This window comes from Gallinula chloropus, assembly GCF_964237585.1.
Source record: "Gallinula chloropus genome assembly, chromosome: 2".
Classification (NCBI taxonomy): domain Eukaryota; kingdom Metazoa; phylum Chordata; class Aves; order Gruiformes; family Rallidae; genus Gallinula; species Gallinula chloropus.
This window is the reverse complement of record NC_140086.1, coordinates 26,336,028-26,480,206: the sequence shown is the minus strand read 5'-3', so window position 1 is coordinate 26,480,206 and position 144,179 is coordinate 26,336,028. Positions and strand designations below refer to the sequence as shown.

Below are 144,179 nucleotides of genomic sequence, written 5' to 3'. Positions count from 1 at the left end.
GCACCGAACACTGGGTACACTCCTGGGAGAGGTGTCATTTATACACGTTTCTTCGTTAGGTGTTTTTCGTTGCATGAAGAGTCATCGGTGATCTGCCCCTCACCTGCCTTTGAAGATGGGTGAAAGTTGATGGCTGCAGAAGTATCCGCAGGAGGGGAGATGAAGGCGGCAGCTGCCTGCCCCTGAGATCCTCAGGAGGGACTGACACGATGTGTTGAGACACACGGCAGCCGCTCCAAACGCGCAAAGCTCCCTTGTTCTCGTCGCGTGCAGCAAGTGCCACAATAAACGGGGAGTGATGGGGCTTTAAAAAAAAAAAAAAAAAGGAAAAAGAAGAAGAGGAGTAATATTGTTACAAATAGCAGCGTCATCCCCAGAGTACCACTGCAGCTCAGAGAACTGGTGTTCTGGGAATGGCTTCGCTATTAGTACTAAAAATTAAGCAGTCTCACTAGATGCGGCTAACAGTTTTTAAACTGTTGAAGTGTTTCATATACAGTATCTCTGCTTCTCAATTCCATTTCCTCATTAACAAAGCCAGAAAAAAATGACTGCAGTAATTAGTTCTCCTTCAGCTTTTTTTCTTCTTCTAATTACACTGGCTCCCCTCCCTCTGCCTGGATACATCAACAATTTCACTGGCTTGGAGGGAGATTTATGGAAGCCCTGGCTAAAGGATCAGGATCAGTGTAAGAGCAAACACTGACTCACTTTTTCTCCTGTACAATGGCAGCACAAGATGTTCAAGCCAATTCCTTGAATACAAGAACACTGTCTGGAGCTCACACAGTGGTTCAGCAGCCCTAACCATTTGTACTGGGTCTGGCTGGGATAGAGTTAATTTTCTTCACAGTAGCTGCTTTGGGGCTGCCATTTGGATTTGTGCTGAAAGCAGTGCTGATAACACAGAGATGTTTTTGTTACTGCTGAGCAGTGCTTACACAGAGCCAAGGCCTCTTCTGCTTCTCACTCCACCCCACTGGGGTACTAGGGGAGGGAGGGGACACAACTGTGACAGCTGGCCCCAACTGTCCAAAGGGACATTTCATAACATATGGAATCACAGAACAATTTATGTTGGAAGGGACCTTTAAAGGTCATCTAGTTCAATGACCCTTGCAATGAGCAGGGGCACCTTCAACTAGATCAGGTTGGTTCTTACAGCATTAGATATTTATATTTACAGAATTTAAATATTCATATTAGAAACATATTAGAGCCATATGTACCCAGGAAAGAATCCCACACAGCAGTGATGTAACCATGCATTACCAAAAAGAAGTCTGGTAATAGTTCTACAGGCAGCAACAGAATAATAATAGGATGAAAATTTTGATTCATATATTGAATAACTTCTCCTGAAAGGTAAGAGAAGAGTTTACTCTCAAGTAAGAGAAGAAAGGTGATCCAACAGGAATACAAAATTACAAACCCTATAGAAAAATATGATGGAGAGAAATAGAGAATGGAGGATTAAGACCTGTGAAGATGAGATTGTGCTCAGCAATAAAATGGCAGGGGTGGAGGTTGGCAGGGTTTCCTGTTGCGCAGGGACTGGCTGGGCACTGGTCAGTTGGTGGTGAGCAATTGTTTTCTTTTGCATCACTTCTTTTTCTTGCTTAGTTTCCTCATCACCAACAACAATAACCCCCACTTCCCCATTTTTTCCTTGCTTCCTTTCTTTCTTCCATTTTTGGTTGTTTGCTTTTTTTTGTAAATTATTAAATGTCTTCATCTCAATCCACCAGTTTTCTCACTTTTACCCTCATAATTCTCCCACACATCCCATGGGGTGGGGGAATGAGCAAGCATCTGTGTGGTGCTTAGCTACCAGCTGGGGTTACAGCACACCACCACTCACAGGGCTTTGCTCATTGTCCATGCCCTGCTTTCTTCCCCAGCAACACTGCTGTTGCCGAGGATGACAGTAGCAATGGGCACAGTGCAGGGGGTACATAGGTCCCTCCACACTCTGCTCCTGCTTTCCCACCCAGCTGCAGCAGCAGGTGTGCAAAGGACAGCCACACACTTGCCAACACTTTTTTTGCATGCAGACTCCGGGCTTGTTAAAGCTTCTGTTAACACCAAGGTGAATTAAGGATAATGCCCTTCATCAGGGTTTTCCTCAATCACAGAATCACAGAATCACAGAATCTTAGGGGTTGGAAGGGACCTCAAGAGATCATCGGGTCCAACCCCCCTGCCAAAGCAGGCTCCCTATCTCATATTACACAGATAGGCATCCAGACGAGACTTGAATATCTCCAGAGAAGGAGACTCAACCACCTCCCTGGGCAGCCTATTCCACTGCTCCGTCACCCTCTTATCTTCCTTGCCTGCTCCTCAACCGCTACAAGGCCTGTGCTTCAGGCACTACTTTGTCACTCAGTATTTTACAGGGAAGGAAAGAGAGAAGGAAGAAATTGTTATTATTTTACAATTACCTTTACAATACAGTAAGCACACGTGAGGTAAAACACTGAGCAACAACAGCGGTACCGCTGTAGCTGCTGCCTACGCCCCACATCCCCTGTTCAGCCTGCACTCACGCAGCCTGATGGTTTGACTCCCTCAAAAATGACATCCAAATAATTGATATTAAAAAAAAAAAGCAGGTGATTTGCAGTGCACAGCACTAGCTGTCCTCTGATTCCACCGACTTGAGAGTTTTGCTGCATTGCATGAACACCTACCTACATGAAGAACCAGCCATCTCTCTTTCTCTCTAACACATACACATGATGTGCACCCGCCAATCTTCCCTTCCTGGAATAAACTTATAGCATTAAAATATAAACATAACCCCAGATTTTTAGAAAGGCCTCAAGTCCAACAACTGAACTAACAAGATGATGCCTGTGTAGAAAAGTCATTGCTGCTATTTCATTGTTAGTCTGACTCTTGAGAGGGACAACAGGACTCCCCATCTGCACTAACTGGGCAGATTGCGTTAGTGGGAGTGATGTCTGCACTCTCAGAACTGGATTTCGCACAAACTGCTTTCACAGAGGCCAGCCAGCCACTGGACATTTGGATGGCTGGTTAATTGATTGAGCCACCTTTTGTCTGGTAACTAAATAAGGAGTAGTTCCACATGACATTATTAATTATCTCAGCCTCCTATTAATTTCTCTGCTTTGCTGTCCTGCAAGTGCTCAGCCCTCCTCCCCGCTCAGCAAACAAATAAATGTCTGGAGAGCAGAGAAATCGCCGTTGTTTGCGCAGACTGCCGGAGGATCCGCGGCAGAAGCGCTCGCTGCCATCCTCGCCCCGCGTGCGAGGGCATCTCTTTCCGCCTCAGCGTGCACAAGGGTGTGCCTGAAAGCAGCCACCTTTCAAGAGCACATGCAAGTCAAGGCTTTTTCTCCATCCCCAATCGCCGTCGGGAGAGCACAGACAGACCTGTTTCAGCCCGTGCCTCCAGTCCTGCCATCTTCCCCTGCCCTCACTCCTGCCTACTGGGGCCTTTCGCCCTGGGAAAAGGGGGAGGAGAGGAGAGGGGTCACAAAGGACATCTTCAGGGAACAAGAAGACAACCCTGCAAGCATGCCTCAGCCTGAGCTGAGCCCTCCTTCCCATCCCACGCTGGGGCAGTCACCGCTCATTCGCTTCCACTTACAGTCACTGTACATGTCTTCTGCTGCCCTGCCTCTGGGTATGGTTGGCCAAGTATTCAGTATTCGAGCAAAATATGTGACAGAAAGCATTAGATTTCAATAGAAAAGCCTCTTGATTGAGTTTCACAATAAACTTTTAAAAGTTTTTTGGAGGAAGAATCATGCAACTGAAAGAACTGCTCTCTTGTAAAACCGAATATCCTCATTTTACCACTGCTTTTGGATACATCTTTGTAGAAAAGATACAGATCTGAGCTTAGAAAATGCAGAGCTTTCAAGAAAAAATACCTAGTTTAGTTTATGTTTACACCCCGATTTTATTTAAACAGGTTCTTGAAATAATACTGCTGCTTGGAAGCTCTAGGTACATCTCAGTTTAGCTTAATATGATTTAAAGAAAAATTCTAACACACATAATTATACAATCTTTTAATATTATGTAGTTCCATTAACAGTAAAAACTAAATCTAAGGTCCTATTATTATTAGATGCATAAATCTGCAAGTCATGCTCCAAGTCCCATCTCCATTTGCAGAGTTCAGCACGATGAGGATTTTCTAAGACCTGAAAATGAAGCATTTTTGTCTTCAAATTTTTATCTCATAAAGCAGGCAATTGACTTTAAAAATGTGCTATATTTTGCTATTTCTTGCACTGGTGAAAATCTAGACTAACCTGAAGTGAGTTTTGTCATCTAGGACTTTCAGTGCACCTACACTCTTTCCCATTCCTGACTTGCTTGTTTTCTTCCTCACCTTTGCAATGCTTCACTTCTGGTCTCCTACAGATGATGTGGATTTTTTATAACTCCCATAGATATAATCTTTGTGCTGCTGCTAAGCTTGTTTTTCAAAATCACCTTAATCTGTAGTTGATACCTGTTCATTTTCACAGCAAAACTTAGTTACTCAAAAATGGTTTCAAGTCCCCAGCTTCAGAATTACAATAAAAACCACTATGATGGTCTGTTTTCTTCTACAGTTACCTGAAAGACCGTGAATTTAAAATTACATTGAATTCACTTGTACTTAAAGTCATGCAAGCACCTTTAAGTATTTCTGGGTTTGCATCTGCTGAAAACATCTAGAGTGGCAAAATTTATTAACCTGTGTTTACTGATTCAGCAATAGCCGTAAGGGTTCAGAATCTTACTTCCTACATTGAAATAAATTAATAGATTTACTCTCCATTACACCACTTTAACACAAATCACAAAGCCTGACCTGAGTATGTAGCATCTCAGGAGAATCTGCAACACAAAAAAATCAGAATATGAGCTGGCTCTTCTCCAAGAGGTAAGATGAGTGCCAAAAGAACAGGCAGTATTACCAGCATTAACATGTTTATAGCTTTTTATATTCTCAGCTGTGCCCAGGATCTGTTTGGTATAGCTATGGGAAAGCTGCTGCACAGAAATCAGTTTTGACAAACCCTACCCCTGCCCTGGATCTACTTCTACCCTGCTCTCAATTCCAGTCCTATTAAAAGACACTTAGGGCCACTCGTCTTTACATTTGCTGGCCTAAGACCTAAGGGATGATCTACTAGTCAAGGGCAACCCCAGCTCAGCAGAACCTACTCATTTGCAAGCACCCCAGGATCCTGTCTCCAGGAGAGAAGGGAGGTTGGTCTTAAGTCTGGTATGATGGTCCTACACCTCTACACTAACTCCATCTCAAGTGAGGGCCACTTTTTGTGATGCTGGGCAAAGCAAGGTGCCCAGACCCCAGCGAAGGAACCCACCTCAAGTTCTCCTCTGGTACTACAGGTAGTCCACCAGATGGGTCATGGAGGACAGCTGAAAGGAGAAATCACTCACCAATGTTGTGATCTGCAGAGCACTGTTACCCCATAAAGCTTGTCACAGACCATGAGTGTGTCCATAGTTTTCATCACGCGACTCAGTTCCACACATCACAGAAAATGAACTGTGGTGTGGACTACCTGAGCCATGCAGTAGGAATCATTGGACTAAATACTTTTCATTAAGTTTGCTTGAAGATGAAAAGACACAGTTGTGTTTTACCTAAACACACACTGGAAGCAAAGAATAACCTAGAGTAAAGCTAATTAGAAGCTGGATTGGTCCAGCTTCTCAGCAGAAGATGCTGCATGTCTCTAAAGCACAGCCACTACTGGCTATCACAGCAAGCCACACTGCACTTACTTCAAATTATGCAAGTAAATCTATTGATTCATTTTTTTAATTAGTTCTTCATCATCATGGAAAAAATACTATTATACTTACATTTTCTTTTATTCAAAAATTTCTGAAAGCATGTTTTTACTTCTTCCTCACACTGAAGTTTTATGCATAATGTAAGAAAGCAAGCAGAGACTTTTGAAGATTCTGTAGCAGTTTGAAGAAATGAAACATTAAAATCATCTGAAGTGGGAACTGGGATAATCTCTGATTTAGAAGTTCCTAATTATGCCATTAGACAATTTAAGACCATCCAAGAAGACCTATCATCACCTACTGTGCACTCAGCACAAAACTGGCTTTCAGCTGAAAACCAAAACCACCAAATTCAAATAGTAAAGCCCTAACCTGTAAGAGGGACCCAGCCTTCTCCTACAGCATAGGCAAAGGCAGAGAAAGGATCCCTTCGTTAATCTATAAATACACGTTTAATCGCAGATATCGTGATGGCAAAAAGGCTTGAGAAGCTAATCCAGTCTCTCTGACATCCAGTCCTTCCTTTCTCCTAGACATCCCAGCAGGAGTCCTAATTAGACAACTCTGGTTAGCATAAGCCAGTGCAGGAAATGACATAAGATGATCTAATGTTTCATGGCTATGTGACAATAACAACTTTCAGGCATCCAGAATCTGGATTTGAACAGGCCTCCAAACAAAGTTCTCTGTGCTCTTTAATTCTCTAAGGCACCTACTCCCCCAGCTGTTTTCAACACGGTATGTACCCTCACCACCTAAATTCAGGTTAAGTCATATGATGTTCAGTGGAAGTAAACAGGCTCTTCGAGAGAATGTTTTTTGAGGAATAATGTTTGATTTCACTAGTTTACAGAAAGAAGCATTTAGGCTTTGAAGGCCACATTCCAGGCCTAAATTGTGATTACTCAACAATAGCCCTAACAAAGGGTAGAGCACCTTTGGTGACTTGGTGCCTGTGTTGTTACACAGCTAGGTCAGTGGGGAAATTCTGCATCCCTCAAAGGATCCCATTGCAGAGCACACAGCCTTTTGCTTGGTGAGCACACAAACAGTCCATGGTTAGAAAGCTACCCAGTCCCAAATTCTGGAAACTAGGGTCCAGGACAGGCACGGAAGCCACATACGTGTTAGTACTGCACAAGACTCAGTAAAATTGCAGAACACACCTTTGTAAATATTTTTCCAGAGAATAACCAAAAATTCTTACAAGTGATTCCAAGCCTTTTCATGCTTAAATGTTGTAAATCTGAAGTGAGTTCACTGGAATTCATGGAGCTCAGGGGCTATAAAATCTGTACCGATGATCAGAGACGCAAATTTATTCATTTTTTTGGCATATCTACCAAGTTTTCTTTATGTATCTGACTAGACTTGTAGGTGTAATTTAACCAGGAGAATAAGCATTATTTGAATTTGTAGACTAAATGATTGCATGTCCTGGGAAATATTTCTGGCAGGTGCACTTTCATCTAAAGCAGATTTAACTGGGGCATCATTGCTAAGATTGTTGGCACCTGGCTCTTTATTGTATAACAATCTAGTAAGAGTTATGGCAAAAGAGAGAATCGGTTTTGGAGCAGATAACATGCATTAGGCTCTGGGTATGTGTAAACCCAACATATCCAGCTGCATTTTAGGCATTAAAGAATTATATATACCCAATGGAAGTATACCACGGTTCTGGCAGAAGTTCAAGAATCTCTGAATTTATATAATCCCCAGAAGACTTGTTTAATAACCAAAGTGGTAGAGGAGAGGAGAAAAAAAAGAAAAAAGAAAAAAGGAAAAAAGGTTAGCATAACAGTCATTTTTTTTGTTCTTATATAACAAAGTCTTTTTTAAGCAATTAAACTGAACTTTCACTATGAAAGCCCTAAATTACCTTTCAAAGATGAAACTTGCAGAAAACCCATGCTGGAACAATCCCAGAAAGAAATTGGTCTAATAGGCAAAACAGAAAGTTAATGAGTTAAAGAAAGAGTAAAATATACTCTATTATTATTATTATTATTATTATTGTTGTTGTTGTTGTTGTTTTGTTGTTGTTGTTGTTGTTGTTTTGTTGTTGTTGTTATTGTTATTATTGGTATTATTGGTATTATTGGTATCATTATTATTGGTGTCATATTAAATGTATTTGAGAAGGGACATAACCTCAAGAGTAAATCAGAGACCACAAAACTGATAGCAGTCAGAAAACAATTAAATACAAGGGAGTGCAAAATTAATTTCTGCATCAATTAACACGTACTTCATTGTATAGGCTGCCCATTCCCAGTAGGTCATTTCAAATGAAGGCATTCTGTGATGAAAACTCATGCCACTTTCAGTGTCCTCTTTACTTCACAAAAGTTAGCAGGGCTGATGCAGCATGGGTTCCAATAAGCCTGCCTTTGGTTTGACTTTGCATTTTTGCACAGATTCAAGATCAGCCAGCCCTTGTTGCTGAAATGACAAATCTGTGTAGCGGTCATTTCACACCTGAGATGGAGACAGATCAACCTCACAAGAGACTAGATACCTCCTCAACTATACGAAGCCAAGCACATGTTTTGTAGCAGGATCTCACCAATTTCTGACCAGCTGGGAGTCTTGGGGGTCTGGCAGAGGTTGCCTTGCAGGGACCCACATGGGACTCAGCTCCTTTAAGTTCATAGAGTTCAGTGCTGCTTTCTTCTGGTCACATTTTAACTTTCTTCCCTGTTCTTTCTTGGAGGCTCACTTCAGCAGCTGCTTTTCCTCTCTCGGCTTTTACATTACTGTATCTGTCTAAGGACGGTTTCCCCAAATATCCAGTTCTGTTTCTCATGTCATATTACAGGCCATGCTAGCACCTGCACTTGCCTTTGCAAGAGAAAAATGCTCAAGCAAATGTTATTATGCTAAGTATAGCTCATGCTAGCCACCACCTGTTTGTCCCAGCTTCTGCGAAGTCCCTCTTGTAATAAATGAGACTGTTATCAATGTAAAGGCCTGGCATGGCACACTTCTGCTCCATTTAAGGCTTACTGGGTGGTAGCCAATAACGGCTCCAACACTTCTTGGTGGCCAAGACAGAGGCCTTGTCTTTGACTAAGACAAGAGGCATCTATCCAGTCTTGATCCATGCAACAGGCTGACACTTTGGTGCTTTGCTTGCCTCAAACAGCAATGACCCATTTTTACATTGGTAGAGCTATTATTAGCATTATTAGCACTATTAGCACCGTGACTAAGACCACAATGAGATCTTACAATGATGCATTTAAGATTCCAGCAGCTATTGGTGACCACTCAAAGAAAACCCCACCTTCCATCCTTCTTTCAATGCATTACAGTGTCTGCCTCTCTGATATACAAATATCAAGGCCATTCTGACTGCTTCCATAGCATTTTTAATCGTTATTGAAAATTTTCAAGTTCTAAGACTTCATTTACATAAGACAGTTTCATATTCAGTTGTGTTTGGGGTTATATTTTGATACCAAGTACGGTATTTAATGAGTAATCAACTAGAAAACACAGGTGGTTTATACAAAAAAAAAGACAGCATCCAAGAACAGCTAAACTGGAGTCAGTAAACACAGTTTGATTGGAAATATCATTAATTAAATCATATTCACACATTGTTCTGAAACACACATATCCTTTTCACACACAAGCTAATGTTATTCTCTTATGTTTCTGAAGAGTGATCTTAAAATGACACACCAGGCAATCACTTAACAGAGGACTTGATCCTGGATAAAAGTGAATAGTTTCCATCAAGTCTGTACTCAGCACTCTTTATCCATGGCTGAATCCAAGACAATCCTTCTGATCTCAGTGGGGAGGACTGTCTCCTCAGTGCATCTGTTCCAAGTGTCAGATGCAACCAAGAAGAAGGGAGCATAATTATTTTTTTTTAAATTTCTAATACTTTCATTAACACTTGATCTTTTCATTTATTTATTTCCAGACAAGCAACACATCTCCTACCAAGCACTGCTCTGGCACTGTAGCTTGCCTATTGTTCAGTTAGAAGGACTCTGAGATCTTGTACAACACTGCAGCCTCACCTAACTACCAAGGGCTCCAGCATTCAGGCTACCAACTTGCCTGAATTCCCCAGTTCCTGCTCCTCTCAATGCCATGGCGATCAGCCAGATTTCATATGAAGCAGTTGTGAAGCCAAGTCAACTATCTTGTGTCTAGGGTAGACATAAAAGATCATAGAATCATAGAATGGTTAGGGCTGGAAGGGACCTTGGCTTGGAAGGGGTCTTTAAATCATCTAGTTCCAACCCCACTCCCATGGGGAGGGACCCCTCTCACTAGCCCAGGCTGCTCAGGGCCCCATCCAACCTGGCCTTGAACACTTCCAGGGAGGGGGCATCCACCACTTCTCTGGGCAACCTGTTCCAATGCCAAGATGTGTCATGCAGCCTGAGCGTTGAACATTTAAGCTTTTATTTTATTGTTTTATTTCCAACATGTTTTTTCTCCCCTGTCAATTTCATACCTTGGCCAATTTGCGCCACACTTTATCTGTATTTTATTTAAATATGCACCGAGCTATGACTCATTCGTCAGAGCATCTTTTCAACTGAGAACTATTACTTTTCCCTCTAAACTTCTCACAAGTGTGTAAGTTCAGTCAGATACATCCTATACTTAGTGCTATACATCTACAAGCAACCAAAGTAAAGCCTGAGACTACAAATTTGAAAGTACTTGTACTCAAAGGCCAGAGATGCTGTGAGGTTTATCATCTTCCCAGTCATGGTCCAGTTTCATCTTGCTGCAAAATAAAAGTCAAACCCCCAGCTTCATTAGTATCTTTTCCATGTATTTAAATTTGAAAAATTGAACCTGTTTTTACCGGTCTTCCCCTTCTCACTGTTAGCTAGTGGGGTTAGCCTTCTTGACATTTTGAAAAGCTCCCTCCCTCTGAAGCCTCAGCATGGGGGGTTTTATTTTCCTTTGGCTCTCCGTTACTCAGTCTCCAATATTTCATTCTACCAGGTGCAACAAGCATGATACTTTATCCATCTTTTGAACATTTGCTTCTAAAGTACGCCTGGCTACCTGGTGGTATGTAGCTGACACTGTCTTTAACATGCCTTGAATCCATCTGTCTGTTGGACCATATGGTTGTAATTTATTTGGCAGCCATGCTCCTAATTGCAAATGGAGCATCCTCGAGTCTCTTCTGTTCCAGGAGATGCAGCAGTTCCTCATTTTAGCATTAAGGATTATTGGGAGATTCATATCTCAGGCTTTTCCTTGCTGCTTTACAACTTCTCTCAGAGACATCTTCAGCATTCAGCAGTCCTCTCCCTAGGGATGTCCAGCAATGCAAAGCCTTTGTGCAAACCCTAATGCCAGATGCAATCATTTCTAATTTTTCCTGTGACATACAGACCCAAGTCATAGCCAGTTTCTGTCAGAGAAACATCTGTCTATTCGGCGCCCGAGCAGCTGTGCTGGCTCTCTTGCTGTATGTTGGAAATACTTCTGTCAATTGGTGAAACTGGCGTAAGTTTGGGATAAAAAAGGTCCATTTCACAACCTGCTTCATAGTCCAGGAATCCTCTAGTGAGTTTATTACTTTTGTAAGCGGGCTGCTGGTCACACAAATATACTCTTCTTAACAGACATCTCTACATCTCCTCTTCTCTTAGATCATGCACCACTCTGTGATCTTGTCAAGGCTTTGTTTATTCCTGAATTTCCCTGAAGAAGAGCTCATGCCACCAACCTGATTTGTGTGTGTTCAGACACTGTCCAACTTTTATAAAGTCTATAGACTTGAGACACCCTACCACTTTCCATCTCAAACTTTCCCTTTCTACCTCTAAATTAGAGAGGGTTGGTTTCTGTGCTCACAAATAAAGTTTCTAATAAATATATTAGTAATAAAGAGGACTAAGGACAACCTCTGTCATCTAGTAGACAGGGCTGATAACAAAGGATGAAGAAAAGGCTGAGGTGCTGAGTGCTGCCCTTCCCTCAGTCTTTACCAAGACTCATTCCCTGAGTACCCACCACCCTGAGCCAGAAGACAGGGATGGGGAGCATAATGCAGCCCCCATAATCCAAGGGGAAATGGTGAGGGACCTGCTTCAGGATCTGGATGTATGCAAGTCTATGGGTCAGTTGAGATCCACCCAAGGGTACTGGAGGAGTTGGCGGAATCACAGAATCACAAAATCATTAAGGTTGGAAAAGACTTCCAAGATCATCTAGTCCAACTGTCCCTCCAACCACCTATATTACTAACTAAACCATGTCCTTAAGTACCTCATCCAGTCTTACCTTGAACACCCCAAGGGACTCCACCACCCTCCTGGGCAACCCGTTCCAATGCCTAACCACTCTTTCTCCTTATTTCTAACCTGAACCCAGGCCACTTTCCATCATCAATGAGCAGTTCTGGCTAACTGGGAAGTCCCAGTTGACTGGAGATTAGCAAATGTGACGTCCATCCACAAGAAGGGGCAGAAGGAGGACCCAAGGAACTATACACCTGTCAGTCTTGTCTGGGAAAATTATGGAACAAATCATCCTGAATGCCATTATGAGGCACATGCAGGAAAAACAAGCAATCAGGCCCAGTCAGCACGGTCCTGCTTGACCAACCTGATCTCCTTCTATGACAAGATGACCCACTTAGTGGATGAGGATAAAGACGTGGATGTTGTCTACCTGGGCTTTAGCAAAGCTTTTGACACCATTTGCCATAGCATTCTCCTAGAGAAACTGTCTGCTCTTGGCTTGTGTGCTCTTCGTTGGATGGCCAGGCCCAGAGACTGGTGGTGAATGCAGTTAAACTCAGTTGGCAGCCTGGTGGTGAATGGAGTTAAATCCAGTTGGCATCCAGTCACCAGTGGTATTCCTCGGGGTTCTGTGCTGGGCCCAGTTCTCTTTGATATCTTTATTAATGACCTGGACGAGGGGATCAAGTGGACCCTCAGTAAGTTTGCAGATGATGCTAAGTTAGGTGGGAGTGTTGATCTGCTTGATGGTAGGAAGTGTCTACAGAGTGATCTGGACAGGCTGGATCAATGGGCCAAGGCCAATAGCATGAGGTTCAATAAAGTCAAGTGCCAGGACTTGCAGTTGGATCATAATAACCCTTCACAGCATTACAGGCTTGAAAACTGCCTGGAACAGAAGGACCTGGGGGTGTCGGTTGACATCCAGCTGAATATGAGCCAGCAGTGTGCCCAGGTGGCCAAGAAAGCCAACAGCATCCTGGCCTGTATTAAGAACAGTGTTGTGACTAGGACTAGGGAAGTAGTACTCAGTGCTAGTGAGACTCAACCTAGAGTACTGTGCTCAGTTTTCGGCCCCTCACTACAGAAGAGATATTCAGGTCCTGGAACATGTCCAGAGAAGGGTAACCAGGATGGTGAGGGGACTGGAAAAAAAATGCGAGTAGCGGCTGAGGGAACTGGGGTTGTTTAGTCTGGGGAAGAAGAGGTTGAGGGAAAATCTAAATGCTCTCTACAACTACCTGAAAGGAGCTTGTGAAGAGGCAGGGGCTGACCTTTTCTCCCTAGTGATGAGTGATAGGATGAGAAGAAATGGTGTCAAGTTATGTCATGGCAGGTTTAGATTGGATATTAGGAAAGGGTTGTTAGGCATTGGAACAGGCTGCACAGGAAGGTATTTAAAGGTTGTGGTGCCGAGGGACATGACTTAGTAGTGGATGGAAGGTTAGAGTGGTGGTTGGATTTGATGATCTAAAGGGTCCCTTCCAACCAAGACAGTTCTATGATTCTATGATTTTCTATCCTTCTTAGTTGAGATGATAGATCAGGACATGTCTTAATGACTTTTTGGCCTTGCATGCTGAAGCTAAAGGAGGTGTACTCTCTGCTGACTGAAGGACCTTTTCCACCAGGTCAAGATCCCTACACAATCTGAAACAGGATCCCAGCAGTGGCTGATCCACCAGTGTGGATTTTAATGCTGCCACCTGTCAGCCTGAGCATAAAGAGTTATCAACTTTCCCTTGATCACTTTGCTAGCACTTACACTCACTATCACTTAACCCATGTGAGATGTTCCCCTTCTATAGTAATTTGTCCCACCTACAAAACAACCAATGTACCATCTGCTTTTTTTTGGCTCTGATACTTTAACAGTGCCATCCAAAAAGCATGGTTTCTGTGGCTTTGATTTGGGTAGGAAGCATTCATGATCTTCCACTGCTTTTGCTTCACCTATTACCTAATCAAAGACAGAGATGGAAATAGAGACACAGATCCTGACCTTCTATTGTGACCCTTTTGTTCAGCGGAGCCAGTGACCACTGGATGAGCCCAGGGTTTGATGCATGACCCTTATTAGGCTTTCCTGACAACAGATGTATCACCAGGTATGAGCTATGCCTCCTGATAAGCCATAGGTGACCAGATGGGTAGGATATACATTTGCAGCATGAATTGCTAACTTGCAGCTAGTTCCAATCTCTTTTATAGTAATGCATGAGAAGATAACTGCTTCTATTTCAAAACAAAGTTATCTTAGCACTTGCACCTTCCTTACATTCAGAGAAGGAAATTGTGATCCTCCAAATCTCTAGTCCTGGAAGGTTATCTCTCTCAGTTCGCTTAAGTTTCAAGCCCACCCAGAAATGCCAAATCCAGTGCCAAAGTGATGAATGTGGGTAGCAAACAGGTGAGATAAAAAAGTCCATCCTGTAACAGACAAGCTTTACTGAAACATACACAACTCTGCAGAGCTAAGCAGTGATATGTAGCCTCTGTTAATAAAATCTCACCGGTCTGTTGGCCAGATGTCCTGTAAGTCTTCAGAATTCGGAGATGGTCTACAGCAGAGATCATGCAGATTCAACTCCTTTAAGTTCAAAGCATTCACAAGTTCAAAGCATTCACAAGTTCTCTGTTCTGGTCACCTTTTATATTTTTTTTCCAGTCCTTTGTTTAAAGCTGGTAATGCCTCCGCTTACCTCAGCAGCCACTTTTCCTCCCTCAGCTGCTGCATTCCTTTCTTTATCTTTCCAAGGAGGATTTTTTAGGCTTTCCTTATCTCCTTCTGTTTTGCTTAGGGAGTCTTAGATAAAGCAATGGCAACAGCTACTCTTATTCATTAGGAGAGAAGGAGGAAGGTTCAACAGTAAATTATGTTAGCTGTTGCTTATGCTGGCTACAGGCTACCTGGCCTACAGCCTACCAACATGAAATTAATAATAAACTAATTTAAATTTAGCTTATAATTGTTTAAATCTAGTCACACTAACTCATTGCTAATAATACTTTACTTCATCAGTACTTCAACAGATATCAGTAGTTTTTACAACCCAAGCAAATTGTGGCTATTAATTTATCTGTTTTTCTGAAGTATTTAAAGCATTCCTGCTCTGCAGATGCAAGATTTTCCATTACATAAGCACCATTCACGTTCTGTCATATCATGTCATCTGGATGCTTTATAACTATTTCTAGCTAGCATTTCATCCAGTTCATCTAATGTAAGTTTTATTGACTTTCCTAGGATCATCCCCAAATTTGCTACTATTCTCGTCCTTTGCGTGGTGGTTTTAATCAGTGGCAGTTTCAATCCCAGTCATGTGTCAGTGTTGGAAGCTTTAACCAATATCCTCATTACTGGGTATCTTTGCAGTCCCTGGGTGTTCTCTCACATAGTCATGGAGGGTTTTTTTCCTCTTCCTTTGAAAAATTGTTCCCTGACAGTATTCCATCTTTATTTGACATGAGTAAGATCAATGCAGTGAACTAACTCCCTGACATCTTCTGAAGGGAGGGTCTATACAAAGAAATTATTCAGGATTTTGGTAGCCTGTTCATCTGTCATAACCATTTGCTTAATTCTTTGAAAGCTGGTAAAAGCCACCACTTCCTTTATAGGTTTGATGTTCCTGATGTACTTAAAGGTTTCTTGTAGCTTGTGCTAATGCCTCTGTAGAATGATTCACCATAAACCATTTAATTAGGGAAAAAAGTGAGTCTTTAATTAGTATGTACTCCAGACAACACAAAGAAACAATTCAAAAGTGTAAAGACATGTTCAAAAACATGAAGAACAAGAACATGCCTAGGAACAGCCAGCATGGATTTACCACAGGCAAATTTCGCCCAACTCATGTGATAGTTTTATATGATGAAATGATTGGCACAATGGACAAGGAGACTGCAGTAGGATAATTTATACACTGCCTTTAGCAAGGCCTTTGTCATGGTCTTCTACAGCCAAACTGGTGATATAAGGACTGGATTAGTAGATGACGAAGTGGACAGAAAATTGTCTAGATTGCCAGGTTCAAAGGGTTGTGATCAGTGGCACAGCATCCAACCAGCAGCTGGTTACCAGTTGCATCCCTCAGAGATTGATACTGGGGCCAGTACTGTTTGATATATTTATGAAAGACCTAAAAGATAGTCTCAGTGAATCACAGGCGAGATCAGAGTTGAGTGCTGCAGGTAGAGCTTCTATGCAGGGAGGCATGAACAGATATGAGAAAAGGACTAGCAGGAATATTATGAAGTTAAAAGAAGCCAAATCTTCAAAAGGAGATTAAACAGTCCCTCACAACAGTATAGGCTGACCAAAAAAAGTATGGAAAAAAGCAGCTTTGCCAAAAAGGACCTAGGCCTAGGTGTCTTGAACATCAGCAGCAGCGTGGCCTTGCAGCAAAGGTGGCAAATACAAGCTAATCTGTTCCAGCAGGACTGTGGCCAGGAAGTTGAATCAAGTGATTCCTCTTCTGTTTGCAACTAGTGAGATCATATCTGAATGACTGAGTCCAGTAAGGGTTCCCAGTAAAAGAAAAATGTGGGCATACTGCAGCAATCCAGCAAAGGGCCATCAATAGGCTCATGGCTGAAGCACAAGATGCATGAGGAGAGAATAAGAAATCTGGCTTTGTTCTACCTAGAGAGCCTTTGTTCTAGGCTCAGTGAAGCATCTTACTCCTAATTTCAGATACCTGATGCGAGGATACAGAGTGAATGGTGATGCAACCAGAGGCACTGGACATAAGGTGGAACACGCAAAATTCCCATTAAAGATTGGTGAAAATCCTTTTCTCTGCAAGGGCAGGAAAATACCACCCCAGGTCCACCTGAGAAGTTGTGAAACCTCCATCTTTTGAGTTGTTCCAAACTTGACAGGATGTGGTCCTGAGTAACTTGATCTATTTGGACCTCCTTCAAGCTTTCATGCTCACCTCCATCTGTAAATATTATATATCCATCCTGGTAAGTCCCAGACTGTTTCCACTTTCTCTGAGATCTTCCTTTGCGGTCCAAAGCTCCCAAATTACTCCAATACTGTAACATAAAATCTTTTGCAATGGTAGCTGTGCTAGAAATGAACAGGAAAGGCTGAGATGCTGCACCCCATTAATGAGATTCAGTAGCATCTGAGAAGCAAGTGACTTCTCTGAGTCAGAAGCTGTGTGCTTCTGAGCAGCTGATTATTATATATAATGCCTATATATATTGTACCTAAACCAAAGATGGCTCAGGTATGTCTTCTTCAAAGCAATCCTATTTCCTAGCTGATACTTATGCTTACGTTGCATCCTTTCCCCTTACCAGTGATTGGTAGCAACAGGGTAGTAGGACAGTGACATAGTTTCAGGAGTTCTCCTTCCCACACTTCAGATCTCATTCAAGTCTCCTGTGATCTTTCAAAGTTTTTTCTCAGGCACCCTACTATGATTTCTGAGTTATTCTGAATTTCCACTTTGGCAACTGACAACACCGACTCTTACGTTGCATCCATTCTCCTTCTGATTTTACAGTCACTTTTGAGAGGAGACTAGGTAGCTCCTAATATTAACACAAGTTGGGTTGGGCTTTTTTTTTTCCCTTCGGAATAAATTGTATTAATGCAAATCCTGTTGATTCATCTCCAATTCTGAAGGGGAAAAGTTAATTTCTCATTTATACTCACATTTATATATTGCCCACAATCAAAAAAATAGCTCTCCAGTTCCTCAATGGTCACTTTAAACTTCTCATTACAATTAGCAAATTAATTATCTCCTGACATGAAGAAGAAAGAGATGTTACCCAAATAGAGTAAACAAGTACATTTCTCTGCTGTGGACCTAATGTTCTCCTACTGGTTTATTTTTTTCAAGGGGGAAACCTTATATGGGGATGCTTTCATGTCTTTTATGGACAGTACCTCCTCTCCAGAGGGTTTCTTTTCTCTAAAAGGATTTTTATCTTTTTACAGAAGGTAGAAGAACGTAGTGTCTTACAGACATAGTATGGAACGTAAGACTTCTATCCAGATATTAAATTTGGTAGGAATCAGTCACTAGACTGAAAAATTAGTTGAGCAGACAAGCATTAAGGCACTAAGGCACGTGTATTCGCATGCCTTTGCAAACACAACACACGCACAGGGGCACACACACATATACGGACGTGACTATAAAAGTGCCATTTCTTTAATCAAGAAACATGAAAATACCTTCACAGAAAAACGCACAAAAGAAGTTCAGTGAGCAACACTCATCCTCTGTGCTTCCATTAGATAAGATTACATTCCACAAAACAATCATTTAGGCACAATTATTAATATTTCATATGAGCAGACTACTAACTGCCTACTGACAGAAGCTGCACATGACTATGCTATAAAACTCCAGGAAACAGCAAGGAAAGCAAGGTAAATCACCACCTTTTATTTATGTTATTCATACTCTTCCAATTATGAAAATCCATTTAAGGAATGACAATCCCAGCAGGATTACAGAGGGTCCTTGTCAGCATTTCCAGCTGTTCCAGCCCTCCACAGCAAACACATGCAGTCTCTGCTCTCAACTGCTCAATGTTCTTTGCAATCACGCCCACTTCCAGCTCCACCCATAGCTGGAGAGGACTCTGGGCAGTAACATCCTCCCATGCCCCACATGACCTACAACAATATGGGATACGCCACAGTACCACCTGTGACGGCCACCAAACTCGGACTTCTAACTGTGCCCATTAAAAATAGTTCACAACATTGAGAGCCTCAAGTCAAAAATTCATGGGAGGCTCTTTAAGCCTGTTCATTTGTGTTTTCGCTCAGTAGCTTCCAATCTTTTCTGTGTCCATCACACCCAGCCATTGCTGCATCTTCCCCACTGCCTGCTCACTGTCCTGACCCTTTTTTATCAGTGGTACCTTGGGACCACCCTTCTCCTTCAATAGGTCTCTATGGGTGGCAGCATTCATATGAACCAGACCTGCTGTTGGCATGGGGTTGAAAGATTACCTTCTGTGTATAAAATGAAAAAAGCTGAAGGTCTTGAAGCAAGTATCATCAGTAAAACTCAAACTGATCTAAAAACTGATACAGGGGAATCACTACAAATGTGTATCAGGAATAATGTCACAGCTGCTTAAATTTAGGTTGCGTCTTCTTTGTTTGTGTATATAGTTATCAATCCAACCCAAAATTTAGTCAATATAAAAGGATTTTTGTAAGTAGATTTCCATAGATTATCTAATTTAGAATTGCCTTGGTTAAATTCATGCTGGTTTTGAGGTTAGAACAGGCATAAATTGCTAGCATGATCTTTCTGATTGCCAGAGTACAAAAATTATATATTCTAAAGAATACTAATCATCTAAAAGAATCCTAAAATTATTCTAAGTGAAAATTATCATCTCTTTGGGAGATGAAAGTTATAGAGGCAAACTTCATTAAAATGCGTAATTAGCTACAGAAAATACAAAAGACTGATCATAAAGGAGCACAAACTAAAGCCCTGAACTATTGAAGATATTCCTGAAGGATTATCCCAAAGTCTTAAAAAGGTGATTTGGATTTGATCAAGAGATTTTAAACCGGTGAAGAAAATGAGTAAAATTTAGGCTGCAGTTATGCCAATGGGAGCTTGGTAACTTAAATGTTATAAGAACTTTGTTCTACACTTAAAATATACAGTGAAATTTGCACATTGGCATTCAGGATGAAAGCAGTACATATGCAACTTTAACTTAAATTTATCTGCTTTTTTATAATTTCATAGCATGAAGGGCGTTCTTCCTCCAACCTCCCCTCAATCCATCAGCTCCCTCCTACTCAATTCAACACCAAAAGTTCAAGTCCATTATTTTTCCTTTGAGAAGTCTCAAGCAAGAGAGGTAAGGAAAAGGAGCTGCACTGCTGTGTTTGTACCTCAGTGCATACCCATGTTGCCATATTTTTATCCTGCTCTCTCTTGTGCATTCCCTGTTACCTAGCTTCCTAGTATATGATGGACATCTACGACATCACAAATGCAGCTCTTAGGAAAAGGATATGTTCTTGTTTTGTAAGGTGCCCAGCATACTTTAAATGTTTATAAAAATATGGACAATGCTATTGTACAAAGCTGTAACTTCACACTGTGCTCAGCTAAAAACATCTTTGAACATCACTTTATTACAAAGCTTGCTGAAGTCAGGTCAGACAACACCAGTTCCAGAAGAGAGAGGGCAATTAAAGGAGCAGAAATAATTTCCCAGGCTAACTGAAATATTAGAAAGATACCTGGGACTGGCTAGGATACAACCATTTATTACTCATAACAGATTAGCATTTTTTTCCATCTGCAGTTGTTTCCTACTAGAGTAACTGTGATGCAGTTAAACAGAGCATGGTCTATACTGGAGATGCTGGAGTTTGGCCCATGTGACCCTCATGAGGTTCAACAAGGCCAGATTGCACCTGGGTCAGGGCAGCCCTCATCATCAATACAGGCTGGGAGATGAAGTGGTAGAGAGAAGCCCTGCAGAGAAGCACTTAGGGGTGTTGGTGGATGAGAAGCTCAACATGAGCTGACAATGCACGCTCACAGCCCAGAAGGCCGTGAGCTGCGTCAAAAGGAGAGTGGCCAGAAGGTCAAGGGAGGTGATTCTGCCCCTCTACTCCACTCTTGTGAGACCCCACCTGGAGTACTGTGTCCAGTTCTGGGGTCCCCAGCATAAGAAGGACATGGAACTGTTGGAATGGGTCCACAGAAGGACCACGAAGATGATTAGAGGGCTGGAGCACCTCTGCTATGAAGACAGGCTGAGCGAGTTGGGGTTGTTCAGCCTGCAGAAGTGAAGGCTCTGGGGGTACCTGAGAGCAGCCTGCCAGTATCTAAAGGAGTATATAAGAAAAATAGGGACAAACTTTTTAGTAGGGTCGGTAGCGATAGGACAAAGGGACAATTGTTTTTAACTAAGGGGGTAGATTTACAGATACAGACATAAGGAAGAAATTCTTTACAATGCGGGTGTTGAAACACTGGCACAGGTTTCACAGAGAGGTGGTAGATGCCTCATCCCTGCAAACATTCAAGGTCAGGTTGGACGGGGCTCTGAGCAGCCTGGGCTAGAGAGAGATGTGCCTGCCCATGGGAGGGGGGTGGAACTAGATGATCTTTAAGTTCTTTTCTAACTTTAACCATTCTGTGATTCTATGATTCTATAGACAGTTTAGCCAATCCTGTGGATTTTTTTCCACCGGTAACATCACTGCCTATTATGTGTCGTGGGCTTTAAAGTCACTTTTATAAAACTTCTATTTGACTAGTTTTACGTTATTCATTTCATCTCTCAGGTTAACTTCTGCAGGGCATTTCAGCAAGGAAAGACTTCCTTTTAAGCAGCAAAACTCAAGTCCTTGTTGTTGTCTGCATCACTGAAGTGAAAGTCACTGCATATCTCTTAAAATCCCCAGCCCTGCATGGAAAGCAATACATATCCAATCCTACCCCAGCTTATCCACAAGCCTTGAGGCTGTGGTGTAGAGGCCAGGGCCAAGAGGCTCTGCACAGATAGAAAGCTTGTTGAAATAAGGTGATAATTAGGTGAGTAAGCCTTCTGTTTAAACTCTTTTACAAGACTGTACTGCAAGATCTCCACACTCCAGCATTCTCAACAACAGAAAAGGAACTGGATCTGAGCTTTTCCTTCTTTCTTTGCAACAGGGACCTCAAAAAGACCTTCAGATTTCAGCATGTGCTATCGCCTTCTCTGCAACACCTCACAAGCACAACAGTGTTCTACCTACCCTGGGTTGCATACACATGTCCCACTCCGAAGTAGGCTTCCTTAAGTGCCATTTAGCCATCAGCTCCTGACAGCCCCACTCACCACCACACACCCCAGCTGGAGCTAAGGTCACAACCAGTTAGGACTGCAGCAGCATCACACGGTCTGTTTATGGTCCTGGAACTTGTGGTATTCTCACAAAATGTTGCACTGTCTCTGTCACAGCCCATAAGCACTCGTGAAGCATGCACACATCTGCACCAAGCTCTGAAAGTACACAACTGAAAGTTATGGACCAGTGTTATGCTGATAGAGAGAGCCTGTATTTGATTTATATATTTTATCCTCAGCCAAGAGATTCTCACTCTCTCTTTTGTTTAATATTCTGCCTTAATGAGACTGTTTCTTTTTTACACTAAAAGTGAGCAACTTCATCCTGATGCAGAGTTGTCCTTTTCTTTTACACACATGTATTAGGTCTAATTTGCAAGTATATAAAAGAATTCCTTTGGGATGGAAATCAGTCTTAAACTACACAGTACACTCCGTATATATGTTTTTCTAAGAAACGGTGTGTACTTCCCTACCCATCATTTATTAATAATCTTACCATCTGTATTCATCTTTAAATTCCACTGATTAATGGACTCGAGCCTGGAAACACTGTGGGTACAGCTTTGATAACGTGCAAAATCTGATAAGCAATTCATTTTACACTGAGGAATTTAACCCAATACCAAAGAGATGGTAAGAATAGATTTGTTGCAAAGACTTAAAATAAATTGATTTAGCTGGATGAGACAACTTTCACAGGCATTCGTTTAAACACTAAACTTCACTAGCTGCACAGAGTTAACAAATGTGCTACAAAGCTCTTCAACTCCCACACAAGCTGACTCACACAAGATAACAAAACTATTAGTTCTTGAAAGAACTCTGTATTTTTCTTTATTGTTCCAATGACTTCCCCAGTTTTGAGGGGCACGATTTCAGAAGTGCATGCTATAGAGAAAGTGATGTTTGGAGATGGATGGGTGACCAGGTTATAAATCAAAGAAAAGAGTCCTGGTGACAAGTGGTTTATGTCACCATCCCAGCTGCAAAACCCATCTGAAACTGAGTAATTTATCCAGCTGCATCCATTATTTTCCCCACTGGCTAGCAGCCTGTTCCAAAGCAAGTACAATCACTGCCACTCACTTCCTTCTTTTCACTGCACCCCTTTCAGCCCATCTTTCTGTTATCTTTTTGTTGCTGCCATTTCAAAACTTGTCCTGCATGTCCTTGGTTAATTTGCCCACGCTGCTCATTGGTGTGTCCAAACATCATTTTCTGTGACTCACATGTTTTCTTCTACCACTTTGTATCTCAGTTGCTCCATGGTGAAAGCCTTTATTTCTTTCTGCTGGATCAATACAGACCTGTCAAACACAAATCTGAAGTTTATGATTTACAAATGTCAGGTTTTTGTTTTAATTTTGACTTGTTTCTATTGTTATTGGTATTCTCAGTGAGAGTCCATGCAGTCCTAGGAACATTATTTCTTTGCTTTTTGCAATATCTCTGAATACATAGCTACCAAAAGCAGTGACTTGCAAAGCAAGTAACACAAATGCAGCCTTGTGTTTTTCTTCTGTTTTCTGTGAATTGGGTCCAAATACAGAGAATTAACAAAAACAGAATAACAACATCTCTGGGTGTTCTGGTCTTCTAGGCTGTGTCAAAGCTGGGGCACCTCAAGGCACTTCCAGCCTCCTCAGGCTGTACTATGCACTCCAGAAATTTGGATCTGGGGAAAGAGCAGGCACACACAGCAGCTCCTTCATCCTGACATCCCATTTTCCCTGGAGTGAAAGTCAAATTATATGAGTCAGATATACCCATGACCCAAACCTTAGGATACTATGTGCCCCCAGTAGTTTATGCATAGCATTAGGGAAATAAACCAAATTATCAAACTATATGAGATGGATTGAGCCTTATACAGGGAGCTCAATGAGAAAGTCAGGAAAGCCAAATAGCAGCCCAGGAAAAAAAAAACAAAAATTGCTTATTAGAGAGTCTGCTGGTGATGCACCTGCTCAGGTAGAGGTTTCTGGGAAACCATCAGAGAAGGGACTGGAAAGGGGATTCACAAAAGAGGTGAGCAGAGGAACCAGGCAAGACTGGAGGGGAAGTAGGTGCAGAAATTCCCTAATGTGCCAGTCAGGTACAGAAAGAGCTGGTGGGCATCTGAAATGTGAAAAGAAGGAAGAGATGGAAGAAAGAGAAGATTGACTTTGGATTAAGGTTAAATTTGAACTGAGAATGTAATGTGAATAGCTAAAGTCTGGATATATAGAGAGGGTTTGTGGCAGGTTTTTGGATCCAACCTGTCATCAAGAATGGGGATTCTTGGATCAGTCTTGAAGAAGCTAAGGAGAAACAAACAAAACTCTCTGCTGATCTGTACATTGATATGTAGAAATAAGATTAACTGCAACTATCACTTGATCTATTGATTAGATGCCACCAGATGATGAACTGCAAGCTAATGGCAAGCTATTACCCAATTCTGTCCGGGAGCAGTGGAGTAAATCAATACATAGCAGATATCTGACTTTTTTTGCTGTTTGCGGGGGGAGGGGAGGAAAACATGCAAGTTGCTACATTCTTTTAGGTATGTACAGTACAGATATGCACCTTAGGAGCTACATTTTGCTCATAGATTTAATGGGGCAATTAAATGTGGGGGGTTTTCTGCTGACTTTGTTGGCCTGACTGGACCATCATTATAACAACCTTAATCCCAGAAGTATCAGCAGCTTCATTGTTCAAGCTACAGATGATGGATTTCTGCCTGAGAAGTTAAAAAAAAAAGGGAAGGTCTGTACGGGGGATGAAGATAATACCTGGAACTTTTCCATCACTGGAACAGCCAGCTCAAGTCAACTGTGGAATTGTCATTAACATTCTGGGCGTTGTGGCTTTCATTCTGTCCCTTATGCAGAGATTAGACCTTGCTGCCCTTAAACTTAATGAATTTCTGCTATGTTTATGACATTATTTCTAGAAGGTGGAAGAACAGTATTTTCTCAATTGTCATTTTTAATATTTGAGGAGTTATAGTGCTCTCAAGTTGAAAACCCAAATTATGGAATCAGCAATATCAGTGACCAGATGCCATATACTTTGGTGCTGGGATATGAATATAATTGTCTCTCCAGATATAAAGACTGATTGAGATGACATATACAAAAAGGAAGACATCCGTTCAAAATACTACAGCTTTAAATTAATGTATTTCATTGCAATATACAATGGAAAAACATGGGTGTACTGCAGCAAGGCCAGTGAAGACCCATTGATATGGTCATAGGCTAGGAAACAAGATATATGAGGAGAAGATGAGAAGCCTGCCTTTGTTATACCTGGAAAAAAAAAATCCTCAGTGGGGCTGAGCTTACTGCTATCTTCAGCTACCTGATGGAAGAGTACAGAGAAGATGGAGCCACTCTTCTCAGAGGTGAACTGTGATGTGACCAGAGGCAATGGACACAAGCTGAAATATGCAATATTCTCATTAAAGATGAGGAAAACCTCTTCTACTACAGGGGCAATTGTTTATTCTCATGGCTGTGTTACATAAATCACTACTTGCTGTTTGTATTTCCTGAGGCACTGTATATCACCTCTGGGAAAGGAATGAGGATGCTCCTTTGGTTGCACTGTGAAGTATCAACATATGGTATGATAGCATGCCTGGTCAAGAAGTTAAGCTGATGTTTCTATGTGGCATCGCTGTCATGTCTGTATCACCTGGTTTTGGCAGGGATAGAGTTAATTTTCTTTCTAGCAGCTGGTGTGGTGCTGTGTTTTTGATTTAGGAGAAGAATCATGTTGACAACACACTGATGTTGTTTGCTGTTGCCAAGCAGCCAAGGACCTTCCAGCTTCTCACACTGCCCTGCCAACAAGAAGGCAGGGGCATCCAGGGAGCTGGGAGGGGACACAGCCAGGACAAGTGACCCAAACTGGCCAAAGGAATATTCCATACCGTAAGACGCCATGATCTGTTTATAATGGGGGATGGGCTGAGGTCCTGCAGCGGTAGCTGAGGGGCTGGTGTGGCAGCTGGGGATCTTGCACAGTATCAACTTCGGGGTGATGGCTGAACACCAGCCTGCCAATGGGAAGCAGTGAATTGTTTGGTTTGCTTTACCTGCATGTGTGAACTGTGAGGCTGGGCAGTCTGGGAGCCTTGCACAGCAGCTGGGGGTCTAGCTTAGCACCAGCTTTGTGTGGAGAGAAACTGTGCTGTTCATCACTTGTTTTGTGTATATATTATTAATAGGTATTATCTTCTTATTCTATGTGCCATATTAAACTGGTTTTATTTCAGCCTGTGAGTTCTCTCACTTTCACCTTTCCAAAGCTCCCGCACATCCTGTCGTGGGGGTGAGTGGCTGTGTGGTGCTTAAATGTTGGCTGGGGCTAGACCACAACACTGTACCTCGGACAACAGCTCTCAGAATTTATTAACAGTTACACTCAACATATGGGGAAGACGGGGATGTTTTCTCTTGTTCTTTCACCTTCCCTTTTTCCTTCAGGCTGCCTATAGCAGCTTTTGAGAACTCTGAATATCACAGGAATATTCAAGCCAGCATGGTCCTACTCGCTGTCTCCTAAATGTGTTTCAGTCTTGTTTAGGGTTACAAAACACTGGTTTAAGAATTCCACCCAGACATCTGCCCCAAGACCTGATAGTCATGGGTGGCATGGTAGTCATGTGGGAGAATATGGGCAGGTATCTAGAGAACTTTTCACCTTCAATGGTTTGGAACATCACTGCCAAACAATTACAGGATCCTGAAAAAGTGATAAGAATAGTTGAAAGGAAAATACTGTGCCTATTTCAAAGAGGCACAATTGTGTGATGAGCCCTGGCTGGCATCTACCAAATGCTGCTTGATAGTAGTCAGTGCCATCAGGGGGAAGAGAAGGAAAACAGGCTAGCAGGCACTACAGCTACTCAAACCCTGGCAATGGGCACTGACATTACTCAAACCCCAGTGACAGACATGGTAGCTGAGCCAGAAAACCAACATCCACAGGTATCAGTCACCTCTACACAGAAGAAATACACAAAGAAATCAGTTCACTTAGTGAGGGATGATACAGAGGAAACTGAAGAGTTGTCTATATGGCCCAGTCTCTCAGAGGACCCTTTTATTGTTGGGTCACTCAGGGTTGAAAAACAACAGGTGCCAATTGCTACTACAACAATACCACACCAACCCAGACCAGACATAAACTGATTTGTCAGTTGGAGAGTCGGGGGTGATCAGCAGAATAGTCCAATATGGCCAGTGCAAAAGTCTAATGAGGAGTGAAGGCTGACAATAGACCATCATGATCTGAATGAAGTCATGGCACCAATGCGTGCTGCTGTGCTGGACATGCTGGAACTTCCATATGAACTGGAGTCAAGGCATCCAAGTGGTATGGCACAACTGATACTGTGTTTTTCTTGATCACTTTGGCATCAGAGTGCAGGCCACAGCTTGCTTTCACTTGGAGGGGCATCCAATACACCTGGAATCAACTGCTCACGGGGGTGGGAACACAGCCCCACCATCTGCAGTGGACTGACCCAGACTGCACTGGACTGGGGTGAACCTCTGGAGCACCTGCAATACACTGATGACATCATCATATGGGGCAAGACAGCAGAAGTCTCTGAGAGAGGGAAGAGAATAATTTGGAGGATGCACGTTCCAAATTACAGTCTGGCCACAAGCCCTCTCTACCAGGTGACCTGGAAGAATGATTTCAAATGGGGCCCTGTACAGCGACAAACCTTCAAACAAATTAAACAGGAAATGGTTCCTGCAGTAGCCCTTGGGCCAGTCCAGGCAGAACCGTATGTAGAAAGCACCACACCGTGTTTATCTGTGGGCTGGGCCTACACCACCACAGCCCTGGATTTCTAATACTGAGGAGTTTGCTAAAAAAAAAAAGATTCTGCATTCAGCTTAGCCAACAACTCCAGTTTCCTAGAGCTTAATCATACTCCCACATCTTTCTTGCCTCCTGTTAGAAGAGTCTCAGCCTTTATAGTTTCTCCTCATAAACTAGTCCACCCTCTTAATCATTTCAGCTGTCATCTTCGTATCTGCTCCTTTCTGTCCTTGATACGCAGAGACCAGAGTGGCATTCAAAACCCAAGATGTGGTTGCTACAAGGTATTATACTGATAAAACAACATCATCTGCCTTATTCTGAATATTCTTTCTGATGATTTCTAACGTTGTCAAGCATTTTTGCTGCTGCACATCAATCAAAAAAATTATTTTTAGTCATTAAAAAAAATCCGTTCATGCTGTATATTAGTCTTTCTGAAATATACTGTGAGCTTATTGATCTACCTCAGCCGCAGTTCCGATACCATCAAATAATGTCAAGTTTTCAATTAGTTTACAAGTTCCTCATGACAATAAACACCTTCTCTTTTATTGTGAAGTGCTTGTGGTAGCCTTCAAGCCCAATATAGCAGGAGTTAGAATAGTAGGTACAGTATGAAGTGTGAATTACTGCACTTTGGGGCTAGTAAGAAGGACTTTTTGTTACCAGTTAGTTTACTAAAACCAGGACAGAAAAAAAAAAGAGGGTTTTTTAGCAGATTCTATGGTTGATCCTAATGAAAGGTGTCAACCCTGGAGGTGATTTTGTATGACAAATCATGCAATTTAGGACTAATTGGATCGTGCAAAAAGAGGATTGGCACTACTGTCAATGGTAAATCCTGATTTGGAATGTTATGCATCATCTTGGTACCCATTTTCATGAAAATCAGAAAAGATGCTGGGACAGTCTAAAAGAACAATTGGGAGAGAAAAAGAGTCAAAGAGCTCAGATTATTAATCCAGCAAAACAAATATCTCAGCTGAGATATGATTACTCTCTAGGGATATAAAAGCAGTAACATCAGGGCTGGAAAGAGCTATATAAATCAAAGCAAAACACCAACACAAATGGCCATGAATAAATTTACATCAGAAATTGAAGACCAGAACCAGAAGAAGGGGATAGTGGGTTGCTACAAGAGGATTTAATATGTAGTGACTTATTAAAAATTGCCCTCTCTCTTCAAGATCATACAGATTTACTTTAACAGTTCCTGAGAGCAACCACCTTCCTCAGTAAGCAAAAGCATTGCACCTTTACCCATTTCTCTGTCACAGAGTTTAACAACCAAACAGAAGTTTCTACTGGGGGTGCTGGTCTCATAAAGAGGCCTTGACAAACATTAAACCTCTAAAATTCCAGAAACGAGATAGCAAGGGAAAAAAAAATTCTCCCATGAAAGATTACAAGAAGGTAAAAAAAGATTCAAAACAAGATGGGTATTTTTAGCTTAAGGACTATGGATTTTGTCAATCTGCCAGATTGCTGCTGTCTGTATCTGCCCTGAACTTGCTCCTTTCTCTCTCTAAAAGCAATGCTGTGGTAGAGGAATTCTGTTCAGCAACAGACCTGTTTGGTCTCAGCTGGAGAACTTTGTTTAACCGCTTTCGAATAGCTCTTGAGAGAGTTCAGAGAGGAGGCATGCACACACACATGCAGAAAAACAGTTTTGGAAAGAATCCTCTTGTGAAAGGACAGAAGCAGTAACCCTGCCCACCCTGGGGAGAGAATCTGACATCTGCTCTGCAATACTGATGACCAGGACATCGTGAAGAGAAAGCCTATCAAGCAGTGAGATGACTTCAGTTCTTCCTTCCAAGTGGAAAATGGGATGGTGAACTGCAGAATGGGATTTTTCAGGAAGATGAGAGGCCATTACAGAGGAAGAATCAAGGTTATAGCAGTTATCAAACTAGAGATTTGACACACGCCAGAAATAATGAAGTCCTGTTTTCCCTTTAATTATTTTCATATTGTTTGAAAAGTTCATTTTTTCACTCACATATTTCACAGGTCAAGTATGGAGACGCGCAGAAAGTTTGCACTATCCCTCTCACCATGCCATGGTGCTTATTCATGGCTTAAAAGAGGGCTTTTAAATGTAAATTTTGTTCCTTACAGCTCTGGATGATGTTTCAAGAAGTAATGCTGGAATTTCTGGGAGAAACCATTAGGTTTTTTTGCTCTCCTATTTCAGTGTCTCTCCTTCTTAGAAGTCATTTCAGTAAGATTTTTTTTTCCACTGTAAAACTGCTTCAGATTTTTTTCATCCCTCTGCCTGGGTGTTTTAGTATATACAGTTCTCCTAAGTAAATACTGGCCTAGCATATCAGTTAAAGCCTATCAAGTGGGAACATAACAAGATATGACAGTGTGCTCCCCAACCATCACCCTGACCTTTATTTCCCATAACCAGCTCAAGGGATAACTACCAGTGGTGATGGTAATGGATGCACTCAGTCATGATAGCTGCATCCCTCTCAAAATGGACTCAAAGGCAGATAACACAAAAGCCAAGGCCTAATTTGTGTGATGTGCCCACCTAACCACAGTGCTGGTCGGTCTCCAACCCAATCCAAATTTGGAAGAAACTAATATCTGTGGTTAGTATGCAAATATGATGAGTAGTCAGTCATGTCACCCCCCATAGATAATGAGTGGCCCAAGAACACTTTGAGCTCTCCTGCATGGCAGTGAGCTGCACACCAGGATCTCACCTTGAGCAGGGGCCACTTCTCAAGGTTACTCCTCCCAACTTGAGCAATCCCTGACCACAACAGATTTTTGGTAAGTAAATTGGAAATAAGCACGCTGAAACGCTGAAGATCTGAGCTGTGTTATAAAGGATTGATTGTGCACATACAACTCTTTAGACATAAACCATTGACCAAGTCTGCGACTAGGATTGGATCCAGACGCATCTAGACTCCTCTGACAAGGAGTTAAGAAAAGCAAGGGGGTCCTCTCTGACTCAACAAGAGAGCTTTCCTGACAGTTTTGGCTGTCCCTTTCTTCTATGCAGTAAATAATCAAGTGTAGCTTGCCACCAAATCTTGTTAAACCGCTGTCACATTTATCACAGAACTTTGTTACTAACTAAATACTTTGCTGCTCCTCTCCTGAGTGAAGGGCATTGCTATCACTCCATCCACAATACAAGATCAAGCCCTATCTTCAAGTTTTTGTATTGCTCTGTTCATCCATTTTGACAAAAGATTCCAGACATTATGACAAATCATGAATATACCTCAGCTAAGTGCTTAGATTGACTTTTTCCCCATGGCCTGAGTAGAAAATGATGATCACTCTACTAAGAAATTTCACAAAAATCCTTTTTATTGAGAAATACAACCTTGTTTGGGTTTTTTTTTTTTTTTTTGAGACTGTGTAGAGGTTCCTGTGAATCAAATAATTCTGCTCTTGGCAACTTTTCAGAAGTCACCAACATCAGGCAGAAAGTCAAAGTGTTATGAACTGGATGAAGGCAAGCACTCCCAGGGAAAAAAAGAAGCTTGAGGATGTATGTACATACCCTACAGGGAAGCTTTCAGATCAAGATCCCTTCTGACTCATTTCTGGTGTCAGCTCAGTGCAAGTTAATGATCACTTTGATTTCTAAAGAAGCCAAAAATTCTCTCAACTGATTACTAAAGTGGCACATAGCATATTCTTTACAACATAAAGGCCTGATACTGCCACCAGTAGGAACTAGGCTTGCTGGTCTACCTGCATCTCAGAAGCTGCCAGAGTTTCCTTCCAACTTAGAATTCTGCTACTGAGTCTGCATCTCACAGTCTGGGTGCCTCAGTAGGATCACCAATCTCTCAGGGAGCCAAGCTCAGGTGTGGAGTCTCTAATCACACCCTGCCACTGCTGCAAAATTGTGATCAACACTAGTCAACAACTCAGTCAAAAGCAAAATCTCCACTTTCAGTTAAGTTACCCTTTGCCCTGGTTCCATCAAAAGCATTCTTAGGAGTTGAATGTATTTCCAGGACTACTTTTGATTGTAATTTCAACCATCGGCCTTCTTTCCCCCCCGAGCAAGCCTTCTCTGTACTGCCCTCAGCTAATGCAAAGCCGGCCAGCTGCCCTCTTGGTCTTGCTTTCAATTTGTTCCAGCCTGGTCAACCTGTAACTAGTGAGGTTAATATTGACAGACGCTCCTCTCCTCTGAAATGCATGTAGGCACAAAGACATTGCTCAGCAGGTGTAAAGCTCTCAGGCCTAGCTAGGGACCTCGAACGGACCATGAGAAGCCCTCAAAAGCTGCTGGAGACAGCTCTTCTGCTGTACTCTTCAGCCAGCTGGGCCTGCAGCCTTGTGCCTCTCAGCCTTGAAAGGCAAAACCCATGAGAGGCTTCTCAACAATCCTCCTCAGAAATGTGATGAATAATTGGGTCCAGAGCAGAAGAAAAAAAGATTGCTGTGTGACTCCTTGGCAGAAGGGCAACTGGCAGGATCCCATCAGAAATTCCCCAGCATTGCAAAGAACATGGCTCAAGGAGCCAGCTGCCTTCTGGAGTCCTCTGATGCCTCCAGACCTCTACATCCAAACAAGACTTTTTAAATTCTCTTCCCCATCAAATCTCCTTGCTCCTTTACAACCAAACTCACCAGCATCTCACTGCGCTTTCTCTATGGTCACTGAAGCTCCTTTCCATCCACAAAGACAAGTATCAGTAAGAAGTCATATACCTGCAACTTGAAAATAAAATACACCCCCCTCACAAATAAGTGTACTGATTAGGCAAATAGTTTAATCCAAAACCCAAGTGAAAATATCAAGCTCCTGCTCAGAGAGTACAAGGTTGACAGAAGAAAAACTCCTGTCTAGTTCCAACTGCAAAAGAAGAGTAGACCCAGAGCATCAACTGTCATTTATTACAATTTAATTATTCAAAGAAGTATCCTCTCTGCTTTTGTTTTTAGTGCAATAAAAGTTTTTGAAGGAAAATAAAGGACTTGTGAGCTGAGACAGTAAAAAACAGTACTATATCATTTTAAAAAATAACACACAATGCTTTATTTTAAAGAACATTTTATACAATTATGATTTATTTTTACCATATCACACACTTTCTTGTGAAGAATGCCTTCCTCTTACTATAAAATACAAGGTTAAATTAACACAACCATCAATTTATTATTTAAATGGTACTTAACAGTTTTAATAGGTTCACTGCCTTTTGGTTTTCTAATAATTTCTTAGAACTCCTTACATATACACCCAAAAATAACTTAATTGAAGCTCAGCTTTAGCAGAGAGAGTTTGTAAATTCTCCAGGTATGTTTGCACTAGGAATGTATCCTCCTGCTGCAGCACTAGAGATAAGACGGGACCTTCTGACTCCCAAAACAACCATAAACTTTCAACTGAATCCCTCAAAACCCACTATTTTTCCTGCCAAGCTTATAATTTACTAAAATATCAGCATTTTTTCACCATCAGTCCCCATTTTTTTTCCTGTTTTTCCATGAAGTGTGCTTTATGCCTATGGCCAAAATTTATCATCAGCTTTTTGTTGTAATTCACTGTTCAATTAATGAATTATGTGTTAAACTTCATCACACACAAAACCAAACTTTAATTTAAAAAAAGTGTTAATTTTTAAAATGTATCCATAGAAATATTTTAGGACATTTTGAAATAAGTGTAAGTAGTAAACTGTCACTGCAAACCTCTGTTTTCCTTATTTTCATTTTCCTTGAAGAACATAAAATTGCAGTTATAACTTACATTGGGATAAAACACATTCTAAGTTTATTTTAGCTACACAATACAGAATTAACCACCTTGTGGGGACATGCTTCATTATTTTCTCATCTTCAAGGCTGACAAAATTAAATCTCCCTTGTAATCCTTAAACTCTTTGACAGACACGGTGCAGGACGCGAAAACTTAAACTACGCAACCTCAAGAACAAATAATAAAGTAGTTATCACATGTATTCATGTATTATGTAGTACATGAACTAAACAATTAGTTGAAAACAAATAACTTTCCATTTTTCCATTAATCTGTATACACTTTACTTCAGCATTATCTTTTACAAATGATACACTGTCATGATGATGCATTATCAAAGTTCAAAGCTGGAGTCTATCTCTTAGAGTTGGAGACACTACTAATGGGGTATTATTAATGTCCTGAAAATTATCATGCATATGGAGGATGATTCTGCTTTAAACTGTGTAGTTGAAAACAATTATGGGAAACATTTTGTTATTTCCATGATTCACGTTCAAAATAAAAAAAAAAGTCTTCCTTTTTCTCAACTCAAAAAAAGGATCTAATACATTGTTAATATACTGAGTATCCACTGTAGCAAGATTTATCATTTTAGCTGAGATAATCTTAGAAAACAATACTAATTTGTCATCATTATCACACAAGCTCTGCAGGTGACAGTACTATTGGGCAGTTTTTCTTAACTCGTAAGCAATAACCTCACAATTTTATTTTTATAGCCCTGTTCTGGGCTATATAGTTCTGTGTGTTTTATTTGAGACCATGCTCAAACATTTAAGACCCGCTTTCGCATCTGGCAGTCCACTACAATTAATTGAGAAACTTCTGACCAAGCTACAGCAAGCCCAAAGTAACGTGCTCCATTACTGTCTTTGCTGAACCAAGCAGCTCATTTCTCCTTTATCCCCCAGAAAGTGTAAGGGTTGAGTGTTCTAAGGGTTGAGTGTTTGGCATCATGGAACGAAGATGACATGACCGTGTGCTCCTGAGCTAGCAGCTGTGAAGCCAGGATGGCAAACTCTCTGGGAGAACATGACCTTGAGATGGTCAACAAAACAACCCTGGCACTACGTTATGAAGCCTTGTGGCAAGCGCTGGCTGAACCTCAGTGGTGAATATACCTTGTCCCTACTCACACAGCCATTAGCACACCTTTCCAAGGGTATTTTTCTTGAGTGTCAGTTCCCTAACTCAGTTTTAAAAAGCAGATTGGCCAGGGTTAATACAATCATTTAAAGGGCAAAAATGAGCAACCATTTATCTGTGTGAACTTCATTGCAACCTTAGCAAGAGACAGAAGGACAATCTTTTTACTACATTACGTTTAGGGATGGCCTTTTCTTCTTAGCTCTGAGTTTAGTTCTTGTCAAAAGATTTCATTTCTTTGGGATGCCTTGATCACTAAGAACAAGGTTTAAGCAACAGATTCATTGCTTACTGCTGCTTTTAAAGGTTTGACTGAGTCAGCTTTCACCTGTCTCATATAACAATCAGGGTCTGTTAAAGTAAGGAACCCATAGAAAGAGATGGTATAGCATGCCTTCTTCATCTGATAGCGGTGTCTGCAGGATAATTTAAAATGAAAACTTGTAGACTGCATAAAACCCCGTTATTTCTAATATAATTAAGCAAAAATCTCTATTTTCATAAGTTTCTGCTTGAACTGAAAGTTATTTGTGCTTTTTATTTCGCTCCTGTCAATCTGAGGAGGTTTTGGGGTTTTATTAAAGTAGAAGGACTGACTTCCTGCTTGTTTCAGTTTTGTGCAATAAGCTTGGAACTGATCATAACCATTTCTCTGCAGGAAAATTAAGCTATATCCTGTCCAAAGAAAGGAGCCTGTCACAGGGAGCTGCAGGTGAGCGGCCCCGTGAACAACACACTGCTGTGCAGAGACAGCAGCTCACACCCATCAGCAGCCACAGCCAGCACACACCCCACCGGGCTGGCTGTCAGAGCCAGCACCGTCCTCCGCAACCCTTGCTGCACTCCCGGCTCCAAAGGCAGCACACAGTGAAGCTGTCCCTTGTGCCCTCAGCATAGTTGTGCACTGATATAGCTGTAAACTGGGAAGGTATTAACCGCTCTGAACCCAGTCTCAAATTCTTCTTGCTTCTTTCAGTCCTTCCCAATTCCTTTGCCTCTGAGCTTGTGCCTGTGGAGCTGGCTTACCTTACAAGAAGCAGCTGAGGGAACTGGGGTTGTTTCGCCTGGAGAAGAAGAGGCTGAGGGGAGACCTTATCACCACCTACAACTACCTGAAGGTTGTAGAGAGATGGGTGTTGGTCTCTTCACCCAAGTGACAGGAGATAGGATGAGGGGGAATGGCCTCAAGCTGCACCAGGGCAGGTTCAGATTAGACATTAGGAAAAAGTTCTTCACCGAAAGGGTTGTCGGCCATTGGAACAGGCTGGCCAGGGATGTGATTGAGTCACCCACCCTGGATACATTTAAAAGATGGGTAGATGAGGTGCTCAGGGATATGGTTTAGTAGAGGACAGGTACAGCTGGACTCGATCTCAAAGGTCTTTTCCAACCTAGTGATTCTGTGATACTCTTCTTCTGTATCAAAATGAAAGCATAGCTTGATTAAAAGGGCTGATGACAAAATCCTGCAAACCAGATGAAAGCCAATAAAAACCTCCAAAAAACCCCTACCCTATCTCAGGATAATCGTTTGTCTACAACATGAAAAAATAAAAAGGAACAGCAATTTCCGGATTTTTAAATTATCCTATTGATTCATGTTGATGTCATTGCTGAAATGTGAATAAAAGATTTAGTTTGTTTACTGAGATCTAGTCAAAACTTTACTGATGGCTTAACAAATACTAACAATAGAAAACTCATCTGGGTGGAGAGAGATGTCCTAAAAGTTCTCTTTTTAATAAGGGATGAGTTCACAGAGCTGCCATAGGGCAGTATATTCACCCTTGAATACACCAAATGTATATTTTGCACATAGACTGAAGAAAAAAGTACCATCCTGGGCACTGATTGCTGGTTCTGCCCTGCAACAAGAAGGGCAGGTAGGGAGATTTATTTCAGTTAGCAGTCAGCTATGATTCAACTAACACAAGGAACTTATTTGTTGAATGATCTTAAAATCATCACACTTCAGAGTAGAACCACACTTTAAATATGGGAAATGTTATTTGTTGTATATATATTATGTTATTAAGTGTAATTAAAGTTGGAAGCCACAGAACCACACTCCATGCTACTGCAAGGCTACAGAACATTTCTGTGGCCAACACAATAGAGTACCATATGCTGAAGACGTCAGCAGTCAAGAAGTAATACATTTAATAGCCTAAACTATAGCGTGCTGTGGATCAATATCTGCGCAGATATTTCAGAAATTTGTAATGAATAACTATTCCAAGAAACAACTATACCACTAAAGACATTTCTATATATACACACAGTGCCAAAACGGAAACATAAACCTCAGAGAGCAAAACCTCTCTTTTTACAGGTGCAAAAGTCTACAGTATTTCCCTGTTTGAGGCATCTCAAAGATACCATATCTAGCTAAAGTATTTCACCTCTTGACTCTTCTAGAAGCCTTGCTGTGATTTTTTTTCAGGCGCTAAGTCACACAGAATATTCTATGTTCCCTTTGTACACTTCACAAGCTGACAACAAAAGGGTTTTTCACCCCCCCCCTTATGTTATGTTTTATTCATAACCATTGAAAAGAAAAATTGAAACTATGGTGAGAGTCACTCTTTAGACTTGTGTCTATTAGAAAATTGAATCAAAACTGCAAATGGTTTCAAACACAGATACCCAGGACCAGCACTGAAAACAGAGCAAGAACTAATGCAGCCCTGGAAAAGGCAGTTCCAGTACAATTTTTTAAAATGCGATTGAAATGATATCTGACTTGCAGCAGGGTTGCTGCCAGAATTGTTCACTGGTGAAAAAGGTAAGGGCTATCTCTGAGACAAAGGAAATAGCTGTAGGCTTCATTAGAGTCCAGAAGAGTCACCAGAGTTTACAGCACACATCCACCCCCAACAGTTCTGGACTTTGAGCACCTTCAAAGGAGCAAAGTGCCCCAGGGAAGGCCACCATTGGCAAGGGTGCTGTGAACATGATCTACAGTGGCTCTCCCTCAGCCAGAGGCATCCTATCTGATGCTCTGCAATGTTTCTCAGCTGAAAAAGGGTCCCTCAGTCCACACTGCAACAACCCCATTTCCTGACCTGCATAGCACTGAAATTACGGTAGTGGGAGTCTGCTTCTGCTACACTATTATTTTTGATACTCTGATGCTCGGCAAAAGTGCCCTTGAGACCAGAAGACATACAATCCCAGCCAGCAATGCAGATTTTGCATTATCAGAATGTACCAAACTGTGGCTGTTTTCAGTCTTCTACATTCATAGGTAGCCATGAGGAATAAATCATGCATTAGAGAAGCTCTACAATTGCATCGCCTTGTATCTGTAGACAGATTGTTCCCTAGGTATGTGGAGCACAAACCTTAGGTGCTTCCTAAGCAAAGGGCCAAAGAGATAAAGAGCCAAGACACAGTCCCTAAAGAAGCTGTTATCTGACCAGTTCCATCCCTCTAGCTCTGTACAAATTTGACTAGTGCCATTTGGAGAAGAAACTGTGGGGTCTTTTTTTCTGAGAGAAAAAGAGGAAGTCTAGCTGAAAGTATCACAGGGGCTACAACGTCAGAACAGTTTCTATATAGATAGACTACTGACCAAGAAAATACAATAGTTATGAGATGTTTAGGCCATTTGTTGCCATTTATATTACACTAGTCGTATAAGGTTACATGTGATTATACCAGTGCTATGGTAAGGAGGGCTATAGAAAAACCTATGCATAGATAAAAGTTAATTACATCTACAATAAAACTTTTACTTACCATCTTTCTTTCCTTTGATTGCATTAATCAACCAAATTGCTTAACTTGTCAATTGATCAGTAGGGGATTTTTTTCCAAAAAAGGAAAAAAACACGTGTGGGCAGAGAAAAACATCATTCACATTCCTTTAAATACCACAAAACAGATAAAAAAAACCCAATGAGCTAATATTTAGATAAATACCATTACAAGTATGTCATGTACTTTTTTATTTCAGATGAATTGCACACTCAGAATGTTAATAAAACCCCAAACATTTGCATCCATAGTTCACTGTCTGAAACAATGACAACGGATAAGAGGAGTATAATGTATTTTATGCACACTGCTTATCCACTTAAAAAGTAGGGGTGGGAAGACAGCAAGGAAAGAAACAGGGGCCCAATCCTGTTTCCATTAGAGAAAATGGGAAGTTTGCCATTAACTGCAAGATGCTGGATTGTGCCTTTGGTTTGCTGGCAGAACTGTACGTGAATTTTGTATTTTCTCTGGTGGCTAAAACACAGTCATTTGCTGCCCTCTAGAAGCAGACTGACACACACACTTTGTTTTTCTTCAATACAGGTCTGTTCCTAGCTGTAATTTTTTAAAATGCATACAACAATGCAGAGCAATGTCAAAGGGTTAGAGAGATGTGATGAACTAAAAGGTACTGAGAATTTTGATGCATTCTCTGAATTCAGGGTCATTTGATAACATGACACCTTATTCTGGTGGAAATGTGGAATGGTGTCATGTGTTGTGCTTGGGATTATCAAACTGAGTTAACTTCCAAGAAGAAATTAACTCATATTTCTTTACCCTGTTTAATAAAACTGAAAATTAGCAGAAGGGGATCAGACTGCACTCTTTAAAGTACAACCCTTACCACACTAACATAGGCCACAGGGAGGAGAGGGAGATTTATCAGATTACGCTGACCAAATCACCAAAAACAAGTCAGCAAGTTTCAATTATCTGTAATGTTTTAATAGTTAATTATTTTCTTGTCTTCAAAAGTAGACAAAAAAAGCCACAACCCAAAACCCACCAGAAAACCCCCCAAAAAACACAAAAACCTTTCTAACCTCAGCTCCAAGCAGAAATCAAAGAATCTACACATGAGAGCAATGAATAATACTCAAATGTCATTTGAATCTACCATTCACTAGCATTCACTTATCACTTAATGTGAGTAGATGACAAGTATGGGGTTTTTTCTTATTTTCATTGTCATCAAAAGTGGATTTTATGGATGAAATATTTGATAGTAGAAATATTGTTCTAGTACCATTCCACAAACTGCCGAACACCATATATTTAAATCTCACACTATGCTCATTACTGTTATGTTCTCCAAAGGGACCAAGGACTTGCAGACCAAGTCTTGAACAACTGAAGAGTTCTTGGATCTCCTTACATCAGACTAGTACTATCAGAAAAACTGCCCACTTAAAGATATGTGCACTCAGTTACCAAAAAACTGATATATTCAGATTTACCAGACATTTTAAAAAATCTTGTCTTGCTTCTTTTAACAGTACTTTGACAAAAAATAAAAGGAGGATGGGCTTGTAACTTTAAATCAAAAGCCAGGTACTCACAAGAATCAAGGTTGATGAGATCATTGTTCCATATAGCATTTTAGAGACAGAGACCTCTAATGTCTCATTTAAATGTCAAACATTAGGTAAAGTGTACCTGCAGCTGTTTACATCTCTTAATAAACCTTAATTTATTAGTAATGCTAATGTTACATGCTTTCCAGAATGAGTTTGAGTATTTTTCTTTTGAAAAGTGCAAATCAAAGATTCAAGAACTCATTTCAATTGCACTCACCTCCTAGCCAGATTTTTTTGTTGTTTCTTCTAATTGACTTATCTAAAGTCAAAGTTTGTTTTAAACTGGGGTACACAGCAAGGTCAAGACCAAGGATCCAAAAATTTAAACAGGTTTTCCATGAATAAAAAATAGTTGCACCATCTTCCAAAGAATGGTCCAAAGATAGAGTTTAATCACTTTGATTATTTGAGTCAACTGCCAGGTCAGTAAATGCATATACTCCCACACTGAAATGTAAGCAGAAGGTGGGTCATGCACATGTCAAGCCCTGAGCATACCAATCAAGGCTACCATAAGGTTAACTATTTTAAATACTCTTAAAGAATGTCAAACCAGGAGCTCAGAGTTTTCTCAGCTTGCTGGCTGTGCAGTGTTCAGCTAAATAAAGCATGGAGTGGATGCCACCAAGTGGTAGCTGTTATCACATGCCAGTACCTTCAGCATGGCCACACTTCAGGCCTCCACTTCAGCTGCAGAAAACATTCTGGGTACAGCAGTTCACTACTGTTGTAAAATAGAAGTATTAGGTTCCAAACAACAACACACTAAGGATAAAATTTGATTCCTACTGCTAAGGACAGAACTGTCACAGACTGAAATGAAACCAACATCAGCTTCCTTCTGAAGCCTTATCTAATGCTTACAATTGTCTCAAAGCAAATCCAAGGTTGCCCAAAATACCAGATCTGCAGTTCATGCAGAGAGCAAACCCGCAAGAGAGCCCCTTGGTGCACCTGGAAGAGACCCACTGAGTATAATGAATTATTTGGGTGTATCTACAAAGCTAAATGTTACGGGGCTGTGGGACAAAACCAATTGTTTCATTACTCCCCTAAACCTGGCAGTTCAAAACTGTTCTCTCCCAAAGTACAGTCACAGTGCTGGGAACAATTTGCTCCAGGGAATGATCACAAAAGTCGGTTGGTTGAAACTGAAACCGCACCAGGCTTGCTGCATTGCTCTGCTATCAACTCTGTTCTCTACCATCCTTCAACATTATTGCAACAAATTTTGCCCCTCAAATATCTCATAAACCACATTCCAGGACATATATAGCCTCAGTTCCATGCTATAAAAACCCTCAGGAGGGCTATTTGATGCCTTTGCATTATTTCAGCCGCAAGAGACCCAGAGGAAGCATCCAGGCTTAGAGTACAGATGCAGCCAGCCTGCTCCACTACCAGTACTGAGCTAGCAATTATGGTGAGGTCATAAGATAACTCCTGCCACTTGGTTTTATGATTTCTGGGAAGCAGGTGTTTATATGAGGAGCAATTTAGAAACATGCCCTGCCTACAATCTCATGCTTGAAGAGTAGTACAGATATCCTTCAGCAATCCTGCCATGATGACCAGCATGAGTCTGGCATAGAAGAGATGAAGAAACTTCCATCAGAGGTACTGCACCTGCTACATGTTGCAGACACCTGGTCCAAACACATGAGCTCCATCCATCTCACCATTCTTCCAACCTCACTACCATCAGTTGTAAAGGATCTAGGAGGAATTCCCTACCTGCTGAATGGAGCAACAAAGAACTCTCTATTTGCTTGTTCTTGTTGACTCGTATCTATTTCAATAATAAAATATGTCTGTAAAATAACTATTTACTAATTACAATTGTGTACTATGTTAACAATACCAGTGTCTATTTAACTAATGTGTGTATCATCACAGTTATCTGAAAGAGAAAGGCAGATCAGATTGCTTCTGGCACTAGCCTGAGGGAATGGCAAAGCAGCCTGGCTTCACTGCCTACCTTCATCAGCCAGAGCCACCGACAGCTGAGCAGGCTGTGCCAGTGCTAATGCCGCCAAAGGAACGAGGGACGGTGCTGCAGAATGAGTAGCAGACCCACACTCCAAAGCTTCTTTTCCTTACCATCTATACCCTAATATCAAATAAGACTTCTGCTTATGAAAGATTCCCCTACTTCTTTTTAAATACTGCAAGGGTTCAATAACAGTTTCATGTCTAGAGTCCCCTCTGCCTTATCTTTGCAGGAGCACAAGTAGATTGACATTGGATCTTCATCTTCAACAACATTCACAAAATGCCTAAGTAGCTCAGGAACCTTGAGAAGCTTCAGTAAGGCACACTGACAATCTCATCAAGGATTTCTACAATGCTACCAACAATAACTGGAGCACTGTTTGTTGACACTAATGAATAAGAACATTCAGAATCATCTAGACTGCAGATCCTGGAAACAGATGCCATCATATGAATCTGTACTCACCACATGTAACTGAGATGATGGTCTGCATCACAACTACCTTAAATAGAATACCAAACACCATAAAACAGTGTCTGCACTGAACATCTCGATCTGCCGATATCTGAGCAGTAGGTCTTAATGATAAACCTGAAGCAATGTGGATTAGCTAGACTGGGGAAACAATTCCAGGAGATAGGGTCCTACTACACAAAGGGGAACCTGGGAGAAACAAGTCTGAAAGTGCACGTGGCAGAAAGGCTGAGACAAAATAGAATCACAGAATCACAGAATCTTAGGGGTTGGAAGGGACCTCGAGAGATCATCGGGTCCAACCCCCCTGCCAAAGCAGCTCCCTAGGACATATCACTCAGATAGGCATCCAGACGGGTCTTGAATATCTCCAGAGAAGGAGACTCCACCACCTCCCTGGGCAACCTATTCCAGTGTTCTGTCACCGTCACTGTGTCAACCTTACTTTCTTGACAGATCACTAAAAACCAGAGACATCCAAAAAATCTTGTATAGCAGTATGTTCCAGACATATTTTGCATTTCACCTTTGAACTCAGTTTGCATGAAGAGAAGCACAGGAGCAGAAACAGTTACCCAAAGGTAAGCAAGGAAGCAAACAAAAGAATTCCTCTTCATTTATAAAAAAAACATAAAGCCATAAAAGCATGAATGTCTGTACTGAGCAAGATCAAAGATCCTGCTAGCCCAGTATCCTACCCCTGACAGTGGCCAAAGCTCTTTTAAAGAACTAAGAACACAACAGGCAATTACATAAATCACCAAGAGGCTTCTGCGCTCTAACCAATACTGACAAAATGGATGACAGAAGGTTATACCGGCCTACGGGTATTAGCCTGAGGAAACAATGTTTTACTGTTTTTCTAATTATGTTGTCACTTTTTTTCCTCTAACAAACTAATTTTTAATTAAGGTATCCAGAACTTGGTACTGGAGACTTGTGCATCAGGGAAGGACGGTTCCCACAAGCTGCCTTTTGCTCCTAAGAAAACACAGAGCTAAGAATAAGAGGTTCCTGTGTTAAGTACGGGAACTGCAGACCCAAAGAAGTGAAACATCAGGGCAAGGGGAACTGTCCCAGCACCTGAAAATACTTGGAATTACTAAATCTCAATCAACAATCCCCAATCCACTATGAGCTATACTCATATGCTAAAGTTTATGTTGTCTGACATCCAAGCTCTACAGTGATTTCCTTTCTATACATATAATAGGATTTGATAGCATAGGTGGATGTGAAAATGGAAAAAACCAAAAACACTTTAAAAACTCTAAAGTTACAAAATACACTGGGAGAAAAGTAGTCACATGAACATACAGGCAGCTCATCAATTACATACAGAGATTTAATCAATAAACTATAGTGCATGGACAAAATTCTGGGCCTGTATGGATCAGTTTGTAATTACTATACTATATGGATTAACATCAGTTAAATGGAAGTGACTGAATATTCTATTCATGTATATCTAGGACAAACTCACTGACTAAATGTGAAATTCCAACCCAGAGAAATGGCTCTACCTTACAGGTGCCTAACATGTCCCCTAAATGTTACAGAAGAAATTCTGTCCCAATTCATGTTCCTGAACTTTCCAGACTCATGCATACCAGGACACCCTGTTTTTTCTGCCCAGCAATGACAGGCAATTCTTCACCTCTGCTGAAAACTGATGGAGTTTTATACAGCTGTTCAAGACAACACAGTACAGAGAATTTACTCAAGTTCATTTAAGTCAGAAGGATTCTGTTGCTTATGCTCTGGAAGAATATTGGAAAACACTGTCAATTGGATATTCAGAGCTTTCTTATCTTCAGAATTTGTAATTTATAAGATGTCATCATCTTTAGTATGTTATTCTGGAAACTTACTTAGAGGTAATGAGCAGGAAATTTGGCATTACTTTCAACAGTGTTCTCCATAATTATTTCTAAATCATAGTACAAAAATATTTTTCCACTCCATGATTTATGCAGCTTGTGCTCTTCTGCACTCTCCGATGACTCAAAATTTCAACAGGCCCTCATGACATTATTTTCAACTTTCTATGTGCAGCTGGAGCTGGTGGGCCATACATTCCAGGACTATCTGCAGCATCGTATTAAGGACTATTAAGTCAAGTCATGTGCGAAATCAGCATATACATATTAAGTTCTTTAATGTCTATGCCAAGTTCTATACTTCAGGGCTGAAGTAGATTTAGTTTACGATAGCTGAAGACGAGCTGTCATTCCTCTTTGGCGTCTTGTTCCAGCGACAACTGTTTCTTTGATTTTTATCACAAGTAAGTTTTCTTTATTTTCAAAGCCTTTTTTACCCTCTCATTGCCAGTCTCTGTTTCTCATTGGCCCATAATTCACAGCAAATAATTTTGTACTTCTTATGATGTTTATATAGCAATTCATACAACACCATTCTGCTGTGTATTAAGAATTTCTGGGTGTTCTGGTACTTGCTTTGCTTGAGCTTTTCTGGGTGACTGAGTCTAAATATTTTTTAAATAGTAGAACAGGTCTATTCAACTTTCAGAGCTCTTAATGCTACAGAAAGGGGTTATAATGCATGAGCTAGAGGTCCTGCTGGAGTACAGGGCCTCATGAAGACTCAAGAAAACTGCAGGAGACCAGGAGATTGTCCAAAGAACATGTCAAGGGAGATGACTTGTAATTAAGCATGTAAGAGCAGGATACTCTGTGACCACAAAAATAGTGAAAAAAAACCCCACATTTTACAGAACCTGTATGTGAATTGTTTGCAGTACATCACTACTGGAAAGCAAATTAACTCTATCCTAGCCTAACTCAGGACATTTGCATATAGGATAAAGTGCTTAGATTTAATTGTAGCTAGGTAGTCCAGACTACAATGGAATGGTATGTCTGCATGTAATATGCAGACAGTATGAACAGTAGGTAATTGAAGGGGAAATTGGTTCCCCCTAAAGGTATCCATCCCGAGCCGGACCACACTGCACCCCACTAACAAGCAGTGTGTGATTTTGCAGAGATGGGTGACAGAGCTGTAATTCAGTGGCAGTTGTGTGTAATGAGTAAGACTTAAGAGTGATAAACTCCAATATTGCTACAGTGTGAGGAATTACAATATTGCACATTAATGAGCAATGTCATCATTATCTAGGTCATTTCACTGATTTATAAGATTATTAATAGTGGGTTGATTTATATGGTGGCTTGACGCTGCCTGGAGGCCAGGTGCCCTCCAAAGCCGCTCCATCACTCCCCCTCCTCAGCTGGGCAGGGGAGAGAAGATATAATAAAAGACTCACAGGTCGAGATAAGGACAGGGAGAAATCATTCAGCAATTAGTGTCATGGGCTAAAAAGACTCAAAACCAACAAAAAAAAAATCTAATTTATTACCCAATCTTCTTCCCAAACTCAACTTATTTCACAAATTCTCTTCCCACTCCCCCTAGCAGAATAGGGGGAAGGGGAATGGGGGTTGCTGTCAATTCATCACTCCTTGTCTCAGCTGCTCCTTCCTCCTCAGGGGGAGGAGTCCTCACATTCTTCCCCTGCTCCAGCGTGGAGCCCTTCCCACAGGAGACAGTCCTCCATGAACTTCTCCAACATAAACCCCTCCCACGGAGGCTTCAGTTCTTCATGAACTGCCCCAGCATGGGTCATTTCCACAGGGTGCAGACCTGCATGACCAGACTGCTCCAACCTAGGTTCCCCATGAGGTCACAAGTTCCCCAGGCAAACCTGCTCCAGCCTGGGCTGCAGGTCTTGCCAGGAGCTTGCTCCAGTGCAGGCTTTCCAGTGGGTCACCACTTCCTAGCTTCCACCTGCTCCACCACGGGGTCCTCCACGGGCTGCAGGTGAGATGTCCTCTCCCCAACATCCTCCATGGGCAGCAGAAGGACAGCCTGCTTCACCCTCTTCTCCACAGGCTGCAGGAGAATCTCTCTCTCTCCTGTGCCTGGAGCACCTCCTCTGCCTCCTTCACTGACCTAGGGGTCTGCAGATTTTCTCACATCTTCTCACTCTCTTCTGTGGTGGCCAAAAGCTGCCACTCGCTTTTGTTTCCTTCTTAAATATGTTATCCCCATGGCACTACCACCACCACTGATGGGCTCGGCCTTGACCAGCAGTGTGTCCGTCCTTAAGCCAGCTGGTATTGGCTTTGGCAAACCTACTGGAAGTTTCTAGCAGCTTCTTGCAGAAGCCACCCCTGCAGCCCGCTCCCCCCGCCCCCAATCAAAACATTGCCATGAATGCCCAGAACAATTTAACAATTAACATTATAGCTTTTTGTCTCAAGCCCAGTATAAAGAAGTTAAGACCTTCAGGCAACAGCTGACCTCTCACCCCTGCATCCTCTGAAGAACATTTTGGGATTAGATGTATTAATCTGTGAGTCCTTGGGGTCAGTATTACCACCGATTTCATAAATTTTCATTAAGGAAAAATGGCACCATTTTGTTTCAGCTTAGTTGGTGCAAACTGCTAAACAGATCCCCATTATCTGAAGAGTAGTTTGCTTTAGGGGAAGTAAAGCTTTAGCATAAGTGATTTAAGTAATCTACTTTCAACAAAGAAAAAAAGAGGAAAAGAGCCAAATCTCAGCTAAATGAGTTTCTTGCTTAAGCAAGCCTATCACACTTCCTCACACATGTTAACACTTGCCTAAGTACTTAGCTCTCCTGCATTGCTGTGTTTTTGAGTGGGTTTGTATTGGACACAGCAGGATTCCCCACCTTCCCTCCCTTAAATGCCTTCTCTGTGTTTGTCTTGCACAACACCGGGGCTTTGCCAGCAGCCTCTTTAATTCAGCCCCGAGACAGGATGAAGACACTCCCCCCATCACATTCCCAATACATTATCTTTACAGAGCAGGAATTTGGGGGCCTGGGAGGGTTGGGGAGTGGCGTTCAAGTGTTTTTTTCCTTCCTTAAAGACCTTTCCTGGTGCTCCGTGGGATTTTTCCCAGTGTCTGCCCAATAGCAGCTCTACCTCAGAGGCAGCAGAGCCGCTTCCCCTGCTACTGCTTCTCATTTGCCAAGCCAGGACGTGCAAAACAAGAATATTTAGGGAAAAAAAAAAAAAAAAGAAAAAAAAAAGAGAGTTTTCCGTTTGGCTTTGCTGTTTGTTTTTTTAATTAGGCTCGAGCTTTCTGCCCCTGCGTCGGTTCGGGACTTGGCGCTGAACTTCTGAGGACGATCAGCTCGGCAACCGGAGGCCTCAGCCCCAGCGGCCCACCGCGCTTGGGAGCTAACCGGCCGCCGACAGCGACCGGGGCTGCTCCGCAGGCGGGGACTGACCCCAAGCGCCGCCAGAACTGCTCAGACAACTCCCCCCGCACCGCTGCGCCCCGGGGGCTAAAAGCCGGGCGGCGGGGTGGGGCCTGGGCGGGGCGCGGCCCATGGAGGGCGGGCGGCAGGCGGTGACCATGGAAACCGAGCGCACGCGGAGCGCCGCCCTCCTTCCCGCCGGGCCGTTGCTGCCGCCATGATGCTGCTGGGCCGCGGGCTAGACGCCAGGTAACGGGACGGTGAGGGGCGGAGGAGGAGGCGGCGACGGCCTCGGTGTGCTGCAGTCTCGCTGCCTGTTGCGGGTCTCTGTCCGTTCCCCGGAGGTCTGCTCCTGGGGGCTCGCTGGCCGGGGCTGGCTGCGCCGCCGGGCCCCGCCGGGCAGGGGAGGAGGCCCGGGTTCAGTCAGGGTACCCAGGGAGTGGCATGGGGGTCCGGGGGCGAAGCGGGCCCAGCCCCCCTTACAGTAGCTGATCTCTCTAGGGGTGGGCGAGCCGCCGCTGTGTTCCTCAGGTAAAGGCCGCAAAACTTTCGTAGTCTTCTTGTGCGGTGCAGAGATGAAGTGAAGACTTGCCTGTTCGGTCGGGCCTCTCGCTCACGTTCTTGTGGCTGCCCCTAAGCGGTCACAGAAAAATTACGAGGGGGAGAAAAAACTTGTCACACCCCATTTAAGGGCAGGCAGCGTTTCGTGCTCCAAAACCAAATGTTATTTGTGTAGGAGAACTCTGAGATCCAAGCGGTAAGGTGGGTGAGGAAATGTGCTTAAGGCTTTCCTGTGGGAGCGGAACACTTTTCAGAATGAAGACCTTCCATAAAGTAGGAAATACCTACCTTTTACTTAAGATTTTTATCAGGTAGTATTAATTTTGAAAAACAACTTTATAAATACTTTATGAGAGTCTTAATTTTTACACTTACTTGGTGAAGCCTTTTGTATTCAGATGGTTCTATGCCTGTGCCTGTCCTAGGGGACTGAATAACTTACCTGGAAGGGTTTTTTTGTTACTTTTTTTGGAACAAAAGGCCTTCTAGATGGTTTGCCATGAAGCAAGACAACTGGGGGTTTGCTTGTAGCAGAACTTTGGCGTGAAATATTTTTCCTGAAAAGTTCCTGAAGAAAGATGTTCTTCATTTGAATTGACTGCATTGTTGTTAAAAGTATTACAGTTTTTCCAGTTTTCCTGATTTTTTCATGTGTTGTGGTATTAGTTCAGCATTTAAATATCTGCCAGCATTTGGTGTTGGGATAGCATAAGGATATGAAGTTTTCGTTTCTGACCCTCACCAGAACACTGGTGCCAGTGTATTCTCTTGGTGACACTTCCAGCACTTCAGATGAATTGCACCATGTTGACTTCTTAGGACCCAGTATCTGGCAGTTGCTGTTACCTAAATTATCCTGTAGATGATTCAGTCAGATAACAACATCTGGCATGAATTAACTGACACTGATTTGGTTTACTAGTGTCATTGAAGCATAACTAAAGCAAGACCATCAAATGACGAAGGAATGGGAAATCAAAATATCAAGTGAAATATATTAATTCAAAATTCATGATTGTTAATAATGAAACATACAGGAATTTGGTTCAAATAAGATTAATATTAAAAAAAAGAAAATAGTTTGTTGATGTGATCAGTTACCTTTGTGTGGTTTTTTAAGAGTTTTTACCACTGTACTTGTGTCCATTTACTTTTCTTCTCTAATTCTTGGCAATATTTATCCCTGACCAGCAGCAGTTTTGGTACCTGTTCATAATTTAAAGGATATGTAATACTTCTACAGATTTCACCACTACTGCCTAATTCCTCCAACCTTTGACTTGTCTGTTGATTTCAGACTCATGCAGGAAGCTGTGTGACCCAGTCTTTTTAGAAACCTATGAATGTTACCACTATATTAATAATTAATCCCAACAGTAATTGTGACTTTTGCTTAACCACAGGAAAAAAATTGCTGAGTTTATTTTTGATTTGGGTTTTCCTCTGTTTGATCTTTAAAGTATAAATCTGTGGTTTTTGGTTTTCATTCATAAATTAGCATGTACTACATCAGACTGTTACTATCTTTTTAAGAATAGATTTGGTTTGCACTGAATGAGATGTCCAAATCATGTATAAATTATGAATAGTATAATTATATAGCTTTTCTTCTGATATTTGTGGTAACATTTGTCCCCTTCTTATTTTTCACTTATTTTTTCTTTGGTATCCAGGGACAATCAAACTAGACAAATACAAGATGCTGTTTCAAATGTGGAAAAACATTTTGGTGAATTGTGCCAAATATTTGCTGGATATGTACGTAAAACTGCCAGACTTCGAGACAAAGCAGATCTTCTAGTAAATGAAATATATGCATATGCAGCCACAGAGACACCAAACTTAAAAGTTGGACTGAAAAACTTTGCAGATGAATTTTCCAGACTTCAGGATTATCGCCAGGCAGAGGTACAAAATTAAAGCTGTACATGTTGTGTTTGCCATCTGAACTTTTCAGTTACTTATCTGTGATTAAAAGGGAGAAGATAGACTCTGCAATCATCAGAGAAACATAAGAGAAAACCTCTTAAATATTTTAGTGGCAGAGTAGCATAGGCTGCTGAAACTTCTGCTAATAAGTTTAGTTAAAACTGCCTGAGATTAGTCCTGTTGAAGTCAGTGAAACTATCATTATGAGCACTCCCAGAATTTGTGACAGAGCAAGCCCTTTAGTGGTCTTAAATGTCAGATAATGATTTATGGTTAATAAAGTGTTCTTTAATTTTGTGGCCTGTCTAGCAGCAGCTGAGGTAAAATATCAGTCATTTTCCTTTTACTGTGTCTGTTATCAGAAGCACTAGGAAGAGACCACTAACTGGAGTCCTTCACTCGGCTGTCACTGAGCCATGAAGTGCTGTCAGGGACCACTGTAGATTTTCTAAGGCCGTAGTTTAATACTCAAAGTGCAAACTTGATTGGGACCACATATGACAATATAATCACATTTCTGCTGGAGAAGTGAGAGTGTAAAGAAAGGTCTTTATGCTGCTTACACATCTATGTGTGGGGCCAGTCAAACTGTAACTTAAGATCTAGAATTCCACATGGTGAGATTTAAGGAAAAAAAAATTCCTATGTACTCAAACTAGTTTTTGGATTACCTGCCCTTTCAGTAGGGGATAGAAAATTCCCATTTAATAGTTTTGAAAAGGTAAGAACCATTAAAATTTAAAAAAGAGACTATAAAGCAGTTGACATTCTTGATGTTTTCCGATAGGACTTTAAAAAAAAAAAAACATCGTGAGTCATCTTTCTGTGTTAACAAAGTAGAAAAATAAAACCTTTTAAAAGAAGCTAGTAGACTACATACCTCATAGAATAAGTAGAGGACTTGAAGAACAAGAAATACACATGACCTTTAACAATGTATTTAAGGCCAGATGTTTAAAAAGTAGTAAGTAATCCAAGTGTGTGGATAGTGTGTGGGGGTTTTATTGTTTGTTTTTTTCATAAGCTCTTATGTGTCTGGTTTGAGCTAAGCCACTAAGCCAGGTCTTTGTGCTTCAATTAACATAATAGCAATTTATGCCCCTGTTAATAGGGTAAGTTTATGTTATTGCCAAAGGTGTATGTGAAGTCAGACTGCGTGATCTCTCTGTCCATTTTCCTCCTTAAACTACGAATCTTTTCATTTCAAGGTACCTATACAAGAACTTGAATTTGCTGCTTTTGATTTTTAAGTGTGTTTACAAAAAATTACATTTGGCCTGCATCCTCCTACAATGCCTGTCTCCAAACCACCATTAGAAGGAGAAAAGGCAGAGCCACCAAAAGAAAAGAGAAGCTTTTAGCTTTTAAATTAAGTTATCCTTTGCTCATGAAAACCAAACAGACAATCTGGGCTTTATTTCCTTCAGGTATCAGGTTTAATTAACAGTTTTTATATATGTTGACAATGTGGGCAAGAGAAAATTAGCTTATAAGAGTTACAACTTAGGGTCTGCAGCTGCAGTAGTATCACGTGTTCATTTAGACCCTCATTGCCCTATTCAGTTCTACTGATGGTTTAAGTGAAATTGTGTGACAGTGCACTGGTAGAGCGTAGTAGAGGAGGAATGTCTGCTCAGTTGGCACAGGTTTTGGCTGACTGGTGACTGCCAGTTTAGAGGGGAGTGTAACGCCTGTCCCTTCCTAGTAGGTCTGTGCACCTTGTCCGAATGTGGATGTAACTACAGTGGGTTGGGTGACTCACTGACCCAAAGTCATCTGGAGCTTCTGCTGGGGCCACTCGGGCAGCAGTGCCAATTATGACAAGCAGGCAGGTCTGATCCTATTGCCTGTCTGACCATATGTAGCTGTTTTTCTAGCTAGGAGAGCTGAAAGAAAAGTTCAGATGCACTCATCAGTGAGAGCATTCTTGCATTTCACACAACCTATTGTTGGCATTTTTTAGATGTTTCAACACCTATGATGCTGTTTCCATGATTTTTAAGAATAGAAGTGGCCCTTGTGGACAGTATGATAGCAAAGACGCCTTTGTCCATAATTGTACCAACAAGTGTAGAGCAAATATATTCTACTTTAGATAGAAACCTGTGGATCTCTAAGATGTCGTGCTTGATGTATTTAGTACTCGGTTCTTAGAATCTCCATGTTTAATATATCTTGATGTTTCTTGTTCATTGCCAATGAAGAAAAAGTAATACCACTAGAAATCAGCTTGAGCTCCTCAAAATACAAATGATTTACTAATTAATTTAATTGACTCTGTTGGGGTTTTTTTCCAATTTTTTTAAACCTCCATCCGACTCCATATATGGACTAAATTCCTAGTAAGATGAGTCCCTAGTAAATTAATTGTTTCCTGTTTCCATACACAATCAATGTGGGTGACTTTAGTGACCTTGTGTTTTCTTTTGTAGGTTGACAGACTTGAAGCCAAGGTTGTTGAACCTCTGAAAAGTTACAGGACCATAGTGAAACTTAAAAGGGTAGGTTAAATACCTGTTTTCTCACAAGGTACATTATGGTGTTCTGGCCACTCAGTTGAAAACTTCTGTTGTTACAGGGGAAAGTTGTTCTGATTTTTCATATTGTAGTAAAAATAAAGCTTTTCAAACTTTGAATTGGGTGCTACATTGAAGTTCATGATATAGAAGACATTTTTTAAAACTGGTAGTAGCCTGAATCACTCTCTGTCCCACAGTTATCAGGATGACCTGAAGATACAGAGATACACAAAAACCAGAGGTCTCTTCATTTACTGTATTCTGGTAACAGTGTATGTAGGGGGTTGAAATAATCACACATGATATCTGCTTATGTCTTTCCTCCAGGAGGGACAGGCTTGAGCAAGTAAATTTTAATAAGCAGATACTAGTTTATAGGATGAAAATAGTTCTTAGCAATACTTGCATATTACATAGAGGGTATCTTCATCCTGTAAACTCAAGCGTGTTATCGATGTATATATCTGTATCACAATCTGTATAAATTAAAAGGTAAAATTGTCATTATTTGATGGTATTTACATACAAAAATCTTACAGTGTATTAATTCTGATTCATTTGAGTATATCGTGGCATTGTATCTCAAACTACCATTTTCCATATGTTTTTGTTCTTGTATCTTTTTGATACGGTGGAGAATAGAGCACAGTGTTTGGAACTTACTGCATAGCTATCTCACATGGTTGTTTCAGAAACGATTATGAAGGAAATGCATCTTGCACTTGATTGGTACTACATGTAGTGGTTCTTAGCAGAGTTGTAGACTATAGAGTGTGTACCTAGGATTTGGTATCTTAATAGTCACTTTGAGATCCAGTTTGTGAGCCTTAGACCCGAGTATTCTATAGGATATATATGTTGAGGGTAGAAGAGAAGTTTCAGGTGTTTGTGGCAGTAACATTGCTGAGGAGACACTGAGCATTAGAGCAGTGCTTGGGGCTTCCGAAGCATTGAAGATACCGTCTTGAGGTGCATTGCCACTGATAGCCAGGAAATGCTGAAGATAGAAGCAACTGGAGCCAGATTATCCCTTGGAGCAGTGAATGGCATTTCCTCTTGTCTTTGTCAGAAAGCATTATGTATTTATCTTAGCCACAGTGAGGAGTACAAGAGCATTCTTGAACCATAGATGGGATTAACTATTTTTTCAACAAAACTTTGAACTAACAAACTTCACTAAAGATATAGGTCATTAACATTTTTTTTCCCTTTGCCTGTTAGTGTTACCCCAAATCTTGGTTACAACTTAACTGCCCAGTTTTCAGGTATCACCTCTAGACACTGGGGCATCTTTAGGGAAACAGGAAGTTATGTCACTCATGTAAAACTAGCATGGGTGCTAGCTGTAGGAGTTCTTTACCTGTAATTGCATTAGCTGATGAAGTAAAACCAGGCAGAATATGTCATTACACCACCTTTTATGAAAGGGATGTTTTTACAGTCTGTTCCAGGGTGTACGTAAACTTTTTATGCTGGATGTGAAAAGAATGCTGCTATTTCTGTGGGTCCTGTGATACTGAATGCTTTAGAGAGGCTGTACTTGGTATGGTTTGAAATTAGAAGGCTGACCAGAGTTCTTATGTGTGACTTGAATTCATAGTTTAAAACCAGAGGTACTATGAATAACTGTACAGTCTTTGTCCTTTATCTCACTGGCTATTACATTCCATTTTATTTCCCTCTGGGTGTAATTAAAGTATGTTTTCCAAAACCACATCAAATCTTGGTCTGAAGATGGAGGGGAATGTAGGGCTGTTTGTGGTAGTTAGTGGTTAGCTCCTATCTGTGGTGTTTTGATTTAAAGGAAAGACTTCACCTAATCCTTGGTTCTTGTTGTGTGTTCCACTGAGATTAGAGGTCTATGATGTTTTTTGTTTGTTCCCTCCCCAGTCCCCCCAGATGAAGGTATTTAGATGCTTTAAACCCCATTTTTCATTCTTTACAGCTAGACTTTAATTCTTTCACCATAATGGCATTTTCCCCAGGTTTTGAGTATTTTTAATGTTGTGTTTTTTCTTCACCATTTACAGTTTTTCAGCATCTTTGACAAAATACATACGTAACTGTCCCCTGTCTTTGTGCATTCTTTGTGCATTCAAAGACTGTATATAGCTCCACCACGGTGGCACCAGATCTTTCTGCAGCTTTGGCTAGCAGAGAAGTATCTTTGATGGTTCTTCTTGCCACAGAGAACAGAGGTAGAGAAGAGCACAGTCCAGGCCCTGTAGGTATTTCCATTACATGTTAAAAAACTGAATTTTGTAATGATAACTGGTGGTTTCCTTAGCATTCTCAGGTAGACCTTGCATGGAAATCAGAACCTTTTCAGCCATAGCATTAATTCTGGTTGTCTGTTATTAAATAACAGTCCGATCATTAAATAACACTGAACAGTCAGCTGTGACCATTAGATGCAGAACTGCTTTGATCTATGGCAAAAAAAAGTTTTTCTCTTCTCTTTCTCTATGATTAAATTTAAAATATAAAGCATTAAAAATGTTTTTTTATTACTGCTTTTCTTGCAGCTGCATTGTTTTCATAAAGGAGAGAGCCCTTTCCAGCAGCCTTAAAGGTGGTGTAAATTCCCTTTTGAAAGAACAGCAGCAAAATAGTTTCAATGGGCTAAAAATGCAGGTTTTTATTATCAGAAACCAGCAGTGTGTCCCTCGAGATGACAGAGAATGACAATCACATACACAGGGATATATGGACAGTAAAGATAGAAAAAAGGTTTTATCCTGACCTCTGTACTCTGAACCTTGGCATGCTTGTGCTTGTCATGGACTAGTGATCAGGTCAGCGGGATCACAGAGCGTTGAAAGAGACACGTTCTTGGCTGCATGTCTTTGAGTGAAGGAGACCTCCAACCATGTTTCAGTTTTGCTAGCCAGGAGAGGAGCGCAGACAGCTTCCCAAGACGATAGTTTTTAATAGCTTTAATTCACTTCATTCTGCAGGGGTAGATAAATGGGAACTGCTCTTTTTAGAGGAAAAGATGGTTTGAAATGCATGCCCTGTGCCTGAGTAAGGTTTTGTTAAGACTGGTTCCTTTGGGCTGTATTTATTTGTTCTGAGGTACTGCTCTGTGAAATGACAGCCATCACAATTAATGTAATTTCCCGCACCAGGGTCAATGTAGTGATAAATGTGAGTGACAGTTTTAGTTTTCACATATGCCAAACTGTTTGCAAAACACGGTTTTACAGCATGCACAAGAATCTAGAGTGGTATGTAAACATTCTTAAATTATTTATCAACAGTTTCTGCTTGTTCTGGATCAGTAAGTTTCGACTTTTCCAGCTGCATCATTACTAGGATGTATTTTGTTCCCAAAGTATTTAAACACCTTACTAACAGCACAGATAAAAATGCAGTTTAACCCTTTCAGCTGTGGCACGCTAAGCTCTGTGTAGCAGTTTTGTATTGTTCTTAAGCTCTGACTGGTGTTGACTGGTGCTTGTTTGGGTTTTTTCTTTGATGCTACTTTTCAGTTCAAATACCACCTTTATTCCATTGCTGAGCCCAGAATGGTCCTGTCTTACTGCTTTGGAGATCTCAGGTTTTGACCAACTACTGTACTTTCCATAAAAAATTGTAAATATATTTTTTCCTCACATCATGACTCCTGTTGAATATGAGGTTCAGAAAGGACTCCATTGCTTTCTAAACTCTTCAGAAGGGAATCTAGGTGCAGCTGGATCCAGTCCTAGTCCCAAACTTAGTCAACGTTTTATGCCTAAAGGATTAGATACGCACTCAGTCCTTTATATCACTTAGCAAAGATTTCTAAGTTCAGCGTGCTATTAGTCACTTACTGAGAACTTGTTGCAGTGAGATGTCACTCAGCCTCCGAGCAGAAACCTTAAGAGGTGTCCCTACTCAAGGGGGGCTCCCACCTTGAGAGGTCTCCCTACTCAAGGGGAGCTTGTGGAGTGCAGCCCATTACTGTACACAAGAGCTCAGCAGGCCCTGGGCTGTCCGCTATTTATAGAGGAAGATGATTGTCTGCTACTCATATTTGCATACCAGCAAGGTGTGCTGCTCCAGACAGCCCTTGGCTACTGTGTTGCCATCCATCTCCCCAACATCCAACTTAGGCTAGATGCAGCCGTTGTCACCACTGGTGGTTGGGGCTTAAGCAGGAGGCAGCACAGGGCCATGAGTGTGTGCTGCAGACACTCAAGCAAGGTGCTAGGCTCTCTTGGTCCCCATTGACTTCTCTTTCAGAGGATCATTTAACAGGACAAGACCAGCAAAATCTGGTTTTGTTTAAAGCAGAAGTTCTGCTCATGTTTTCTGGGCAATGCATGTATGAAGAAAAGTGTATTTTGTGCTACCCTAAATCTATTATCCTAGGTGTATTTCAAACCTGTCTGAAACATTCTATTTCCAGGGTGATCTTAAAGCAACGTTAACGGCAAAGAACCGAGAAGCCAAGCAATTAACTCAGCTGGAAAAGACTCGTCAGCGAAATCCATCGGATCGACACATTATTGTATCCTGCATCTAGTGGCTAAAAGAAATATTTTTAGAATTTCTTGGGAATTAAGCTACTATGTGTAGAAAGCAGTAAGACAAGAATGCTTTTTACAGGGACTGTTTCCTGTGTTGGGGTTGAATCTTTTCTTAAGCTTTGTGATGAGTTACAGCTTTGCTACCTACTCCTTTTTTGGTTGAAAAGCAACGATGAAGTATCTGATGTGTCTATGCCAGAGAGGTAGGCATAGGTTGTAGCTAGGAATTTGGAGATTTCTGAAAATCAGTGTAATACAACAACTCCTGTTTCACTCCTGTGGATTTTTCACTTTCTCTCTCATTTTGGAGGTAGTTGTGCTTGGGGAAAAAATAAGCCTCCACAGAATTTGTTAGAAGCTTATTGAAGTTTCAAATTCTAAAGGAATCAGAACCCAGGAAATGCCAAAATAAAGGTGATAAAGGCGATCCTACTCCAGTCCCTTTATGCCTGTATATTATGAGACAGCATTTAAGGCTGCGATGATTTGCTATGGGGTTTTTTCTCTACATAGGTGAGACCCTGACTGAAGTACTGCATCCAGCTTTGGGGTCCCCTGATATAGAAAGGACATAGACCTGTTGGAGCCTGTCCAGAGAAGACCCATGAAGATATTAGAGGGGGTGGAGCACCTCTCCTATGAACACAGGCTGGTAGAGTTGGGCTTGTTCAGTCTGGAGGATGCTTGGGGAGACCTTAGAGCAGCTTTTTGGTACCTAAAAGGGCTACAGAAAAGCTGGAGCGGGGGGACCCTTTATCAGAGAGTGTAGTGATAGGACAAGGGGACAGGGGTTTAAACTAAGAGAGACAATATTTAGATTAGATGTTAGGAAGAAGCTCTTTACTGTGAGGGTGGTGAGGCCCTGGGACGGGCTGCCCAGAGAAGCTATGGCAGCCCCCTCCCTGGCAGTGCCCAAAGCCAGGTTGCTTTGGGCAACCTGGTGTAGCGGAGGGTGTCCTTGGCCATGGCCAGGGGGTTGGAACTAGGTGATCTCTGAGGTCCCCTCCAACCCAGACTGTCCTGCAATTTTGTGCAGGAATACGTTCGTTTCCTTTGGAGGCTGTATGCAGGTCAGCTTTTAGGTCTTAGAGAGGGTTCACCATATTCTTTGATGACAGCACAGCTGTTGGGCTCCAGCACTGGTTCTCTTATTCTTGAGCACCTCTTATGTTTCAGCAGCAATTTTGGCCACAGATAGCAAAGGATCTTACTCCCAGATTTCAAGTCCATCTTACAGAACATGGGGATAGTACAGCTTTGAAAAGAAAACCTCACCAGATTTTTTTAAAATCAAAATTGATTCCCCCTCCCAAGAAAAACAGCTGTCCTCAAGTATTTTGGCCTGGATACTTGAATTCAGCTTGAAAGCTGTAACAAACTAAGTAATGTCTTACAGCAGGAGGATTCAGACAACATAATAGTACCCTTCAAGTATACAAAGTTTTGAAATATCTGAGGTAAATAGTTCACAATGTATTGAAAGTAGAAGTGAAAACAGATACTTTCATGAATCACAATTGCTATTTTGCCTTTTTCTTCCTTTACTAATGTTTCCAGTCACAGGTGAGTGTTGCAAGAAGAGGAAATCTTGAACTGCTGTTGTGCAAACTGCAGGTTCAGCAAGTTCAGACATTTCTGTCTGCAACAAACAAAATTCCTTTCCCAAAGCATCTGTGCACAAAATCTGGCCAGTCTATTTAAGAAGAATCAGGAAGATATATTTTATTATCAAAGAAATAACATTCTGTATTCACACGTGTAGTGGCTGCTTATGCATTACAGCTGCCTTCATTTACAGAGTGACTGTTTGTAATATTGGGAATACACAGAGTGACTTTTCTTACTCTCTTTCCCTCCCATGTTTTGGGCAGAACCAAGAAGGGGAGAGGAACACGTGACTTTATGTAGTACCAAAGCCCATTGCCAGTTTTGTTTGCCCAGTAATGGCAGAAGTGTTTCTGTGATTTTAAACCATTTTTATATGGAGATTGTTTCAAATTGATAAGATGGTAATATAAGGTTACCAGACTTTAATGAAGGAATAAGAAGTGACCAAGCATGCCTTGTGCGTTAGGTGTCTGTTCACACACAACGTGAAAAATGCAGTCACAGAACTGGCCCTGTGGTGTCGATTGCCATTAAAATACGTTCTTCTCTCAGTTGTCTGAGTTGCAGTGCCATAGAAATGGGAAGATTATACGTCTTGATCATAGGTTACAATTACTTGATCCATACACTATTTTGAAATCCCAGGACAGAATAGATTCACTGACAGAGTCTCTAAGTAAGTTCTGGCTTCACTAGTCTGTGGTGTTTGACCAGTAATACATGGAAAATATGTTTAGGCTCAAATTTTGCAGTCTTTGAGTGCGAGCTCTTACATCTTTACATCATTACTTCGTACACAGTCCTTAGATTTTACTTAAGTAGAATAGCTTTAATATGTTTATTTAATGATAATGTGTAGTTTGTGCAGTTATAGGTGTGTCTAATTAAATATGTATCTAAACAACTTGTAGCAACAAAATAAGAAAACCTATTTATGCATTAGGGATTAGTTGGTGTGGGTCCCTCACAGTGCCTGGCTGAAGATTTTTTTTAAATAAAATATATATTATAAAAAATACATCATTTTAATCATATCAAAACACTAAAAAAAAATAAAATACCTGAAATGCCTTTGGATCTACAAATGCTCTTTAGTCTGCTGACTGACACCCAGAAGAAGCACATTAGTTCCAGCTATTGCTCTATTATCCATTTAAATAAATCTAAAAACTTAGTGAGATGAAGTTTGGCACATGACACTGGAAGAGATTAATTCTACACCCAGCAGGTTCACTGCACTTGAAAATAAAGGGTGATCTTTTCCACTCATCCACCAATCCTGTGCACTCCTGCCCTCACCTTCACACCAACTTAAAAATAGCCCTTTTCTGCAGAATAAACCCTTGTGCTAGGTTAATTCCCTGAACCCAGTCACTGTGCTGTCAGCGGAGTGTCAGGGCTGGGTCAGGGGAACTGGCAAACAGAAAATGGATTTAGGGCAGTGGGACTTTCCCAGTTGGCTGCAGCTGGTCACTTTTCATGTTTCAGATCAGTCACAGTGGTGTAGAAGGTATCTTTATTTCTTTATTAAGCTACACATAAATTAACAAATACAGTAACACAGATGTATAGCATTAAAAACAGAGACTTCAGTGTCTTCAGGGTAACTGGAGGAAATGTCTTTGTGTCAAGTGCAGGGCTAATTTCACCTTTTGTGTTACTTTACCAGGCTGAAAGTGAATTGCAGAGAGCTTCACTGGATGCAACTCGGACAACTCGGCAATTAGAGGAAACCATCGATAATTTTGAGAAACAGAAAATAAAGGACATAAAAGTAAGTGTGCTCACATTTCACTGTATGACATCACATTTCATCCTTCATAATAATAATTACCAACACGGAGTATTAACGTAAGGCTACATAAATATAAATCTGATGGTATTCATAAATATTTCATAATCCAGTATCGTGAACTGTGCAATTAAAAATCCTCTTCTTCTAGTTCATTGAATTCAGAGTTTTTGTGTCTGAGATTGTTTAGCATCTGCATCTCCAACAGTTGCATTATTCTACTTCACTGGTAGTTGCATTCGCTACTGGAATGATACCTGTGGATTACTATCAGCAAATTACCAGAAATACCTCTAAGTAAATAATATGTATGCTGAAATCTGTGTAGGTTACTGTAGTTAGGAGTTTTTACTCATGTAAAAAGAACCAAATGCTTACTGACTGCTAGTTATCAAAGCTTTCATTTCTCTCTTAATGTCAAACATTATGTGGCTTAAGTCCCAATGACTATAGTGGCTGAAAACCATTTATGTGATCTCAAATTTAATTACAAAATTGCTGAATTGAGATTATTTATTTTTTTTAACTGGGGAAAAAACACACCAGACTAAATAGAGAAGAATTAAAGATGGTTGAAAAAACCAGCCAGTATGTGATATTAGAGTAATATGAAAGACTGAGTTCTGAAGATGTCATCATTAAGTGCTTGTATTATATGAAGAGTATTTTATTATATAAAAGGTGTAATTATCTTTAAATAACAACTACGTATAGAATTTATAGATAGCTTATCCCCAACCTGTTAAAAAAGATTGGCATCAATAATGCAAAAACTCACTGGCTGCATCTTGTGAATACATATCAGGGTGTATCAAATGAGTTTTCAGCATGACATTTTATTTATTCCTAAGGAGTCTCCTTTTTGCTTTTCAAACATTTACTTAGAATTTCGTATGAAATGACAACTGTGTGACAGCCCAGCTAGCATTTAATTTTTAAAATTCAGGTCTGACTACTTAAAAGTACTAGGTATTGTGGAGTTACTTATATTATATAATTATCAAGTACAGGATTTGGTACTTTCTGGCATTTGAAGTGGAAATGTACTTTAATGCATTAAGAAAATTTTTTATTTGCTTTTAGAACATATTTTCTGAATTTATAACCATTGAAATGTTGTTTCATGGGAAAGCTTTAGAGATATATACTGCTGCCTACCAAAATATCCAAAATATTGATGAAAACGAAGATTTAGAGGTAAGAGTGATTTATTTTCAGCTTATTTACGATGTTAAACCAGTGTTCACACCCTGGGGCTACACATAAGCCAGGCAGGAAATGCGATGCATGTTGCAGGTTCCCAGAACAAACTTTGCATTTTTCCAGCAAGAGCATGCAGGTTTATAAACCAGAGACTTTACAGAACAACTGCAGCAGCAAGTCTACAAAATACAGATAAGAGACTTTTCCTAGTAACTGCTGCTCCAAGCTCAGCTAATCATAGCTTTTAAAGATCACCTCAGAAGTGAATCTCGCTGTAAAGGTGCACAGTAAGAGAAAATCTTACACTGCTCTGATAAGATGTTCTAAAGACTAATTACTTCATTACAAAGGCCTCTCTTCTTTCTATTCTGAGTTTTGTTTGCTTGTTTTCATCTTTCAGTCATCGTTTTTTATTAAGCTGTTCTAGAATTAAGAGACATGTTACCAAATCGGTGGGTTTTTTGTCCTGTAGTGGTTACGGCTTCCTTTAAGGTCATTCTTTCTGTTTTCTTTTGGGATATAGTCTCTTTTCCAAGACAAGCTTTTCAGTCCTTTATTCCTTCTTGCGGTTCTTATGGGTGTTGGATGTTTACACTTCCTATCACTGGAATGTCTGTTGTGTATATGTGTTCAGCTTGTCAAGTTGGATGATGTTCTGCCATGACAAGAGGGAAGAATGCTGCCAATGAATGTGATTGATAAAGCACTTCAACTTTATTGCAAGCACACACTTCCTTTTATACTATTCCTACCACATGTTATACTTGTCGTATTCTAATTGGCTCTTAACTAAAGGTTACATTTACATACTCCACCCATCTTGCAGCCTGGGAATCATGTCTCTTTCTCAGTCCCGGGAGCACTGAATCCTTATCACACCTCCTGCTCCCACATCTTGTGGCCTTGCTACATGATACACAAGAATATGCTGACCAATTGTTGACCCTTCTGTTCTCACCAAGACGGCGTGGGGCCTAATCTTACTAAACTACACAGGCGACTACTTGAACAGCTGCTTCATAGGCTCATGACCTTGCTTCTCAAGCCATTCTGCAACAATGTTCAGTCTTTTTTTTTGTAAATTTTATCAGCCCTAATTGTGTTTTTTCCATGACATAGCTCAGGAGCAAGGGTGACAATATTCAGTTCATGCAAGGCATACAAAATGGTAATTTTTCAGTGACAGTCACGGCTGAAACTACCTGGTATCTTTTCCTTCGTTTAAACTATTCCATGGCAATTTTGTACTAATCTAGTTTCACAACTAAAATACCATGTGGCACCAATTAAAAAATATCTTTTAAGTCCGTCCCGTTTCACAGCCAGATTTCTAATCTCATTTTAAATCTAGGGCAGGTTTAATTGTCGATTGCTGCATTTCTGTTCGCTGCAGTCGTGGTGATTGTTAGCTTGCAAGCTGTATCATGGCACCCAGTCACAGCTGTCTACATTTGAACAGGTTTTTCGGAGCTCACTCTACCCACCGGACTATCAGTCTCGTTTAGACATCGTTCGTGCAAATTCCAAGTCCCCCCTGCAAAGAACTGGCTCCTTAAAATCTTCACTGAGGACAGTACAGGTAAGAAAAAAAAATTAAATGTTAGATCACAGTATTAAATTATTATTTTAAGTAGAGCTTTTAGCTGCTGTACATGGATCCACTATCTTAACTGAGTTCAGGCCAGTCACAAAGGAAGAGAGTCTTCCAAAGGCATAAAGATCATTTTAAGCTTTTAATAATGCACTTTCTAAATATCATTTTTATTTGAGGAATAACCAAAATCAGCTTTTAAAGTTGTATTGTTTTCTTTTGAAAAGTGCCACTTACAACAATACTATTTATTTCATAAAAAACTGTGGCATCAATAAACTTGCAGAGAAAAGATCTGGGAGCTTAGTGGAGACAGAAGTGACACTCTTAGTCTCAGTATGCAGGTCCTAGAGTGTGGATTCGCTACCAGATCCTAACTCAGACTAGTGATACCTCCTGGCAGCAGAACAAACCCGTGACTAACAGGTGAGGTAAAGCAGGATGATAAAAATAAGTAAAAGAGATGGGGACAGCACCACTGCTGTTGAACCAGCCACCTCACACAAGTCTGTGACCCTTGTTTGCAGCAGTAAACTTGCAGACTTTGCAAAAGAGCTAAGTCATTTTTTCTTTGTTGCAGCTTTAACCCCGTTACTCAAATGATTCTTACCAGTGTTCCAGTTAAAAGACAAAGATGGTCAAATGTGAAATGCATGCATTCCACTTTTCCACTGTAATACTAAAAAGTTCTTGATTTCACACATGCCATTATGCCTCCTCTGCTCTCAACACAGAAAGGATCAATTATGACAGTTGAGTTATTCTGTTGTTAAAAGTGTGAGTCATGCCATCTGAAAAGAACAAAGAACCCAGTGATGCAGTGCATGAAGAGTAACCTTGACTTGGAATAAGTTGCCTGTCCTCTTACCAAACAAGCAAATTTCATGCTCAAGCTACTTGAGAAAATGTTTACCCTTTCACTTTTTTCAAGATAGAGGAAGCTGTCGAAAACCTGTTGTTGACACCTTCCCTGGAAACTTCCTGCAGTGCTGTAAAACTATCCAGGGTATATAAGCATCTGTAATTACCTTGAGGTGCCACAGATAGCTAGCTATCTTTTGGACTATTTGAAAAATAAAGTATTTTTTAAAAACCCAAACCAGAAAATTGAATGAATGTACCCTGTGTTTTCTCACGGAGATGGAGTGAAACTCTATTCTAACTTGCAAATTTACCATACTCTTTTCCTAGACTCTCTTTTAGCTGTAACTTCAAATGTTAGTGTTCTCATAACCTTTTACTGGAATATCTGACAAGAACAGACAGTCATCTAGGCCAACAGGGAAACTACAGTATGTTTCAAAATAATGTCATCTTACCAGGGTAGGCAGTGTATGGCATGGAGCACACGGGAGGAAAAAGGGGTGGAACACCCTACTAACACAGTTGCTACAGGGCAGTAAGAGGCAGGCGTCCTGTTCTGTGTGCCCCCCACTCTGCCCTTCCTGATTCTGCAAATGGTGTGTTGCATCAGGTACAGTACCTTCAATTACACGAAGGGCTCTCATTTCTGGAACCCACCAAACATCTCACTAGCAACCAATGCTGTGTTCAGAAAGGCCTTCAGGTGACCTGTTCTACTTTCCTGTGGATCGTTCACAGGTTTGGTTTTGTGCCACATAGTAATGCAGTACTTTGGAATCATCGGTTTAAAGCAGTCTAAATAATACGGTCAGTGGTTCACAGAATGGCACAGACTAAGACCACGGGGGTGTATAGGGACACAAGCAGTAACCTGTTGGTGGGGGTGGGGTGGGCAGTCACTGCATGCCAGATGGGATAAACTGTGCTAGTAACACACTCCTTGGCTTTCAGGGAATTTGGCACATACCATCACTGAATTTATTTCTGGTTCTGTGGACTACCTTTCTGTCTGAAGTACTCCTCAAGCTTGGGTGGGGTTAAGCACCATGATCTAAGTGTGTGCTGTCACTCACTCCTGGAGTACGCTAATTTATCAAAAACAAGAATTTGCAGAGCCCACCATTATTTTTCTTAATGCTTTTGTCCCTCAACTCTTTTCCCCCTTTGACTTTCATAGTTGTTTTCAACTCAGACTACCTGAAGCAATTGAGATGTTTCTCCATCCTAGTTGACTTCATTTAGCAGACTACTATAAATCCACAAGGAGCAGAGCAGTGGGCAGTCCTGTCAGAATGATGTCCCATGATGCACTGACAGTACATCAATAAGACTTGCATTTTTACTTCTATGTAATTAGTATGGTCAGGCTGATGTGCTGGGAAAGCTGTATTTCATAGGATGGCTCCCTCCTTACGAGAAAACCTTCAGGAGTTCAGGGCTTTTTTTACACGATTATTGCAGATACTTAGTTTAAGCAGGTTCTGAAAAGTCTTTTTTAAATTTTGTTTTGTACTCTGCACAGCAATTTATCTTTAGCATCTCATGTTACTGATTCATGGTTGAAAACATCTGCATCCAGGTCTTCCAACACTGCCCGCTGTGGAAGACATGAAGAGAGAATTGCCAAGCTTTCTGTAGTAGCACCTGTGGTGAAACGTTGCCTGACAGCTTGTGCAAAGACAGACATCTATGTGCAAAGTTAAAGAATTCATTTTCACACACAATTATTTATGAGCAACCCATTTTCAGCATTATGTAGTCAAAAATGTTGAAGCACTGGCATGTTTTAGATATTATGGCAAAATAACGTGGACAAATAAGTCCTATGAGGAAGGGCTGACAGAGCTGGTGCTTTTTAGAAGGGAGACCATATTGCTGTCTACAGCTACCTGCAAGGCAGTTGCAGAGATGTTGGGGTTGGTCTCTTCTCTCCGGTGACAAGCGATAGGCTGACAGGAAATGGCTTAAAATTCCAGCAGGGCAGATTTAGATTAGATATCGGGAAGAATTTCTTTACTGAAAGGTTTGTCAGCACTGGAACAGGCTGCCCAGGGAGGTGTGGAGTCACCATCCCTGCAGGTGTTTAAAAGGCGTGTAGATGAAGTCCCTAAGGACATGATCTAGAGGTGAACTAATCAGGGTTAGGCTGTGTTGGACTCATCTCTTCCAACACAGGTGATTCTGTGATCCTAGCTAAACTGCCCACTTTCTTAATTTCCTTACTCTGATCCAGTTTGTTTCTTAAAGGGTTAGTTATCTTACCACTGTCTCACCAACACCAGCAATAGTCTTTCATTTGTATTTCAGTAACTACAACATAGTCAGTGGTACTTACTTGAGTAGTGAGCAGAACTTTAAAGCCAAAATAGCCCTTCTTATTTCAGGAGAGGGAAAAGCAGGGCTTTAATTCAGAAATACGAACTTCTGCTTAATAATTTCAGAAGCTCTTAACTAGAAAAAACTTGGAAAATTAGCCTATCCATGGAAATGAAGCTACCTTAATAGGCTCAATCTGCAGCACTCCTTAATCTCCAATTACAAATCAGTGTCATTGTCTTTTTCTTCTTTTGCAGACTGAAAGATTGCTGGTTTAGGCATTTAGACTGAAGTTAACCCAGCTTCATCCAGTGATTAACTCCGCTTTCTGTTTAGAGCAAGCATTTAATTCAAGCTAAATTACGTATTTTGTAAGCATCAACAAGACTAAGGATTTTTCTCTTTTCATTAGTTTGATGACTGCTCTTTGCTTTATGCACAAAAAAACTTTTCTTACATACATAGCTGTATGAATTATGAATCTCGGAAGTCATCTGCCAGCTAGCATTTAAGGAGTTTTAAAATAGGGGGGTGTTTAGAAAAAAAAGGCAAGTTTTGTCTTCTGTACAGAAGTTTTATTATATTGCTGTATGTCAGAAAACTCAGAAAATATAACCAAAATTAGAGCTGCACATGCCCTTAAAGAACTGCTGAACCTAAAATAATTCTTTTCAAAAGCACTTCAGATGATTTGGAGAACTATCTTTGAGTTAAATGTTCCTTTTCTCATGGGGAAAGAAAAAGAAATGCATATATTCTACTTTAAATTGTAAATGTTGCATCTTCTGTGAAGAATCTTATCTTCAATAGGAATTAGATTGAGCCCTTATTAGAGAAAAGTCTAGGTGGCAGAATGTGTCAGATGAAAGGTTAGCAGCTGGCATTTGTTTTTAACATTTGCTCCACCAAAGGAGGACTACAGCATCCTTCTGAAGGGCAAGTGCTGATGGGCAGGAAAAGTTGTTCACATAGAATCAAGAGTTTTACAGTAGTTTGTCTAATTCATTCTTAAAAACAGCTTAGAGCAGCATAGTGTTGTTTTTAATTTGAGGAGGTGTGGTGTTCAAGGTAAGTAAGGTTATGCCTTAATACTCATCTTCAGCCTGCTGTCTCAAGTCAACCTGTTGATTTTTAACACTGCTTCAATCAATGCATGGTTTTCCCTATCCTGTAGTAGTTAGGGAAGCAGTAGTAAGGAGATTCTTTCAGCTTTTAAAAATCATTACTGTATTTTTATTTTGTGCTGTGTATCTTTTCTGTTGGCATTGTGCAAGTTACTAGAAGTTGAAGGGTTTAAGGGATAAACAACTCGTCCCCTTCCACCAAATCAGAAACCTGTAAGTACTTAAGGCTGGAAATGCCAAAAGAGAATTGTTTTTCTTCCAGAACAAAACTTGATTTACTTCTATTGGATTTTTGTATCAGATTTCCAGCAGTAAACTAAGAAAAGCTGAAGAGGAGGAGGAGGAAGAGGAGGAGGAAGATGAGGATGAAGAAGAGGAGGAAGATGAGGAGGAATTAGAAGCTGCTAAGGAAGTGAGATAACAAAACTTCAAAACCTTTTGTTTCCTTGGGGGAAAAAATCCTTTTTTGTAAAGGCTTTTGTGTGTTAATCAAAAACTTAACTGAGCCTGTATTTTTAAAATTTCAACAGGAGCAAGAATTGGCACTAATTGTAGTGTTCTAGACCACTAATGACCAACTTCAAAGAATGGGGCAAAGTCTGCTGAGAACAGACAATTTCAGTGGCTAGCAAATGAAATATTTAACTAGAATTCTGTATTATATTTGCATAGATGTTATATTCCAATCACGTTTCCTTAAACTTACATGATGAACAGTGTCAAAAAACTGCACTAAGCTGACCAGCAATTATGAACATAAGCATTTGCTTGTTATTTTGCCAATGTATTACCTTACTCTCTAGCTACACGCCCCTGGGAGTTACTAAGTCCTCTAGCCATACCCCTCATAGTTCAGCTCATACATATAGTAAAGTAACTGTAGTACCAACTACAGCAACAGCTCTCTTACATTTTGATTCCTACCTTGGATGGCAGAAGGCAGGGTGAGGTGTATTGTTTTCTGATTCTTGTTTTCCTCAAGCTTGACTAAGATGACTTTTGGTTCATTTACACATACAGAATGAACATCCACCGCTAAGGTCCTACCCCAGTATCTACTTTTAATGCTGCTTTGCTTTTAAATAAAAGTGCCTTCATAATAAAACTAGTTGACCTTTTTATAGTTGACGTTTATTTTATTAGTTGAAGTGCATGTTAAACTGGTTGATTCTGTTACCAATCCAACACACAAGAAATTACACATTTTGAGTGCAATTACTATCCTGTTTGGAGACAGTGGCTATGTGTGTTCATACAACTGTCTGCCAGAAAGCAGCTATCATACTGTTTATCTCCAGTATCCACCAAAGATAAATGTAGAATTTAAACTTTTAACTGGGAAAACATCATTAAATTATAACCAGATATTCTTTCAGTTACAGAAATAAACCAGAAGTGCTTTTTTTAATATTGATGCCACCTTTGTCCACTGATGCAAAGTACACAATGCATACTTGTTCTGACAAGAAACAGATTTTGCCAAAAATTAATGTGATGAAAAGCATCACAATATAGAGTTCTGTTTTAAACACAGAAAATAGTTTTACACCAGAATTGTGTACTATTGACTTTGAACTACTGTTGACAAGTAGAATCCTAATGACTAAAACATAAAGTGAATTCCCATCTACTTCAACTAATATTTGTAGCACGACGTCAGATTTATGATCACCACTTTATGGTTTCATATTCAGTGAAGTGACGTAGGGACAGTTAACTTTGTGACTATACCCCATCACAGAATACATATATATGCAATGGTCATTATTTCTGTACCATGCCTTGAAGAAAACAGAAGCAATGTTTAGATTAAATCCCACTAAATGATTATAGCTAGGGTACAGAAAAAAAGAGGCTTTGTTTTTTTTCTAGCAGCTTCAGATTCCTTCTCCTGTACCTCAAAAAAGACAACTTTAAGAATTACAGAAAAACTTACAATAAGGGAGAAACATGGTGTTTAGCAGCTTTGTCCTGCGTATGTGATATCTTAAGTTTACAGACTGGACAGAAATTGTGTGACCTCTAATCTACAGATGAAAAAGACACTGATGCAAGTATTTTAAAGCCAGAAGAATTTAGAATGTAATTACAGAATAAAATCTTTTGCAAATATTTTTCTTATGGCATGGTTACTGCAAGAATGACAGTATTCCATTTGCTCATAGATATTTTTGCCTACTGCCACCTAGACAATGCAGTCTTGTATCCATTCCTATGTTGCCATTCCCTTGAAGGTGCTGGCCCATCAGCCTCACTTCCATGCCCAGCAAAGTCACGAAGCAGATTAGACTGGAACCTATGCTCAGGCATAGGTGATTACAGAAATAAACCAGAAGCGGTTTAGACAGACAACAGTGGTAGACAGACAACATGACTTCACAGAGAGCAAGTCTCTCCTGACAAATTTGGTGGAGTTCTACACTGGCATTACAGCACTGGTGGGGAAGGGAAGAGTCCAGGTAGATGACATCTGTCACTTGTGCAAAGCATTTGATGCTGTTCCATACAACATCCTTGTCTCTAAACTGGAGAGACATGGATGACAGCTGGATCACTCAAAGGATGAGGAATTTGCTGGATGGTTACACTCAAAGAGTTGTGATCAATGTCTAAATGGAGACCAGCTATGAAATAAAAGCACAATTTTTTTTATTTTTAATTCCATTTAAATTCAGATGATTCAAAACAGTACACTTCTAACACCAAAAGAAGGTATGTAAGCTTTCTGAATTTGGAAAGTTTGGCCACATTTAAGTTTCTTTGCAAAGAAGAATCTACATATACAGATTTGGCATTATCATTCTCATTCAAAGTTATTTTTGTTTCCTAGAACGTAAGAGGAAAAATAATAGAAAAATAAAGCTATGCTAGTCTTTTAAAAATTATAAAGCAACAAAGAGCCTCTTGGTTTTGTTTGCTTCTACTTAAATGAGTTTACATGTAAGTTTAATAATGATGACTTAACATAAACACATTAAGGTTTGACCACCAGTGAGTGAGCGTGTTCAGTTACTGAAACAGGCTGCCCACAGAGGCTGTGGGGTCCCTATCCTAAGGGCTATTAAAAATCTAAAGGGAAAGGCCTTGGATAACCTGTTTAGCTGATGCTGCTTTGAGAAAGGGGTTGGACTAGAGACATACAGGTCCCTTCCAATCTCACCAACTCTATGAATACACTGGGTTTTTGTACTGCCTGAGCAAACATTAGAACAAGTTGTCCATCACCAAGATGCAATTCTTCTAAGTTTGAGGGAACTAAAACTTCATAAAATGCTCTAGCACTCCAAATACTATATTGTACAACTGTGAAATCAACAAATTCCTTATTCACACAACCAGTTTCCTAAGCCTAAATTTTGAGGATGCCATTTTCCTCAAACAAGTTAGCTTTCATTTATTTCTAAAATTGAAATATGCTGATAGCAAACCAGTCAAGCATTCTAAGTACTGGCCTAAGTATTTCTTTTCTTACATAAGAACATAGCTGGTTGTCAGCTTAGTTGCTAGTGACAGATATTTTTAAATGATCAGAAGATGACCTGGAATTCATCCAGACATCATTAGCAACTTAAAATAAATATTACGAGCATGTGGAGCAAAAAGAAAAACACTCCAGGTGTTCATTAAGTTTTGATTTGATTCAGAAGGCTGCAGTCAGAATTTGTGATCTAATTCAAACATTCGTTTTTCTGCCTAAAGATACTATGAGTGCACAGAAAAGCCTACCCATCTGATTAATGTGGGGTTTATGGTAAACTGTGTATTCATTGCTGTGTTGACAAATTCACTCTTTCCAGAAGCAGCAGCCAGCAACACTCTCACCAAGACCCACGTAATGCTGAGCACAACAGTTAAGATCATAAACTACACAAGTTTTAAATATGAGACACATGTAATGGCAATATCTTTATTTTAAAAAAAAGTTGCAAAGCCAGCTAATGTGAACAAGAAGTTCTTTTTTAATATGAACGTAGGCAACCACATGAAGCCAAACAAAACCTGGATGGTCTACACAAAAAAAAAAAAAAAAATTAGTCACTTTTTAATTTGAAGCTAACCTCAGTAAGAAGTGTTACGTACTAACGCAGGTAGCACTGAAGTTCTTCTATCTGAACCGTCTGTGTGGTTAATCAACCAGCACTTACATTTCTGTTTGATGCAAAGTCATGGGACATGGAATTAAAGCAAACTAAAAAAAAACTCCATGCCTTTAGACCTTGATGTAAGACATTCAATGTCCACCAGAATTTCTGGTATCTTCTCTGCCACAAAAAGTAGGCACAATACAGTTCTCATATCTTAACCATACAAATACTTCAACCAAGAGCTCCACAACTGAACTAGATAATATTTACAACCGTTGATGGAAACTGTTTCTTCTGCATCTTCCAGTAATTAAAAAAGAAAAAATAACTGTCAAAACTGTCTAATCTAGAATGTTCTATTCTAGATCATCTTTTCCTCCTTTACAGCAAGCTCAACTTCACTTTTCGTGGACCGATTGGCCTATCATTCAGTTCATTAATAGCAGCCATAGCTTCCTCATAGTTTGTCATAGCAACGATGGCATCACCTGAAGGTAATCCTTGCTCATTGTACTGTACAGAAACTGACTCTGGTATCACTCTGTAGCCATAGAAAAAATCCAGAATCTCATTAGGAGTAGCTTTAAAAGGTAAATTTTTCAATCGAATAGGAACAACACGCTCAGAACCACCACTGAAATTCTGATCCGGCATAAATCTTCCTTCAGGAAAATTTCCCATTTTATTATTCCCAAACTCCATTCTGCCAAAAGGTTCACTGTCACCACCAAAATCCATGAGGGGTGGCGGACCCCTAAAATCCTTGGGAGGGCATGTGAAGTCCTCAGGGGGGTGCCTAAATTCAGGAGGATTCCTGAAGTTCCCAGGCGGACCAAATGAATGTACAGGGGGCCCTTGTGGTGGCCCAGATGGTGAACCGACTGGCCGGGAAAGCTCACCTCTGTCATACGGATGCGAATGACTCTGCATTTCATTTGGTGCAGACAGTGGTATATTTACACCAAACTTCTGCATCTGCTCTTCAGATATAAGTCTTATTAATACCTCTGTTCCCAAGAATCTTCGACGATTTAAATTCTCTGCTTTCATGGCTTGTTCCTCAGATTTAAACTTGACTAACGCTTCTCCCAGTCCAACTCCTTTGTCATCATAAAGCAAGTAAATATCATCTTCATCGATATCAAATCTTGCAAAGAACTTTAGTACTTCAACTTTTGACACATCGAATGGAAAATTCCTTACATAAACACACGTCTTGGGGCCAGAATGACCTTCCCGATAGTTTTTTTCTGGTATGCCCTGTCCAGGATGATCTCTGTCCTGTGATCTTTTCCTCTCACAAGAATCAATGATCTTCAACATTGACTTTTTTGAAATGGGAAAAATGTAAACAGAACGATTGAGAAGAACCCTTCTATGACATTCCAGAGCAGCCTGATAATCTCTCTCACTCCTCAACATCACAAAGGCATCTCTAGTCCTCCTCTGGTGCTTATCCATTAGAAACTTGATTTGTTTGCTGCATATATCCAAGTCAATAAAAAAATCTCTCAAATCTCTCTTCTCCAGATTAGTAGACAGATTTCTTAAGTGTATGTAATATTCCTGGCTGGGAGGTGAACGAGAACGTGTTCTTTGTCTCCTTGGTGATCTTGAATGAGAATGCTTCCTTGGATGCATATAGCCTGAACTTCTTGGAGAATGGTCTTCGCACAAAGAGCGATCCATTTCATTTGGCATATCTACCCTTCCACCATACTCAATCCACCGTTCCTCTGTAGAGGGGCATATTTCAATAAACCTCTGACCCATGTATTGTCTATGGCGCTTAAGTCCTTCTAAGGCATCACCAGGCGTAGCAAATTTTACCAAACAATTACCATTGTTTAAACCATTGCGATGCTTTATCAGAATCACTCCATCCACACGTATCCCTGAAAGGAAAGCACGTACTTCATCTTCTGTGGCAGAGTAAGGTATACCACGTAGAAATAAGTAAAGATCATCTGGGTTAAATGGATGAGAATCCTTTCTTGGCTGATAGCTTGGTTTAGGCATACCTATATCACCATGTCTTGTGCCATTGGTATGGAAACCAGCCTCCAGATGATTTGGTGGACGATAACCAGGTTTATTTATGCCTTTTGGAAAAGCCGTGACTAAATGCGGAACATCTCCAATACCTGATGCACCAGAACCGTTAGTACCTGTTCGTCTAGAGCCAGGCATACCTTCTCGTCCCCCACGGTCAAACCGTTTCCGGCTCATTTCTATGGTATTCTGCATTTCTGCCTTGCTGCTGAGAAAAAGCTCTATCCGCGAATCCTTGATAAACCGTCCTGAACAGCTCATGGCACGCCGTGCATCTTCATCTGTTGCAAATATAATAAAAGCCTCCCCAATCTCTCCTCCAATAATATGCACACCTCCATCAGGAATATTCAATCCCAAGAAGAAACGACGAATATCTGCAGGACCCGCAACAACAGGAAGCCCCTGTAAACGGATGACTACAGCCATGCTGAGCTCAACCCACAGCAAAAATCACCTGCAGACAAAAAGGTACACATGATAGGACGTCTTTAGTACTCAGCTATTACAGTATCTTAACACTTAAGCTAGAGCCATTTTATTGTATCCTTGTCTCAATTGAGAGAAGGTATCAAAACACCCAAAAATGCACAAGAACAAGATTAAAACAAGATTGACTGAAAGTAGATTAGTCAGAACAATTAGCTACTCCACCAGCACAAGCCTATCAATATTCCTTATCCTAAGGGCAACAGAATCCACCTAAGTCACTCCTCACCATCCACGAGACCTAAAAGAACACCTGAAGTCTTTCACAGCATAGTTACTATATGCCAGAGATCTCTGCCCAGTCCTAAGCAACAAAAATCCTGTTTACCTTTGAGCAGGACTCTTGTGATCATAACACAGAAAATACAGGATGATAAAAGGAGAAAGGAAAAAGGATAACTACATCACTGGAAAATGGACTAATTCCCCAACAATGATGACTTTACTGCTTTGACAAGTTGCTCTAGCCAGCGATTAGTTCTGTTCAACAAGATACGTTTTCTCAGCGTTCAAGTTTTGTTTCTTTCATGTAGTCAGGGTATTAACTGCAGCAGCCACATGCATTGAGCATATCGTAGTTCCCAGCCACAAGTCTGCGAGGAAAAAAAGGCTGTGTATGATCTTGTCACAATACACAGTCAGAAGTGTTAAGCTTTTGGCAGCTTACCTGTTTCTGCTTTGAAGACCTGATAAATTCTGTAAAATCAACTTAACTGTGGAAAGAAAACGAAACATAATTAATGGCTGATATCTCTACTTCCCTTTACACACTGCACTGCACTGCTGCAGCTCATCCATAGTAGTGGCTAATACTAAAGCCGAGCATGTAATGAACCCACAATTTGGGATACTACGAAGAACTCCTTCCATGCTCCGAGATGCTATGCACTGCATCTTTGTGTTTCCATTTTAGAAGCAAAATAAATTCAAAATTTAAGGTGATTTCAGGAAATGATGAAAACACGATGAGATTACTTGGTCATCAACTGTGCCACACTGAACTGTTGAAATGAAACAGACTGACAGTGTATCGAGAGAAAAAACGCTCTCAATTCTTTGGAGTCCTTGAAAGATGCACAAGTCCATCTCAAGATTACAGGGAGTGTCCATTCTTCCAAAATCCACCTGATTTCAAACTTCTCAACAAGAGTACGCCACTCACCAGTCCAGCACTGCACTTAACGTACACGGTGAAGATGATCAATTGAAAGAGCAAAAATATCCACAAGGAGAAGCTTCAATTTACAAGACAAACTGGCTTTCCTATATGTTTACTCCCTTTCAAACATAACAAGAATCACTTTAATATGCTGACTTAAAAATATCCCAATTTTCAACATTACCTAACATCATGCAACAGTACTCTCAGAACACACACAAGCTTCTATAGCAAATGACTACATCCCTTTAAAAACAAGAGCCCAACATGTTTGAGAACACCTTGTTCAAACTCCTTGCTCAATAACAAACATAAAGCACTAGATCTTGATGCCAAGTAACTGTCATTCCACCTGAACTTAACAAATCAAGAGCAAAGCCCAGATTCTGTAACTAATGGATCAGCACTTTGTAAATACAACACACCGAAAACAACTGTCTACTTCACTAATCATCATCTATCTGTTCTCTCTATACTTGCGGTGAGTTGACCCTGGCCAGCAGCCAAGCACCTCATAATCTGATCATTTGCTCCATCCCACCAGCGAGATGAGGAAGAACAAAGTCAAGAAAAGTTGTGGGTCGAGATAAAGACAACTGAACCAGTGAAGAGAAACATGGAACAAAAGAAATCGCTCACAACCTCCTACAGGCTAAGTCAGCTCCAGCCTGCCTCCAGATAACCACCACTTTAGAGGCCAATAAAACCAAAACAACCACCTCCAAAGAAACCAAAACACTTGAGACAAAGCCATCTTCTTCCTCTACCTCAGATTTGGTTCCAAGCATGATGTCACATGGCACGAATATCCCTTTGATCAGTTGGGGTCAGCTGTCCCGGCTGTATCCCCTGCCTGCCTCTTGCCAACTCCCAGCATACTGGCCAGGGTGACAGAGTGGGGGGAGAAAAAAAAGAGAAAGCCTTCACACTGTGCAAGCATTGGTCAGCCATAGCCAAAACACTGATACACTGTCAACACTTTCAGCCACAAACCAAAACACAGCACTGTACAGGCTGCTATGAAGAAGAACATTAAGTTCCATCCCAGCCAGACCCATGCTTTGTATCTTCTCAACAGATGTGTCGGCAATGCCAAAACCCAAGGAGAATTCAAGGGTGGAATTTTCTCATATGACCTTCGTGTCTTGGAAAGTGAAATCCGCTGCCCTGCTACTTCATGATGTATTTAATCTGTAGTAGTTCTGAATTTCACAACTCTGTAATCTTATCCCAATTTTTAAACAGCACTCAGAACAGATCTCCTCAGTACTTCTTCGGTGATAAATGGCAAGTTCTCCACGATATACCACAGACACAACCTTCAGCGGTGAAAACTAGACACAGTGACTCCAGATCACAATGTGATATTTAAGGATGTCCACAAACAGAAACGAAAGTTCACATAACAAGCTTTTACTGACTATATATATTAAACAATTAAGTACTGCAGAAAGTGTAGACAAGCCATCCAACAAGTTAAAAGTGAATGACCATAAAGCATGGCTTTTGGGATCAAAGCGCCACACGAAACTAAGACCAATTAACTGAGCAATGACTTCAGAGAAGGAGGATTCAGAAAACATGCTAACAACTTTGTGCCACCAATTTAAACGCATTCAGGTAAAAATCAGTACTATAACTATACCTGCATAGCCTCAGCAAATTCTAACGTGAATTGGAAATGTGACTAAAAAAAATCCCAACCTGTAAACACTGTAGATAACTAAATCTGCACTAGACTAGGATTTTTACTACACTGAGAGACTACATCACCTGCATGGAGTGTACATGTAAGCTAAAAAGACCACCCACAGAAACGCCCCAACCATAAAACTGAACAAATACGAGAACAAGCGGTAGATCAGAGGACGATTTCTTATAGCAATCGTCTTCAAAATAAGCCTTAACAGTCGAAGTGCGTTGTTGCTAATGACAGTTTTCGCACTGCTGAAGGAAGATCGAGTGAGCTACACGGCCGGCTGGAGCACGGGGCCGCTTCCGAGCTGGAGAAAGCCCGTGGGGCACCTCGCCGTTAGCAGTACCGCTCGAGAGCCGCCCCGAGCCGACCCTTACACCGCTCCGACCGCAGACGGCGCAGCACAAGCCCAGGGCCGCAGGACAGGGAAGGGAGAATAAGCGGGACGAAGCGAGGGGGAGGCCGCCCAGCGCCAAACGCGATCCGACCCCGCGAATAAGCCCGGCCTCGCCATGGCACCGGGAGAGGGCTGAAAGGAGGCACAGGACGGGGAGAGGCGATGGCCAGCCAAGCGGCGAGAGGAGGCCGTGGCCCGGGGAACGGCCGCGCAGAGGTTCTACGAGGGTTAGGTTACCAAGAACCGGCTCGCGGCGCGAACCCCAGCGCCCCGGGAAGCTGGACGCTCCCCCTCACGCCATCCACCCACCGGACACGCCACCAGGAGCGGCTACGCGCCGAGCCCCGCTCCCCGCAGTTCCGGGCACAGCACCACCAAGATGGCGTCCTCCGTCGCTCCCCCCAGCAACACAGAGGAGAAGCTGAAGTGCGCCTGCGCGACCCCCTCTCCTTCTCCGCTACGAGAGAACCCGCGCGAGTCCTTCCGGCCCTACTCGCGCCGCTCCGCGCGGCGACGAACACAACCCCCGCGGGAGGCGGGGCGGAAGAGGCAGCTTTCGTAACCGCTCCTCTGCCTGCGCACGCGCAGTCTCACTCCCGGTGCATGTCGGTGCGCATGCGCAGCAGCCTGGCGCGCGGGAGGAAGGTGTGTGCCGACGGGGGTGCCCTCTGTTGCTAGTGCGCGGGCGCTTCCGGCCGAGTGGTGGCCCCTGCGGCGTCCCGAGAGACCCGGCGCTGCTGTGGCGGCAGCGCCACTTGCATCGGCGATGCTTTGGCGTGCTGAGTGTTGCCCTTTAGATCTCCTCTCCGTTAGTTCCGGTGCTTGCCCAGTCGCGGAAGAGGGGCAGGGAGGAAGGCGGGCCCGGGAGTCCCAGTGCAGACTGGCCTGAGGCGCCTCAGGCACCGAGGAAGGTGTTTGCACACAGCGCTTCTCTTCCAGTGGCCGTGGGCGCGATTTCCAGCCTCGCCCGGGGCGGGTTCAAGTCTGGGTTTTGGGAGGAAAGGCAGGCGCGGTCGGGAACTAGGGGAGAAGGAGGAAAGGTGGAAGGCCCTGTGCAGGGAAAGGGAGATGCAGGCTTTGGTTGTGCAGGTGTGGCAGTTACTTTATCCTAGGGTTTTTCCCCCGACTTGTATGTGTTGTCCCTGGGTTCAGGTTTATTCAGTATTTGTCTGCTCTGTTCTCAATAGATAAAAACCTGTTACATCTGTAGATGCCCTGAGTAACTCAGCCTTTAAAAACTTGTTGAACCCAGCAGAAGAAATCCAATGGATAAAGCATTTGGTGCTATAAGCATATAGGTTTCCAAGCAGTGCTAATACAGGGAATCATAATGGTTAAGCAGTTACCACGCAGGAAAGAAGAATAAAGAATAATTAAAATCCAGGACATGGTAAATTTGGGGGAATATGAAGATGAGCATCCTGGTAGGTGAGAAATGGCAAGGGGGCAACTGGCTGTGGATCCACCCATTCCTCTAGGCACTGTGTGTGTTCACCCCGGTACCAGTTTTCTCTCGGGGGAAAACAGCACAGACGTATTATGCTGGTATTGTACCCCGTGTAACAGTTCTAGAGATGAGGTACCAGAAAGCACAAACCACACCCCTTTTGCCTTAATTGGTTCTCCACTCTGATCTCATCCAGCTCCATATTCTAAAACAAGCCCAAAAGAACCCCTCCTAACGCCTCTGTTCAGCTGCTCCATCCCTGCCGCACCACCTCCGTGGCTCCCCGAGTTCCCCGCCCTATGTAGCCGACCCCTAAGCCCTTCCCTGCGCTTGTGCCCCACCCCAGCCCCCGACCGCTTCGCGTCCTGCGCCGGCCCCTCACGCTTGCCGTACGAGAGGCGGCTGGCCAATGAGAGCGTGCCGTAGGAGGCCGCGGGTAGCCATGGCGACGCTGGGGCGCCGGATCGCCGCGGCGCTGTTTATGGCGGCGGCGTTGCCGTTCGCCCGCGGCTTTTCCCTCCCGTTGCAGCGGCCCGCCGACTGCGGCGACACCCGCTACTTCGACATCTCCCGCCTGGCCTGCCGGTCCTGCGGGGCCCACCAGCGACAGAGTGGCGGTGGTGAGCGACCCGGCCCTGCGGCGCGGGGGGAGGGGAAGGCGGGGCTGCCCGGGCCCGCTGGCCGTGCGGGGCCGGCGGAGCTCGGGCAGCTCCGCACCGAAATCCGCCCCCAGCGTCGGGAGGTGCAAAGCCTGGTCTCGGGTTTTGGCGGTAAAACGGCAGCCTCAGGGGCAAGTCTGGAAAAGCAACGGAAAGGGCCAGGAGCTTACAAAGGCCAAGGTGGTCACGGCACCGCTGTGTTGCCCGTGCCCGGGATATACCCCACGGAAACACCTGTAGGCTTTTTTTAATAATCCTTTTCTCCTCCGGCGCATTTGAGTTTACAGGTATTCAGAGTAGAATTCCACAGGGCCCTGATTTTCTGTTCCCAAGCGTTTCCGTAACTTGAAACTCCTTGTTAAGATGTGTATGTATGTTAGGGATGCCCAGTACCTCAGACCTGGCTGCATGTGGACAGCACACATGACACACCGTGGGAGTACTAAATGAAAACCAGGGATGGAAGTTAGCTTTCCTGAGGGCATAAGATGGTGTCCATCTTTTATAAACGCATAGTCCAACAGAAGCAAGAGTTCAGTGTTGTCTGTACAGAAGCAAATTTGTAACTACCCACCTGTCCTGAGAACTGGTACCTCAGTCAGATGCAGTGATCTGGTTGGCTGTGTTCACAATCGCTGCAGAAAAGCTGGTTACCTCTTCCAGCACCATCGTGGTGTCTTGAAAGAATAACTCTCTAGTAGTTTACCTGTAGAAAAAAATAAACTGTAGTAGTTTTTCGGACCCCTTGGTAGTGTGGGTGTCTAGATCCATAACTCCTTTGTATACTTGAATCTTCCTCTTAACTCAGGGGCCTCAAGGAGAGAAAAATTCCAGGGGCAGGTCAAGGATTTTTTTAATTATTTTTTACCTGACTAGAGAGAGCAGTGTAGGTAGCTGCCACACAGTCTGCTGTTTGCATCTGATCTGAATTCCACTTAGGACTGCACAAGTACTTCCATGCACTCCATGGCTTGCTCATCACTCTGCATTTTGCTTTCAAGCAACATGCCTAAAAATTTAGGTTTTGTCAGAGTGAATGTCACAATTCAAGTCTCTTCATTGATAGAATCCTATTGGGCTTTTTCCTCACCATTGAATATGAATAGTTGATCATTTTGACAAATATTCCATGTGTAAAGCTGGTTTCACGAGCATATACAAAAGCTTATAAAACTTCTCTCAAAAATTTCAACGATTTTTACATGCAGGGTTCAATAAGCTTAAATAATAATGAATACGGGGGTTTAAGTACACAGAATCATGTTTGCTTTGGAGTATGTGTTTAACAATAGACTGGTCTGTGATAGTGAGACCAGAAAACTTTCTGGAAAAAAAAAAAGCTGTTGAGTACCAGCAGATGTGCACTATGATGTGCCATGAAAGTAGTCTTTAATTTCATACCAAATGTTCAGTATGTTCTGTTACTCTTTGAAAACCATTGAGTATAAATTTTGATCCCCATGCTCAATTTTAAATGCTTTTGAGTTTAAAATAACTTCACAAGCCACAGTTACATTTTGGAAAAACCTTTGCATATAAGCGTGTTTCAGTTTTAGGACTGACTTCCTATTCAAAGCATAAGAACTGTATACAAACATAGATCGCTGGTGTTATGGAGAGGATGGGCTGTGTCAAGATTTAACAAGAGAGATCTGTTACTAGATCAACCAGTAACAGTTTAATTTTAGAAAAAGGAAAACAAACCACAACACGAAGACACAGGCTCTGTCTGCCTGTTCCACCCTGATACATCAGTTAGTCCAATAACATTTGCCTAAAGCATCTCTCTACAAACTGTAACATGAACAGATTTTTAAAAAGCAAGATGATTTTCATGCATATCTCAGTTGTTTTATTTGTCTGTTTTATAATCTATATTAATGTCTTGAGAACAATAACAGTTGTACTTAGTACACTGTGGGGGAAGGTCAGGATTTTATAGATTTAAAATGGTGCTTTTTTTTTTCAGGAAGTTCATGTGTATGTCAGCCAGGGTACAGGATGGTTTCTAGTAATGGTGGGTCCTCTGTTTTTTGTGAAAAATGCCCAGAAAATACGGTAAGTATTCATTTTTCAATAATAACAATAATAACAATAATAATAATAACAATAATAATAACAACAACAATAATAATAATAGATTTTTAAAATCACCAATAATTCTTGTATTATTATTTTAACATTTATTATTATAATTTTAACATTTCCTCCTGATTGCAAGTTACTTTTCATTATTAAAATTATTTTGCATAATAGTTTTCTTTTAAACTTTTGCATAATTTTTTCTTTTAAAACGTGTTTATTACTATTATTTTGTAGGCATTTTTTCATTATAAATTTTACCCCACAGGCAAAGTAAGATTATTTTAAATGTTTAATTTCCTTCCATTCCTTTCCTGCCTCATGTTCTGTTATCTTTGCCTGGACACCACTGTTTTATAGAATACCAAAGGTGCTTTTCATAGGTATCTTATTCAATTATTTGTATAAATCCTATTATTGTAATATTTAGACTATATCTTCGTAGTCCCTAATACTTTATCTTTTGACTTCAAAATGAGCTGCTGATATTATGTTACTTCAATTATATATATATATATATATCTTTGCAATTTGGTAGCTTTGTAGTTTTGGTATTGGACATAGTAAGCTATAATTATGGGTCATATTCACAGCGTTGAGCCAGAGGTGCCAGGCTTAGCCCACTTTTTCCTGCTAGAGTAAACAGAGAAAAAAATTTCCTCCACCAAGAACAACTTTTCTGACTGAAAACCTAACTGATACTTCTTTCTTGCTTAGCCAGGAGTTGGGTGATCCTTGAGAGTCCCTTCCAACTCAGGATATTCTATGGTTCTGTTATTCTAAGTTAGGTGTTTAATGGCTAATGGGTAATGTAGGTAATTTTCTCTATGCTTTCCATCTTGTTGCTATGATAGACAAACGCTTTTTTCAGTCTATGTCTGCATAGGAATTAGTTGTGCCAGATTGTTTAGCCTTTTCTAATCTTTAAAAGCTTCATTAACATCAATGTGGTTATTATCCAAACACATTTTCTAATAAATAGCATCTGGATCAGGCATTCTTCACACATATTGGGTGATGTTTTACATTTTATTTTAGAATGGAGTCACTCAAGATGGGTGGAATTGTATTATTTGCCCAAAAGGCCTGACTTCAGAAGGAAAATGTAAATGCCTCAATGATGAAATATTAGGTAAGAAATATATGCAAGTTATGAGATATTAGTGCTTGGTTTAGATACTTGAGGTTATTAAGACACACTTGTCTGTTAAGAGATAAAGGAAATTTAATATAGGCTTCTATATGTAATGTAAAAATTCAACATTCCTCATGATCTTAAGCCTCATTCCAGAAAGCAGTTTAATATGTATCATTATTCATTGCAATAAAACCTGTTATGCTACATTCAAAAATGAGTATTACTGTATCACTTCCCTTAAGCTGGTTGGTACTGGGTAGAGGCATTAAAATTGGAATAAAACCAATGTTAGTGTAGGCTAAGAAAATTAAAAAAAAACATTAAAATGTTTTGAAGTATATAATGCATTGGTACTCTGCAGTACAGGAATTATACCTGTGTGAGTAGGTGGAACAGAGTAGCCTGAGCAGGCCAAGCAAGCTACTGTGCATTAATAGGAGAGGATTTCATACCCCCCTCAGGCACGTGCCTCCATCTGTAATTTCCTGCTACTTGCTTCCCTGTATCTGTGCATCTTACTTGATGCTGTATTGTAGTTACAGATAAATTGCAGTAGACACAGGAAAATTAATTTTATTGTAAACTTTGGTGTCTGCATTAACTGTATTTTAGCTTATCTTGCATACTAAAGAAATAAAAGCAGAAATGAGCTCTATTTTTCCTTATTTCCAAAGACACAGGATAGAAAAGACTTCCCATGTGCCTGTAATTCTTTGAAAAAGTATTACTGATGTTCAGTTTGGTTACATTTCTAATGGAGTATGCTGGAGAATCACTGTTCTCCAGATTATTAATTTAAAATTTTCCTAGGAATCTGTTAAAGAGCGGATACTGATCAACTTCCTTAAACTTTGAGAGTTACAAAATACTTTCCAAGCCTTTATGGTAAGATACTGAGAGCAAAGTTGATTCTGTCATCACAGAGAAGGAACATCGTATTGCAATTCTTTTGATTCTCTTTGTGTCTTTTTTTTTTAATATATAATTGCACTTGAAATATTTTGCCTAATTATTTAATTACTGGAAGATGTAGTTTTGAAACTTTGAATTTATGACATTTGCGTGATTAATTTCAGGTTAAAATTACAAATATTTTTCCCAGTAATTTCGAAACTTGATGGTTTGAGTTCTGGCTTTACAGTGAAGCCTTCATTTGAAATTTGGTTCAGAATAAATAACACAGGAACAGCAAAACTGAGCATGAAATGCTGCCTTCCTCATGAAAACTAAGCTGCACATGCATAGCTAAAAACACTGCACATACACGTGTGGATGTATGTTTATAGAGGATGCTATTTGCAAGTTGGGCTCTTGATTATTATTTTAAAAAATCTTTGCATTTATTTTAGATCTGCACAGGCACTTTTTTTTAACACTTCTCAACTTGTGTGACATACTGTGTATCATGCAGTTTTACCATAGCTGCTTTTCATTTCCACTTAGTGGAAAGAAGTGTCGACGGCATTTTGCTTGATGAAGCACTGTGCATACGTTGTAATGGGAGTGAGCAGTCCTTCTCTGCTCCAGATGCATCAGGAAATAGGTGAGTATTCTTTGCTTTTCGTGATAAATTTAAATTGTGTTCTTGTGAAATAGAATATTCTTGTGGAACACGTTTTGCTTGGGATGACACTTCTAAAAGCGGCTAACTGGAAATCCTTAACTCAGTATGTTTTGTGTTCATTGAAGTCCTTATGACCCACACTGCCTTTGTTTTGCTTCGGTGTTACTAAAAGTGGGCTTAGGATTGGAAGCAGAAATGGAATTATTATTTGGATAATTAACTATTTTATTTATTTTCTACTTCACTGCCAGTAGAAGCAAATTGGCAGTGTCTTCTGGATTTCACATAGAAGTAGCGAAGTTGCTGGCAGTGTTACCAGGTGTACTGTGTCATCAGCTTTCATGAAGCACTAAATCTCACGCTTAACCACACTTTCAGCACATTCTTCATGTTTGTGATCGTAGGTGTGTAAGATGTGAACAAACATTCATCAATGTAAGCAAGTCTTGTGATTGCAACAGCCCAAACACTTTGGTAAGTAGAAGAGTGCTTATTGTTTTGAGGGTCAGAAAAGGTTATACCCTCTTTGGCTAGTCTGGCCAGTTATCCTGGCTGCATGCCCTACCAGCTTCTTGTGAAAACTCTGTCCCAGCCAGAAGCCAAGACACACATGTATAAATTTAAAATTTTTAATTTTTTTTTTCCCAGACTGGAGGATTGTGTTTCAGTGCTACTGAAAGCTTACCCCCAAAGGCGCTTCCAACCGTTCGTTTTGGACAGCTAGTAAGTGTGTTTATTCTAAAACATTTTCAAGCTATTTCAGTATTTATTTTTAGTAAGTCTTTTAAATTCCATTCCTGAAAAACAAAGGTGGTGCTTTGTTGTCTGCTCATGCTGATTGCAAGGTAGTTTGCATCACGATAGAGTGTAGACATGTAGATCAGGAAAGTAGTATTCTGACTGGAGTATGTTTATGAAAATTCATGATCTCTGGGAAAATGAATAAAAGGAAGTAATTTCCATGAATTTAGTATCAAAACAAGTAGCATGTCACCTATTGTATTAGTTATATCTATTTAAAACACACTGTTATATGTCAGAAACATGCTGAAAAGTCCATGAGGGCCTCTGAGTTAGTTTTTTTCTTTTTTATTTTTAGTAGGTAAAATTTATATTCATATAAAATATTTGGAATAAAATAAGAGTATTGAAGGGACATTTTTGGTTGTCAGACAGGTAAAGCTGATAGAAGAAAATGAACACCTATAGAATTTCAGATTGTGTATGAAATTATTGAGCTCCTTGACTTGGCTAATGATTGAAAATATGTTCTGTTGAGAAGAATGGAGGTGGTTTATCTAATTAACTTCTATTAGTTGAGAATTCTGCCTAAGTTAGGACCATTTTCCAAGCAATTTTGAATTCAGGAAATGCTATGTGGCTAATAAATGTGGTTTGTTCTTAAATGAATTAATGTGAAAGGCTACTGCTTGAAAGAAAGCAAAAAGTAGTCTTTGAAAGGATTAAATTCCTGACAGTTCCTGACTAGGACCCTACTGTGATCCATAAAGCTTTACTACAATTCTATTGTGTCACTCACTACCTCTTGGGGAAAACCTTCAGAAGATAGCTGAAGTGACACAGGAGATGCAGAACCTCTTTAAGCACACATGGTTGGGAAATATTTTTGATAGAATAGGACGGGTATTTTAAGGGTGGATTACTAATCTGTTGCAAACATTAATAGTTATTATCATTTGTGTTATTGTAGTAAGTATTGCTGTCAGTTATCTTAAAGGAATTATGGTAAAATCTGTATCTCAGGTAAGGGTTCACCTAGAAACTGGGGAATACACGGCTCTACTAAAGTACACAGATGAAACTTATACCCATACATCAGTTGTGACTCAGGTCACAGGGTGAAATGTGAGGATCTCTGAGTTCATAAACAGGTTTTGGTAATGTCTAGTGCACCAGGCAACTCATAGGGGGGTTAAAGCGACTCAGCCTTGGGTTGCCTTGAGGCCCTATCCCTGCAGAGATGACCCATGGGGAGCTGTGTATATAGCTCAGACTTGAATTGTACAGCCAAGACTAAACAGGGCAGTGCTGCTTAATTCCAAGTATCAAAACCTGAGTTGAGCCTTGAAATCCCTCAACAAATAATATGCCCTGACTCCCAATGAAACCACTGTTCAGCTGCCTGAAAGTAAGATAAGGGTAAGCTGGAGGGTTTCTCACTGGCTTCAATGGGCCCGCACTATACAAAGGTATGCGAATGATAGGACACACAGAAGTGAACCTCAGCCATGAATAAATAAAGATAAGGGAGAACACTACTAAAGACAAACACCCCGGGTGGTATTATCCACTCAGCACACTCCTGCCTGCTGTTCTGTGGAGCAGGGAATCTGGGACAGAAGGATGGATGACAATGTATGGACAAAGAAGCCAAAGTTCAACTAGCAGACAGTGTGAGGAACACTGTGGACAACCACTGAAGGGTGAATTCAGAGAAGTGTCATCAACATAAGACTGCCTTTTCTAGGAGATCAGATGAATATGTATGGTATTTTTGCATATGAACTGATGTGCTTTGCTAACCCTTTGGAGCACTGTGGGGAACAATCCCCAGTGCTGCATTAAAGAATGCCTGCTTAATAAGAAACCAGCTGTTACTGAGTTATTCATCTCTGAAAACTATCCCAACCACAGCTTCAGTCTCAACTTTGTTGTTTCATCTTCAGTTTTCCTGATAGAAAATACTGCTCTGGCTTTCTGAAAATGCCATCTTCTAAATAATATTTCATTGGAAACATGTCTTTTCAGTTGCTTACAGTATGTACAAAAAACATGTTTTGTTCAAATATGAGTAGTTATAAAAAGCTGCTTGTGAAATAATTAATTTGGCATTTTTTGGTCCCGACAAATTTACCAACTAGTCAATGCTTTACCCTTGAAATCATTAGTACTTCCCTTGTGCAGTAAAGAAAATTCCTTTGTCACAGAATCTATATTCTAAAATTAAATGTTTCTGCTCTTGTTCAGTATGTTTTGTCTAATTTGGTGAAGTGAAAGAAATCACTGCATTATTATTGTGCTTTGTACTGAGTTTGCAAAAGACATAAAGCTTTTAGAAAAAAATAAATGGTATCTTTTAGCTAACAAGAGTTTTCCAGACTACTGCAGTATGGGTAAATTGTTCTGAACAAAGAAAGTGAAGCAGTTCCTTATTTACAGGGTATAACACTAAGATCAGCGTGGTTTCTGAAAAATCTGCAGTCCTCAGCCTCTGCCTGTTGGGTGAGTTTGATTAATGTTTGCAGTTTGGTTTTTCATACAGAAGAGATACTCTGCATAGAAGTATGGTCTTTAACTTTTTGGAAGTTAGCTTATTTTTAAATAATCTTATTTTGAGACAACAGTAGATAAGAAAGAAAGATATATATACAGACTGTTTAGAAAGAATTGAGTGCTAGTCAATGTTAATGCAAGTCTCCAGGGTTGGAATCTTCAAGGTGAATGGTGTTAAAGAAAAAAATCCCTCAATAGTCAGTAGGTGTGTGAATTGTTATTGAGCTTATCTAGTAAGGGATCTCTCGGCAATTTAACTTCTTACATATTCAGTATTGATTTGCAGCTGGTATTTATGTCTTATTTGGCTTTCAGTTATTCGTTTTGGTTTTTGATGGAGAAAACTGCAGAACCACTGGTTTTAGCTTTGTATTATGTATGCAAACGCTGTTTACCATTCTGTGGCTCTGGGTGGCAGTATGAATGCACTTCCCAAGGATGTTTCTGATTCCCAGGCTAACAGTCCCCGGGCTGGCAGGCATTCTCTCTGCCAGTACTTCAGCAGATGTCGGTTCAGTATTTACCCAGCTCACTTTTGTGGCTGCTCCCATCACCATCTCGTGCTCGCAGCTCTGAGATGTATTCTCCTACTTACCCTATTCTTTCTAACAAACTGCGACTCTTCTCATCACGTCCATGTTTATCCTGCTTGTCTTCCTCGGCCTGCTCAGCTCTTCAGCAGTGCGGCCTGAACGTGGTGTGTGCAGCGGCTGACCTGACCCACAGAGAGGCAATGCATAGTTGGTGGCAAGTTCATAGTAGCACAGTGATCACTGCACAGAGATGCCAGGCACCACTTCTGTCTGTCAGGTGGAACTGGTTTGTTTCCACAACTTGAACAATGGTATACCTACAATATAGTTTAGGAACAACAGAACAGAAAAGGTACTGCAACTGAAAGGATATTTACCGTACATGCAACAACAGTTGTTAGTCTTAGGTCTTTGATGGAGTCATCTTTGTTATACAACCCAAATGAGGTTTTAAACATTTTGATTCTTACTGCGTTTTCTAAATGCAGAATATGACATTCCTGACACATCATACCATCTAGTTAAAAAAAAAACTGAAAAAAGTTAGAGCATTGATTTCATGCTGCTATCTGCAGACCTAGACAATAACAAAATTACTTTCAGTAAAATGAGGGCTTATGAGCAGTTTATTAAAGATAACATTAATTTTATTACTGCCTCACCAAAATGAGGGGTAAATAATCATTTTTCTATGTTCTTGTCTTTCTCCACTGCAGTTGTACTCTAATCTAACAGCATGCCAAGCTCTTGGAAATATGTGCGTGATGAATATGAATTCACTGAGTCCTTCAAGTACTGATGCCTGTGGTTTATTTCAGTATATTTATGTCAATACAGCAAGGCTAGGCAATGTTCATTCAATAGCGTACTGGTAAGTTGCCTTTTCCATAACTTTGTCTTGGAGTTTTATGGAAATTATTATTTTGGACATTCTTTCATGCAAAACCTTATATTTCTGTAGAGAAAACATTGTCATTGTTTTCAGGAGGCAAAATCTTCCATGGCTGTATTATGGCGATCAACCAGGATTAGCATCTCAGGTGCTTGAGGCAAATAATTTCCCTACAATCTTCAGTTTTAAAGGAACAGATAAGGTAGGTGTTGGGTAATAGACATGGGGAAGAGGACATAGTCACATAAAGAGGTTTAGATTTATTACAGATGTAGCTCTTTTAAAGATAATTTTTAGGCAGCTAGTGTAACAAAACACAGTGGTGATATTTTACAGAAGAGGAATGTGATATTTATGTAAAAAAATTCTTGATAAGATGATTTTACTCATGCTGTCTTGCTCACACATTTGCTTTGCTCACGCTCTCATGCCACTTTCTCATATGGCTAATATGTGCTTATCTGACCAGGATTAGTTGTGTGTGACACAAAAAATAAGGGATGTCAGCTAGTAAGTTGTCATTGTGTCCCCAAGGTTTTTTTGGATTGGCAGTGATGAACTAGTGATTAGACAAATCTTCTGTACTTACCCTATTGTTATGGCATTGTCCTTTGCTTCAAAGTCTTGTTTACTTGGTCTTTGTCTTTTTCCCTTGATTGCAAGATATACATCCTTTGTCACTTTTCCTGGTGAGCTAATTGGGAAAAAAAGATATATGTGGTGTGCTGTAACTTGCTACCATTCTGGTGATGTCAAAGTGCAGGATGTTATGCTGACAAATTGCCTGTGTTATGTTTTTTTCACAACACATTTCTCAGCCTTATTTCTGGGAACAGTGTTCATTATTGCTGTGTGGTCTTTAAGCCTTTCTTTGTGTTGCTTCTGATGCTTGCACTCACATTTTTATCCCTACTTTTTATACCAACTTTAATATTTCTGTTGCAAATCTCTTGAGTTGTATGAGAGATATTTTCAGTCTATTACTTCAGGCTTTTCCTACAGTGAATTGGGAAGAAAGGAAAAAAAGAACAGAGGAAAACCAGTAATTTCAGTGCTAACAAAGTCAGGTATCCATCCCTGAGAGGGAAGGTCTGCTGAAGTGCCTTGTTAACTGGCACAGTTGTAAGAAGGAATCAAACAGAAAAGTGTTTCATTTTACAAATTCACTGTATAGTTGGAATAACTGGAACATTTATTCAAGTTAGGCTAAGCAGAAAATAAGTAATGCTAGTTGATAACCACTTTATCTGCTATACTGACAAATTTTTCTTAAGTTTTCTTATTGACTCAAACTAATAGTTTTTTTTCAGCCATATTCTAAAACGTTGTGTTTTAAATTTAACACAAGTGCAGCTGTTCTTTCTAGAGTACTCATTATTCTTCCTAACACTGAAGGTCCTGGAAGGCCTCAAGATCCCAGCCTGCTATTCATTAGAAATATGCATGGGTTTCTGAATATTTTAGGGCATCTTTACCTGTGTAGAAGTCCACGTCAGCAGTGAAGCTGTAGAAGACTGGTAAAGTATATTTTTTTAAAAAAATAAACTACTAAAACCAAGATTAAAACCATAAAGACAAAGCGGGGGAAACTTCAGCATTACACTGAAAGTTCTAGGGAAGCATCAAATGATGAGAGAGCAGTCCCTAGAATGTGTATGTCCACTCTGTGGCAGTTAAATTGTTTCTTTATCTTTTTTCATCATCAGGATGTAAAGCTGCAGTTTGTTGCAGCCTCATTTGATGCAGCAGGAAACTTTCTTAAATGGCAAGGTTTGGAAGGAGGCATCTTACAGGTATGTCTGATTTTAATTATCTTTTCTTGATACCATAACGTTCTGATCGCTTTTAGCCAAATTAAGGCAGAAGCCAAGAGTTAGGTTACTACACTAATGACAGTTCATAAGGTAATTCTAGAGCTGGATTGGGGAAAACAGTCCTTGATTCTTCTTCACAATGATCTCTACAAAATCAAAAATATAAATTCAGCAACATTGCCTTCATCCATTGGACTGATACAAATTTGTAATGTTGGAAAGTTCTGGAAAACAGCGCTAGCCATTTAGAACCAGCCATCCCTTTCTTCCATTCAGCATACAGTTACCCATGTATGCAATTCATAATTAGCCCTCTTTTCCTTGTCAAGAAAAGGGTATTCTTTGCCTCTCAGTCCATGTGTTTATAAATGATTCTGTGAGTGTGTCCCTACTAGATGCTGTCACCTCTTTTCAGACATTATGGGAATGCCAAGCAATTCACTGGTATGTCACTGTCATGACAGGTAGAAAACTGATCTGTTGCCCCATTTTCTTTCGGTTCTCTTGGGATTTTTGTGTGCTTATTTCTGGTTTTAAATATAAAATGTACATATTGGCCAGCATTTGCCTAGCTTTTTCATAAAAGATAGTTGTGAAAACTTGCTGGGAGGCTTTACATAGGAATGGGGAACACTGGCACAGTGCCCTCATATTTCAGGTCACACACACATTCTACTTCAGCAGTACCATGCTGCATAGACAGTGTGAAGAACGCAAGTAAGCTGCAGGTAGGAATTGTGGTAGTAATTGGCCTAACAGTTAGCAGGAACTGGCAGCTGCAAACCATGTTACAGAGTAGAATTTGATTATCAGTCCAGTGGCGATCTAGGCACTCACAGCAATTCCCTCGGCAGGCAACAGTAGGTACACTAGCAAGAACAATTGGGAATTGTCTCTCCCCTTTCCTAGGCTCTTCATGTCACTCTTGGTACATGTCACTTGAAATGCTTCAGTATCTACAGAAGAGCAACTGACATTCAGGATTTAAATAGTGACTGTGAGGTCTTTTGTTACAGTTTCAGATGAACTGTCTTGCATCTGCCTCTCAAATTTTAAGGAAAAATAGCGTCTGAGAAAACAGTTTACCAAGCTAATTACTGTGCATAGAAAATTATATATTCTGACATAGATTTTAAGGTTTATTAGGACGCATTAATTTCCTAAACACAGAGCTTTTAGTAGCTAGCAAAAATCAATGGGAATGAAATAGCTTTTCCACTCAAATCCTCTTCTAGTGTAATAGATTGTGCATGGTGATTAGATATCGCAGCACTAAAGCGATCTCATCGTATAATTGTAGCAATTCCCAGAATTTCAGTTGCACACAGTAAATTTGGACTTGATTTTCATTCTGGGAAAATGGTTATGCCCTTCACTAAGTGCCATGCTCATTTAAGTAGACTTTGGCCCATTTTTCTGTTTAGAATGACTTGCTCTTTGCAGAAAATGTTAAAGTTACATTGAAAAATTAAAAATAATCTGTTACTTGCCATGACAACTGAGAATGGTAGTTTAAGAGAAAAGGGCAATATCAATGTGGAGCTCTTTTCTCATGGGATTCTTGGATTTAGCAGAAGCCACTGATGAAACACAATGCACTGAACATTCAGTCCTCAAAAAGATTATTCTTGCCTGGTTGGATGCTGCTGTCCACTGATTTCAACTTCAGTCATGGAAGTGAAAATTACCGTGCAAGTATAAATATGCTAAAACAGCATTTTGGTACGATATTAGTACAATAAATAATGGTGTTTACTCTTCAAAATCAATCCCTCTCTTCTTAAAAAATAGAATAAAATATCTTTTGTGAGAACTGTGTATAGATGAACTGCTTGAGGTACCTGTAAATATTTAATCTGAGAAATGATACCTGTTAATTAACCTAATTATTATTATTATTATGCTTTGTTCAGCTTTGTCCAGATACCCAAACTAAACTGAATGCAGCTTATGTATTTGGAACAACTTACCAACAAAGTGTGAGTAAGAGATTAAATGCTATTCTGAGTTTTGATTTAAGTTGCTTTACACTTTCTCAGTAATTCAGTGCGTATTGAAGGACCTCTGGAGTTTAGCCATAAGCTGCAAAGCGGACTGTTGTGAAACTGTTGCTTATTTTAATTTCTTTATTAATGGGTGAAATAAATGGGTGTTTTTTGAAACAATATTTTAACTGTACATCACAAAACTTTCCTGCCTCCATCTCTGGCCAGGTTTCATACACAGAGAAGGCATAGGTGATCATGCCATGCCTGTGTATTGTCCCCATTAGGTCTTTAATGTATGCCCTGATGTCAGTGAATTCAGTAAAGAGATTTAAGCAAAGTTTTAATTGAACAGGTGACTCATCAGAGCAAAGAGATTCATTAGCTGTCTTAACTACTTGAAAAAACTGTTGTGGTTTTCACCGCTTACTAAACACCAGGAAAGCAAGAGGGAATAGAGCACTTGAGCTGAGTATACTTGGATGCTAAACTCAGTCAGCTGCAGACATGGTTCAGCCAGCAATAAAGTTTTACTAGTATTTATCACTTAACATGTTAAATGTGGAGGTGGTAGTCTTTTTGACATGGAGGTGGATAAATTTTTTAATTTATTCTTATAAAAATCAATATGTATGTGCAGCATCTGATAGCTATACATCCATTAATAATTATTTGTTGACTTGTCTGTGTTCAAAATCATTCCCTACATTATGTGTTGCAGTGTAAAAATACATAAACTCTGGCCACTTTTTGGATATTGCAAAAGTTTTGTAGTATAATAGCTGTCAAAGTCCTTGAAAACTAGTGTTTGCCAAATAATTTTGACAAATCATTGTTAACTATTTGGAATGTTTGCCCTTTGCCACTGGACTGGTGACTGGGCACAACTGAGAAGAGTCTGGCTCTGTCTTGTGGACTCTCTCTTCAGATACTTGTACACATTGATAAGGTCCTCCCTGAGCCTTCTCATGCAGCTGTCTCAGCCTTTCCTCACGAGAGAGATGCTCCAGTCCATTCATCATTTTTAGTGGCCTACACTGGACTGTAGCAAGTATCTCCATTTCTCTTACTGGTGAGCCCAGAACCAGACACAGTACTCCATGACTGAAGCATTTATGTTTCTTGACTTCAGTGTTTATGCTCTTTCAAATTTTATGTCTGTGAAATTTGTGAGGATATTTTTTCCTCATCTGTCAAAAAATATTAGCAGAGCTTCATTCTCCACATGAGGTGATTTAGTTAATTGCAGTCATTTCCAAGAGGTTTGTATAAAAGCAGGAGTAGTTTGTAGTTGCTTGCAGATAGCTGGTATGCCTTATGTTTTGTGAAGACATGGGACAAACTTCATGATAATTTTGTAGTGGAAGAATCCACAACTTGATAAAATAATTAAATGGCTAAAGTGATCTTTTTCCTTTAACTCTTTTTTTTCTTGTAGTGCAAAATTTCACTTTCCAAGATTTTACTGGAATTTGCTAATCCAGTCTTTTATGACCTCTTCCTTGAATATAATGGCGATGACGGACAACAGCATCTTTGGGCCGTGCCAGTTTTAAACTTGAATCTTCAATACAGTGAAATGTTTGTTAATCAAGGTAAGACTGTCACAATAACATTTCTGTGAATCTGAATAACCTGAACTACTTCAAATAGAAAGATTTTGTATTAATTACTGTTACCGACTTGTTTTTAAAGATACCACAACCTTCCATAATTTACTTCTGTTTTAAGAATTTAATATTTTGTGGGCAGGTTTACATAATGGGAAGTGCAAGCTCTGGTTGCATACAGCAGCCCAATCAATAATAAGCACAAATGAAGTAATCTTAATTTCATTATGCATTTGTTTAAGTTGAAAATAAATAATTTTATTTATGAATAAATAAAATACAATTGTATGTATTATATAGTTAATTGTATAATTTCTAGTAGTGTGCTGAATTGTTATTAAGTGACTGTCATGTTTTTTCAAAGGCAGTAATATGAACAACTGGCTTTTGACTCGTCGATTTTTTTTGGTGGATGCACTAAGTGGAAAAGAGAGTGACTTGGGAAAAATACCAAGAGTAATTCGAATTGCTAGCAAAATAACAATAAGGTGATTAATTGCATATATACACACATATATATATATAGTACATAGAAAAGGAAGCAACTTCTGTGCAATCTGCAATTTCAGTATCTTAGAAGCAAGGTGGTTTATTATGTTTGGTCTAATGTGTCCTGTGCTGCTTTTTCCATTAGGTGCTGGATGTAGCAAAAGCTTCCACAGGTTGTTTTGATGAGTGAGTGAGAAAACATAAACTTGTGGCACTTAAAATTTGCAGGTGCAACAACTCAGACTATGTTTGCATAATGCAAGTTAGCAGGCATTCAGTCACCTCTTACAAGCAGATGTCATCTGGAAAGACCTAAAAACTCCTTTGTTAATTCTATATGTGTCTGTTGCTGACTATATGAGGATACTGTTTCATACTCCATATTCTTGTTTTGCTGTATTTTTACAAACTGTTGCCAGTTCTATTATACATTTCAGAATAGGCTTGTAGTCTTTTAACTGAAGTTGTGAGACTCCCTGTTAGGGTCATTACTGATGGTCAGCTGGAATATGATTTGGAGGAACCTTTCTTTTCTCCTCCTTTATGTAATAATGTCTTCATCTCAGAGGAGTACCTAAAAATTGAGATCTCCCTTTTCTTTCAGCTCTTTTTCACAGTTCATTAGTTAAAAAGATTGCTGAGTAGCAACAAACAGTGATCCATGCAAGTAATCATCTCAAAGATTAATGAACTAACTTTGTCTGCTGAAAATTATGTATTACATTGTTTCAAAAACTAAGGATTAGTTTATGTATCTCAGGAGAACCCCTTCCCACCCCTCTTTCAAAAAATGGCAATGCCAGAAATTGAAAATAAACATAGAAAAGGTAATTCTATAACATTTTGAGAAAAACGTTTTGAAATTTGATTCAGTTGCAGCTGTTGTGATGTGAGCGGTGGGTAAAGGTTGATTGAGATATTTTCTTACAAATAAGCAATCCTTCCCAGCTTTTTGTGTTTATGCCTTCATACACTCCAGTTGCTTTTTAAATACGTCATTCGGATTGAAATTCACATCTTAGTGATCAAGTCCATTTAGTATTTTCTTATTAGTGCAAGTTTTAGTGAATAGGTTCCTAGCCACTCATCTATTTTCTGTGTTGAAAGTGATGCTCTTGTATTTCTGCAGCATCCGCCTGGTATCCCATACTCAGAGAGGAACTATCTACCCTCCTCTAATTACTGTCGCTTACACAGATGTGCTTGTCCAAAACCCTGAAACACAGAGTGTGATGGTGAGAATTTTCTACTACCTTAATTAAACTGATGAGTTAATCATAGCTCTGGTGCTGCTGGAATTTCATTTGAGTGAATGTTTTGGGGACTTTGTTTTCACTAAAACAAAGTAGCTTTAAGTATTTATCTTGAGTATTTTTAAACTTAAAATGCTAAGTATTTTACAGTTGGTTGTGTAATGCTAACATAGGCTCCAGTTCAAATAAAATTATGCACACAGAAGATAACAGGAAAAGTCTATGCAATGCACTGAAAGCAGCACTTTATGCAGGACATTGAATATTTGAATTCAGAGCAATGCATTAAGAGGTTGTTGTTATGACACAAACACATCAGGTCACCTGTAGTTTAAGTTAAGATATTGGTAATATGTCTAAAACATCCTCTAGTGTTTTGTCTGCTCTGTATTATTTTACAGCACATCTCTAATGCAAAAAAAAAAGAAAAAAACTATAGCCAGAGGGATTGGAGATCAGTTTGGGGGGGGATCTTTCTGTATTGAAAGCCAACAAAATATGCTGTAGCAGATTCAGAAGGGGCAATTCCTATGGCAGGCAAAAGAGTCAGATAAACCATTCCTGTGCCTTGTTTGCTAGTTAGATCACACTGCTTTAAAACATGAAAATGTTGAGCTTAAAGCAGTAAAACAACTGTTCTGTTTTTTAAAAGATATAAACGCTTTCTCTGTATTACCCTTCAACAGTTTAGGCTTCCAGTACAGGTAGATAACTAGCTAGGAAGTTCTGGCTTTTCATATTAGCTGCCTGTAAGAAAAAAAGAGGAAAGGGATTAGAACGTTAGAAAAATTAGTCAGCCACGTCTTCCCTGCCTAATTGATGTCTCTGTTTAACTGCAGAAGCAGCATTGCTTTTAGAAAATAATCCATTTAAATTGACAGGAAAATTGTTTTCAGTTTATTTTTCTGTTATACTATTTCACCCTTACATCTACATCTGATGTACTTGAGTATTGCCAATTTTGGATGTCTTGTTGGTTTAACAAATTTTATGCTAGTAAATATGGCAATACTTAGATTTAAATCGAAATGAGATGATAAAATGAGTTCTGACAGGAACTGGAATCCAAAGTGGTGGGGAGGAGGAGTTGGTTTGGGAGTGGGGGGGTTGTCCTTTTTTTTAAAAAACAGAATTAAAAGTACGATTTATTATCATACCTGTGTTGAATTTAGTCTTGCAGTGACAAAGGCTCAGGCCAGAATATTATAAAACAAAGACAGACGCAACTCTTTCAGACTAAAGTAAAAAAATAGGGTTTAGGTTGGTTAGATATTTAAGCTAGAGGGAGCAACTTTGATGCTGCTATGTCAGAGCTCCCTTTAAGATGTTGCATACTGATGTAAATAAAGGAAAGTTAATTTTAACAAATACTGATAAAAGGACAAGTATCAAACCTTAGGTGTCTAGTTTCAGAACAAAAAAACAATGCACATTTGGAAGGATTCTGATTAGGTAATAACTTGCAGATAACAGGCATCCATCCCCAGCATTCCTGCTGGTAAAATCTGCACTAAGCATAGCAAAGCACATGCTTGTATGGAGCCTGGCACTGTAGCACACCAGGGCAGATATATACAGCAACAGAAGATGTATTTTGTACTTGAATAGTAGCCCTAGATGGGAATTCCCACCAATTAAAGAACTACCACTGTCTCTAATGGTTGAATTTCAGAATTTCTATATGTGTTTACTTTTTGTACCTTAATATTCAGGTCTCCTTCTCAGTCAGTTACGAGATGAATCAGTCAGAAGCTCAGGTTCAGACTGATGTAAGTTGTGTTTCCCTTTAATTTCTTTATAAAACTATTTACTTTTATTTTGCTTTTTTTTAAAATATCTGCAAATAATTTTTCATTCTCTCCAGATCACGTTGGGTGTGTTGGGTGGACTGGCAGTGTTATGGTCCCTCCTCAAGACTGCGGGCTGGAAGAGGCGCACAGGCAACTCTGTAATTGACTTGCAGGTATGAACAGCGGCATCATGAAATGGCCTATGTCTTCCTCTCCTAAGAACACCTTTGCTATCACTCCCTGTGGTATAACTGTTTTGTTTCTTCAGCTAACTGAAACAGTTTTCAACCTACTCCCATGACCTCGAGTTAGGCTCACTTCAGGAAGTAGGGGTCTTGCTTTTCTTTCTTTTTTTATTAGGATGATGATGATATCGTTTAGGAATTACTTTGCTAAAAATAAAGGTAAAGATCTGTAAATACCTTTATTTACAGTAAAACTCAACATCAGTTGAGTGGACATAGTTTTCAGATAATTTCTTCTGTGAATTAAGACTAGCATGTAGGAGTTTCAGATACTGAATATACCATAACTGTATCACCACAGTAGAAAAATGTTGTTCAAGGCTGTTTTCAGTACTAGAGTTTCCTGTAGTGTGACCTGCAGAACATTTTATGTGAATGTACATATGCATCACTTAATCAGTTTTACAGCTCTCTACAATATGTTTTTATAATTGCAGACACTTTTTAAGTTCTTACTGTTTTACGCTGGAGACCTTGCCAACGTTTTCTTTATCATCACAGTGGGCACAGGAATTTATTGGCTTGTGTTCTTCAAAGTAAGTGGTTTCCAGATTTGGGTGGTATGAAAACCTATTAATATTGCATATATTTTACACAAAAATTCATTTTCTTTCTTTTCTTTTTCTTTTTTTGTTATATTTTGCCTTTCTGGTCAGACTATTGAGGCAAGTTCTATATGATATTCTGGTTTGTGTGCTTTGATTTTTGTGCTCATCTGTTTCTTCTCCTTAGGATTCATTGTATTTGCAGTCTGCTTTAATAGTCACTTAAACTATTTTACAAATTCAAAACGATTGCACATTAAATACCAGTCGTTCTCTGCAAAACATTATTGACTCTTAAGCACTTAGCATGTTGTTACATATGCCGTCCATACTATTTCAATGTAACTTCTCAATTACAGGCTCAGCAGTTTGTCTCTGTCTTTTTACCACTTCCATCTGAAGAAGAAGATTTTGTTACATACATAGCGTGTGCATTTAGTTTAAAGGTAAATACTTTTTTCTTCAGACATTACAGCCATTTCAACATATGCATACTTCTGTATATTTTCAGGAGACTTGTTTTTAAACATCTTGTACAGTCCATTTTATTATCATCTAGACATAAACAGTTCTTCTGAGAATTAAGTAATTTTTCCATAGAAATGTATTTTGGGATGTCTTTATAAGGAAATAAATGTCTAAGGAAGATGATCTATGGAAAATTATTCTTTCAAGGATAAAGGTGTTCAGAAACCCAAATAACACGGTTATCAAGAAAGCAAGTGCTTTCTTTTAGAGTCGAATGTAAGTGCTGACAGTTCCTGATTAAAAAAAAAGACAGATTAAAGCAATTATGTTCAAATATGCTTGTAGAATCCAGAGATCGGTATTCTGTCTTCATGGGATATACAAATATTTTATCTGTTATGGGTATTATGCTGAATTGGACTTCATAATACAGATTAATCTGTTATTGGGAAATACTTAGTTAATTTCTTTGAATTTGCTACTTTGCTGTATTTTCTTCATAGCTTTGGACAGCATCACATGACACCATTATTCCAAACTTTTAAATTTAAAAAAAAAAAGTTGTCTCGAAAGATGTTAACAAAGCTGCAGTCTCAAGCACAGTCAGTTGTGTTTATTACTCCTTATGTTTAATGAGTGGTGGATGCAACGACTGTTTCTTCATCTTTGTCTATATGCTGTTGCTGCCCTTGTTATATTTCTCCTTTTTCTTTCTTAGGCTCTGCAATTCTTACAATTGCTGGTTTCACAACTTACTATAGATATTTTCTTTATTGACTGGGAAAGACCTAAGGGCAAAGTTCTTAAAGCAGTTGAAGGTAACTTGAGCTATGCTTGTTTGTTTAAGCAGTTTTGGTTAAATGTGGATATTACTCTCGAATATTAAATTTCAGAGCTTTATTTTATGTATTCTTTTAGGTGAAGGTGTTATTAAAAGTGCTGCTGCACCTGTGAGCATATGGAGGACATATTTTATAGCAAATGAATGGAATGAAATTCAGACAATGAGGAAGATAAATCCCCTCTTTCAAGTGCTTGCAGTTCTTTTTTTTCTGGAGGTATTATTACTACAATTATTGTTGTTAAGTTTTTGTGATACACAACCAGAGTCTAACATAAGGGTCTGTTCTTTAATTCTTGTATTCTCTGTGGTAATAGTGGATGACCTTCATGTTCATTTGAAAACATCTAACTTAGTAAAATAATTATTTTAATACTTTTTTTTTTAACTTATATGTATAGATCATTGCAATATTTCATTAAGAAAGACTTTAAAAAACAAAGCCAAAGCCAACCTTTAATTATCTGACAGACCTTTGTTAGTTTGGTTTGTTGGGGTTTTTTCTAAGTAGTTGATGCCTAACTGATGTCTGTCTGCTTAACATAACTAGTGCCTAGATGACTCAAACCACCAACATCCCACATACCCAATTTAGTTGCATGAAGACTGTAGCATCTCAGAATGAGGTATACTTAAGATAAGTAACAAGGGGATCTTGAACAGAGACATACTTATAAAAAACAAGATATGCAACCTTGAGAGTCAAAAGTCAGAGAAATTAATCTAATTGGTGTCCTGAGAGCAAACTGTCTCATTGTAATATGAATACCACACATCCAGTGCTGAATACACCCCCTCCCCAGATAAAACCCCTACTCACTGAACATCCATAATGAATTCAGAAAGTACTGTGTCTTTAAACCCAAGTGAGCAAAGAGTTAACCAGTTGTAGTTAAGAAGGTGTGACCAACAGGTGGAACTTCCACTCTGGACTGTACAAATACACAGTGTAACTGTAACCACCCAGTGCTAGCCTGGTGGAATTACCACCTAGCACCCATCTCTGTGCAAATGTGGAATAAACAAATACCTCAAACCTGTGTGTGAATTGGCTTTGCATACCAGGTAAAGAACCCACTTTTAACAGTAAAGATTCTACTGTTAAGGACATGAGTTACCCTGAATGGCTCAAGAGACTGATAATACCAGTTGGTGTGCACACTCAATTCTTTATTTGCCTACTGGCCCCCTCCTTCCACGCTCTGCAGCTTTGTTACTCGTTTCGTATTTATCTGAAATGGGCTTCCTTCCTGCTCATTTGCTATACTGACCTTTTACAAAACAGGAAATTAAATGTGCCAGTTCTGCTCCTGATGGCATAACACAAGGCAGCACGCCTTCAGTTACAGCTTGAGGATATGCAAGAAATGGTGCCTTTGGTTTTTAAAAACATTTTGGTTTGTTTCTTCTGAGGTTTGGCGAGTGCTTTTATTTTGGGACATGTTCTTAAAGAATGTAGCATATAGTTAATTTATGTGAGGTTCTTTGACATGTTTTTAATACTTTTATTATTTTCTATATTTCAGCTTTTAAATATCCTATTTTTCTTTTAAATTAAATACAGTAAAAAATCCCAAACTTTCATCATTCACTACATCAGTATTTTTGCTGTTGGTAAACAGCCAGGATCAGCTTAGTTGCCATGTTCCAAGAAAGGAACAGGATAAAAAGAGTACACATTCCCAAAACTGACTAATCCTCATGTTACTCTTTGTAGGCTCCTGGTATGGCTAGAATGGAGTGACTACTCTTAATAGAGAGTGAATAAGAGGCTCTTTACTGAGAGGGTGATCAGGCACTGGAACAAGCTTGCCAGGGAAGTGGTCACAGCACTGAGCTTGACTGAGTTCAAGAAGCATCTGGATGATGCACTCAGTCCCATGCTCTGACTTGGCTGGCCCTGTGTGCAGCAGCCAGAAGTTGGATCCGATGATCTTTATGGGTCCCTTCCAACTCAGGATATCCTGTGATTCCATGAGTAACATCTTGTTCTATAACTCCTGCTATGAATTTCCCTCTGGAAAATCCCTTTCTTCATATTGATGGTGGAGAAAGTCATGCAAGATACCTAAATAGATGAAAATTGGTGTTTGTGAAAACCTCAGATAATCTGTGTAACTGGAGTTTGGAATGCAGTTTCTCTAGAAGCATAATGGACAGTGTAGATACAGCAATCAGCTGCTCACTACAAGGGAAACATCTATATTGCTCAAAATCTCTCTTCTTGGGCTAGCAATTTTGATAAGGGACTGTTCAGTTCTCATTAATCACGGTGACAAGCTGTACAGTAGTAGAAAACAAGCCAGGAAAAATAATAGTTGGCAGAAGTTGCAAGTGGAGAAGAAGGAGTTTCTCTGCCCTCAGGCTTCACGTCTGGCACCAAACTAGCCACTGGTTGGCACATGCCGTGTCACTGCGGCATTGACAACTACGTGGCTAATGCAGATAGCACTCTGGCAGCAGAACTGAGCTTTTCAGTACTGGATTGGACCTGGCTGGGATGGAGTTAATTTTCTTCACAGCAGCCCATAAACTGTGGAAGGAAATATATTTCTCTTCAATAAAAATAAAAAACCCAGGTTCTAACAGTTTCAAAACAGATAAAAAATTGTTTTTTACACTGGTATTTATAGGACTAGAAAGCTGAGACTTGGCAGAAACAATATCCCTATGCAGTCTAACAGTAGACTCTTTTGGAGTTTTTGAGTATAAATCAACATTGATTTTTCATTAAATTTAGCTACATATGTTCTGAATTTATGTATCAACACAAACACGTACGGTTTATGGTTTGAATTCTCTTTCTCAGTAATCACACTGTCACAGAGTTGGGCTCTATCATAGCACATGTGTTGCTATTCCCAGGTCCCGTTTTTCTTCATTTTTCTTCTTACTTCCTGTTAATGTGGAAACAGCAAGGTCACAATTCATTCAGTTCATTGCCTCATGTTGTTATCCTGACCTTTTATCTCTTCAGGTGGTGGGATTTTCAAACCTGGCTTTAATGGATTCTTCTTCCAGCCTTACCAGGAGCAGTGAAAGTTACATTGCTCCTTGGAGCCGCATTTTAAGATTCGGCGTGTCCGCTGCACTCTGGCTCGCCATCGCCCTCTTACAGGTGTGTGAAACACGGCGCATACCCAGTTAACCTGCACAGGCTGGTGCTTGGAAACCAGAACACATGACTAGACCATCCATGCTACATATCATAGTGCTGGGTGTATTCTTAACTGTTTTGCTTGATCTAGACTTCTAACTGCTTTAGAACTTGAATCTCCTGAGCTATGAGACATCGTTCTTTGTAGCTAGATGTGAATTTTATGCAACTACTTTGTTTTGTTTTAAACAACTTTGAAGCATCTCCAAGTTCAAAATGGAAAGCAGGTTATTCCTACAACTTTACATCCCAGGGGAAGGATGTCAATCCCATTTCATAGAGTCCAGTGCAGTGGTGGCCACTAAAGAAGTCTGTAATTTGTGGGTGATAAACTGTGAAGTCAATTGCTTAATTAATTAAAGTCAAATCTGATGAACTAATAAAGGATAATATGGTTTATTTATTTCAGATTCTTTTTTTTTCTGTGTTTTATGAAAGATTTATTGAAGATAAGATAAGCCAATTTGTTGATTTGTGTTGCATGAGCAATGTAAGTATTTCTTTGTCTCATTTCTACAGTACTATTTTTAATAGAATAATACCTGCATAATAAATACATAGTTTTAGGAATATTAAATTATATTTATTCATTTTATTTAATCTGAGAATTCTAGCTAACAGCCAAAGTCAGTGTTTCTTTTAGCTCGTCTTATCAGTCCAATCTACAAAAAGATTTCAGTTAAATTGGAAAAAGATTCTGGAACCATAGGTATCAATATGTTCTGCTTAGCGAGCGATTTATAGGCTGTTTTTTGAAGTTAAATTGGTTGCACGTGTTCATAGAGAATTAAAAAGTAACAAATTATGACAGAAATTAGGTGTGGAGCAATTTGCTGCCTTTCTTTCTACCGGTTTCCATTCTAGTACTTTCGTCTTACAGACATGGCTGTCTTGGGTTCATTTAATGTGTTCATGTTTGGTTTCTGTTCCTATCTTGTGGCTGTCTCTCAGCCACTGAATTTCATCGCTGTCCCTCTTGGACAGTATGTAATACGTGGGTTGTAGAGAGAGTTAATTTGGGGTTTTATGTGGTATATAAGCATTGTGTCACACTGAATGAAATTTCACTAAATTCAGCCTCCTAGGAACTCAACTGGTATGACAGAAATAACTTGTGCATCAAAATGAAAGCTAATAACTTTGCCTTATTTTTTTGGCTCTGTAGAAGTTAAGTAGTAATCTAGCTAAACATAGATAAAACTAATGAGTAAAAGAGTTATTTAGCATTTTTCTGCCATATATATTTTGGTACCTGCCTGCTTTGTGTTTGTAGAAGGACTGGTCTTGCTGATCTCCACTGTGAATTCAAAAGTTCAAAAATAAAATTCTGATACTTAATTATTGTAATCTTCCCCCATCTCTTTTAGATTTCAGTGTTTCTCTTGTCACACAGCTGCTTTGGTTATTATATCCACGGTCGTTCTGTGCATGGACATGCAGATACCAATATGGAAGAAATGAATATGAACCTAAAGAGAGAAGCAGTAAGTGAAAGCTTAAACACCTGCTCTAATTATTTATTTTATTAAATCAATAAAAAAATAAAACACACAGCTTTGCCTTATGGATCTGCAGTTGTGTATCACCTGGCAACAAGTTACAGTACTTGAAGATACCAGCTGTTAGTGTGTAAATATGTAACAGCATTTCTTTTAACTATCTCTTCATCTTTCTTCTTCCTCACTATCTATTTTTCTTTGCTATTTCTTCGGATTTCATAGATATAAAGTTCCTGGTTTTGTAAAAAGTTTTTCCATCTTTTCAAGAGATATGTATTTGATATTGGAGCTTTTCTTAAGCTCATGGCCACATTCCAAAAAATGCATACCAAAAACCTTTCATAAAAGACAAATCTGAAAAACTCTGCTTAAAGAAACATCTGCTCTTCCAATAAATTATTTTGTTCCATCTCTTCTCCTGTGGCAATATAACCTATTCTTTACAGAAATTCATTTTAGTAAGAATTTCTCCTGATTTGTTGTATGTTGTCTAATACCAGATTGGAGCACTGTGCACTCAATTTCATGATTATCTTGCATCTTTGTAGGGACAAGTAGGAAGGAAGTACCTTAGACAAAGGATATTGCTATTTCAATTACAAGTGGACAGGAAAAAACCTAACCATGTCAAAATTAAATCCGAACATTGAAATCCAGAGGAATATTTTTAATAATATTTTTGACTTGTGTGTTCCTTTTTTTTCCCTAATTGCTTATTTTAATGTAATTTTGGGAAAAGCAGGTGGTTTTTTCTCTATGGAGAGGTCAGATTTTCTATTTTCTTGGGGTCTTTGAGATTTATTATATGTGACCCAAAAAAAGTCAGGAATCCAAAGTACAAAAAAAGCAGGACAAGTATAGAATAAGTGATGAAAAGAAAAGAAAGGGCTTCAGAGCCATTGTCAAAAGATGTACTAGAAGGCAATGAACTTGGCACAGGTGAGAAGAGGAATATGACTTTTTGACAGCAGGGGTCAGGATTTCATGTCCTAAGAAAATCTTGCGGAAAAAGAACCAGGAGTGCAGTGGATTCAAGTATTTAGAAATACTAAGTACTATGTGTACAGGTAAGAGAGGAAATGAAAAGCTTTTGACTTTTTTTTGGTCTATGAATGACATTAGTAACACTAATTTACAATGGCTTTAATTGTATAGGAAAATCTGTGCAGTCAGAGAGGTTTGTTGCCGAACACAGATGGCCAGACGTTTCAGATTTCCATTTCAAGAAAGATGCGACTGCATTATGACAGGATTCATGAAACCCTTATGAGAGTAAGTGAGATACTTGTATTCTGTCCATGTTGTTTAAAATATGCAGCTTTTCACTGTAGTCACAGTCATGTTCTGTTGCAGAAGCGTGGTCCTGCTCGGCTTTTGGACTCGTCTGCAAACACTTTGGAGCAAAGCACAAGGGCATACAACACCATGAACAAATTTCTCAGTTCTTTTATTGATCACGTATGTATATTGACTTCACTGTGTTAAAGGCAAGAGAGACTAAAAATTGTGAATCTGAAAGGCTGCCATTTCTCTTTAAGCTTATGTTCTTAATGACATGTTGTTAAAGACTTTATGGCAACTGGAACAGTGCTTCATAAAAAAAAAAAAAGAAAAGAAAAAAAGGAGTGCTGTCCAACAGTGCAGTGCTTTTATTTTCATTCATAAAGATCTAAATAGCTGTACTTCACTTGTGACAAGTACTTTTTTGTTGAAATCATAAAACAAGAAGTGTTGTTTTTCCTGTTCTAGGTTCATAAAGAAATGGATTATATTGTTAAAGATAAGTTGCTGCTCGAACGGATTCTTGGCATGGAGTTCATGGAACCACTGGAGAAAAGTCTTTTTTACAATGGTAAAAAACATTTGTGACTCATATTTATACTACTATAAGTGTGTAGATTTCTGTGTACATTTCTTTCCCAGGATTTACAATCTAAACTGGACTTGACAGCAGGAGAGGTCATTAAATGACCACTTGAGAGGGAGATATTTAAGAGAAGTTCTTCAGGTTACAGAAATCCTATTTATAATTTGTTGCTCAAGTCCAATGTTTTTTCTTTTAGGCAGCTGAAAGGATACTGTGCAGAGACGTACATGTGTTTACAAACTGCTCCTCTGACTTGCTGTCTAGATCCAGTATTCACTTTGTAAATGGAAAGGAGACCACAATAGTTAAGTAGCTCCATGGTATTTTTTTTTAATAGAGAACCAAATTTCTTACAAAACAATTTAAAGAAAGACAGTTTCTTTAAAGAGGATATTGAACATAGTGAGGACATTTTAGTGGAACACTTGATGATAGATAATACGTGACTCATCTTTGCTGGTTCCACTAAGTCAGGTTTTTAAATACTTAATTTTAAAATTCTTTAAGTGTTGCCAATACCTACAGCAAAAATGAGTATTCCAGAGGAAACAGGGATGGCACCACTTCTGATTCTGGTCCCTTAAGCTATGCAAAAGCAATCAGACTTGGGTTCTTCAGTGCATCATCCTGAATCCCAAGCAGCTGCTAAACCTAGCCAGAAGTATTTCCAAGTGACCAGTACGTGTTAAAATAGATTTAGTGAAAAGTCTTGTCCCTATCTTCAACCTAGGTTCCTAAATGGGAATCCGTGGAAGACTGATGCTGTGAAACACCAAGACTCTAAAACCCCTAACCTGTTCATACATACTGCCAGGTACCAACACCTGCATCACTGGAATCCTCATCCAGTGTTAGGTCCTCCACTTCCTCCCCTTCCAAGGTTCTGAAACCCCTGGTCCCAGTCTGGAGACTGGTATCCACAACACAATGAAATATCAGCTGTGAACTTGGTCCTGATACTAGTCTGTTTCCTCAGTCCCTGAGCTGTACAGAATCCATCAAAAATTATCTTTGACAACCCTGGTTCAGACCCTGATTCTACCCCTAACCATAAATATGGCCGTCACGTGCATGAAAACTAAACATTAGCTAACGATCCAAGGTGGTGTGAGACCTTGTTTTGAGTCCCTCAGGTACTTGGCTCTCCAGAGGCACTGTTCAGACACTCTAAATCTTATCAGAACTGTAATCCAATCTATAGATAATACCAGATGACCACTACACACCCTTCATATGTCATTGTTCTTATGTAATAGCAATCTGCAGATGACATCGCTGAGCTGTGCAGAACTTTTCCTGTTCCATGACACTAGGGCTGCAAAAGCTGAAGCCTAATTTGAAATTCAAACCTTGCTGCGTGATCAGGAATGCAGCATGTGCTTTCAAATTAGACACAGTTGTAGTCTGATATTTTTGTTCAGTCTAGATATCTGAGTTCATTAAAGGCTTGGGCTCTCCTCCCCTGTCATGGCGAGGCACTGTATTTACTAATAAATGTTGCCAGAGAGCCAGTATCTGCCTTAAAACAGTAACAAGGACTTTATTCAGCTTCAGTCTGTGATTCCACACCTCACAGTATCAGTCATTCCAAAAACCTATTCTAAACCCCAGGTCTACTCAGCCATGCATCTTGTTAGCTATGCAATGTCTGAGTTAGAATTGAGTGTATAAGCACATGTGATGTCTCCAAACGCTGCCGTATCCAACAAAGATTTGGTCTTTTGGCTGCCTTTGTTTCAAAGTTCATAATCATAAGCAATGATCACAGAATCACAGAATCGTAGGGGTTGGAAGGGACCTCAAGAGACATTGGGTCCAACCCGCCTGCCAAAGCAGGTTCCCTAGGACAGGTCACACAGGTAGGTGTCCAGATGGGTCTTGAATATCTCCAGAGATGGAGACTCCACAACCCCCCTGGGCAGCCTGTTCCAGGGCTCTGTCACCCTCACTGTGAAAAAGTTCTTCTGCATGTTGGTGAGGAACTTCCTGTGCTCCAACTTGCAGCCATTGCCCCTTGCTGCATTCCCTCACAAACAGCCCCTCCCCAGCTTTCTTGTACCTTCAGGTACTGGAAGGCCACTATAAGGTCTCCACTGAGCCTTCTCCAGGCTGAACAAGCCCAACTGTCTCAGCCTGTCTTCGTAGGAGAGGCGCTTCAGCCCTTGGACCATCCACCCTCATGGCCCTGCTCTAGAAACATACTGTTTCCAATAAAACTTGCACTAGACATCTTTTTGGAAAAGTAGAAAGAAGGAAAAGAATCTATTTTCTGGAACTGTTTATTACAAGTGTTCTTTTCTTTTTTGGAAATGGTGCTGTTTCAAGAAGCGGGTAAGTGGTCTAGACTGCTTTGGCTAGGAAAAAGGGATTTTAAGCTTAAAAGACCCATTTTTCAGGAAGCTGTTAACCAGCGAACCAAGAAATGTTAAGCTCTGAACCTCTTCCTAAATAAGGCTCTAAGCGTATGGGTTTTATTATTTCGTTGCATTGGGGCCAGAGTTAACACTTGCTAAAAATTTCAGTGACAAGGAAGTTACATCTGCGCCTTGTTGAGAGCAGCCCTTTTTGGAACATTCTGATTGAGGTTTCAGTGCTGATAAAGTGGCCTGTGGCATGTGGGCTTTTCCTGTTGTGCTCCATCAGTACTGAGCTGTTTTTGTAAGTGGAAAAGGTTGCACTATTTTGGTTAATTGCATGCCATAACTAGCTTGTATGACACCACAGAATGCCATAACTCGGTCTTCCTCTGGTTTTCCTTTTCCTTAACCAGCTTTTTCAGCGTGGAGTAATGAACTCCACAAGCCTGCACTTCACAGAAATAATAATTTTTCAAAAATTACTCTCTTTTTGTAGATGAAGGACAGTCGTTCAGTGATGTTCTCTATTATGGCAATGAGACAACGCTGCTCATCTTCGATATCCTGTTTTTCTCCGTTGTGGATCTGGCTTCCCAAAGTTTTGTTCTAGCAGCTATTCTAACATATTTGCAACAGGAGGTAAACTTCAATTTAAGAACAAAATAATACTTTTCAGATGTCTGGAAGTTTATATAGTTAACTACATAAGTTAGAGTTACACAGTGACAAAATAATATACTGACAGCTTTTAAAATAGGGGTTTTTTTGTTTGGGTTTTTTTTGTTCAAATATGCTTGTGAGGAATTAATTTTGTTTACATAGAATCACAGAATGTGTAAGGTTGGAAGGGACCTTTAGAGGTCATCTAGTCCAATCCCCCTGCAGTGAGCAGGGACATACTCACTAGATCTTGTCACTCAGAGCCCCATCAAGCCCGACCTTGAATATCCCCAGGGATGGGGCCTCCACTACCTCTCTGGGCAACCTGTTCCAGTGATCCACCACCCTCATAGTGAAGAACTTTTTCCTAATATCCAACTGAAATGTCCCCTTTTTGGGTTTAAAAACGTTACCCTTTGCCCCATTGCTACATGCCCTCATGAGCAGTTCTTCCCCAGCTTTCTTATAGGCACCTTTCAGGCACTGGAAGGCTGCTATAAAGTCCCTCGGGAGCCTTCTCTTCTCCAAGCTGAACAAGCCCAACTCTCTCAGCCTATCTACTAGGAGAGGTGCTCCAGCCCTTTGATCATTTTTGTGGCCCTCCTCTGGACACGCTCCAACAGGTCCATGTCCTTCTTGTGTTGAGGGCTCCAAAGCTGGACACAGTACTCCAGGTGAGGCCTCACCAGAGCAGAGGGGCAGAATCACCTCTCTCGATCTGCATCTCAATCTAAATGCCTGTCAGGAATAAAGAGGCTACAAATAACTTTCAACAGAAAGCACAAGTATCTCTTAAAGTTAATCACACATAATTATATTTCAGAGTAGAAAGACACTGGAAGATACCTCAAAAATGCTAAAGGGATTTAAGTGCCTAATTCACTCGTGTTATTTACAGATTAAAGATAATATGAAGTTGTTTTATGTTAAGTACTGAAACACTCTGGTTTAAGTATTTCTTCATTAATACTTTTTTTTTTAAATCTTCTTAGATATTTAGGCTTATTCGTAATACATTTGGGCAGAAGAATTTGGCATCCAAAACCTTGGTTGACGAAAGATTTCTCATTTAACTAGGAAGATGGAAAAGCTTTGTGGAAGAGTTAATCATGGAAATTATATCCGTGACCAAAGCATCTCTGACCTGCAGACAAAACGTAGTGCACTTTTCATAAGTAATAATGTAGTGGTTTTGAAATTTATCTTTTTTATACTGTGTGCTATTAGGCTTTATTTTATTATTGTTTTTAACTTTCAAACACTAAGCCATAGGCTTTTAAAAGGGAAGGTACATGAAAATAAGTCAGAAGTAAACTTACTGTTGTTGTTATTAGAATAAGATAAAAAATTATAAATGTCTTTTGATAAGATATGGATCGCTCACTTTGAGGCAACAATTTGAGCATTCTGGTTAGCAGGAAAGATTGTCAACTCTTGAGGTTCCTGAAAATCCCTTAAATCTTTTTTTTTGGGGGGGGGGGGTTGAGGGGAGGGGGAGTTGTCTTTTTGATTTATTTTGAGGTATAATATTTAGCAAACATGTTTTACACAGCACAGGATTTGTTCTGAATTAAGTTAATATTTCAAGGGACTTTTTAAAGATTACTTATTCACAGCACCTCCCAACTTGAAATTTTAATTTTTCTTTGTCATGTCATAGCATTGTATGCCTGTATCTCTTCTCTTGGAGTTTATCATTGTTTCCCTTAGTGTGAACTACACTTGACAAAGTTTCCATGTGCTTGAGACACAGTGGTGCTACAGCAATGCAGAAGAGCAGGCTAGTTGTGAGTGAGCAGAGGAGATGGTTGTAGGAATTTGGGGCGAGTTCCTAATCTTCCTGACACGACATGCCCAGGGAAATACAGTGATTCTTCTGTGCTGTTTACCCACGAGTGAAACAGAAGCAGTTGTTCTTAACTTTTTAGAAGATTTTTTTCACAGGTGCCTATATATGCTCATGTACACAGAGACCATTTTTTCCATCACCGTACGTTTGGAATTTAGACTAAGTTAATTATTACTCAAGTGCCACTTCTCCAGTGTTAAGGGAGATTATGAATGGCCTTCAAAACACCTTGAAGTGATGTCTCTACCTCACATTTATATCTCTGAATAGTCTCCCTACCTTTTTTAAATGATGTTTTTCAGTAAATGTTTAAACATGAAGAGTGTTTGCTGGGTTTTTAACTATCACTTGTCTTTAGATGATTCAGCAAGAGACTCTGACCAGCAAAAACACCATAAAAATGTAAGTCACGCTTGTTCCAAAACGGAGACTGAGGACATGAGTGGTGGAACTAGCAGATTTCCAGTGTAGACACGTTTATCTGAGTTGAAGCAGCACGGTATTTCAGGTGTTTCTTGGCTTCGTGAAGAGGACCATGTTCTCATGTTGATACTGTATCATACCATGGTATTAAACTTTTGGTAACATCAACATAAATCTCAGGGTCACTATTGCCTTTTGGTGTTGCAAAGCCTCAGTAGCTCACGAGTCCCATGTAGTTGCTATTAACTGACAGAATGCTGTAACAAGGAGGATAACTGAGGAGCTGCTTTCAGCAGGACATCCGTTCGTTAATGTGCAGTTTAGCATGGGGATTTCTGTGTCATGTTTTCCTTCCTTTTGTCTGCTTATGTGCACAGTTCTTAGTTTGTTGGTGCATGCTGTGCTGCAAAAAAGACGCAAGCACAAAGCCTCCAATAGAGTGAAATGTCCACTCTAAATAAAATCAAGGTTCTTGACTTAATAGTGAATGTAATAATTAAAGTGACTGTTCATTAAGTTCTGGATCTGTTAAAAATGCCAAAAATCATGTTTCCTCTGAGTACCATGTCTGTATGGCTTCATTAGTTATGAGGTTTCTGTCGTATTTCTTGTCAGTGATCAACTGAGTGCCAAACCTATGAACTAAGCCAGGGAGCCATCTGAGAAACGGTCTGCAGTAGGACGTTTGCCAGGCAGAGTTAGGCTCACATGATGTCCGTGCATTTCTTCGGTCGGTATCTTGGCACAGCTTAATAAACTTGACTAAACATTCCAGATCTTACCAGACCTACTGAAATGTCAGTGTACAAAAGGAAGTATAATCATATTTATTTAAGATGTGACTAAAGGGGTGTAGAAATTTGCTGTGGTCCACAAGTGAGCAAGCACGACCCTAGTGAGTTACCCTAACACAGGTCTTTTGTTGCTGTCACTTTGCAGTATCATTGTCCATGGTAACAGGCACAAGCTTTTTCTCTGTGTGAACTCTCCTGATGAGTTCACACTCATGACATCTTTCTAGGGAACAGAACTGCACCTCAGACATAACCTCCTCCAGAACAGCCCAAGTCGCGACTGACTTCAGTCCTAACCAGACCCAGGTATGCTGGGGAATGTCCGCAGGCACAAGGAAGATGCAGTTGTGCCATCCTTATACACAGCTGTGTAGTTTTTAATTAGTCCAGTACCAGCAGAAACAGATGTTTCATCATGTGGGCTCTCTCTCTGTACCCCATTCTCAGTGCTTTTGCTAACAGGGTATGCCTTTTCATGCTTTGACTTTGCTTTAGATACGCCTTCAGTTGTCTCCTGCTCAGAAGGGCCTGTGAAAGCTTTAGTGACCTTGCAGTTCACAAGAGCTACTGCTTAAGGCCTCTCTTGTTACAGATAAATGATAAATTAATCTGAGAATGTGCTGTCAAAACAGTTCAACCAGCCCACAGAAAGAGCTCCTCGGTACGCACACGTCTCTGTTGTGTTTTATTTTTCCAGGCCATTTATCTAAAATGTTAACATAGCCACCATGGGCACTCTACGTGATTTAGGAAATGATTGCAGGAGTCAAAAGCTCCAGGAATTCATAGAAGCTTTTCTTGCTGTCCAGTGAACACTTGAAATGGGTTATCTGTGAGGATTTTTACTCCTGTTGGTTGATACTTGTTCAAGAAATGGCTCTTGTGACTGTATTTCCAACTTAACACTTCTCCTCTTCTAAAATTAATGTGCGGCTATGATGTGTTGTTCACCTGACGAACATCTTTCAAGCTTCATGGTTTGTCTAATCACACGGTGTTTCAAAGTGTCATATCTGTCTCTCTGAGCAATAAAATCATTTTCAAGGATTGGAGAAGTTGGGGTTTTTTTTTGCATTTGTTAAACCAGCTGACCCAAGCCTACAAACACGTTTTTCCTTCCATGAAGATGGGAGGTTTCAGAGTAAGGCAGGAGGCTGCTGCTGGCTCAGGTACAGTGGTTTCAGGAATATGTTTAAAACTCACAGGCTTCATTTACTAATGAGGAGTTGATTGATTTGTATGTTACTACGACCTTAATTTTAATTGTGGGGTGGGCTTGTGACTGAGGCAAATGGTACTGCAGGTGGGAAGTGCCACTGGCACAGTGATCCAAAGTTTAGCCTGCCCATCAGATTGCCGCAGCGCGGGCAGCATGGCAATGCCATCCAAACCCAGCTCGGGGGAGGGGGGGTGGTGTTTGTTTTCAGCCTGAAAGGAGTGTAGGAGCGGTGGGTGACACAGGGAGGCGACAATGTGCAATGCCCCTTGGAAAATCATGAGTAAACGGGGATACACCCACTTTCCCCTGCGTCTCTTCTTTCCTCTGGCCAGCATCCCAGTATCACACCCTTTTCTTTTGTACCCTTCCACCATTTAAAAAACAGATCCCAGTTGCCTTCAGGTGGGGCCTGCCACAGCCTCCTAGCTGGCCCCACCATCTTCACTTGGCTGGAAGTCTGGCCCCACCTCCCTGCCTGTGGGTCTGGCCGCAGGGTGCGGCACTGGGGCAGTCGCTGTCTATCCCTGTGTCCTCAGGGTAGCAGTGGCCCTCAGGGTAGCAGTTCAGGTTCTTCTGTGCCAAGAATGAAAATCCAAAACCAGCCACAGAAATCAGTTTAAAAGCATGAAGTCCCAGCTTCCGTGTACGTCTAAAAGGAAGAAGGAGTGAAACCAAAACACCTTCAAACAATCTGCTCTTTGATCACTGGTTTCCTCCAGCTTTGTCTCTTTTATTGTCCACAAACCATCTCCACCCCAGCGCTCACAGTTTCCTGGTGTGACTCTCACCACGCCACAGAAGTCAGATGACACCTGCCACTTGGAAAACCCACCGTTCTCCCTGTCCCACCAAAAGGAACAGGACTGTGGGTGTCAGCCTGTGGGCAGGATGGCCAAGCTGCCGGCGGCCTCCATGGGTAGGAAGTTCTGTGTGCCAGTGCCCATGTTTCCCCAGCAATCCCCAGGGAGATGCGTTTGCCTCTCAAAGTTGAATGTTTCCATCTTATCCTGGTAGAGCCTCAGTAACCCTCAGCGGTCCAGAGCCCTGACCATCTGTACCCCTGTCTGATCCAGGCTGCTTTACCAACTTGCTGGCGCTCCTTGAGACTTGTCACACCCTTAGTTGTCCCAGGTGACCTCTGTCACTGCAGAAGCAGCTGTCAGCCTGGCAGCTGGGGAGAGGTCAGGCAGCCCTTGGGCTTTATAAGGAAGTACTCCATGTTCAAACTCACCTGTGGAACAGCCTCACAGCTTGGTGGCCCCGCAGAGACCAGCACCGCAGCAGCTGACACCGAGCATTTCCCTTTAATTGTTCAGAATTGTTGTTTTTAATCAGTGAAAGCTGATCTTGGATCTAATGGAAAGACAATCTCCTCCCAGCCTGTGGCATTCCCAGTGTCAGCAGCAGAGCCTATATCTATGCAGGGAGAAGAAAACGTCCTTGTTGCAATGCTAAGCAATTATGCCTGAAAACACACAACAACTAAGAGACAGATCTAGATGGTTTCTTCCTGGGGCTGGGCTGGGGGGCGGGGGGTTGCTGCATAAGTGCCTGCTATTACCACAGCTATCGAATTCCCATCTTACAGCTCTGTGTGCCAGGCCAGCAGAGGGGCTCACATAGGATGGAAGAAACTGGAATGAGAAAACCGACCCGTAACCCCATGGTCTCCCTGACCTTTTCACCTGGTTTGCAACTGTGGGAAAATAATCCCCTACAAATCATGCAAAGGCTGAATGGGGGTGTTTGCTTTGGGCTTCGCCTGATCCTTGGAACAAGAGGAACTGCACTGAGCTCCCCCTCGAGCAACAGCTCGGCATCTCCTGGAGCCTGGCCTGATCCCCCTTCCCATCCCTGCCCTGCCGGCGGCTGCTGAGCTGGAACAAATGGATTTTGTTCTTTCACACGCTGTGGTTTCCTCTGAATCCTCTGTACATGCTGTGGAGCTGCTGGGGCACTGTGGGCGCCAGCACCTCCCTCAGCGGCTTCTGGGGGACAGATCCAGACACTGGCTTTGGGGCACAGCCCCCAGCTGCCGCCCCGCCTGCACTCAACTCTCCATTCCCAAGCTGACCAGGGCCTGCAGAGAGCCAGGCCCCTGGACACCTTGGTGAGGGGATGCAGGAGTTATGCTGCTGCTTTTGAGTTAAACAACAGCTGTGCTGAAAGTTCGGGATTTATGGCATTAGCCTGGAAGGTCGGGGCAGAGATGATGCCGGGAGAGGGACCTCTCAGGTGTTTGCTTCTAAAAGCATAGAGTCAGAAATCGTTTCTGTTTCCCAGACTGAGACAGAGTGCTCATTTCCCTGGGAAGGGGAAGGCTGCATTTCCCATTTGCAACAGTTTCTTTCTTCTTCTGTGTGCAGATAGAAAGATCTGAGCTTCACTGCTGAAAACACCCAAGTTGCTTATCTGTACCTAGTAAGCAGAAGTTCTTTCCACAAACACTGGAAAATGTTGCCACACAGTCAGGCATAGGGGACACAGGCAGTGTTTTCTGTCCAAATTGCTGTGGGTGAGCGTATCATGGGGTACCCAAGCTCCATGCAAAACTCATTCAGACTCTAGGTTCCTCCCACAGCATCCCAAACCCACAGGGACAGGGAGACATCCCTCTCCATAGGGATAGGGGTGGAGATGGAGCCTGACAAATTCCTCTGCATAGGCATGGTTCTTAGAGCGAATAAGGCTGCCCGGTTAGCATGGGCAGCTCTCATTCCTGACTGACGCCAATCTTACCAGCATCACTGCTCTTAGATGGCATCCTGCCCTTGTGTGCGGAGAGCCCAGCTGTGTGCGGTTCAGAAAGCAAAACACTGAACTCCTCTGAAGGCTGGAGATGCCCTGATGTGTCCCAGGGATTTTCAAGCATGGTGCCAGGAAAGAGCTGGATCGGAGACCTGTGGATCAGGACCATCTGGTCTGGCAACAGAAAGAGCAGGACCCTGCAGCGACGCTGCCTGCTCTGCAGCCGCAGATGTGCAGCTGTGATGCCTGTAACACAAGCTGGTGTAACGGAGGGTTGGCTACTGTCAGCAGGGAAGTTTTCCTCCCTCACTCCAGATACTTCAAGCAAACTGCAATTTCCTCAACCTCTTCTGCTGTTTCGAGGTAGCGCTGGTCTCCAGTGGCTTATTTCTGACAGCATGACTCAATGCAGAGCGAAACTTCGATGACTTGCTTCCTGGAAATAATAATATTCATTGCCCACACTCACCAGATGTTGGGCCAGAAGACACCACATGCTAATGGAGCCTCTCTTATGGTGCCACCTGGTGCTCTTGGCTCCTCTGCCACAGCCCTTCCCATTCCCCATCATTTTCATAAACAGCAACGATGCAGCCTCAGCAACCATTACCAGGGAAAGACAACCTCTTAAGGGTGCAATTAAGTATCAGACACATTTAAATGCATCTAAATGGAGGAACAGAAAGGAGCTGATCCCTTCTGGGGAATGGCTTTTGCTTCCAGAGGCTTTTAGCTTTCTCAGCTTCCCCTTTCCCTCCAGCTCAGCTTGGCTCAGCTGCTTTAATTGGGAGAGCTTGAAATGGGTGCAGCAGGTGGAACCAACAGAGCATTCGGGAAGCTTCCACACACCCCCAGTCATTGTCAGGCCTCCTGCAGTTACAGAAGCTGTACTGGGAACACCTGTGTTTAACTAGAGGCGATGGAGGTTTCTCATGTTCTGTGCCTGTGAATATGCTGGACTGCAAAGTCCTGGCGGCTCTTCACAGCCCTTGCCAGGGTCTCAGCTTGAGGATGGAATAATAGAGTCTGCAGAGTGAGCAAGCCGGCTCTGCGACCACGTGTGCTCGGCAATAAACACCCCTAGAAATGAGCTCATGGCTGGGAATGAGCCCTGTCCCCTAACACCATCTGTGCAACGGCGCTGAAATGGATCTATGTGGGGAAGAGGCTCAGAGGGTTGTTGGTCTGCAAGGAGTCCCCAAAGGGTTTGCTGCCCCACAGAGCTAGGACGATGCTGACGGCACCGGGTGAGGAGAGGAACAAGTAGAGAAGCCAGGCCTGGGAAGAGGTGCCCAGGGCCCAGCCTGGCCTAGAGGCACCAGAGCAAAGTACAGCGTTATCTCAGGCCCGCCAGCTCCTCTGGCTGGCTATTTGCATCACACAGGAAATAGGCAGGTCATTCTCACATGCTCCGGCTCTGCAGCCCCTTTGCCGCAGGAAGAGCACACAGTAGATGTGAATGCTGCCCGCCTGATGTGTGCTGAGCTGGGGCCAGAGTAAGGGACCCAAAGCAGATGCAGCAGGGACACTCACCCAGTGATGACACCTTCTCACACAGCTTTTTATTCAGACCTTACCCAAGAACCACCAGACCAATTCCCTTGACCCAGAAAATAGGGCATTTCCTGAGAAAGGCACCCACAGTCCTGGATGTTGCCATCTTCAAGCTTTACCCTGGGTGACAAAGGCTCAGGAGACCCACAGTGCATACATGTCTGTGACCTGCAGGTCTGGCTTCTGGAGGCCAGACTCACTGATACTCCTGTCGGACCCCTGGGCTCCCTCCTGGGTGTGTGGCCACATGCTTGGCTACATGTCTGTGCCCAGCCAAGGCTGCCTGGTGTGTTCCCCCAGGGTCTCTGCAGTCACCCCCACAGTGAATAAGGGTCCCATGGCAAACTACCAACCTTCCCATTTCATAAGCAGTCATGGAATGGTTTGGGTTAGAGAGGACCTCAAAGCCCATCTAGTACCAACCCCCTGCCATGGGCAGGGACACCCTCCACTAGACCAGGTTGCTCAAAGCCCCATCCAACCTGGCCTTGGATACTGCCAGGGAGGGGCAGCCACAGCTGCTCTGGACAGCCTGTGCCAGGGCCTCACCACTCTGACTCATGACTCTGCACCTGCTTTTACCCTGAATGACAAAAAAACCTTTCCTGAGCAAGTTACTCCTGCCAAGCTGCCAGTTACATCAGAGAGCACCTGCTTCAAGAGCAATGTAGGCTGAATTTTCCCCTCAGGGTGAAACCAGCAGGAATTACACAGCGAGAGTGAGAAGCCTGCCATGATGTGGTCGATGGCAAAAGAAAGTGCGTGAGGGTTTGGGTTGAGGGGAAGATGGCGTATCTGTGATCTCTCCTGATAAACAACGGAGCCATCTGGAGCACCAGGGAAAGTCAGCTTCCTCTCCATGGGAGTTCTTAACACGCCAAACCTCCTTAGTTACAAGCACTCTGCAGCGGAGATTAAGGAAACATGTATTTATTGACAGAAGATGTCATTTTAATTTAAGACCAGAAGCCAGCAACGGGTACATGCATCTACACAGCGCTGCCCAGCATGCCGGGTAGGTTTGTCACTGGTGAGCCTAAAACCCAAGCCTGAGGTGCCCTGAGAACTCATCTCTCCCAGCCCAGGTTCATGGCCTCAGCCCAGGTGGCCACTCAGAACGGGTGGCAGCCCCCCCAGCATGTGCCCACCTTAATAACCTCAGGCCATGCCGAGTCCTCACCGTGCATGCTGCCTCCTGCAAGAGAAAAGCCCCTTTTCCCTCCCAGAGACTCTCTGGGAGCTGCCCTCTCCTCTGCTTCCCCGACCATCCCTGCTGGGAGGCAGCCAGGACCAGTAAGGGCACTGAGAGTCACGGGCATGTGAAAATTAAACTCTCTGTGTGAGCACTGAGGCCATGGGCAAGGTGGGGAGTGGATAGCATCTTCCCGTGGGACTCCAGAGAGCAGCTCTGGGCACCCCCAAAATACACTTTCCTGCCCAGAGCTACCTCTGCAAACAAACCCGGTGGTTCCCAGCAGGGTGGCCACGCTGGCGGCTTAGAAGCTGTCTGTCCCAGCCCCATGGTGCTGTAACTGGAGGGGGGGGGGTTACAAGAAGAGCCATCAGGGTCTGGTGATCCTCCTGGCCCGGAGACACTGCTGAAGGGTTTAAAGGCAGTCTGTAAGCAGTCATAAAACGGCCCCAAAGCTCACATCCCTGACCAAAGTCCGGTGATGCTGCAGCACTCTGTCGCCCCTGGGGCCAAGGATTGATTTTTGCTAAAGGAAAGGGGAAATCGCCCTGTTTGCTTTGGCTGGTGATGCTGGAGCCTGCAAATGCTTCTCTCAGAAAAAAAACCCACCCCCAAGCACGTGCTGAAACCCTGCTGGTGGCCTGTTCCCCCCAGCTGCCCCGCAGCACAGGCTCTTGCACGGTTTGCTCCCAGAACATTCGTTTTGGGGGTTAATTTGTGAGCGGGGGGAAGGTACACATGCTCCTGACAAACTACGCCGCTAATCAAAAGCCATCTTTCTCCAGGCTTACACACGCGTGGTGAAAGCTGGTTTTGAGCCAAACCTGGAGCAGAAACATTTCAAACAAGCCCCTTGTTTGCTCAGTCCCCAGCAGTATTGACTTAAGAACATTGTCTTGCCGGTGGCCTGTTAGAAAAGTTTGTATTTCTTTCGTAACCCCGGGGAGAAAAACGGGGCCTGTCAGTGAAGCCCTTCCCTGGCAGCGAGTTTGTGCTGGGCCTTGGCCGCCACGCTCCTGGGGCAGCCGGCTGTGCCCATGGATTCTGCTGGAATCCTGCACTGGCCCCTCGCAGGCAAAATGGGAGGGCTCAGGGAAAGCTCGGAGGAACGCAGCTGGTAATTCCCCTTTTGCCTGTGCCTGAGTGTGAAGGTTCAGGACACAGCTTCAGAGAGGTGGTACGGGAAGGCTGAGCCAGTGCCAGAGTCCCACCGGGGTTGGGGGCTGCAGTCCCAAAAGGCAGCAAAGAGCTGGTGGGGGTGATTTCACCACAGCCGGCATCTTTGGGAGCATGTAAAAAAGCAGGACAAACACCATGGTGTATATGCTGCGGGGGCTGAGGAAGGAAGGGTGTTTTCTGGCACCCCTCCCTCTTCTCCAGCTGCTGCTCTCAGCACAGCCGCAGCAGCGGTCCTGCACCTCTGTGCCACCCACCCGCCTCCGAAAAGGCCATTTTGGCGTTGAGGAGGCCTGTTAAGGTCAGAGCCATTGCACAGCAGCAGCCCTGCTATCAGGCTGCGCTCGGCTTGCCGGGAAGCCCCTCCTCACCACAGGAAGAGGAGGAGAGGCTCATCCTGCCCACCCAGCACCCCGGGGGACAAGGAGCAGTTGTCACACCACTCTTGGACATGTCACCGGTGGCTGTTTGGCTGTCACCCCAACCCCCTCTCCCCTCCTAAGCCCACAGGCCCGCTCTCCCATCCTCTCTAAGGGCATTTCCCTCCCTTACGCACCTACCTACCCCAAACATCACGTCCCTACCTACTACCATGCTGCAGGACATGGAGTGTCCCCCTGCCCACATGTCCAGCAGCAGTACAGATGCAACCCTGCAGCCTCTCCACAAGGACAGGGCTGTCACCAGGAATGCATGCTGCTGGGCAGCTCTGGCTACCACCATCCCGTGAGTTTACTCCCACACACAGCTGATGAGAGAGGTCACATTGGACAAAGTCAGGCTTTTTCTTGGACAGAAAGCATCTACAGGACCCCCTCTGGCCCAGGGAAATTCTGCATCCAGGACCAATATGGGATTTTGATTCATTTCCTGGGATAGAGGGAGCCTGGGAGGAGGAGGGTAAAAACATCTGGGGACACAGGAGAAACGCCACTTGAAATTTGCTGCTGTTTTCCAAAAAACCTGGGCTAAAGGCCGAAAGCATCGCTGCAGCAATTTAACTCACATGATGCCACAGCAGCACACAGTTGGGGATGCCCACTGAGAACAGTGGCTGAAACTCTCCAAGCTCCCCAAATACTTCGCAAAATGTTATATCGCCTCTATGCCAACAAATCTCTGCTGAGCACTTGGAGACCCTTGGGCTGAGCCTGCTCTGCACAACCCACTGTGGCCCAAATGCTGACAGGGGTTTCAGTGCTGAAGCTTCTCTGAAGCAAACACAATCATCACAACCTCGACCACTCTGTCCATCAGCTGCACCTCAGGATCTGCCACTGCTGACTGCCGAGAGGATTTTGAAGCAGAAGGCAAAGGAAGAGCCTCCCACTCCTGCTTGTGACAACGTCTGCATTGAACTCCAGACGGGTTTTCAAGTGCCCTGCAGAAGCACAAAATGTGTCTTAAAGGGACTTCAAAACAATATGTGTGGAATAAGATTCACAGATTCACGGATCTGTAGGGGTTGGAAGGGACCTCTGGAGATCACCCCTCCTGTTAAAGCAGGATCGCCTAGAGCACATTGCATAGGCACGCATCCAGGTGGGAAACTCCATAACCTCTCTGGGCAGCCTGTCCCAGTGCTCTGCCACCCTCACAGTGAAGAAGTTTTTCCTGATATGGAGATGGGATTCATAGAGGTAGAGAGGTAAATGTGAAAGATTACATGGGTATACAGCTGTGTGGCCAGAGAACAGCAGATTTTTAAAAAATTATGAAATGCTGCAAAACATCAGGTTATAAAACTGCTCCCTGCCAGGAAGTGGCCTTAAATAATCACCATGTGATTTGTTATGTTTATTTGCCTCAGCCTGCTCCACACTGTGTCTTTGGCATATCTTCTTCTTGTGCCTGCCCTACGTCCTCCTGTGCCGCCTGTTACTCCCCGCTGTGCTGTCCCTGCTCTCCGTGGCAAGTGAGGAGGTTAAAGGGACAAAACAGGAGATCTGGTGTTTCCAATGGAGAGAGAAAGTGTGGTCCTAATTAAGCCCAGTCTCCTTGTAATTACCTCAAGTTACTGTTGTTTTTGTGGTGTTATGCCTGCAGTAATCCGAGTTAAAATTGTTATATGCTACATGGTTGTAGTATGTGTGTGTTTTAGATAGATAGAATCACAGAATCGTAGGGGTTGGAAGGGACCTCGAGAGATCATCGGGTCCAGCCCCCCTGCCAAAGCAGGTTCCTTAGGACAGGTCACACGGGTGGGCAGCCAGACGGGTCTTGAATATCTCCAGAGAAGGAGACTCCACAACCCACCTGGGCAGCCTATTCCAGTGTTCTGTCACCCTCACTGTGAAAAAGTTCTTCTGCATATTGGTGCAGAACTTCCTGTGCTCCAACTTGAGGCCATTGCCCCTTGTCCAGTCTCCACAGACAACTGAAAAGAGGCTGACTATTGCCCCTTGTGTCCCACATTCGAGATATTTATAAACGTGGATGGATGGATGGATGGATGGATGGATGGATGGATGGATGGATGGATGGATGGATGGATGGATAGATCAATAGATCCATAGATGGGTCAATCGAGATGCAAATCACTTCAGGACCAGCAGCTTCATATAGCTCCATCTACATCTTCTGAGATTTACTCAGAAAGCAAGAACAGAGGCAAACCAGCCTGACATTACCAAAACCCCAGTTATTTTTGCTCAATTACAATCCCAAATACACTTCCATGAAATCGTATGCTGGGCTGGTATACCCACCTATATCCACACACATTTCCTGCTATGCACTCCACCAACTGAGTTGCTCAAACCCTGTCTGTCCTCACCCCCAGCACAGCCAAATGTAAACAGGCAGCTCGTCTGGCTGCTCCGCTCCGTACATCATTGCCGAGCATCAGCCGCAAAAGGGTCCGGGAGTTAGTGCTTGGCTGGCAGTTCTGCTGCGAAGACAGGAGGCAGAGCAGGCTGCTCGCTCACAGCCACGTCGCCTCTGCTGACAGAAGTAAAAAAAATCAGCTTTTGTCATCATCAATAAACAAATCAGAAACTATGCTGGAGGTACCTGAGCCCTGTTGCATCAAGAGGCAAAGAAGGGGCTGGGCCAGGCCCCTCCCGAAGCAGAAGATGTGAAGGAGAACCTGCTTGTCTGTAGTGCTGCTCCTCTCTGGCCCTGGCTTGGTGTGAAGGCAGCTCAGGAGCCTGGCTGGGTGCAGACTGAGCAGGACCGTGCTCCCTGGGCACAGAGGGGTAGAGCTCGCTGCCCCACTGACAGCGGTCCCTGCAGCTCACCCAGGCAGTAATGAGCCTCCTACAGCTGGCAGGGGTTTTTCCATCAAAACAACAGGTTTTCATCAGCAAATGTCATTTCATCAAATCCTGCAGGCTTGGCACTGGCAGAGCAGTTTCTAATGAACTTCTAATTAAAAAAGAAACCAACTTTTTTTTTTTCCCAGGACCTGCCTCATTCCTTGCTGGTTTCTTGAGCTGCACAGTTGCCCAGGACTCCTGGATCCACAGCTCCAGAGGGGCTCTTAATATTGCAGAGCTGTGGGGGTTTTATCCAGGGCTGGGAAGCTTGGAAACACCTAGCAGAAACAGGGCTTATAGCTCCCTGCAGCTCAGGACAGAGCCTGGCATCCCAGAGGATACCACTTCTCACCAAGGACATTAAGGTTCCCTTGCCCAGGGAACAAGGAGCCTGGATGCATTGAAGAGGACTCGGATAATGCAAAAGGAAATTCCTGGGAGAAAAGGAGAGTTACAGGAACACCAAACCTTAACCAACCAACCTAAACCCCAGAGTTTCCACTCATACATCTCTACGTGTTCACCCAAACTTCGTTTTGAAGTTGGACATCTGCTCTGTGGTCTGTGGGGAGCAAACCCACCTCTGGGAAAGGAGAGCTCTCGGGGTCTGTAACTCTCCATCCCTTCCTCTCAGTGCTGCAGCTACTGCAGGTTTTCCTGCAGATTTCTTACAGCAAAATATCTTGCCCTCAGCGCTGGTTTCCCCGTGCTGAGGGCACACAGTTCCTCCTTTATCCAGGTGCTTATCTCTCCCATGTTTGATGTTTACAAGAGTTATTTGCCGATGATTTCCAAGGTGTCGTAACAACAGGTGTTGCTTCTCTTACGTAGCCAGAGTGAAATTGCCTGTATGAGATCCAGAGGGAGGGCGGGATAAGAGACCTACTGCTTCAGCTGCAGCTGTGATAGCTGCTTCTTCAGGGTAGACCTTTCCTTCCTCTGCCGAGGGCAAGACTGGGTGTCCAACCGGACAGGTCTTCTAAGGCCACTGGCTGGGATACTCTGCACAGACCAAGAGCATTTTGTACAAGGTGACGAGTCTGCAGCCCTCATTTCTCTACCCACACCAAGCTGTTCAGAGGCATTACTGGCACCGAGCACCTGCAGCTCAGAGAGACCCACTCAGCAGGACTTAACGCTAAAGGTGATGTTCAGGGCATTCTGCAGAACTGCAGATCTGACTGACACACTTCCCAGCCCCCAAAGGGACAAGGCACACACTTATAACCTCCCCTGAAGTGCTTGCACTGCTGCTTCTGGTTTATTACCTGGGGTTAAGAGTCCACTGGGTTGAATTCTTCATTAACAACCATACCAGACACCCATACATTCCTCCAAAGGTCTGGCTTAGCATCATCTGATGTAGGCACAAGCAAAGGAGCACCCACTGCAAAGGGTGGCAGACCCCGAGCTGAGAGCAGGGAATTTTGCAGATGACACCAAGCTGAGTGGTGCAGTTGACAAGCCAGAAGGACAGGATATCATCCAGAGGGATCTGGACCATCTGGAGAAGTGGGATCATGTGAACCTCATGAGGTTCAACAAGGCCACCCGCAAGGTCCTGTACCTGGGTTGGGGCAATCCTTGTCATCAATACAGGCTGGGAGATGAAGTGATAGAGAGCAGTCCTGCAGAGAAGCACTTAGGGGTACTGGTGGATGAGAAGCTCGACATGAGCCAAAAATGTGTCCTGGCATCCTGGAAGGCCAACCGTATCCTGGGCTGCATCAAAAGGAGCATGGGCAGCAGGTCAAGGGAGGGGATTCTGCCCCTCTGCTCCACTCTCATGAGACCCCACCTGGAGTACTGTGTCCAGCTCTGGGGACCCCAGCATAAGAAGGACATGGAACTGTTGGAACGGGTCCACAGGAGAGCCACGAAGATGATTAGAGGGCTGGAGCACCTCTGCTATGAAGACAGGCTGAGAGTTGGGCTTGTTCAGCCTTGAGAAGAGAAGGCTCCAGGGAGATCTTATAGCAGCCTTCCAGTACCTGAAGGGGCCTACAAGGAAGCTGGGGAGGGACTTTTTAGAAGGACATGTAGTGATAGGATAAGGGGGAATCTTTGTAAATTGAAAGGGGATAGATTTAGATTGGATATTAGGAAGAAATTCTTCACTATGAGGGTGGTGAGACACTGGAACAGGTTGTCCAGGGATGTGGTGGATACCCCCTCCTGTGTTCAAGGCCAGGTTGTATGGGGCCTTGAGCAGCCTTGTCTACTGAGAGGTGTCCCTTCCCATGGGTGGGGGATTGGAACTTGATGATCTTTAAGGTCCCTTCCAGCCCAAACCATTCTATGGTTCTATGATTCTATGAAGTTTTCCCATAGCTCCAGCAGGATTTGAGAAAAGACACTAAATACATCTCATTCTTTTGCTTGTGGAAAGTAAAAGGAGTAACTGAAGTGCAGAACAACAGACAACATGAGAAAAACTTAGAGGCCTGAGGAGGAGAAAAGTTCCCCCCTTGTCACCACTAAGACTGGCACCTACAGCGGGGGTTATGAGATGCCTTCTGACATCAAATATGTCCTGGCCTAATGCATCACCCCACTTTCCCTACCATTACTTGATCACCATGCCACTTGCATCAAAAGCATCTGCCAACAAGGTGGTAGCATAGTGCCTCCAGCAGGAACACCAGAAGTCCTCACCATGTTGTTCAGTGTGGTGCCTTTTTTTGGTCCATCAGAACTATACGTAGCTCCAATGACCCTGCTCTCTCTCCTCAGTAAACAGGTGGCCACCCCCCACAAAAACAGGACATGCACAAGAAATAAAATCTTTCGAGGAGGTTGAGAGTCAACAAGTGGAGAGACAAACAGTTTGGTTTGGGGAATGGCCCATTCTTTTCCCAACCTGATGGACACGGACTTACTGAACTCAGAGGCACAAAATTAATCGGTCCTTCACCTCTTTCTCTTTGGCTGCCTGCCTTTGCATTTTTGGTGCTGGCAGAGCAAGCTCTGAGCTCAGCCACTCACATCCAGATGTCATGAGAGCAAACCAGCACCATGGCTGACCTCCAGATCCAGAGCTACTTCACTCAGCCTCATCAGATTTTCACTACGGGAGATTTGGTCACTCCTTCCAATGCTTTGGTTTTAATTAAAAACATGGATTTAATTCCACTGGTTATTTTGAAGAACTTGGATAGCTTTAACTGACCTAAATGTGCATTTTTCTTTTTTCTTTTTTTTTTTATCATATGACTTTTCATCTTCTAATTACTCCATCAAGGCCCATGGTTCAGATGAGAGCTCAGTGCTACGGGGGATTGCATATAAAGCAAAGATGAAAGAGTAAATTAAAGAGCTCAGAACAGAAGCTGACCATACTGTTTCAAGCCACGTTTCGGACAGAGCTGTGAAAACAGATTTGGAAAGGAAAACTCAGCTGTAGGCTGAGAGAATTCAGTGCTAACTGCAGCAACGATCTCTCTCTCTCTCTCTTAACTGAACTTTATCAGAAAAACAGAGACATCCTTAATATTCCCAACACAAACCAGGCATGGATCCAAAAATATTTTACCTCTGAGTAACTGGGGAAATGAGCTTTTCTACCGTGCGTTCTACTCCAGTGACTCACCGAGCAGCTCAGCCCCCAGCGTAAGGCATCCTTGCACGGCCATCCATCAGCAGCAGTGCTCAGCCAACCATATGTCATCATAGCTCATGGGCTGCAAGTAAACTCAAGGTTTATTTCACTATGGATATGAAATCCATATTTCATTTTGCCCACTATGTAGATGTGATGTGCATATAATCTCAGAGAGCTCTATTTTAATATCAAAGCACGGTACATGCTGGTTTTCTTTAATGTTCTACCAGCATTGCAACAAATATGTTCAAAACAATGCTCTGTTCATGTCAGTTTATGGTGGTTTGTCCCAAATGGCCAGTGGATCCCTTCTGTAAGGTAACCTCTTCCTCTGGGGGAAAAAATTCTAGGAAAATGTTCCCAGTTGGCCCAGCCCCCTCCTGTGCTGTGTATATGCCTTCCCACCCACCATCTCAGGAGAATAAATCACGTTTATTCTCACTACTGTATTAAGAAAGAGATGCTGAGTCATTAAGAAATCCTGTGGCAACACAAACCTTTAGGCTCAAGAGGCACAGCCTGATGACAGAGCGGAGCCATGACGAGAGGCAGACCTGCTTCCCTCAATCCACCTTGTTTCTCCCCCAGAATCAGTGGGTTCCTTCGCCCCAGCCCAGCAGTCCTCTGCCTCCTCAATGGGCAGATTCAGCTCACTGAACCAGCAGTATCTAATGAATGAGAAAAAAGTGAGTAGCTCTCTATTTCCAGCTTTGAGACTCATGTTGTTCTAGCAAAGGACCCACGGAGCATGACAGCCAGTACAAGGACAGGTGAGAGCTGTGGGTGGCACAAGGCAGGAGCACAGTGAAGGTGTGTTATTGCAGCTCTCCCTGCTCAGGCAGTGGCAGCCTGGAGCCGGCGTTGCTCCCACTGGTGAGCATGGGGCGGTCCCAGATGTGCCAAGTCCTCTCCCCCAGGGCAGAACAACCCGGCTCCCACTCTTCTCTGTAATGACCTGGGAGCCTGAAAAACCTCACAAATCATTACCAGTCATTTGTGTGCCATTCGTGATGTGTTAGCAAACAGCTCATGGAGACAAGTTGTTCTGACAGCAAACCAGACACCTTGTCGTTCCTCATCTACAGGGAAAAGCATTCCCTTTGCGGCAGATACTATGCAAAGTCCTCAACGACTCCTGCTTACCAGCCACCATCCTAAGACCTTACCCAAACCACACTAAGTCAATGTTCAGACCTGCCAACTCCAGTCACGTTGGGACCTTTGTTTTTCTGTCAAAATAAATGCCAGTGGAATGCAGGTCTTTACACGCAATATATCCTTTAAAAAAGGAAGTAACGGGTGTACCTGTTTACTTTAAGGAGTATATTTTTGCAGCGAATTAAAATGCCAAACTAAATTGCAATGACTAAGCTGAAGTTATGCACAGAAGGTATGCAGACTGGGTGCAGGAAACACCATGTTGTTCACCGGTTTTGGTGAAAACAAGAGAATGAAAAATGTTCCCCCTCCCACATTTGCTCAAGCATTTTTAAATGAATGAGCAAGATCTTTCATATCATGGTTAATTACAGAGATGGAAATGTGTCTTTCATTGTATCAGAGGAAGGGCAGCAAGATATGAAACCAGAATTACAACACAATAGGGCTCATTTCTGAACTCAGCTGTAACTATGGCAACCTTCATTCACACTATTTAACCGAGAGTATAGAAAAATAGTGCTCTCAGGAAGCCTGATCAAATCATCTGCATCATTACAAAGGTTTCAAAGACAGGGACTTTTACAAAAAATTAATCTTTCCAAGAAGCTCGTATTCGCAGAAATCATTTGACATTACCTCTGCATTCCCTATTCGTGTTGACTATAGGGACACATCTTTCCTGAGTGGCCAGGCATTAAGGGAGATGCATTTCAAGGTGACAGGCAAATGAAAAAAACACCAAACAGATTAAATCAAAAATTAAGTGTTTCCATAGATTCTAATTCATTGCCCTGTAACTCTGCAGTTGGTGCAACAGCTGGACTGTCAGCACCAGTATTTTATTTTCTCTTGATTGTACAAAATGAAAAGGCGACACAGATTCTCCTCTCACCTAAATTTATGTTTTTCCCTCCTAACTTCATTGGCGTCAGCAGCCTCAGCTTGCTGTGCTGTCACAGTCCCCAGTGCTCCCCATACGTGAGCTCGAATAAAGGAGCGGTGTGGTATTAACAGAAAACAAAACAGACCAGAAGTAATGGATCAATATAGTGACATTTCCTCTCCGCATCCAGCTCCTCTGATGTTCCGGGCTGCCAGGGAGGTGCTTCACACGCTGGCTGCTCCCTGGCACGTGGCACAGGCCTGTCATTCAGCTCTGCTTCAAACAGCATTTTTCTCATTTGTTTTCTGGTGCAGGAAGTGACTGTAGCTGTCAGAGGATAAAGCAAAAGGAAGAAAAAAACGTTCAAACTCCAAAACCAAATCCTTCCTCTCTATATGTGATGTAGCTGCCTGGTTTGAGGCAGCTGGTGAACAAGCTTACACTTTATTCATGACCAAAAGAATTGGAAGAATGCTCCACATCCTGTCTATACTTGACAAAAGCTTAACTTAATCCTTAGCCACACAAGACTGGATGCAAGACAGAAGGAATTTCTAGTTCACAAGGATGGTCAGATTTCTGGCAGGACTCTTCTCACTGAACCTCCTCCACAGTGTAACGGCAAAGCCCTGATGAGGTCAGGAACATGTGGCTTCCCAACACACCTGATGTCTTGGGTTGGGTAGCAAGGGCAAACTGGCTTGGACACAGCAACAAAATACAAGGTGGGGGTAGCAAGGCACCTGGCAGAATTGTGATTGTGGCAGGCGTGCAAAGATGCTGAAAATGTGAGGGTCTGGCACTGTGAGCACTGTAAATGTGGCCTCAAGGAATGATCCTGAAAACAGTACAGCCCGGGGAAAGACTCAGTCACACTACAGTTGCCTTTACTCTCACCAGGTTTTCCTGGCTTTGTATGTGAAAGCCCTGCCAGCAGGAGGGTTGGCATTGCTGGTCACAAGCACGCAGGGAGGCACCTGAGACCCGCAAGTTTGTCTGTTCTCATAGGTCACCCTGAAGGATCTTAAACGAGCCTTTTTTCTTTCTTTTTTTTTTTTTTGTGTTTCCCTGGCAGCAAGCCAACATTTTTAAACTTCTCTTCCCTGACGTGGCTGGAACGTTTGGTGTAGGCCTGGCTGCAGCAAGTGCCCCAGCCTCAGTGCTGTGTGTGTGACAGGTCCCGTGCCTTGGAGCACAAGCCGGGCACGGGGAGTGCACCACTTCTGCACATGGGAGCCCTAATATATCGCTGTCTGGAAGCAGTTCAGAGATGCCGACGACGCAGATTTGCTAATCGAAACTCCACATGGCTGAAGGACACAACACGCTGACCTTTACTACAGCCCTGGGAATGTTGCAGCAGCCTGAAATGACTTTCTAGAGCTGCTCCCACTGCTCGGGTCAGAGAAGACTCTTTGCCAGCACTGGTCTGTGCCTCTGAACAAAGCACCTATTTTAAATGTACTTTTCAGAGAGAGGGAAGGAATTATCTCCGATTCAACAGGGCTTTCAGATACCTCTTCCAGATTACCACAGAGGTTTCATTCAGTTTTGCAGACTCCAAATTAAAAGTTAATGAAAACTAACAGACTTCTCATTTCTCCTGAGGCGCATTTGCTCTCTTATTTAGATGACTGCAAAAAGTTAGTCAGAATAAAACTCCTCCTTGTTCGACAAAGGGTGCAGGGACTGGGAGGACTGCCTGGCAGCATATTCCTGCTGTTATTTTGCATCAGTTGAGCTAATTTTCCAAGTGTGCGTTAAAACGACCTCCCACACGGCACCGCGTGTGCAAGTGAAGTATCATTAGCTGTGATGGGCATCCTTTGTCTTCCCAGGAAATGACTAAATGGTATCCTCAAAAAGCTGACAATTGGGGAGTAGTAGAAATTACAGACTCACGCTTGGCACAGAGTGTCATATTCGCAGCTGTACTGCCTGCCTGCCAGGAGCCGTGCCTGCCTCCAGAACATGCCGTCTTCCCACTGCTCAACCCGAGATAGTTCAAGAGGGTAAGAGCAGTGTTAGAGGAACGAGCAGAATTTCTCTTTGCAGGTTTCTGTCGTGGGGTTTTATAGCTCTCCTCTGGAAGAATGCAAGCCTGCTGGCAACTTCCAGGTGATGGCAGATTCAGGCAGTGGTTTCCAGGTTAACCCAAGCCATTCCTATTTTACTCTGGGCAAGGCACCTCTTCATTATTAACATGCGAGAAGCACACAAACTTTTGAATCTTACATATTTTACCAACTGATTACTAAAAATACAAACCAGGAATACTTGAATCTAGGAAAATCACTGGGCTTTCAGGTTGTCTTTTTTCCCCTAGCCTTCTTATACCTTTACAGTTTCATAGCCCCTGATCTCCCTTATGCCAGCTCTCATTGTACCTAGCAATCACCTCGAGGCATGATGCTGGTATTGGCTATGACACCAAGCTGAACCGTGTGGCTGACACAACAGAAGGAAAAAAAGCCATCCAGAGGGATCTTGACAGGCTGGAAAGATGGGCCCAGGTGAACCCAGTGAGGTTCAACACTGCCAAGTGTAAGGTGTTGCACTTGTGCTGGAGGAATCCCAGACATAGATACAGACTGGGAGAAGAGCTTCTTGAGAGTAGCCCTGCTGAGAAGGACCTGGGTGTCATGGTGGACGAGAAACTTAACATGAGCCAGCAGTGTGCTCCTGCAGCTCGGAAGGCCAATGGTATCCTGGGTTCCATCAGAAGAGGGGTGGCCAGCAGGGACAGGGAGGTGATTGTCCCTCTCTACTCTGCCCTCGTGAGGCCCCATCTGGAGTGCTGTGTCCAGGTCTGGGGAGCCCAATAAAATAAAGATACGGAACTGTTGGAGAGGGTTCAGGGGAGGGCCACAAAGACACCCTGGAGAGGGGCCTTGTTCTGAAGAGGGCTGGAGCACCTCCCCTACGAAGAGAGGCTGAGGGAGCTGGGCTTGTTCTGCCTGGAGAAGGGAAGGCTGCAAGGGGACCTCTTTGCAGCCTTCCAGTCCCTGAAGGGAGCATATAAACAGGAGGGGAATCAACTTGTTAAAAGGGTAGACAATGGCAGGACAAGGGGGAATGGATTGAAGCTAAAGGAGGGAAGGTTTTGATCAGATATTAGGCAGAAGTTCTTTACAGAGTGGTGAGGTGCAGGACCAGGCTGCCCAGAGAGGTGGTGGTTGGCCCATCCCTGGAGGTGTTCAAGGCCAGGTTGGACGGGGCCCTGGGCAACCTTGTGTAGCTCCAGGCCTGGAGGTTGGTATCCCTGCCTGTGGCAGGGGGTTGGAACTCTCTGATCCTTGGGGTCCCTTCAAACCCAGACCATTCTATGATTCTATCCTGCAATAGACTCAGGCATTATTCTTTATGCAATTCCTTTATTTAAAAAGACATGTACAAAGTTCTTGTTTTTCTGAACACAGCAAAAAGCAGACAGGCAAACAGCAAGAGCCCACCTGTGCTCAAATTGAAGCCTTTCCCAGGAAGTTTCCAGGAAGCTCTGTCCCAGTGTTCTCTTTCTTTGTAGTGTCATGTCCCTGAACTCACTTTACCCTGCCCTTTGCGTTTCTACCCTTCATTTTTATGGGGTTTTTCCCCTCTCTCACATACATATCTGTGACTCCACAGCTCATGGCTGAAGCACTTTCTGTCTGTACCGTTTCCCATTACAGCCAATTGCCAGCCTGTGGGGACATGCTATTACTTCATTTTGTGATAGTGGTGCAGTATTTTAGGAGGTGGATTGTACTGCTTTCATTTTCAGCAATAAGAGTCATTTCACAGCTTCCTCACAGCAAACCAATTTAATTTCTTTTTTTTCTCATCCCATAACTTTCTCCCACTATCTTCAACAAGAGTTGATGTGATCACAGGCTGATTACATTTTGCTGCATGAAGATGGAAATAAATGACAATTACGTGTGTGGGATTTTGCAAATGGCCAGCAGGATGTTGGAACAGTTTCACAGGCTGATGGAAAGAACAAAAATCACTCCCAGGGTGTGACTCTGAATTCCCTCCTGCTTCCCCAGCCCCCCCACAATGCCCTTCCCTTCCGCCTGCCCTGCTCTGCCTGCCCAGCCGCTGTGGAGCCCTGAACTGCTCTGTGAAATCACCTGAGTTTAAAAGTGCTTTTAGGGAAGTTCGAAGCACTTGCACTTTAAAGTATGGCTTGACAGACTCTGGCATGGGTGGTGACTTGGAGGCCCTGGGAGGGGAGAAGGGGGAAGAAAGAGCTTCCTATGAATGAGGATACAGCTGGATGGCTTAAACCAGAGAGGAGGTGGAGTGAATGAAGACGTTGGGACCTGCCCTGGAGACCTCCAGTTATCTGTTCTTGTGCCTTTTACCTAAATGGCACCGGTATGACCGAGCCAGGTTACACAAGAGCTGAGTGACACATCACAACCCGCTTGCCCACTGGGTGGAATAAAGCACCCGCCGATGCACCTGGGCCCCGAATCTGCTGTTTTCCCTTGAGAACACACAGTAAGGGAGATGAATCGCTGGGCCCATGAAGACTGTGCCTGCCCTGGCAACATATGTGAGTGTATTTGTGTTCAGAGGATCTAAAGTTAATATTTTTTCCACTGTTGTTGTGTGTGAATGCATGACTCTATCAGCCACACGTGTGAAGGAAACAGGAGTATTGTGTGCTACTGCAGTTTGCTAAGGAAACAGAAATGCCAACTTGAAGTCAACCAGTCCTTGATAACCAAAGCTGTAATTTGAAACGTAAATGCCTTTCTGAGCTCATCTATTCTAAGTTGGATAGAGCCCAGCATGTTTCAGTTTTTAAATAACTCATTCCCATGACCTTTGCAACTCACTGCCTTACACAACAGTGCAAAAAAGAGCCTCATACATATGACTCAGGCTGCCTTAGGGTTGCTGAAATTTAAGAAGGCAGCCTACATAACATGATCACAGGCAAAGGGAAAAGAAAAGATTTATTATATAACATCCAGCCAAACTGAACAAACCTCTGCAGTTATACAAAGCTGTGGGCAGCAGAGAAGCATCTGGAGTTCAAAGGAGTTTTAAAGGAATAGCCTGATGTGGCCAGTTTTTAACTCTAGTATCAATGATGGTAGAAAAATCCTCTCAAAATTCTGCGTTATAACACGTAGCTCGTAATCTGGATGTGATCCAGGACATTTGAAACACATTGAGTTACATGACCCCAGAAAAAGAGTGAGGTGCCTGCACTGCTAACTTCACAGAATCACTAGGTTGGAAAAGACCTTTAATATCATCGAGTCCAACCGTTCCTGTCCTATGCCAAACCTTATCTCTAAGTACCTCATCTACCCGTCTTTTAAACACATGCAGGGACTCAACCACCTCCCTGGGCAGCCTGTTCCAGGCCCCGACAACTCTTTCAGTGAAGAATTTTTTTCCTAACATCTAATCTAAACCTGCCCTAGTGCTGCTTTGTGCCATTTTCCCTTGTCCTATCTCCTGTTACTCGGCTGAAGAGACCATCTCCCACCTCTCTACAACCTCCATTCAGGTAGTTGTAGGTGGTGATAAGGTCTCCCCTCAGCCTCCTCTTCTCCAGGCTAAACATCCCCAGCTCCCTCAGCTGCTTCTCATATGATTTGCCCTCCAGCCCCTTCCCCAGCCTGATTGCCCTTCTCTGGACTCACTCGAGGACCTCAATGTCCTTCTTATGGTGAGGAGCCCAGAACTGTACACAGCACTCGAGGTGTGGCCTCACCAATGCCAAGTACAGGCGTACAATCACCTCCCTACACCTACTGGCCACAATATTTCTGATACAAACTATTTCTGATACAACTTGCAAGCTCAGAATCATCCACTGGAAAATTATGCTGTGACTCTTGACAACAAGCAGGGTAGCAGTCACTTTAGACTTACTGAACATCTTTCTGATGCTCCCAGATCTTTCTGGAGGTTCCTTAGAGGCATCATAGAATCACAGAACTGTAGGGGTTGGAAAGGACCTCAAAAGATCATCGAGTCCAACACCCTGCCAAAGCAGGTTCCCTAGGACAGGTCGCACAGATAGGCATCCAGATGGATCTTGAGTATCTGCAGAGAAGGAGACTCCACAACCCCCCTGGGCAGCCTGTGCCAGGGCTCTGTCACCTTTACTGTGAAAAAGTTCTTCCGCATAGTCCATCTGTGGGGAAACCTGTGATCTTGCACCACCTTCCTGGCCTGTGCCACTGCGGCATCACTGCACTGGCACCTGGAAACGTGCACTTCCAGCCCAGAAACCCAACCGTATCCTGAGCTGCATCAAAACCAGAGTGACCAGAAGGTCACATGGAGTACCGTGTCCAGTTCTGGGGTCCCTAACATAAGAAGGACCTGGACCTGTTGAATTGAGTCCAGAGGAGAGCCATGAAGATGATCACAGGGTTGAAGCACCTCTGCTATGAAGACAGGCTGAGAGAGTTGGGCTTGTTCAGCCCGGAGAAGGCTTTGTGGAGACCTTATAGTGGCCTTCCAGTACCTAAAGGGGCCTACAGGAAAGCTGAGAAGGGACTGTGTACAAAAGTACATAGTGATAGGACGAGGGGACATGGACATAAGCTAAAATAGGGTAGATTTAGATTAGATATTAGGAAGAAATTCTTTACTGTGAAGGTAATGAGACACTGACACAAGTCGTCCAGAGAACTGTGGCTGCCCCCTCCCTGGCAGTGTCCAAGGCCAGGTTGGATGGGGCTTTGGACAACCTGGTCTAGTGAAGGGCGTCCCTGCCCATGGCAGGGGGGTTAGGACTTGGGTCTTCCAACCCAAACTATTCTGTGATTCTATGATATGTGCAACTGAATTTGCAGGTTATTTGGACTTGCAAGCTAGACCTAGCTCTGGGCTGGAATCCAGAGCCAAGGAAGACACCCAGGTACCAATTCAGGGCAAAACTAGAGTTGGGATCCAAATATAACCTTCTAAAAAGGTTGCCAGGATAAGAAGGTCACTCCTGAAGCTGCCCTGCTGGAAACAGTCACAATCAAGTCTTCTCTTTTCATTAAAAACCTGGCACAGGACCACAGCTTTGCTTTTCTGAGATCAACAGAATCTCTCAGAGGGAGGTGACTGAACACCATGAACAGAACTCCAACTTCTCTTGTAGGACATAGCATTGCTTATTCTGCTGGTTCCCACCTTACTGTGTAAGAGCCTGGTGGCTGAAGCTTAGTCTCTGTAACTGGAAAACAGTGTAATTTTCAACTCCAGTCCCTACTGTTTTTCCAGGGGAGTACTGTTACCGCCCGGCTGTAGGTCAGCTGAGGTGAGGGCGATCCTTCACCCTGCAGTGAAGACTGATCCCCGACTCACACAGGAATCCTCCACTCCTTGGCTCAGAGGCAGCAACTGGGACACTGTAACCTCCTGCTTATGGCACCTACCTGGAAGAACAGAATCATTTACTGGATCTAGCCCAAAGGCTTCAGATCTTTTTAAGTGATTATATTAGTTAAGTATTAGTTAGACTACATTCTCAGTTATACGTCTCTGGCTAGACCCAAGCTAACTCCTTTCCAAGCCACTGGGGAAGTATTTTCCTTGTTTTAAGAAGCAGACTGTCTAGGGATGGGCAGACAGACTGAAGGTAAGAGGATAGAACAAATGCATTTTTTGGTTTGTGGCTTAAAAATATAAACTAAATATAGAGTATAAAGCAAACAGTAAATATTTGCATAGGTGAGTTCACTTGAGATAATAACTATTTACTAACCAAGGAAAACAGTAACTTTACTCACCTGAATTTGACAGAAAAAAATAACAAATGCTTATATTTTTTTCACCAAATACAAATTTCAGACCCAAAGGATACAGCTGGGTCTTATTTTCCCAGCATCCAGGTGAGGGTAACCTATGGGAAAATAAATAGGAGTGAGAAGGAAGTCACTTCTGCCTGATATTCTTTCAAAACTTCCTCGTTACAAGTGGGAATGGGGCTTGGTTTAAACCCAGGACTCAAGACTTCTCAGGCACTGTTTCAGAGTCTGCTCTTGGTTCTAGTTTCTAATTTTATCTTCCATAACTACTTTCCATTCCAAAGTACACCCTCATGCTAACAAGATAACACCGGTACTTCCAGTCATTGGCACTGTTGCTCTTCCTCATTGCTGGAGAGATTATTATTCTTTAAGATTCACAGTTGCCTAGCAAGATCTCAACCCAAATCAGCAGCTGCTGCTACAGACCATCCCGTGGCTTTCCAGCTCATGACTCCAGTGATCTCAAGTAAAGACAAAGGGTTATATCCAATTACTCACCTCTGAACAACCTTTAATTTCAGAAGTATCGTATATGATAAAATGAAACCGGGGTGTCATTGTTCCAGTTGCATTAAGTAAGTAATATTTTGTCCACTGTGAAATGGAAGCTATTCTCTTTCTGGAAAAATGCAGGCAGATTCTCCTCACAACTTTAATCTTCATGACTTCCCCTGGGTTCTACTGAATCTTATGCATGGCAGCCACCAGAACTGCAAATGTTATTACTTTTTGAAATGACTGTAAAAAAAAAATCTGAAAAATGCACATGAACTACAGCTGGAAAAGGGATCAGCCCCTTCAGCGCCAAGATAGCCTGGAACCAGCCTCCTGATATCTTGAAACTACTTCCCCATAGCACAGGCATTGCATATGTCATAATCATTGTTCTTCAAGCCTGCAAAAAACCCGTATTTTCCAGTGACATTTTAGCACAGAATTTCCTTTACTTCATTTGAGTTGTCAGAATGCTGTATTCCTCAAACTAGATACCAATCCCTCAAAGACTAAGCCAGATGAAGGGTGCAGCTAGCACAGAACTCCTACCAACTGCAAAAAATGGACTTAGTTCTCTGCTAATGAGATCTGAGGAATGTAATAGGATGGTGCATAGAAGTCCCGAGGGGCAAGAGGTAACACATACAAGCTGAACAAGGACAATTCTGATTAACCACAAGGAAAAAACTATTCACAATGAAAACAATGAGGCACTGGAACTGGGGTCCGGGCAGGCTGAGGCACCTCGGTCCTTGGAGATGTCCAAAATGGGACTAGCCAAGTATCTGAACAACTTGACCTAGCTTTGAAGTTGGCCTGCTTTGAGTGGGGAGTTGGGTTGTATGACCTCCAGATGTCCCATCTGACCTCAATTACTCTACCATTCTAGGAAGCTGGATCCCAATTGCTGAATGAAGCCACAGCTTTCATAAGGAAACTGAAAGTGAAGATATAAAGCACCTCGGGGAGGCAGATGACAAAATAAATCAAATTATCCCCAGGTCCCACAGTGACAGCAAATACCCATGGAAAGCAATTGTTTCTGTGGTTTCTCACTGGCCTCCCCTTCAGAAAGGGCAGGGAAGAGATGAGTCATGCAGCTCAGTGCTCCTGGTTTACTCTAAGGCCAACACTCTTCAGAGATAGTTTTTAAAAATCACCTTTTGCAGGGCTCACTGTAAAAGTTCAGAAACATTCACTGTCCCCAGGAACCCAGCTGTGTTAAAGGAGGACAAATGCACCACTCACAGACACACTCCTGGAGAGGGCAGCAGAATGTTTTGGGCACCACAGCACAAGAGGGACACAAAAATACTGGAGTGTCCAGAGGAGGGCAACACGGATGGGGAAGGGTCTGGAGGGGAAATCTTATGAGGAGAGGCTGAAGTCCCTGGGTTTGTTCAGCCTGGAGAAAAGAAGGCTGAAGGGAGACCTCATTACAGTCTATGGCTTCCTGACAAGGGGGAGCAAAGGGGCAGGCAGCAATCTCCTCTCTTTGGTGACCAGCCTTAGAACCCAAGGGAATCATAAGAAGCTGTGACAGGGAAGGTTTAGGTTGGATATTAAGAAGAGGTTCTTTACTGAGAGGATGATCAGGCACTGGAACAGGCTCCCCAGGGAAGTGGTCACAGCACGGAGCTTGACTGAGTTCAAGAAGTGTCTGGATGATGCACTCAGTCCCATGCTCTGACTTGACTGGCCCTGTGTGCAGCCAGGCGTTGGGCTTGATGATCCTTGTGGGTCCCTTCCAACTCAGGATACTCTATGATTCTGTGTGCGGAGGTACAGCCAAACCCTTCCTTTGAAGCAGCCGGAAAATCACAGGCCATCACTGTTTTCAGGTACACTGTCTGCTTCCAGCTCTACTGACACATTTATTTTTGCCATGTAATGCTCCTGATTTCTGCTAAAAATAAGTTACTGGTCTGCGGAACGGCAGGCTTACGTTGCTGTCATTGCTTCTGTAATGCTTTCAGGAAAGACAATAGTTCAGTCCTGTCCTATTGTCCCTATTTATTCAGTACATGGCATGCTTTTCTCCTCTGTTTTCCCCTTTGGTAGGCTTTTGTTTCTGCTTTTTAAATTTTCTCTTCTGCTCCAGATGGGTATGGCAGCATGCCAGGTGGAAGTGTTTGATCTGCACACACAATTCTGAGGCAGGTTTTATGAGTGACTGCTCTTTTCAGCAGGCACAGGAGCAAAATGGCATTTCTGCAACATTGTGTGCAAAGATATTGTAAAAATGTTAAGCAGTCAGGGGATACAAAATCAATCAAAGTACTACCCTGCGTTCCTGGACTGGTTTTCGGTAGAACTGAACCGACAAAATATTTACATGTTAGGCACAAGAACTCATTTAAACTAGAAGGTTATTACAAACACCCGATGTAAAATGAAAATAGATGCTGGTGATGTGTAATGGAGTTTCTCTGGCAATATGTGTAGAAAGCTCTAGGGCAACTGCTGCAGCACTTCAGCTGCAGCGCTAATGCATAGCTGCCTGCCGGTTCTGCAATGCAGAATTACCCACTGTCAGCAACAGGCACAGCAGACAAGGACTGATGTCTTTTGTTACACTCAGGTGATAATCCTTCCATCCAGGGAAACAGGGAGCCTTCTCCTATCTTGAAGCGGTTACAAGCGATCGCTTTTCCATCAGTCCTCAGTGTGAAGTGTTAAGCGTGGAACAACGTGGGTTTATTCATTAAAATAGCTTTTGTTCTTTAAAAGCAGGGGAAAAAGGACTGTTGCTCAAAGAGCACAAAAATGGTCTGGGCAGCAGCAAGATGAAGAGAAGGGAAAACGAACTTTCCAGTCGGATTGCAACATCCCACTTCTGGCACGCTAGCAAACTCACATCAGCTGGAGGACCAAAATGTCAGCCAAGCTTTCGTATTCTGTCTCTCATTTGTGGGATTCATACGGGGCCGTTAAGGCCAAATTCTCTTCTTACTCAGTATTTTGAAATCCCGCCTTGTTCAGAGAGATACATGGTATCAACAGGACATTGTGACACAGGGAGCCATTGCTCCCCATACCAGCTTTAAAAGTAGCCCCTCTCCTGGACATAAATCAGGAAGGAAAAGGGATGAGTAAAACAAATAAACAGGGAGCTGTCACACCAAACTTTCCATTTCATAGCAGTTAAGGGGAATTGAACTATCAATCATAAGATGTTCTGAAGACCAAAAGTGCTAAATGCTAATCATTTTGTGGATATTTTTTTCTCAGTAAGCAACTCTAGACAGCAATGTTCTCTTCAGAAGTCAAAGATAAATCCACTCTACAAACCCAACAGAAATAGGAGGTGATGAGTGGTGACTTCATTCCAATCCATTCCTGTGTATCTGCTCGTGCAGCTATCGCTCAAATACACCCAGGCACAGGTTGGTCTTCCCACAGCCATTTACCTTCCGCTGGGCTGAGAGGATGCCTCAATTGTGCCTTCTTATGTTGTCTCCAAGAACATTTCTAAACGTGGGTGCTTTACAGCCAGTCGCACTGCAAGTAGAAAATTATGTAAATGGTTGTTGTTACAAGCACATGCTGCCAATCTATTCCTAACCATGCACAACCATTGAAAAGGAATGCAGATTATGCATCTTCCAGGCCATTTAATGAAATCTTTAATTATAACGGTGTCTGTCAGGTGCTTTTTTTTTTTCCCCCATTTTATTTTTATTCTAACATCAGCCTCAAAGAGAAGATGGTGGTGTACCATTCTGGATAAACAACCATCATAGAAGTCGCCAGTAAATGAATATTTGAATACTCTGTGCTTTCAAAGCACATTTCTGTGGAAGATTTGTATTTTTAAGGATGGCATCGCTTTATCTTTCTAGCTGGTTTTCACGTGGAGGGTCACAGGGCAGTACTTTCCACCCTTACATCCCAAGTAGACCTCTTGAGACTTCGGGGCACCAAGTGCAGATTTTCCTTTACTTTCTATGCTGGTTTCAGTATACATCTGTAGACATAATAAAGACGATAAAGATGCAAGGATGGTTACAGCTGGTAAAGGAACGCTATTTGCAATGCTCCACAGGCCAGCCGAACATCTGCTGCCAACACCACTCAGCAAAGTGGGCATCCCGGCCGCCCTGAAAATAGAAAGGCATGAGAGCACGTGCATCTATACACAGAGAAAGAGATGATCAAGGAAGTGAAAACATTGTCAAATTTATATAGTTTCCGTATACAAATATTTGCATGAAGAATAAGGCTGGATCAAAGTATCTCGGAAGCACATGCAGAATTGAATGTTGCCTTAGAGATGCAGGATGGGGACAGGATGGCATCCCATAGAGGGGAGAGGAAGAAAGAAGTGGAGGCTGTTGCTTCTGCCACACAGGTAGGAGTGACAGGTGCTGCTCTTCTGAGGAAGGACTGTTCCTCCTTGGTAGCCACCACGCTCAAAACATTCCTTGCCGGCAGCGGCAGCAAAACCCATGGCTTTCTCAGAGACACGGGTCAGGGAAGTCCCGGGTTGTTTCCACTCCACAGCAGCCTGCTTTGCCTGGAGTGATGCTGGTAAAGGCAAAACACCAGGGAGCAAATAAAAACCAGAAAAGCCAAATGTTGTAGTACAGGCTTCAGCAGTCTCTTGCAGAGTTTCGGAGTTAACATGCCTTGTGACTGTTAAAGGCACTTCAATGGGGAAAAAAAACCCTCAAAACATTTACCACTCTTGAAAACTAACTCACGGTGAAAAAGCCAATCTACCCTGCAGACATCTTTACTCATTTTCTCATTTTTAAGCCCCTTAGCAGGTAGAAGCTAAACAACTCTTGGCTCCTGATGGAAGAAGCGGGGGAGGGAGGAGGCGGTGCTGCAAGAGTGACTGCGGAGCACGGCCGCGCGTGCAGGACAGCGGGACCGCCACCACGGCTCTCCCGTCAGCTCCTCGACTTCGTGCCCGGCGCCAGCGGGAGGCCGGGGACGGCGCTCCTCGGGTTTTTATCTGCAAATCACCTGCTGCACCCGCGCCGCGCTCTGGGAGGAGCTGCCAGCCGCAGGCAAAGCAGCCCTCACCTCTGCCTCAGTCAGCGGGCGGGGGAAGGAGGAGGCGAGGGCCAGGCGGGCGCCCGGCGCGGGATGCCAGAGCGCAGCCCGCTCCTGCTTCGCCGCCCACCCTGCCTGCCTCCTGCGGCTGGGCTCGCCCTCCCACCAGCGGCTCCCTCACGGAGAGGAAGCTTCAACCCACTCCCGCGGGGCGGGAGCGCGCGGGGCGAGACCTCGGCGACTGCCAAGCGACCCCTCATGCACTCAGGGCGGGGCCGGAGCGCGGCGTCGCCCCACGGCCGGGTTCGCGCCTTCCCGCCCCTGCGCAATGCGTGCGCGCAGAACCACCCACCGCCCCCCGGGCCGCCGCCGCGCCTCCATGTCACGTGGCCTCCTTGCCCTCCCCGGCAGCCAATGGGTGGCGCGCCGCGGGCCGCGGGGCCTTTATAAGGCGACGCGCAGCAGAGGGACCGTGGGTGTGTGGTGGTTGCGGCTGTCGGGGATCGGCGGGTGTAGGGTGTCTTGGGCCGCTCGGTCCCTCGAGCCGTTTCCTTATTCCGCCCGGGGGGCCGGGCTGAGCCGTCCGGGAAGGGGCCAGGTCTGTGCCCGCGCGGCGGGGGGCGGGTGTTGTGCTGGAGGCGGGCGGGCGGCGGGCTCGGGAGGGGCGGCCATGTCGGGGCCGCGCGGCGCCTGAGGGGGTCGCGGTCTCCGCTGAGGCGACGCCCAGAGCTGGCGGGTGAGCGCAGCCCGCGGCGAGCGGTAGCGGCCTCTCGCATCTCCCGGAAGAGCGAGCGGGGCTGGCGGGGGTCTCGGGGGCGGGCGGGCTGGCGGGCGTGGGCGCTGGCTGCCGCGCTCGCCGCGGGCTGCTCTGGGCGCGCCGCTGTGGGGCTGGCTCGTTCCCATCGCAGGGCGGGCGGCGGCTCCGGGCGCCCTCAGACGTGCTTCGTGTGTGCGTGTCTCCTCTCTGTCGTCCGCCCTCCGTGTCGGAGCTCTCCGTTTTCTCTTAACAAACTCTTCTGCCTTGCTTCTCCCCCCGTCCCCGGGCTTCTGCTTTGTGGATGTTGGCGGCTTCTTGTTGTGACAGGAGAATGTGTGTGTGTCCTGGGCCCAGGCGGATCGGTATGTATCTCGCACCGCTACGCGCTGGAGCGCCGGGCTCGGGGGTCGGCTGGGACCCGGGGAAGGGACTGACAGGTTGGGCTTTGTCGGAGGGTTGAGGTCTGGCCTGAGGGAAGGACTAACGGGTTTGCTTGCATGTAATGTTTCTTGTTCCTCCTCCCTGTCCTCTCCAGCAGGCTA

General features: G+C 42.2%; 4 protein-coding genes across 4 annotated transcripts in view; 3 read left to right on the top strand and 1 right to left on the bottom strand.

Annotated features, from left to right (window-relative positions):
- Positions 1 to 47,899: 47,899 nt before the first annotated feature.
- CIBAR1 (CBY1 interacting BAR domain containing 1) lies at positions 47,900 to 68,826 on the top strand (the record flags this gene model as incomplete). The annotated part of the gene is made up of 8 exons (XM_084280002.1): positions 47,900 to 47,931; positions 49,917 to 50,151; positions 52,605 to 52,673; positions 57,085 to 57,186; positions 60,483 to 60,587; positions 61,689 to 61,802; positions 63,268 to 63,387; positions 68,005 to 68,826. The coding sequence occupies 8 exons, from the start codon at positions 47,900 to 47,902 to the stop codon at positions 68,122 to 68,124; spliced, it is 897 nt and encodes a 298-aa protein (XP_084136128.1). The 3' UTR covers positions 68,125 to 68,826.
- Positions 68,827 to 71,642: 2,816 nt separating this feature from the next.
- Positions 71,643 to 75,036, bottom strand: RBM12B (RNA binding motif protein 12B). The gene is made up of 2 exons (XM_084260582.1): positions 74,997 to 75,036; positions 71,643 to 74,297 (listed from the first exon to the last, which is right to left on the bottom strand). The coding sequence occupies exon 2, from the start codon at positions 74,267 to 74,269 to the stop codon at positions 72,170 to 72,172; it is 2,100 nt and encodes a 699-aa protein (XP_084116708.1). The 5' UTR covers positions 74,270 to 74,297; positions 74,997 to 75,036; the 3' UTR covers positions 71,643 to 72,169.
- A 4,434-nt stretch (positions 75,037 to 79,470) lies between these two features.
- Positions 79,471 to 110,843, top strand: TMEM67 (transmembrane protein 67; the record flags this gene model as incomplete). Its single annotated transcript, XM_084280291.1, has 28 exons — positions 79,471 to 79,648; positions 81,657 to 81,745; positions 82,808 to 82,901; positions 84,351 to 84,450; positions 84,876 to 84,945; positions 85,120 to 85,194; positions 87,652 to 87,714; positions 89,015 to 89,169; positions 89,284 to 89,392; positions 90,897 to 90,983; positions 92,918 to 92,983; positions 94,428 to 94,584; positions 94,964 to 95,087; positions 96,218 to 96,323; positions 98,054 to 98,110; positions 98,206 to 98,304; positions 98,814 to 98,912; positions 99,281 to 99,367; positions 100,108 to 100,207; positions 100,308 to 100,447; positions 103,208 to 103,348; positions 103,797 to 103,877; positions 104,755 to 104,871; positions 106,042 to 106,158; positions 106,240 to 106,344; positions 106,636 to 106,738; positions 109,607 to 109,749; positions 110,763 to 110,843. 28 exons carry the CDS (start codon positions 79,471 to 79,473, stop codon positions 110,841 to 110,843), a joined length of 2,943 nt encoding a protein of 980 aa, XP_084136417.1.
- Positions 110,844 to 143,360: 32,517 nt separating this feature from the next.
- Positions 143,361 to 144,179, top strand: part of PDP1 (pyruvate dehydrogenase phosphatase catalytic subunit 1) — an 8,105-nt gene continuing 7,286 nt past the window's right edge. The window contains exon 1 of the mRNA XM_084279719.1: positions 143,361 to 143,478. The gene's annotated coding sequence lies outside the window, so the exon portion shown is untranslated. The remainder of the gene's footprint in view (positions 143,479 to 144,179) is intronic.

Coding starts and splice junctions, on each gene's coding strand:
- RBM12B (XM_084260582.1), bottom strand. CDS start 74,269: ATGGCTGTAGTCATCCGTTTACAGGGGCTTCCTGTTGTTGCGGGTCCT.